At 39.7% G+C, this 121,896-nt stretch overlaps 1 protein-coding gene across 1 annotated transcript; it reads left to right on the forward strand.

The window, feature by feature from the left end:
* The first annotated feature begins 41,932 nt into the window (after positions 1–41,932).
* Positions 41,933–120,766, forward strand: SPTLC3 (serine palmitoyltransferase long chain base subunit 3). Its single transcript, XM_050972360.1, has 12 exons — positions 41,933–42,385; positions 70,434–70,625; positions 72,077–72,231; positions 73,141–73,289; positions 83,992–84,116; positions 86,667–86,760; positions 94,966–95,071; positions 102,401–102,620; positions 104,757–104,875; positions 116,752–116,895; positions 117,864–117,993; positions 120,304–120,766. Exons 1-12 carry the CDS (start codon positions 42,269–42,271, stop codon positions 120,409–120,411), a joined length of 1,659 nt encoding a protein of 552 aa, XP_050828317.1. The 5' UTR covers positions 41,933–42,268; the 3' UTR covers positions 120,412–120,766.
* Positions 120,767–121,896: the final 1,130 nt, after the last annotated feature.

A 121,896-nucleotide genomic window follows, 5' to 3' on the forward strand; every position in this document is an offset into this window, starting at 1 on the left:
TGATGTTGGCACACATAAATAGTAAACTGTGCAGATGGGCTTGGTTTTTCTTGAATAGACTGAAAGCAACAAGTCTAGTAAGTGGCACCTTGAATTTTGATTTGAAACTGAATTCCCAGGAGTGAGAGAGTTATTTGACTGCTCCAAACCCACTGAAATGCCAGCTTCCTCAAGAAGATTAATTTGATGGAGGAAAAAAAATCAAGAATCTGCTATTTTAGCTTGAAGATTGAACTGAGGCAGGCTTTGTCATCTGTAGCTGGCTAGGTTTCTTTCACGTTTGAATTTCACTCCTTGAAAATGCTGAATTAGCCCATCTGTTCACATTTAATTTTCCCTTTCTGCTGGGACTTGACTTGGTCTTCTTATGTGTCACTCAGGCACATTTCCAAAGTGCCTACATGTAAAGTATTCATTGCTTTCTCCTGAAACAGTAAAAATTATGCCTGCCCCTCTTAGCTAACAACAGCCTCCTAGGATACTCTGTAGTACAGGGAACATCTGTCCCTGGAATGTGTGCATGCTTCATCTGTGCAATGCCTTCAGTGGTGTTAACTGAATTATTTCCCTACAGAATTAACTTTCAACTTTTTTTCTGGGCAGTGTTGCTATCCCAAATTTTTAATTACACTGAAAATATTCTCACAGTGTATTTCCTTTAAATGAAGAGCAATAAGGATAATCAACTGGAGCTTCCATGCAGCTTAAACTAGGAGAAATTTTAAGCATCTACACTTGCCAATGACACTGCTGAGGTGTCTGGGCCAAGTGTTGTCACAGCCCTGCCTTGTCTTGGGCTGCTTCCAGCCTGCTTTCGGAACTCTATTTGACCCAATCCCTTTGGTTTTAGGAGTATTTAGCCATTTGCTTCTCTAGGAATCCATAGGTTATCTGTGGATAACTCTGTACCCTCTGTCACCTGCATGCCTTGCATCCAGCCTCCCCAGTCAGCAGCTTCAGTAAGCCAGAACTGACACACACCTGCCCAGAAGTTCTCCCACACTTGAGGATAAGTGTGGATTGAGAACTGTGTGTATGTTTACTCTGGCACAGAGGTGTTCTGCTATCACATATGCTTCCATGGCACTATGACAAGGCATGTATGTTGTTCACTAGGTTAACTAAATAAGCCTGGGTACTCTGTTCACTTAAATAACTGTACCTTTAACTGATCCATGAAAACTTTCACCAGTGTTGCCCTGATTTTGTAAGATTTTTTAAGCTTTTTGATGTTTACATTTTTGTAATGAATTTTCTCATAGACTTTTTGTAAATAACTTATTGTTTTGCATTCTTTTATGGAGGAGGAGAAATTTGATGGACTGTTGGTTTGCCCAATGTCATTGGAGAGGTGGCACTTTCACCCTCCAATCCACTGTCACTTGTGGAAATCTATAAATGTTGGAGTCAGAAAATAAACTTCCCTTTTTTTTTTTTTTTACTTTGAGAACAGCAGTGTGTGCACATTGTGTTATTTTGTGTCCTATAGTGACACCCCAGTTCATATCTTACCACATCCTGGATATCAATATTATACCAGTTCCTGTGACTGGGAGTTGTCTACCTCTACACTACTTTGTTCCTGGTAATTAGAATGACCCCTTGTCAGAGCAAATGCTCTTTTTCTGCTGCTTTTTTTCTGTGCTCAGGCAGACACTTGAAGCCTGGGGACTGTCATCTGGGTTTCCAGAGCTGTGCTGTCAGGAGGCTCTGTGCTGTGCAGCCTCCTGTGCAGCCTGACTGCACATTGGCACTGAACCAAGGCCTTCCAGAACTGACAGCCATAGTAGAAGATGATGTATTATACCTACTAATTTCTAGATTACTGCACAGCAGTTTACCTATTTAAATTCTTCTATGGGACTGGGGACTGCCATGGATTTCAAACAGCTGTTCCCAACCATTGACACTTTCAGAAGGTAATAAAGCTAGCTGCAAATTGACCATTGAATAGCAGGAGGGGAAAAAATGTAGAAAATCAGCTGTCACTGTTGCACAGAAGGAAGCCCAGCATCCTCTGCCCTTAGTGTGAAGCAACAGAAGTTTGATTTCCTCCCTCTTTCTAGTGAGTTTCGATTTCTAAACTTCTCATGAGAGTCATAAATTGTAAATTGAATTTGAACTTCTTAACTCCTGATCTCCAAAGTTTGTGAAGCAGAGAAGAAATCTTTAGGCATAGACAAGTTCTCTTTTCTGGCACAAAGCACTATTGAAAAAGTTATAAATAGGAAGCAGAAAAATTTTGCTTTTTAAACCAAAGTACTTAGTATCTCTGCTTTAGCTGTATATTGCTTCCCAATTCCATTGCCATGGACAAAATGGGTCATTAGGTTTCTTTCTGCATTTTTTTCTTCTTTCTCCTGGGAAATTTCTTATTTCTCTCTCTGCCTTTTTACTCTTTTTACTTATATTACACTAAAAAAGATGTCTGTGCCTTTTCTTCTCTGTACAGCTCTGAGGAGAGATGGATTTTGTGTACCTTTTTATATATTTTGAATACACCCTATCCTGCTCATATAAATTGCAAAACTGTTTTGTTGTAGCTTCTGACAACCTCATTAGTTTGTTACCAGAGGCAATTCATTACAAACCTCACAAGAAAAGCAGCCCAAATATCCCTGTGTTGGTGCACCACTGAGAGCCAAAGTAAATGGGAAGAAACTAATCCCCTTTATTTTTGGGTTTGGTTCGGATTTTTTTAAAAGTAGGAATTAGTGAGATAATAGAAAAGGTTATATAAGAATTTGAAGAACAAATGCATCTTCTGTTCATCCTAGTTCTATCCATTACTTTTAGCTGAATCAATGCATCCAGTCCTTGAAGACTGCAGGATCTTGTGGCCTGTGAGAAAAATATTTCCCTACACATGCAAGTTTTGTTTGTGAATTCTTTCTGTGAGGAAAAAAAATGAAGCAAAGGCCTGAGCTATGTCTTTTAACAGTGCTGTTGTTTTAAAAGCCAGTTCTTGAGGAAGCCTTGTTGGTGGGATGAGTGGGAGTTTAGAAAACAAGCATGTGCTAATCTAGGAGTGTGAGGTGCATAACTGCCTATTTTTACCAGAAATTGTAAGCAAAACATCCAGTTAGGATTTACTGGAATATTTATTGGATAATATTTACTGGATGAGGGATAAAGTCCACACTGCTGTGCTAAGGTGTTTGTATCCCAGTTTGTGGTCTGGTACATTTTCTGACAATCTAGCCTAATACTTGCAGTATATTTGCAGGGACATAAAGGAGAAGGTTACAAAAGCAAATTGTCCCCTTCTAAAGGTTATGTGCCCAAGGCAGTCTCTCCATCACTGCAGAAAGATGCTCCAAATTCCCTCAGTAAGGTTCTGTACAGAGTAATGCAGGACAAGCATCTCCTTCCCTCTCTCCTCTCCCTTCCACCTGCCCTGGGACAATAGATGCAGCTTAAAGAGATTAACCTTCTTAGTTTAAACAGAGCATGGCAAACAGTTCCCAGAACATTAAAGTGACAGAATTGGAAAAAAACCCCATGAAATCTTCATAAATAATAATGAAAAAGGTGAACTGATAATAGAGGCTTCATGCTTATGACTCTGAAGGCTGCCTTCTGCCCTAATGGGAAAGATAATTTGCAGAAGCTAATTTTCTGGGTCTATTTCCAAAAAAGAAAACCCATAAGAGCACTGATTATCTTTGCTGGTAATCTGTCAAACCACTACTGGAGTGAAATAATTACTTTATTTCATGTAGACCATCAAATAGTTTTCTCCACATTAATTCTAGCCACCAGTGATGCTGGTTACATTTGAATCACTGACCTGGAAAAGCTCTGAAAGTTGCTGCCAATTCCCCAGAGCCATCCAGATTCCTTCCCAGTGAGAGACAATTGTATGGGAGACCAATTAAAATAGCATCTGTGAATTAAATAAATCTATAAAAAGCATCTATTTTTCTCTGCAGTGTGCATGGAAAAGAGCAGAGTATTTTTAAATAAATGCCTGATGAACAAATAAGCCTCTTTGGGGAGGAGGGGAGTAGATAAATTTCCTCTATCAGCTTGGAATAATGAAAGAGTAAATGATTAATTGTTGAAGGTTCCACTTGGTATAATCTGGGATTTTTGTGATTAAGATTTGTTTCAAATTTTTACATAGTAAAAACTAAAAATCAAAATAATCTGAATGTCTGAAGAACTAAACTGGCTTTTTAGAATGTCCCTGTTAAATACTTTTGGTATAATTTTTTGCATTTTCCACTTCAGTTTAGAGAATCCAAATTCTGTATCTTTTGAGGAACAAAAATTCCTGTTTCCTCACACAGCATTAGAGATCCTGTCATTACTTCCAGTCAAAAGAATGATGAATGGTGTCATTACTGTTTGATAGTAGTTTAGGATGGATTAACCTGCAGTACTAAATCAAAATTCTGCAGACACCTTCAGACATATAGATTCTTTCTTTTTCTTGTAATGATGCCTTTTGATTGTTCCTTAGACTATGAGAACTTTCCTAGTTTTCATGTAGACTCATAAATACATGGGTTTGATAATTTAGCATAATTTTACTGCCCTTGTGTTTTATCATCGCTAGACTTGAGTTTTATAGATTTGATCAACTGCTATCCAGAGGTAGGTTTTACATAGTTTCTACCTAAAATGGATTGGCACAGGAAAAAAGGGAGCTTTGACAGGAAAACTAAGGCTGGTCATACTACTGTTTGTTTTCACACTAAAATAGGCCTTAATTATGTAAATACTTTTACATAATTAAGTTGTACAATTTGACTTTATATCTTGTAGCTCATAGCAGTAATAATACAGGAGCAAAAAATGCTCAGAATATCAAAGAATAAGCTTTGAATGTTCTGCTGCAGAACTGCAGGCATGGAAATGGACAGTTTGTAGTCATTGGCAAGTCAGCCGGTGAACACAGGTGTTTCTGAAGCTCCTGCCTCTCTGTAGTTGTTTGTCTTGCAACAGGCATTTGCCAATAAATCCATTTTGATGGTGATCCTCACAACCTCTAATTTTCTTCCCTGCTCTCTTGCCATTTGCCAAAGATGCTTGGCCACTGCTTGCCAAGAGAGAGCAACGCCCTGCAATATGGTCATGTGTGTTATACACCTAGAGCTAAGGCCCAGGCAGGTCTGTAGCAGATTGTCCTACTGCTTTTGGGGACCTCCAGAGCCTGCTGTGTGACAGATTTTCTAGGAGCTTGTCAGTGAACAGATTTGCCACCCACAAAAGTACAGACTGCTTCATGCATGTCAGGTTACTTAGTGTCAGATTTTTTTTCCTAGACAAGATGAAGGATAAATTAATAGGTTTACCTTAAAAACATAGCTTTGCAAGTGTGGAAAACATTATTTTTAAACAACATGCATGTTTCTTTAATGTTAGATTGCAGATGCTCTAGACATTCTTGTGCTCTTAAGCAGATAATTGCACTCTACAAACTCGGAAAGTTTCAAGACATGGCACAGGCAGGCTGTCCATTTTCAAGCTATTATTTAATTAACTCTCCTTCCTCCTTATTAGACACTGGTTCTGGGAGTATTGTTCACCAGAAAATATAATTCAAACTTTTAGATAAGAACTATACTTAGACTATCATGTGGCCATTAATCTGCTAATGCTTATCCTTTTGGCAAAATATAACTTTATCTCTGCTCTTTGCTGTCACATCCCAGTCTCTTTGCTTCCATCAAGCTCTTTATGGCACTCTCTAACAAGTTCTTAACTTCAACAGACACTGGGTCTTTTTCATGCATCAGAGCCCAAAATCTTGGCACCTGTTTAGGTACTGAACTGCTCTCTTGGAAAGCTTTGCTCAAGTGGAGCACACTGAGCTGCTTGAAGTCTGGCACTGCCATGGTGCTCTCTGGAGGTGTGTGTTGGACTCCCAAGGTTGGCAGTGTAGACAGGGAACTGCTGTGTTACTCTCATGGACCTGCATGTGCAAACTTGTGACTTTCTGTGTGATAAATTGTGTCTCTCTCATTCCATGTACCTTGTATGGAATTATCCATGAAAGGCACAAAAATTTTCTGCCTTTCCAGCAGAAGATTACGGTCCTCCTGATGCAGTTGGGGTTAAGCATAGAAGCAAAATTGTAATAAAGCTCTTTGCTTTCTGGCCCTTAATCACTACAACCCTGTGTCTGTAGTGATCATGCTCTGTGTTATTGTCCTTGTGTATTTGTACACAGAGAATACCAGTATCAGCTTCTTGGTTATTCTCATTTATTTCCACAAGTTGCCGAGAACTGGAAATGTTCCAGTGCTTGCTCCCAACAGTAACATCTTTAACTGGTCTCTATTTAAAGAGATTATATCTCTGGAGTTTATTTGCTTTTTGCAGACATATTCTCAGTTCTTTCCAGCTCTTCATAGCTACCATTTGAGAAAGAGGAAAAAAAAGAAACACATTTTGATTACAGCTATTGATCTTATACTTTAATCTTTGCTGCTTAGGTACAGGTATGCTTTGCATACTCCTTGACAGACACTGAAGATTTATGGAGCTTGAAAGAATTAACCCTAAATTAAGCTCTTGGTATGTTTTTCCTCCTCATTTAGGGTTTATTTTGTTATTCAATAGATGGACTTAAACTAACTCCCTCAAACTAGTTTTTAAGAGCACATGTATAGAAATAGACCTATCATCCTATTTGCTCAGGGATGAAATCACATTAACATTTATACTTCATAAGCAAAAACATATTCTGTGCATAGGTTATGTGTTAGTGCCCTGAATGAAAGGTAATTTTTTTGTCCTGAGTTTCAGAGCAAATTAAAGCTTGTTCATGCTGACTGTTCTTGACTGATAGGAAGCCAATAGAAAGATATTTTTATAGTATTTCTGAGTTTTTCATAAAGGATTATATAGTCTATAGGGGTTTGCTACTTTTCCTGCAGTATTGCTTCTTATTCCTGACAGTTTCTCCACCACATTTTGCAGAGGGAAGAAGAAAACACCTTGTTTTGTGGAGAGCAGTGAGCAAGCTATGGGTGGCCAGGAAGAGGGGAAACACATTAATTTTGGCCCTCCATTCAGCCCTGTCTTTGTCCATTCCCCCTGCATCCTTGGAATCAATAGCAAGGCTCTTGGGTCAGAGCTATCACAAGGTATCTACCTTTGTGGAGTCTAAATAAATTAGATGCATGCTGTGTCATTGCTTGGGCAATAGGGATGTCACAGTACTACAAATGACTCCTGTTCATTGAACTGCTATCACCCTGAAAGTGAGTCTTTCCTTTCACTTTATTTCTAGTTCTTCTCATGGGACACAGTGATCACTCACTGTTCAAATAATCCATGCATAAAGTTAAAATCTAGACAGATTGATAGACACCAGTATGGATTCAGCTCTCCAGTAACACAAATTCCAATGTGCTTCCAGTAAAATTTCCTGAATAGACAGTCCTCGTGAACAATCTCCTCTCCATCAATCCTTCATGAATTCCTCAACCTTCATTCCTTCTGCCAGTGGAAAAGTCCTTTTTATGTAGAGAAGTAGTTAAGATGTGCATGTGTTGTTAGATATACATGGCACTTGATTAATTAATTCCCATAGTATCTGCCATCTCTCATTCCAGAAATAAATTTCACAATATCAGCTAAAGGACCCCAAAATAGCAAATGAAATGCTGAAGAATGGAGATAAGGAGATTCTTACACTCACAAAACTTGTGCTGTGTCAAGTGGACTGTTGTGAGAAATGTGTGTGGCAATTAAGAATTGATAGAATGTTATACTGCCCTAAGAAAAATGTTTTTAATTAGCATTATTCTCCAGTAATTTTTGAAAAGGGCATATTTGAATATTGCGAAATATTCATACAGTTAAGTGCCTAGAGCCCTGACATGTTTAGAACTGATACTACACTCACATGCAATTTAATCTCTTTCATTTCAAGTTATCATTGAGGGATGTCATGCTTGTAAAGCCAGCAAAGTATGTCTGCTGTAAAAATGTCTATATTTCATAAAAGTATGTATGTGTGTGTATGTGTGTCTATTTATATGTATATATATATGTGTGTGTGTGTGTGTATAGGTATATATATATATTTCATATTTAGATATGTGTATATATATGTATATATATTTTATATTATATTATTGTATGGAAGAAGTACATAAAATATTTACCAGGAACAATAGGAAGCTGGCAGTCACTTCCACAGACGTGATGACAATAAAAGGTTCTAATACACTTTGCCAGAGTTTGGAGTTACAACAATGGGTGCAGATATCTTAGTAGAGCTTGGAAAATTCCAGATTTAAGGCTATTGTTCCTGTCAAAATTGTTGGAAGATATAGGTTTGTATGCTAATTACATTTTTATCTTTGTCATTCTTTAATAGTTTAGAAATTCCAATCAGTGATCACTTTTCTCAGTTTTTCAGCATCTGTGTTTTTAATTAAATCCCTGCATGATTTACGGCTCATTCCTCATCAACTTCTCCTCCAAACTGTTTTCAAAACCAGTTAATTTGTTGCTCTGTCTAAATAACTGAAAGGGAAGAAAAAAAGACTTAAAGCTTTCTCAATACTGTTTGATACGAACAGGTCTAAAATAAAACAACACTACTAAATCTACAAACACTCGCAGTACTTTCTCTTTGCTTTTGCTACATCTCAAACCCATTGGTTATTCTTCCTAAGCACTGTACCATGTAGGCTTCATTTCCTTGGGTAGCCTGAACCATTAATCTAAAAAATAATAAATATTTATTGCAAGATCATGTTTGAGTGATAATGTGGGTCAGCAGAAACCCCAACACCCAGTCTGGTTTATTCCATTTCTTCTTCTCCAAACCTTTGTGACAGGTTTGAATTGCAAAGGTGTCTTTTCCAGGAAAGCAGAGGTACATATCCATGCTCTCCAAAATCACCAAAGTTTTTGTAACAAAAGCATGCAATGAGCTAGAGTTGAATATATACAAGTATATAGAGAAGTGTAGCAATGTCTTGCTTTCAAACACAAAGGCATTTCATCTCTTTGCATTTCTAATAGAAATGCTGTGTCTCGGCAAGATAAATTTTTCTGTTTGTTTGTTTAACTTCTGCCTGTTGCCAGGCATTTTTTTTCAATACCCATTATGTTTGTTTTCAGATTGTATAATATTTCTTTTTGCATTAGGCTGTTCAATTATGGCAGGCACACAACAGCAGTACAGGAAAACAATAAAGAGATTTTTACAATGTGGGTAAAATATATGAAAAGAAATACTATTTTTCTTTTTAGCAGCCTTTTATTAAGTCAGAATTTTCCTCCAGGGGACAGACAAAAGAGATCCTCACAGTCTATTGCAACGTGCATTAGCTGGTTTGGTTCATCTTTCATTTTGAACTTGATGTGGATACAAATTGAAACCTTTCCAAGCAGCCTGGAATCTTTCAAGCCTCCCAAGACCTGAGCCTCCATCTGCAGCTAATTTTGCAGATGATTCATCTCTTGTCTCCAAAGATGATATGGGTGCAAATTATAATCACACTAAGTCATCTCAACTTTTGAGATGTTCAGCTGAATACATATATGCATCTGTTTTCTTTACAACAGAATGAACCAAAACTTTAACAATCCCCTGAGCTCTTAGAATACTGGGTGCTCTGTAGTTGTGAAAAACAGCCCAGTCATTTCTGTGCTTTTCCATGACTCTTGGTGTCTATACTGAGTGCCAAGTCCATCACAATGACAATTTGTCCAAGGGTAGAGCATTTGAATTGCATGTTATAATGCAAAAGAACATTTCAACAGATGCCCAAATTACAGCCAAAACTGAATCCCAGCCTGGCTGAGTAATCCTGAGCCTACTCTGTGTGCTAGATGGTAAATCTTTGTCTAACATTGGGGAACAGCTGGCTGTTCCATTGGACCCAGAGAAAGTTCCTTTTACATGAGGAGGAAAAAGGTGTTTGCAGCTTGGTCTGCAGTACACTGCCTTTCCTAACCTTGCCTTTCTACCACCTTTCCAGTTTCCCCTTTGGGATTTAGTGTACCTGCTGCCCCTGTCTCAGCTGTGCTCTCAGACATTGGCTAGGCAGAAATATCAGAACAATGCTTATGCAGTTTTATTAAAAAATGGACCAAGTTTGGGGTCCATGTCTGCACTTTTAAGCAGGGTGAATCTCCACTGATTTACTTCATTGTCAACAGTGCCTGATCAGACCATTTAAAAATGTTATTTTCATTTTCAGTCTTTTCTTGTGTCACCTTCCTGTGCCAACTCTATTACACACCACAGAAGCTCTGAACTCTTACCTCTTCCTCTCATTGTGACTTCTTGCAGGGGCTTTTTGGAGCTGCTCTTTCCCACAAGCTGTGTGCCCTCCTCTTAGGTGTGTCATGGATTGGCTCTCAGGGGATGGACTCACATGGATCATCGCCCCAACCTTCACCAGGATGCATCTGACATCTCTCTCTGATTCTGCCAAAGAGCAGCTGCTGGTGGGTCACTTTTCATACAGCTCTGTTGAGAAACTCTGAGAGGTGTTAAGTTTCTGTTGAAGGATAGCTTTGACTCTTTGTGCTAGCTTTCAGGAGCAGAAAGTTTTCAGTTTCTTTAGGATCCTATGTAATCCTAATTTTGCAGACTGTTCTTTTTTGAAAATGCTGTAGATTCCTTCTATGTTGTCGGGGTGGTTTTTTCCCCCCTTCCTTCTTAGCTTTTCAGCTGCTAAAGATTTCCTTCACCTCAATGCTGCAAACACCCAGATCCCCTTTAGGGGTCATCAGAGAGTTTCTGGTCCCATTAATCAGGGATAGAGACTCCATATCAAGCTGCCCTGTTAATTTTGTTACCACATCGATGGCAAGATCTTGGGCCATTTAGGCAGTCAGGTTGTTGCTTTATCTTGTTTCAGCTCCCATCTTGAGTGAGTCATTTTTATGCCAGGTTGTTCATTTACAGTAAATCATCAGAAAGTGGTTGGGACAAAAGAGATCTGCATGGAAACTACAGGATCTGGGTTTGAAATTAATATTTTTTGTGCAGTCAGTCCTGGCATGGTGGACATACCTCAGCTTCAGCACCTTGTTGTCAGCTTCAAATAATCCAAAGATCATTTCAATTCTATTTGTGTGTAGTTTTGTTTTCATATATGCAGAAATATGTGTGTTCTATACGTTTTGTGTGTCAGAGTGTGACACAATGATTGTTTCTCTTTTAATAATATCATACAGGAAGTATAGAAATATAATGATTTCACATATCTCTGCAGTTCTGTATCAAGCTTACAGCCAGAAAGCACTAGCATGTAACAGTGAAATCAGAATGCAGAACAGAAACCTTTTGTATTAACTTGTAGATTATATTGGTTGCATAGCAAATGTATTGCTGAGCTCTACATCTATTTGTGTTTCTGCAGTACAATAGAACTTCTTAATTCACTCTGCCTGTGAGGAATGCCTTGTTCTACAGGAAAAATGGAGCACTGGGTAGTTAGTCTTGAATCTGCTATTGAGATCATTGACTTAAGGGAGGAGACAAAGGAAAGGAGAGGGATCAAGGTGCTTTGATAAGGAACAGAAAGGAGAAATAGAGAGGGGGCAAAAGTTACTGATCTCTTGCTCACTGCAGTTTGTCCTGTATTCTCAGTAATCTCATTTTTTTCAGGTCTTGCTGGGTGAGGGGCTCTGTTCTGAGTGCATCTGTGTGTGCAAGGGGGGTCACATGGCCAGGGAGTGGAGTTGGACCACAGAAGGGGCTCATGTGCCTGCAATGACATCAAAAGGACCAACCGTGTGTGCATCTGTGTCTGACTGCTAGTGAGTGTAAAACTGGGTAACAGTATGAGAGCCCTGTGAGATGGGTATCAAGGCAACTGTGAGCTGGGTCAGGTACCTCTGAGACCAGGGACCCTGCAAGGTGGCTCTGGGAGGGTCCCAGAAGCCCACAACTAGGGAGACTAGAAGATCCCTAAGCTGGGAGCAGGGGTCAGCTTAGTGGGATCTGTTTGCATGGGAGTGTCTCTTTGTGAAGCAAACAGAGGTTAAAGGATCCAGGGCAAGATGCTGGATAGGCTGAGTGGCTGTGGCCAGTCACTGCAGGGGTGTCTAATGTGCATGGAAGAGTGCTTGTGGCCAGCAGCTGCAGTGGGGCTGCTGGGCCTGAGGTGCTGCAGCTGGGGAGAACAGGATTGGGGGCAGGCTGGTGGATAGACTGGCTGAGGCCAGTTAGATACAGATGTGTAGATACATCTGTTAATATTTTCCATCAACAAACTTTTATCCTGTTCAGCCAGAGAGGAAAACAAGAGGAAGTTGTTGCTGTTTGTGTGAGTGCTTGGTGTTTCTGTCTGCTATGAGCTGTGTTTCTGGCCATGTGCCTACACATCTATTGGTCATACACCTGTGTTTTATGGACACCACTTTGGTATAGACACTACCTGTGTTTTATGGGCACCTATTTGGAATAGACACTCAGGCTCACTACTCATGGAACCTGGGAACATGGAGTGCAGCAGCCTTGCCTCTATCCAACTAGTGCATTTGACAGCTCCTAACATGTTTGTCACAAACTCTATGAATGCTAAAAAGCAAAAAGGTATTCAATATATATTTTTCTATTGTGACTGCTGAGAAATAACAGTGGGTCTTTGCAAAAAAAGAATTGCATAAATTGCTTCAGACCTCCTGCAGCAATAATTTGCTGCACTGTTTGGTGATCACTGAAAGGCTAAGCCAGAAAACAATATTCTGTTCTGTACAGACAAGAACAGACTGGATTTTTTCTCTGTGTCATAACATCCATTCTGTAACAGGCTGGAAAAATCTGCTGGAAAAAAATTCTGATGAGGAAGAAAAGTTAGTTGGCTGAAAAAATGTTACTGAACAAACACACACTCCATTTTGAAGCAAGTTCTTGTGCAGATGATAGACTGCCCTCAATTGGTACACTTAACTTCTGCTGACAGAAGTCCTGCTGCAACTTGCTTGTAAAACATAGTGACAGAAGGCTCAGAACAGTCTTCCATGTTAACCCTAGTGAGTATGTGATGTAACCCCACCAAGCCAGCATGATGTCATTTGTTCTACATTCTCTATGCATCTGTACCTTAGTTCACACAGAGCTCATTTGAGGGAAAAGCTTCCAAACCTCTTACAAAAATCTAGACAGCAGCTCTTGAAATATGGCTGTGAATGTACTTTACAGGGATCCATTCCATTCACTGGCTTTGTTTTTGTGATCTTCTTGTTTGGTTCCCTTTTAAATATAAAGAAAAAACCAAACTGATATTTCTAAACCACTACAAGATTACTACACACACACAAAAAAAAAACCCCAAAAAACCCAAACCAACAATGTTGCCATCAGAAGATGAACACCTCACAGAGCTCACTTCAGGACTTGATATGTTCTAGACAAGCAGCTGAAACTTTTGAGATGAGCTGCTGTTCTTGCCAGATCTGAAGCTCCTCCTCCCTGCTGTCAGTCTGATCAAGCGTAAGTAATGTTGCATCGTGTCTTCTGCAGGGGGTGAGGGGTCAGGAAATTGGCTCTTCTTGCACTGGAATACGTTTGGTTATGATCTGTTTCGAGCCTTACTCATTTTGGGAATGGGCCATGAGTAGCTGTAGGTTAGGCAATAATTTGCTGACAGACTGGCTGTCAGAATAATCTGTAATTATGGTTTTCTTGGCCTGACTCTGATGTCTCAGCAGCTACTGTCAAGACCAGCCTTAGGTAGACAAATCACTGTGGCACCATTGAAACCATTTCAAGTAACACCACTATTACACCCACAGCCTCCAAATGATGATACTGAGTGTCAGCAGGGAGGGTGGCTGAGGAGGCAATTTGCATTTTGGAGCATTTGGTTGCTGCTTCTCAGGAGAGTCCATTGCTATACAGACCCAGGCTCCTCCTGAAACCTAAGTATAACCTTCAGTATGTTCATATCAAAATGTTTGTTTAGGGACATTTCAATGGTCAGATAACAGCACCTGGGTTTCTCTTCAATGTTTCCTGGGTGTTCTCTCATCTGACATTTCTCATAAAAAATATTTTCCACTTATCCAAATCAAATCTAGATCTAAACACAATCCCCATCTGTCACAACCTCAAATCCTGGAGTATCCTCCTTACTCACCCTGTCTCAGAATGGGAAGATCCAACTATATTGTGCCAAAGAATATTTCCCTTGCTTGAGGTGTCCCTTCAGACTGTGTTGTTGTTGTTGTTGTTATTATTATTATTATTATTATTATTATTATTATTATTATTATTATTATTATTAATAATAATAATAATAATAATAATAATAATAATAATATTACTACTACTGCTGCTGCTGCTGCTGCAACATCTGCAGGCCTGTCTGTGCTGGGAATTGAGTAACAAGGTGGTCCACCTTGAGTAACAAGGCTCTCACCCTTCTAATCTACTGTCAGAGACAAGATGGAGCACATGGGCAGGAAAAACAAAATCCTGGGGTTAAGGTGGGTTGAAGTAGTAAAAAATAGTTGTTTGACTGTGCAGTACTTGGCTGTTTATTTGCTAAGCTTTAATACTTTTAATACACATCAACATACATATAATGTTATGAAGGCATAGGGAAAAAAAGGAAATTCACTCAGCTGTTATATCTATGAATTTCTGGTAATGTTTCAGAACTGCAAGGATTTTGTGGTGATTGATCAGTATTGCCTGATTTTTTTCCACCTGTGCTGTCTCTGATAGGCATTTGCTGAATGATTTTTATGTTGATGCTTGTATAATTCAGCTCAGCCATATTTTGAGGCCGCTCTTAATCTGATCTGGGGAAAAAAATAAAAGAGCAGTATTGCTTACTTCTAAAATTAATTTAAAGCTTTCTGAGTGCCCGGATCACAAATGTTCCATATCTAATTACCCAATGCCCTCTTTCAGTGTTTCACTGTATTACTTTTTTTCCTCTTTTTAATATTATGGAAATGTAAAATAACTTGACCTTGAATAGATACCTTGTGGGGATTCCTTTAATATATGCAGTGAATTAGATGAATGCCCGTTGATAGCTGAGAGAATTTCAGCTCTTCTATTTTGTAAGAGAGCTTTGCACTTCAGAAGAGCAAAGTTTCTGGTGCTCATTCATTGAATTTTTATTAATTTGTAGTATGTCAAATGAATAAGTGATCTCTCTTACTTCTGCTGATTAAAAAGTTCCATTAAGAACATAGATGATAAATATATATTATATGAAATGAACTGAGTTATAAATCCAAAATGTAGATGTAATGTAATTAATAAACCCACCTTTCCTTCCAACATTATACTCCATTTTTCTAATGTGTAGACACCTATTGTCAGCTTAATTATTGTAAGGTAAGATCAACCTTAATTAATCAAAGGAGAATAAGACTGTCTTTGTAATAGCTAATTTTTAAAAAGAAGGGGAATAGATGTATCTCTAGTTAACACAGTACAGAATACATTCAGATATAAGAAGACAAGGAGATATACTAACAAACAGAGTCAGAGTAACCAAGGATGTAGTTGGGGTTTATGCTTCCTTGACACAAAGACACTTCATCTCAGAAATAAATATCATTGTATTGGCTGCCAGGTGCACCAAGCAGAAAGCTGATTTAATGACTGGTGTGCAAGGGAGGAAGAGGAGAGGGATGCACCCTAAGATTTCAGAAAAATGGGCAGATGTCAAACTTATTGCCAGTTTTTTGAGTTGTCTAATTCCTGTGTAAAATAGCTCAAAAATAATAAGCCAAGCCCAGCCACCATGTTAACCAGTTAAAGCAGTCAAGCATCATCAGGGTGTTAGGAGAAATCCAAAGCTTGCTTTTATACAGCTCAGGTTTTGTTTGAAGTGCAGTGTTTGGGGTATGGTTTTTTCTTAGAGGGATTCAGACTATATTGATCCAGGGTCTGTTTTCTGTGAGTGAGCATTTTTAGGAAGTCATTAATTAAGCTACAAGCTGAGTTCCATTCCCCCCTGTACAGGCATATTGGCTGCTGCTTTGGATTTTGTGAGATCCATTGGGATCTGAGGCCTTGCACCCCATGCATTTGAAGTTCCTGCTTATTCCCACATGAGTTCTCCACATGAGGATCCACAAACTATGGCAAGCCTTGGAAGAGAAGGCCAGTGCTGGCAACAGCTTCATCCAAAAGCCAAAGGAAGTCCTTTACCTGCTTGATTTGAGAGCCTGGGCAAGGGAAAAGCAAATTCTGCAAAGGGCCCCAGCACTGACTCTGGTCACAGCTCATTGTTCCCATGTACAGCTGTGTCTGGGAGATGAGGTAGGACTGGCAATGTCATCTTTGTGTCCCCTCACTCAAGTGTAGTGTGCTATGTAAGGACTTGGGAAATGACATTCCACACCTAGAAACAAAGCAGTTTAAAATCCAGGATTAGTGGGAAAGATTTAATTTTCCCTTTTTCAGAGTGTGTGTATGTATGTTTGGGGGAAAGGGATGAGGAGAAGAGGTCAGTAAATTCAGACCTGAATGTGGTGGGGATTTTTGGGTTGCAGGTATTTGTATGTTGGTGGTGCAGCCCTCATTTACTCTCCCCACAAATCTGGCTGATTCTCTTTTCCTCAGAGTGGAGCTTGATTTATTTTATTTATTATTTTTCCACACAGCTTTAGTGCAATGTTTTTGTGGCAGTTATGCAAATTATATGTCACACCACCACATATTTTCCACATAATTTGATTTGACCTTTAAAACTAATAAGAGAATTATCATTTTTATGGGTAATTTGTGTTTCATGGTACGAGACAGCAGGACAGGGACTGATGGGAAGAACATGAGAATGCAGGAGTCGTGTTGCAGGATAGTACTGGAGAGCCACAAGTAGGTATCCAGTATACAACAGTGGCTGCTGGGAGCTCCTAAAGAGTAGATTAGAAGATACATTGTGGAATAAAGTTCCCAGAGGTGAATTGTCTTTCCAACAACCTTCAGTGAGCTCTGGCCTAGCCATTGTTCTTTTGGCTCATAATTGCTTCTAATACATGCATTGATATCTTGTAAAATATATATATGGATGTGAATATGTATGTACTGCAGGTAATGTAATACAGGATATTAATCTTTCCATACAAATGTTGATAGTTTATATGTCATGATACATGTGCCTGTCTAATCCCAAGAAACCTCTTGCTGTATTTTCCTTAGCTAATCAATCCTGCTGGTTAAACATACACTGTGTAATTTTTCACTTATTTTTGACACTGCTATAGTCACCTTTTCTGTGCAGCCACCTGCTAAACTACTTTGAAAGGCAAAATGCTAAAAGCAAACAGAATTATCTCTATATTGTCTGTAGAACAAGTGTGATTGCTAATAGGCCCATTAACAGCACTGTAATACTCTCCTTTCAGCCTCCTTCTCCCTCAGAAGACCTCTGGAAAGTTCAAAGTGTCAAGAAAATTGTTGCAGAGCTGTGATAAGACGTAATGTTCAAGCAGTGAAGACTTCCATAACACTGGCTAAATGCCTTATTAATCTAACATGGGTCAGTGGGATTTTCTGTGTGTTTAGGATGATGCCTGGCAGGAGCATAGGATCTTCTGTGTGGGCTGTAGTTTGGGAAGGGGGAGGCACAGTATTCTTCTCCTGACAGAAAATTAGTATTTCATGTGCACTCAGCTGTGCTGGGAAGTACCTGTATACAGAGCCCCAGGATGTGATGGGAGGGCTCCCAAATGGAATGATGTACACCAGTATTTTGACCACACTTGTCATTTCCAAGCTTCCCTCATGACTAACTTTTATATGGTATTTTCTCCTCTTATTGTTTGATTAGTCATCAACAATTTTGTTCTGTTTTGCTCCTTTTTTGCCCTTTCCCTGTTCTTCAGTTCCTCTCTAGACTTCTTTCTAACAGATGTTTGCTTGTACTGCCACATTTTGGGTGGGTGGTTCTGTGTCCCACCACAGCAGAGCCATGTGGAACTTCAAGTACTTGAACATGAGGTTCTGCTCTAAGCTCATCAGGCAGTGAAAACCAGCCTCACAGTGTTAGTGTCAGATCAGAAAGCAAACTAAAGTAAAAAATCACAAGGCGTTTTTGGCATAACTTGAATAATTTTGCAGTTACATAAGACCTGTGAGTATCCTGTAAGTACTCTTCTCACCTTGAAAAGAAGATTGCACCTGTTCCTCCTCATCTTGCAATGCATTTGATTCTTTTCCCACCTTCTGCTTCTTTCCTTATCTGAGCATGCCTTTTCCTTTTCCTTGACACAGCATTATCTTAAGGCTTTTCTTCACATAAGAAATGTAACAAAAAATATGAAAACCATCTGACTTGAAAACAGAGGTACCCAGAAACTTCATGCCAAATTCCAGTTTTTTCAAGACAAATTACAAAAATGCTAAAATCTTGGTAACTATAGCAGCACAAACACCACCACCACTACAATATGCCGCAACAGATTGTTCGTATGTCATTATTTTTCCAAAGTTCCTTGGCAAACGTCTCCATCAGTAAACAAGTCAAGTGAAAGAATTGTAAAATGGCCAGCAAAACCCCTCAGATCTTCTCTAGGTACTGAAATAAAATTCTGCTACTTATCACTGTTATTGTGTTCCTCAGCCCCTCTTCTTTCACCTGTGCTGACAGACTGCAGTTGTCTTTGTTTCTGCCTTCCCAATGAGGCTTTTGCCTGTCATGTCACCATCTTCTTTATATTGCAAGTTTATCAAAGCAATGTCATGTCTAAATGTTGGGTCACATTCTCACCTGGGGAGAAAACGTACACAGATCCATTAACTTTGTCAGAAAAATGACAAATTGCATGAACTGCTGAGCTGGCACTGCATGTTGTATGCAGCATGGCAAGCATCAATGGAACTGAAAAAAAACATTAATAGTGCCAGTTCACTAACAAAATGATGTTTCATATTTTCCCCATTATCTATTTTTCTTTGCTGCTTAATGTGCTGGTGTCATCAGAATTTATTGTTGAATGAAATGCCTGGGGAATAGGCCAGTTTATGCTGTGTCTTAATGATGGGCAAATGCTAAAGGTTTGGGAGTTCTTAATTAATTATTACTGGAATAATCTCTTGAAGCTGAAAAATATGTATTTCTACCATGCTAGTACACATTTGTAAAACTGGAATTGGAATACTGGTGAGTTTATGGAAAAAGTAATCTGATTAACCAGCATTTGAAACTGTCCTCCTGGGTTAGAAATGGAGAGGGTTTTGCCTTTTATAACTACCTGGAATTTGAATGTTCCTTAAAGCTATATAAAATTACAGTAGATTGCACTGTAACATTTGTCTCTTCATGTATTGAAATAACCTGGAAAACTGTTATATTCACTGAAACCAGCAGAAGCTTTGTCATGAGCTTTGAAAAGAATGAATTTAACTTCCAACTCTTAATGGTTTCACTTAGCACATAAAAAGGTGTTCTGGCTGTGCTTTGACTTTGGCATTGTCTGGAGTTCAAAGTGGCAGGGATGAGTGAAAAAAATTATATAAGAGAAAAAAAAATATTTCATCAAGCACCCAATGTGATTTTAAAAACCCAAGAGATAAATGTCTGAATGTATCTTTTACTGATGAAAGGAAAAGGAGGTGTAACTGGCCACAGATGCAAAATATTGTGAATGTATCAATAGCATGTATCTTTAATAATAGAAAAAATATAATTTTTAAAAATATCAAGATTGTGGAGGTTATACAGAAGAAAGGAAGGAGGAATGTTTTTTTCTGGGCACGTGAGAAAATGAGAAAAGACCAAGATACTCAGCTATGTTTAATCAAAATATATAAGCATGACTTAGGAGAGGGACTGGAGCACAACAGCCCTTGCTTCCTCTTTTTGGCCTCCTCAGTCCTGAATTCTCCTTTCATGCATCTTCTTGGGATGGGTAGCGAGTGCCTGTGGAGCTGACTGCCAGATGAGAAAAGCTTTTAGATTTGGGAGGGTTGCATCCCTTTCCCCCACAGTCCCAAAGTGGGAATTGATTTAGTATTCCATTGCTCAGGAGGTGGTCTAATGGATATACTGCAGTGTTAAAGAAATGGCCAGTCTTGCTCAGAAACAGATCTTCTTGTGAAGCCCAGCTGTAGTTTGTACAGGGCATGGGTAACTGGACATTCTCATAAACCATGATGTATATCAAGTTGTGTGCTAAAAAAAAATGCATTTTCTTTTTTTTCCCTTCTCTAAAAGAAATGTTCTTTACTCCAGAGTTGACTTTAGCTCTGTCCCCTGAATTAAAAGAGTGAGGGGGCTTGAGGGGGCTCTGTTGTTCCCACTTGGCTGGCCATATTTTTTTATCATAGAAGTAGCATAAGCAAAAGAAGTCATTAAGTCCAAGTCCTAGGCTGTCCCCTGATCCATTATTAGCAATTTAACACATTCATCACTTGGTTTTATGCCACCCATCCTTAACTTAGCAAATGTGATGGACTGCACAGTTAGGCCTTTTTATCAGAACTTTCAGAAAGCTCCATCCATCCATCCATCCATCCATCCATCCATCCATCCATCCATCCATCCATCCATCCATCCATCCATCCATCCATCCATCCATCCATCCATCCATCCATCCATCCATCCATCCATCCATCCATCCATCCATCCATCCATCCATCCATCCATCCATCCATCCATCCATCCATCCATCCATCCATCCATCCATCCATCCATCCATCCATCCCCTTCCATGTTTCTTCCTCCAAGTGCCCTTTTGCAATGCTCATTTCTCTCCGTGCAGCATCACAAAAGCTGTGCTAGGTGAGCTGAACTCTGGGTTGCCAAACAGCTGTCATGAACTGAGACTCCTGCCCTCACTAGCCTGAGTTAATTATGACAACATGAGCAACAGGACTTTAACCCTAACTTTTCTTCAAGGAGCCTACACAATTCACACATAATTCCCTTAGTGAAATAGAGTTGAACAGCCTGGCTTGCCCTCTTTCCAGCATTTATTCCTGTGTATGGTGCTGTGAGTTCTCAACAGGCTTAAAAAGGCAAGAGTTCAATACCAACCCATGTGTGACCTTCTGCTGATTTATTCTCATTACCCAACAGGTGCCTCATAGAGAGTTAAAACTAATAAATGCTGAAAGACAAAACTAACAACCTTACAGTGAAATGTTGTCAGGGACTACTTCTAATCCTCTCTGTTTTTATAGCAGTGAAAAGATGAGAGGGGGGAAAAAAAGAATAGGAAAAAGAGGGGGACAAGAGACAGAGAAAATTCTGAAAAAGGTAGTGCCCCAGAGAGCTGCATAATGATTAACAATTCTTTTTTCAAATTGTAAGTGATTCCTTTTCTGTTCTGGATGACAATAGAATCATAACTTCATCAAAACTACTTTGAATAGCCTCATTAATGACACACAGTCTTGGTTTGTCCCTGTCTCAATGTCTGATAATATTTTCATACCTCCTATTGCATGCATGTTTAGCTTTGTCCTCCTCATTTGTACAATGCATTCATACATATCAGATAATCTTCTTTTGTTCTTGGATGTTCAACAATTCAATCTGATGTTAGCAATAAAAGGGGAGTAAAAAAACAGGAGGATAAGATGAAGGTTTTTTTTCAGTTCAAGCCAGCTAAACAATGGAAAGGAAAGTGTATGATATGATCTGTAGAAAGCAGCCTAGTTCATCCAATTCTAGCTGCAGAAAGTATTTAGAAAACACAGGCCTTAAATATGATTTATTCAAGTTTAATATTGTCTTCATTGCACAGACTAGAGGCATTTTCTTCTAGAAGAGCTGATTAACAGAAGAAGCTCCCTTAAGAACAGCTGCACAGAGTATTCCTGTCAAGCCTCTACCTTGTACAAATATTTTTAATTAATAGATGCCTTCATCAAATACAAGAAAAAATTAAGCACTAACACTCACCAGAGACCCTGCTATTAGAGTGATTATTTTAGATTTAGTTTCATTTGCAGATGTCATTAATTTATTTTTAATAGATCGCTAATTTAGTTTTGTCTATTTCTTGTTCAGTTTCTGTAGATATTAGCAGGCTGTGCTTCCTTCAAAGCTTTCCCCTCCCTCTTCCTCCAGGCTCTGTACTCTCCACAGTGCATCTGTGTTTAAATTAGCTGGACTGCTGCAGGCTGAGATAGCGATTAATCTGCACATCTGCCACAAGAGAGAAGTTAACAGTCTAGCTGAGGGACTCAAAGCAAAAAACAGCATTACCACTGCAAGTCATCTGTTCTGTTTGGCAAAGCAGTAGCTGTGTCACACAGGAGCAGGCTGCCCTTGAAGTATCTTCTGTTGGAGTGAGTGGCAGTGGTATTGTTGTGCAGTACATAAACCTCCTTTTGTCAGCTTGCATTAACCACAGAATTGACTTGTAAGACATTTGTACTTGGGGAGAGAGGGATGAGCAATGTCCTGCCTGTAACAAAGGAAACATCAGTGCCACAGCACTGGTCTATTGGAAAACTACAGCAGCCTGTTCAAAGTCCTCTGTTGCTGCAGCTCAGCTGCTTCTGCTTCATAGGTGTTCAAATTCAGGGTGTCTGTGCAAATGGACAGGATGAGGTGAGTCCCAGAGCAATGTGTCCAACAGCTGCCTGCTCCCAGGAGCTCAAACAACCCTTTGCTTGGTTGGCTCAGCAGTCTTAGGCTTGTGCACACAAGAGCACTTCATTGCTATGAACAGGCTGAGAAAGTTGGGGCTGTACAGTCTCGAGAAGAGAAAGTTGTGTGGAGACCTCAGAGCAGCCTTTGAGTGTCTGAAGGAGGTCTACAAATCAGCCAGAGAGTGACTCCACAGAGCTGTAGTGAGGGGATAAGGACTAATGGGTTCAAACTGAAAGGGGAGATAGAGGTTAGATATACAGAAGAAGTTCTTTACTGTAAGGGTGTTGAGACACTGGAACAGATTTTCAGTGTTCAAGGCCAGGTTGGATGGAGCTCTGAGCCACCTGGCCTAGTGGAAAGTGTCCCTGCTCATGGCAAGGGATTGGAACTAGATGACCTTTAAGGTGCCTTCCAACCTGAACTATTCTCTGATTCTATGTTTCTGCAAATATGGTGTCAGGATAGTCAGAGAGGGAGATAAATCTTCTTTACCCCTTTTAGACTAATATGAGAAGTGAAGAAATGAAAAGTTTCTTTACCTTGGTTTTGATCTGACAACTCTTGATACTGAGGGATGGCATGCCTTTTGGTTGTTTTTTTTTTTTTTTCACTCACACAGGAAACTTAAGAAAGACCTATGAGATTAATATAGACCTTCTTTGTCCTAATTCTTTGTTGTTTTATTACACATGAGTGGTATTTCCTAAAGGGCAGTGCCATAGCTCTGCTCCATTGTAGTCAATATGTACTTTATCACTGACTTTAGAACAAGCAGAGTACACAGTCAGCTACAGCAAGACAAGAAACTGCTGACTTTATGCTGATTGAGCGAATGAGCTTCTCCAGCAGTGTGTCTCAGTTTCTAGCTGGGGATATCTCTAGATTTAATTTTAATCAGATCTCTTCTAAAAGGGATTAAAGAGTGCTGGTTGTAGTGGGGACCATGGAACTTCTACCCTCTGCAAACATTTTCGTTTTACTTCTGTGGGGATACTTTTCTCTGCTGCTAATGTCACAAGTTTTTTTTGGCTGCTAAGGATTTTAAGTTTCATCTAGATGGCAATGTAACCTTGGAGTATGTTAAGGAGACCTGGCTGTAGTTGTTCCTCTGTGGGTGATAACTCGCCTTTTGAGGAGACACTGCCAATCTCTCTATCTAGCCCCACATGGACATGAGAGTCTGTGAAGAAGATGTGCAGCTTCAGCAGAACCCAGCTATCTATTGTCTGGACAATTCCTACCATCCTGCCTGGCTATGGAAAACTCTTCTCTTTAAATAAAAAATGTCCTATAAGAAAGAACATATTGTGTGCAAGATAATGAGGCCATAGATTTTAAGAGTTGTTGAGAGTCTGAAAAGAACTTGGTTCTTAGCAAGGGTAGTGTTGGTGTTTGCTTGGTGAGTCCCCACTGTGTAAACAATAAAATTTGCCTTGGGCTGCAAGCTGTGTCAAGTACTAGGCCAGGAACAATTTACCTGTGGTTGTTCACCTCACAGATATACTGCTCTTTAATACATTCTGCTGGCATATAAATGTGGGCTACATATTTTTCCAGAAAAAAAACCCTGGTCATTGTTTTCTTTTTAATGCTGCACAAAAATGCTTGCCCTTTGATTACTGCAGATTACTAACCTGCTGTGCAGTACATGCTTTCAAAAAATACACCACAGTAAACACAACACTGTATTCATTTGCAGAAGAAATGTGAGTTTCTTATTCACCCTCCCCTGTTCAAGTGTTGTTGCAGGATGAAGTGTCAGGGTGGATGGAACCAAAAAGACCTCAGGAATATTGTGACTGTAATCAGTGTCACATCCCTGGTGTTCTGCCTGTTCTTGCTCTCCAGCATGGGAATGTACTCATCATCATCCTCACAGTCTTTGACAACTTTGGGAGGTTGGCCTCTGGTGAGACTCCACACAAAGACATTCAACAAAATCATCATCTGTCTCTCCCTGATTCTGAGCTCATGCTCATGTTTTACTTCTACCATGTCAAAAAAGAACCCTTCCCAAGACTGAGGGAAAAGACAAGATGAGGATTTGATACCATGTGAACTCTCCAAAGTAAGTAACTGTAGATTTTTATTTTTATTTTATTTTAACCTTGCTCTCTTTCCTCTGGAAGCCCAGTTTTGTAAGCCTAGCAACTGCATACTGAGAAATAGTGTGTTAAGGGAAGTAGGGAACAGCAGAAAATGAATTTGATACTTTTAACTTTTCCTTTCTATTTTGACTTTAGCAGTGGTGTTTTGCCAAGCATATTTGTTTAGAATGATTACCTAGGCAACTTTGAGCTATAAATTCCTTTCAACATCTGTTCAGAAGAGTTAATAATTGATTTGATGTGTTAGTTGTGTGAAAGTGTTTCTGAGCCATAAACATTTTTATCAGGATTCTTGATTTTATTCTAGAATAGTTAATTTGAAACTATTTTTCTATGTAGGTTGGGAATTTAACTCTGAAAATGGTGAATTATTATAAATCTTTAAGGCCATTATAGACAATAGTGTTCAAAGTTATTCTTGATGAACTACTGAACTATTTTTTTTTCTTCTGTTCCTGAACTAATCAGGTTTTCTATGAATGTGTTAGTTGCTCAAAAATTCTAATATTTCCACTTAAGCAAAAAAGGAATTGTTATAAAGGCTTTTTATAAATCCTCTGCTACTGGTTCTTTACAAATCTGGTAATTTTTTCAGGCATTTGATTTGTCTGCTTACTCAAGTCTTCTGTTTCTACACTATGATTAGATAATTTAGTCTTCAAATGAGAAAATCACCAAAAATATCTAACCCATAATGACTTGCAATATTACTTTTCAGCATGAACAATTATTCACTAACTATTTGCAAAGTATTTAGGATTCATAAACATCTTCAGGGCAGAAAACATTTGTCATGCAGATACGCATATGCAGTCATTAATAATAAGCCACAAGTAATAACTGAAAGAGCTGACAGTGCTTATGACAAAATTATTCACTATTTTTTGTGGTATTCAGCCAAGTCTGCCTAGGCTTTATAAATAAGTGCTGACTTGGAGATTCTGAAGGCCAGGCAGAACTACTGGGTCATTTTTTTTATTTCCTAGGTAATATTGATCAGGTATTCTTCCCTAGTTGTGCTGGATGATGATAATATCCATGTGCATTTATTGTTTTCATTCTGCTGAATATAGATAGACTGAAAAGTTTTAAATAAAATTAAAAAAAAATAATCTGGCATAGTAGTTGATAAGGCCTAATAAGAAAAAAGGAATGCTTAGTACAACAGTCACCTATTTAAATAGTGCAGCACTCAAGTCATAGTCAAAATTTTTTCCATGTACAAGGTAGAATGGTTTAGAGACTTTCTTATTCCTTCTTTTTGCAAAATCATGTAGATCCTGACGGGAAATAGATTGCAGAGAGCAGTGACAGTCATTTCTCTGTAGCAAATGTGGTTGTTAATGGAAAGAAATGCAAGACAGCCATCTGTTGGCTCGTGCAGAAACCTGTTTGGTTGCCAGTCCCAGGGCAGGCTGCCTGCAGCCCAGGCAGGAACGAGTACAGAGCTCCCTGCAAGGGCAGGGGGTGTTTGTGCACAGCTTGAATTTGGGCTGAGCACCAGTGCACTGAGAGGGAAATGCATGCCTGTGAAAATGGGTCCTGGGAGTGCTGCAGACACCTGGGACACAGGCAGGGCTCTGCCATCAGCACCTTACTGGTTGGACAGAGCATTTCTGCATCTTTTCCCTGATATATGGTCTCTTTGAGCCAGGTCTTATAAGCTCTCAGAGATTTAAATCACACCCAAGATAGCTCAGCTACCTTTGAAGGCATGAAATCAGCAGGATGGCTTCTGTGGTAGTGTTGGAAACAGAAAAGTTTTAAGAAAAGGCAAAATAACCAAACTTTTTACAGAGAAAAACGGAGCCAGGTGCAAGAGGTTCTTGCTCCTGGTAAAACACCTCACAAAAGCCATTGTTTTTTTTCATTCTCTTCTTTTTCTAGTAAATTGCTTAAGCAAGACTTTTTAGCTCCTGTTTAATTAGCTATCCTTAAGTTTAAAGTGAAGTCCCCCAAGTCCTGTGAAGTGTCTTTTTACCTAATGGAAAAAAAAAAAAACCTTCTAAGCTTTTTTCCTTTTTAAAAAGACAAAAGATAGTTTTGTCACTCTGTCAACAAAAAGCACATTCCTCTATTTCCCAAGCAGCAATTCTGTGCTGCAGGACTATGTAGCCAGGTGCTATCAAGGGTGATGGATTCAGCACTGATGCACTTCCTGGGGAGAGCAAATGCACAGCTGATTTCTAAATGTGGGGCAGTGTAGAACAGGAGACTTGCTCATCCCTGGGCTTGTGGGACACCTTCAGATCTACACTGTAAAGAGCACACAAGTGAAGGTCATAATTTATCTTTAAATACTTGGGGTTACAGTTAAGTTTGAATTAGGCATCTTGGATTTTTATGGTTTGTAGGCTATTGGCTTTTATTAAAAACCTTTGTCATCATACAGATCATTAAATGAAACAGTCAATAATTGGGTTTTTGACTGTCCCAGGTCTCCTGACACAGATTTACACAGAAAAACAAGACTAGTCACATACCATTGCCATTTGTGCTGAGGGGCTGACCAGCACATCATCTTTCCCATCTGAGATACTCTCCCAGTCTTTAATTTTGAACTGGGACTATTTTGAACTATTCCAGGATCTGTGACCATTTAGGTAGGTTCAATTCCCAATAAAAAAGAGGTAACTTTACTTTGCTGTCTGTCTCCAGATTTTTTATTAGATACAGACAAAATAGTGGATATTCTGGCTCTCCCTCTTACCACAGTGTAATGATTGAGCAGGTTATATCTCTTTCAAGTGACAATAACATGAGGGAGTGCTCTTGATATGGTACTGTGGTGCTGTGTGTTTGGGCAGGGATTTTGTGAGCCTCTCACATATTACTGCTGTCAGTAGCCAATAAAGCTACATGCTGGTACTCAGGATTAAGCTCCAAAATACAGCAGTTTCAATGGAAATTTTATCAGTGTTCTTATCTGGCACAAACTACAATTTTCTAGAGGTCTCTGACTCTTTTTTTTTTTTTTTTTTAATGGTTCCTGCTGTGGCCAGTTACAGTTAAAGCTAGGAAAAATTGAGCCACTGTTGAAAACCACACCCTATAGATTTCTGAGCACAGATAGATTGAATTTTCAATAAAAATTAGAGTGAAATAAATGGCCCCTTGTTAATTGTAATGTAATTTTAAATGGGTGTAAATTAATTTTGGGGGTTTTTCTCTAAGTTCTTCACATATCCTTTTGTAGATCAGTGAAATCACAAGAAGGGAGTACAGCCTTTCTTGTGCTCACCCACTGATGTGGCAATATACCCTTAATGCACAGAAATGTTCTCAATATGTACAGGAGGTAAATCTTGTGGTCTGAGTCCAAACTCAATGGACAATTCAGCTGGAAAGGCATTCCAGTCTATGTGTATGCAACTATTAGAATAGGAATATTCCTCACATTGCTAATAGAGTCCTCTTACCTGAGCACAAGGCCCCTGAAAGAATGGAAGGAAAAGGTTTACATCATTTCAGGGGAGATGCCTGACAGATTGTGTGCTGGATTGGGGAAGCTGGCATTTCTGCTAGGTAAGGTTTTACTCTTGCTTCATCAGCAAATCATGACAAAAAAGGTCTAGACTGATTCTGATTTTGTCTATTTAATATGAATTTCATGACTTTGCCTCCATTTTAATCTATAAAATCTGGATTTTTCCTTTTAATTTAAGTGACCTGGTTTTGAAATTGCTGACTGCAGGTCTCTGGGGGTATTCACTTCCAGAAGCTTCTGGGGAAGAAGGACTGATCCTTAATGCCAGAGGAAGGTACAACATTTATCCTGCATGAATAACTTCATTCTCAGAGCAATCTGCAGTGGGATGTGGGAATTGATATATTGTGTTTGTGTTGATGGCAAGGGGAAGGTAAGACAGCTTTGACAGACATGGTGATGGGGGCTTTATGTTTAATGAAAGCTAAAGAAAAACACTTAGAAATTTTGGAACCAATCCAAACCAATTTCTTTAATAGAATGGAATGGTTTCCCAGGAATTCTGAATATGTTTAATTCTGTCAATAACCTTATCCAGGCTTTGCCTTTGACCCCAAAACCAAGATAAGAAGAAGGTTTTACCTTTGTTGCTCAAGACAGATGAGCTTGTTAGAGCAAGCTAACAGGTGTGGATTCTGTCACTACAAATACAGAAGGGGAAGGTGACACTTGAGGTGTTTGCCTCTGGCTAGGTGTGTGAGGCCAGTGCTGTATTCCTATCCAGGCATAGCCTTCCTGCTTATCTTATAATAAATTAAACTGACTGCTTGTCACTAGGGCTGAAGCAGCTTTTTTTTTTCCTTCCTTCCTTTTGTTTTACCTCAGGGTAAATAATACACCTTTGTTTTCCTGTGGGAAAGCACAGTGAAAGCAAGACACTTCTGTTTTATATGATCTGTGCTCTGCATCTGCCTAAAGCTGACATATCTCCCAGTGAAACTGAAGTATTCTGACATTGCTGCTTTTTTTGTTTGTTTTGTTTTAAAAAAACCAAAACAACCCTACAACCTAGTGTGTGCTAATTACCCCAGCTAAACACAGCATCTTGAGCAATGAATGCATTGGTTTAGGTGCAGAATTCCTAATATGTGCTGGTATGGAGGTTCCAATGCTGACAGTAGAATTTCTGCCTTGGAAGTAGTCAATCTTCTGCCATAGGCAAGCAGTGTTCCTTCATTTCCTGGCTGTTACTCACTTGCATATTTCAATTTGATTCACTCACCTGGCATTCTGCTGTTCTCCTTCCCAGAGGTACCTGCTCAGATTTAGTCACTTTTAAAGTGCTTGTCCAGCTGTGAGCTTCCTGTTTCATTGTCACCTGCTCTCCACTGAAGCAGATATGATTAACTTAGGACCAGCATTTGCTATCTCTGCACAATTTATCCTTCCACCTCAGAGTGGCAGCCTGAGATTTGCTGGTTTCCTACACTTAAATAAACAAACTCCATTTCTCATGATTCTTATTTAATTGTTTCTCTTCTCTGAATTAATAGGTGAAATTTTAACCCTGTTCCTGTGCCACTCAGCTTCTTCATTTCACCATACAAAGGAAAATAATCTGTTTATCAATGTAAAAAAAAAATAAATTCTTAATTCCCACTGCACTCAGAATTTCCTGACTATACTCTTAAAGTTATACTGGATTATTTTAGATACTTTCTAGCACATGGTCTCACTCTTGAAAGTTGCTGCCCATAAGGCTCTGCTAAAGGAGGGGCACAGAGTAAAGCTCTAGAAATTCTCAGTTTGCATCAAGGACAAACACAAGGGAAAAATCTTGTCAGAATGAAGTCATCTTCTCCCTTGCCCCCTACCCTTTTTGGTGGTCCAGGCTGGTCCATTCCAATAATGACAAGGTAGTTTCTACCATGCTGACAGTGATTTAAGTACAAGTGTTTCTCCTGGCTTAGCAGCCCTAGCAACTGGATCTTCTCTAGTGTATTGTGAACTCTGCAGCTGTGGAAATACTGGCAGGAATTTTTTCTCATGCTGACATGTTTTTGTTTTCTGCCTTATGAAATCATTTATAAAAAGGGAAAAGGGTGGATAATTGTTTTAAGAAAACATTCTTGGGAAATTTCCAAACAGATGAGACAGAAAAATCAACTTCCCACTGGAAATAACTTATTTTTATTTGCAAACACTTCATAATACATATTCACCATGCTTTCAAAAGAGAATGGTGATGCAAAGCAAAAAATCCCAGGACTCCCTTATAAATAATTTGGTTTCCACCTCAAAAATTCTTCCTTCTTGTCGTGTCAACATTACTTTAATTAGAGCACTGGAGCTATTAAAGGAAGCACAAATAATTGCAGGACCATGTTTCATACACATTCCCAGCCATCAGAGGTCACTACAAGTTCATTCATCCCAGCAGCTTTCAGGTCCTTTATTCCTCCAGTTTTGCATAGCAGGTTTTTGCTAATCCCACAAATGACCCTTCACATCTTGAACACCTTACTGGGTAGGAAGGTTCTAGGGAACAGAAGCTAATGAACACAAAATATATGCTTAGGCAAATGTCTTGGCTCCATGCAGTGTCCCAGGAAAAGCACCACTTCATGTTTTTGGATGTCTAACTCAGCAATTGACAAAGGACTGGAATGGGTGGAATAGCTACACCCAGTGCTCTTCCAGGTTTTGGTTCATTCTTGTGCCTCACTGAGCTCTGTTTGACATTAATCCTGCTGGTTATGAAGCTTAAGGTGCTAAGAGTGGCCCCAGGACAGCTACAGCAGAGAGCCTACACTTTGCAATGTATTATTTCAGTGGCTCATTGGAGTCCAGTACTAATGGATCACAGTGAAGTGCACTTTGAAAAAAAAGATCTGAATAGTCTTCAGCTAAAGAATATAAAAGTTCAAAGGCCACATTTTATGGATTTATAAGTAATTTAAAAATTTATTTATTTAAAAAAAAAAAAAAAAAACCATGCTATGAACTGTTAAAAATTGGAAAGTGCTGAGGTAAAAAAAAAGATTGAGGAAGTTCTGAATTTATTTTCCCAAAACTGGTGCTTATTTCTGTACCCTTCTGCATCCGTTTCACTGAAAGATTTCCCCTAAAGGAACATGAATAAAATTTTATTTGGCTATAGGGGCAGAGAGTGAAAGTAAGCAGTGAATTTGGTGGTTTAAGTCCCTGGTGCAGAAAGGAGCTGAGAATCTCTGTTACGAATCTGGCAGAGAATGAATTTGAACTTCTGCCTCTCACTGTGAAAATGGTCTATCAGTTATGAGATCTTTGCCCTCTAGAGACAAATTGAAAAGTTAAGAAAAAGAAAAAAAAAGGCAACTAGAGTGGGTTTAAGTGTTTAGGAAAAACTTGCTAAACAATTTTGGATTTGACCCAAAAGAAATATTGAAACATAGGAAAATATTTATGAAATATGATTATTCATTCCCTGGGCAGCAGAACTAATAATGTGAACTGCTTCTTATCTGCAACTAAGGTCTGAAAACGAAATTCAAGTGTAGAAGGTCAGTTGAAAATTAAAAATGCAGTTTATTAACTTGATTTTATTGGAACACTGAGACTTGGTCTCAGAGGATAATAAAAATTACAAAATACTGCACAGCCAGAATTACCAAGGCTTCAGGTTTAACATGGATTTCACTATATTGGTTGTTTATTTTGAAGCCTAGTTCCCACAGCTATTTATCATCTCAGCTTTCATTAAGATATCAGGATTTTATCTTTGTGCCTGTAGAGGACCATATGAAAGTAGAAAAAGACTGAAGTCAGTTTAAAAGTAAAAAAATGCTACTAAAATGACTAAAAGTCATTTTAAAAGAAAAAAAAAAAAGGCACTACTCTCACAAAGTTCCATTGCTTCAGGACCTGGACCTACACGAAAAAAACATTAGATCCTGCTAGACTATTGATAAAACTGTGCCAGCTGGAATGCTGAGTATGGGGAAGAGAATTTTCTCCCAGTATCTAGCTCAAATGGGAGTCCAGTAAATACATGTTGAGAGAACCAGCTGTGAACTGACTAGAAAGCCTTCCCAGCCCTGGTGAATGGTTTGGGACATGCCAATATCTAATAAAATACAGACCAAACATTTTCATGTCTGCTGTGAGGTCAGAAGAGACACTTAGCATGGCAGTATCCTGACTTTTGTTGCCACATTAGCTGCTGTTAACCCAAAAGTCTTTGCTTTTTGCTGGTGTTCATTCAGCAATAATTACCTGTCTCATACCTTTAGGAGATTGCAAAATAACTGGTATTTTACTGACAGTGATGCTGAACAACAGAGGGATGACACGAAGTCTTAGGAGGGCCATGGCAACCCTGGAAAGAAAACTCCTTAGAATCCAAACTGCAACCATGTTTAATAATCCTGATCTGAGGAGTGTTAGAAGAAGGGTCAGGAATTTTGGTGTAATTTATAAACAATTATTTTCAGCCTTAACATTACATTGTGAGCAGCTGTATTGATTTGATTGGAAGTCTCAAAAGTATGTGTGGAACTGCAGGAAGGCAAGGATGTCTGCAGGAAAAGCCTTGGTGTTCAGGGAGTGACTATTTTGTTAAAAAGATTTAAGTTAAAGGTGGTCTGTGTTATCAAAAGGTTATGATTGTGAGCAGGGGCTTGAATTCTTGTGAAGTCCACTGACAGTTCTGATTAAGCTTATGTGGGAAGGAGCAAATGTGTGGATTAACTTCTTCCTGTTCTATAGTATATGAAATCTGGGATTTATCTTTAATTACTTCCTGAAGTTAATTAAAGTATTTCCCTAAGCATCATGTGTAAGGTGGGTTTGGTCTGAGACTTCTTTGTGCTTGGTGTCAGGGTTGATATCTAAGTTTCTTATCAAGTTCAGTAAGATAGTGAATTAAATAGCAAGAATATAAGCAAATATCAACTAGGCCTAGATAGACCCAGGTATAAATCTTCATCTGGACAGAGTGCCTGAAGTCAGCAAAGCCCTGTAGAGGCTTTTGTGTCTTCTTAAAGAGAAGGCCATGACTCACTGCAAGAGTGATTAGAGGATTTTTTTGTTTCCTCTCTAGATTTTGTTTTTGTACAGAACTGATGATTGTGTTTGTGTGTGTATGTGTGTGTGTGTATGTATATGTTTGTTCATTTGTCTTAAACATCACAATCTGGTCCTGAGTAATTTTGAACATGTTGCAAAGGTGTTACATTTCCCACTGTTGAGCAATTCTGGTTACATCAGAGAATTTTTCTGAGAGATCCTTTAGTCAAACTCAGATCACTGATAAAGCCCCAGGCTTTGGTCTAGGAGAGTGCTATACTGAGTAAAACTGTCCTAACCTTGAATTTAATTATTCTAATCTTGAATCTAATGATTGTCGGTGTCTCCTGGACTCAAATCCAGTGATAAAGATGTAATTGTCACACTGTTTCAAAAGGCTAAAAACAGTATCATAATTCTGAAATTCTTCCATGACAATGAGTAGCACATCCTGTAGGCACATGTTGATGTCAGTTGGCTGCCAGGGCTGTAGAAACTGGTCCCCATGACAAGAGCTCCTGCCAGATCTGTTCCACCCCTGCCTTACACAAAGAGAGCAGTCAGAGGGCCATGGCTCAGCTGTCTGCAATACCAGGACCAGAAATTTTACAAGCCAAACTGGCTGCTAGGACTGGCAAAGGTTGCAGTTTGAAGCATGGCAGATGCTGTGGGAAGGAAGGGAGAGGAGTAAGGGCTTTTTCCTGGCATTTCTTTCACAGAAATACAATAGTAAACCTTGATCTGGAGAATTTCTCTTGGCAGTTCTCAAACCCTGCTCTACTCCTTTCCTCTATACACCTGTTTTCAATGACAACAGTCTATTAAACCTTCCCCCACCCTGCTGGGGGTGATGCTGATCTGTCCTGCACAGACTGGCAGCAGTATCACAGCCAGGCCCCCTGGTAAAGGGGATGAGCTGGAGCTCTGGACCAGCAACCAGGTGAAGGCCTTGCAGCAGCACTGCTTTTGCCATGGTGAGTGCATGGCACTGTGGAGAGGCAGGGGTGGGGGATCCAGCCAGCTCCCCCATGGTTGTAGCATGGTCCAAGGAGCTGAGGTGCTACCAGGAATACATCCATAATCAGGGAACCAGTTCAGGCAGTGGAAACCCTAGCAGAGCCTTTACTGCTGAGTATTTAATTTTTGCTTGTCTAAGTCATGAGTCACCTCTGTTCCATTTTTAGCAGATAAAAAGAAGAGAAGGAAACCTTATGCAAAGAAACTGTAATGATGCAGTAACTCCATGACATCAGCTGCTGTTTGCATAGCAGGTGAGGAGAGGAGCTACTCCAGGTAAGAGACAGTTTCAGATGTCTGTTAGCCACAGTGAGGGCAGGAGCTGAAGGACATGCACTGCTCTCAGAGCAAGCTGTAGCTGATCACTTGATGGCTTGAAATTTTAGCAGCATTGAAAAAGCAGCCCAGGACCTCTATCCTGTGTGGAAAAGATTGCTTTGAAATCCACTGCAAGCATTAGGCTGCTAAATGTGGCTGTGATAGTGGCAACAGTTTCCTCCCCAGCCAAGGGATGATAGGTTTGATAGTGGAATAACACCTATCTAAAAGTACTCTAAGGCCCAACTTACCCAACTCTCCTCCAATGATATGAAATATGCTTTGCTTGATTAGGGATTTGTTTCAAAAGAGAACTGTAGAGACTGGAAAATAGTAAGATTTTACTCCAATTCTTTACTGAGGTCTGACAAGCTTACGGTGCATAATGTTAAATTTAGAGATTACATGGAATATAAAAACAAACAGATACCACAGGAAAGAAACTTTAGTTTTCTAGTTTCTTGGCAGGAGAGTTAAAAGACTCCAATAAATTTGAGGGGGTTTAATGAAAATCTTTTGTGACTGAAGCTGTGTTGAATAGGACCTACTGCTCTGGCAAACCTTCAATTGATTTTATTTCATGGTATATGTACCAGCTTTGAACTGAACTCTTGGAGTTGCAGCTCCTGAAACACGGAGTGTTTCTGAAATACCAGACTGTGCTCCTAAAGCTTCTGTAACAAATGCAGGGTGTTTCAGACTTCTGCACTGAACCTTTAATACAAATAACTTCAAGTAAGAAGAACATTTAATCCAATGTTGTCAAAATGAGAAATATAAATATAAGTCTTAAAACAGCTTCAAAGAACACCTTGCTCAGAACTCATGGATTTAAAAAACTCTCGAGATAATTTTGGACAGTTGCCCTTCCTGCATTTGGCAACAATTTCTAGAATGAATTTCTCGATTCTCATTCCCCCTTTCAGTCTCCCATCTAACACTTGGTGCCTCTTCACCATTGTGAGCTCCATTGACTTCAGTGAGGCATGAAATTGAGGCATGAATTGTAGCAAAGTCTGCTTAAAACAGAATTGCAACTGTTTGTGCCAAGCCATAGGGAGACCAAACTTTCAATAGTCAAAAGAAATTCTCCACAAGTGAAAATAGAAAAAACTTGATCTGAAAAAGCGTTTGAAAGTTTGAATGTTTAAACATTACCTACTTACTGTTCACTTTACCTACTTAAACATTAAAAAATGTTTAAGTAGGTAAAGGGAACAGTATTTTGGTTTCTTCCATCTTTTTGACAGTGTAGGGTAAAAATATCTAATGTCAACCATAGTAAAGTATCAGGAGACAACTGAAAAATATAAAGCTTTTATAAGGCAACACAGCTATCACCCCTTTGTCATAACTGGCAAACACAGGTTTTGGAGTTTTGTTTGGGTTTTTTTCTCTCTCAACCTGTAATTCCCTAAGAAATAGGATGAGCAAAACTGAAATGGTGAATAACAGAACTGTAGGCAGTGGCAAGAGGAAATAAGTCTCCAGAGAGCCCATGTATGGAGTCACATTTAACACAAAAATCTAATTCTGTGGCATGTCTTGAAATGATTTGTTCACTGGCAATGGGGAAGGCAAATAATCTACTGTATCATGTCACTAAGTTTAGTAATGCTAATAAAAAGGTTTTGAAGCATAACTACTACTTGCATGGGTAGGGCTATTGACCTCACTGGGTCTAATTCAATGAAGTGCTTCATTGAATGAGTAAGAATTGCAAAACAGAGCCACTTGTTAGATTTAAAAATGGGGTATTTTGCAATGCTACCTTTTTTTTTTATCCCCAACTGAGCAGCATTACGAGTTCTCATCTGGGCCTGCATAAATCTCATGCTTCTGGAAGCATTGAAAAATTACATTACAGGAACAATAAGCAATAACTTTTAACTTTTGTGTGAAATCACTTCATAATTTCCTGTTCAGAGACTGACATTTCATCATTAAACATAGGTTAAAGCTATGTCTGTTTTGTTCAGTTATATTAGTAATAATAATAATAATATTTAATAATAATAATAATAATAATGAAATTTGTCTACCTGGTTAAGTATCAGTTGTCTTAATGTTCCAGATGTTTGTGGTGGAGAATGACTTGTCTGAATCAACATGGTGATGACACAGAGGAGGAACAAATGGCACAGAGCTGCCCCTGCTCCATTCATCATGTCCAGTGGAAACAATGAAAATACCATGCTGGTTCTCAGCAAATGACAGAGCTCAGCAAATTAATCAGCCTGACTGGCAGAGGTCTTGGAAAAGTAAACTGAAATCTGCCTTGCACTGCTCTAGAGGTTACATGGCTATGGATCACATCGCTGCTGAAAGAAGTCAGTAGAGAAATGTCCCACAAAAGATTTTGCCTCTACCTAGTGTTTGTAAAGTGGTTTTTTAGCCTTTGGCTTGGCTGAGTAGTTCTATTGGCATCACTGGGTCTAGCTATCTAAGCTTCTTTATTTAAGGAGTCAGAACTGCAGGTTCAACTTTATGAGAAATTTCCACATAAGAGTGTAGTAATGGCATCAGCCTTGTAATTGCAAAAGATATAGCAAAAGGCACACTGGGCTCTCTTGTGCTTGCTGCTGGATTTTTTGCAGCAGGCTCTTAGTTGCTGTATGGTTATTCTTTTTGTCTTGGTGTGATTTTTTTTAATTTATGTTGGTTTTGTGATTATAACACTCTGGTAAGATTAATTTTATTTTTGTATCAGAAGATAAGGACAAAACTGTATCAATTGTGCAATTTATGAATCCTTAATCCTTGAAAGGAGATAAAGGTCACAAGTTCTACAACTGTCCTGAGGTTAAGTACAGATTCCTAACCAGATTTTTGTATCATATACCAATCAGACATTTGTATCAGACAGAAAATCACAACAATTTCCTGATGCTAGGAGTGCTCAAAGCTTGTTGACACCCAGATGCAGTCAGAAAACTGGTTCTGGTAATATTGCCTAAGAAACCAGGCTGACAGCATCTTTAAATGCTAAAGGTTTTCAAGCATTGTCTTGTCATCTTACTGTGCCCCATGAAGAACAAGGAGGTGCAGAGGTGTCAAGAAGCAGCTGTGCCAGCCCCAGGGCTCTGCAGGGGCTGTGTGGACCTGCCAGACACAGAGGAGCCCTGCCTGCTGTACCATGCCCTGCCCTGTTGCAACACTGGTTGTGTGTGTCCACCTGTGCCATGGCTCTGAGCTGCTCTAGATTATTCTCTGACCAATATCAAACCCTTCTGTGTCTCCTTCAAGTTGTGCAAGGGCACTTGAAGGGCTCTTTCAGTATTGGTATGCAGTTTTATTTCCAGGTGTAGTGGCACATCCCTACTCAGTCCCACATATCTATTGCTAGATAGGGTGTAAAGAAGCAAACACAGATAGGGGGTTCTTCCATGTAAGGATTTAGGGAGTTTAGACTATAGCTGGTGCTGGTGAAATGTGAATGACTCAAAAGATACCCTGGGGTGACTGACCAGCTGATGGCTGGCACTTGTTCTTGCTTTGTTGTTGTGGTGTCCTCCTATTTGTTCATGAAGTCTTCTACACATCCAAGGCAGGAATTGCCTCCAACATCCATGTGTCTACATACATCAAATATAAGTCATCAATGGTTTAGAGAATTTATGAGATGGATTTCTGTTTTAAGGGAAATGATTGTGAGAACAAAAAAGGTTTTTTTTACTGTGTACTCTATTACTGTCATGCTCTGCTGCCAATTTAAACACTCCTAGAATCTTGGATTTTAACAGAGGAATAGATTTGGATTCCCAGTTTCTTCAGCTCTTGTTTGACATCGGTGTTTGTTCACTCAAGACAAGCATAAAGCTACTTGGTGTCTTTGTTCAGACCCTTTTTGTTCCATGTGGTATGTAAATGGGAATCTGCCATGAACTGAAATTATCAAGGTCTTGCCATTGTATTGCAAGACCATTTCACAACACTGCTGTAAATAACTGTACCCCAGGATGAGCAGGAATCCTACGAAATCCTTCCAGCTTATGACATGACAGTTTTCTGGGATGAGCTCTCATGCTTTCTTTCAACATTTTTTTTTTTATTAGTAGGTAATGCAGTACTGCTATTATAAATGGGGACACTATGAATCCAGTATTGTTATTTTGAATAGGGACATTGTGACCACTACAATGACACTGCATGTCTGACTGGGCCAAAATCTAATAGAATGTTTTGTCTCCCTTTCTTGACTGCACCAGCAGAGTTCAGCCTTTCAACCTGTCCTATGTAACAATGGAATTTTTACCAGAAAAGTGATTTTCTTCAAACACTGAGAGACTACTTAGACAGAGTCCTACCCCCCTCTATTCTCTCTGCTCAGTTGCTAAACCTTGGCTAATTAAACTGCATATATTTTACTTCACTTTTGCACCATACTCCTCAGCAACTTGTCTCAGATCATTTAAAAAGGACTTTTCTCCTGATTTCAATGTGAGTTTGCAAAAATGCAATGGTGTTAACAGGATGATGACAAAGCACGGAATAAAACCTAGAACCTGGGGATTCATAACCTAGAACCTGGGAATCCATTGATGGTTTTCCTACAGATTTATAGTAATTGTTGTCATGTCTTGGAAACTTTATTGCATTTTTGTAGAACATGGTGTGTGGTCTGCTGGTAATCTTAGAAATTCACCATCTTCTTGTCAAAGTATGAAGAATGACCACTACCCAAGCCACTATAGAGAAGTGCATGTACAATCTTAGTAGGATTGGTGTCCCCTGCAGTTAAATACATGCAGTTCTTGTACAGTCAGCACAGCAGATTATTTCCTCCCACTTCCCAGAAGGATAAAAATAACGTATTGCTAGTGGCGGTTTTGGTGTTGCAAAGCAGACAATTACTGAGTCCTTCCTCCCGTGTCCAGCACACATCCTCTTACATTTGAGTAATAGATTTAGGTGCAGGTAACAGGTAACATGACAGATATGTACATAGAAGCCTGAGTAACAGATGAGATGGCTTTGAGTAAGAGAGAGTTCTGAAGGGCACAATGATTTTTGGGTTTTTTGTTTTTTTTTTTCTTGGTTTGATTCAGGTTTTTTGTTTGGTTGGGTTTTTGGCTTTTTTTCTGCTTATGTTTTGTTTTGGGTTGGGTTTTTCTGGAGTTTTTTATTTGTTTAGTTTTTGGGGGAGCTTGGGCAGGTTTCATGGGAGTTCTGTTGTTGGGGTTTTTGTTTGGTTGTTTTTTTGCGTTTTTTTTCTTCAGGAGAAGTACCACATTCTGTTTACAGATAATTTTTGTGTATTTGGTCAGACTCATCCCTTCTATGAATCTTCTGTTCTGAATAGGATCAGGGTAAGAATTTTAGTCAGCTTCTAGTGGTATTTGTTTTGTGAACCCTGGCTTTTAGGTCATGGTTATCATGTATCCAAACGGGGAGCTCTTCTCTGAGTTTATTTTTTTAATTGCTCATTTTTTTAATTGCTCAAACTAGTATTTAAATGTGGTATTTTTTAAAGTTCTATTTGTTTGTTATCTTAAATAATATAGACATTGAAAACTAAAATTACCATAACACATTCAATTTGCTATTTTATTCATGTAAGGACACTGGTATTTCATGGGTCTTGAAACAGATAACAAGGCTAAACTTAGAGCCTGGGACTAGCAACAGAATTTGCATTATCTGAACTGCTGATTTAACTGGAGATTCCACTTCCCTCAGGAACTTAACTGGGGAGGGAAAAAAGACAAATATAATATGTTAATTTTATTGCTTTGTGCCTTGAAAGGTGCAGAGCCAGTTGGGAAAAGCACCTGGCAGAAGTGCTGGCTGGGACACAGGGAGCTGCTGAGGGGAGCAGCCCTGCTCTGGTGAGTGTCCTTGTCTTTATCACACCTGGGGGAAGGTGATCAGTGACTGACTGAGCAGATGGCATCTTTTACAGGAGTTTGATTTGCTGTGACAATCAAGGACACAATTCCCAAATGAAGAAAGCTCCTTGGTGGGAGAGGCTTGCCAGAGAGAATGCCTTGCATTACCTTGTTCCATTTACCAGCAGCCCATAGGGGATAGGTGTGCAGGAGATGTTACCAAACATTCTTCCTGCAGGCTTATCCTCATCTCAGTCTCCTTTTTTCTTTGCAAACATCAACTCTTAGCCACTTAAGACCAACCATATTTTGTCACTCTATTTGACATTATTATATTCACAATTAATTTGTCAGTGAGCTATACTTACAGATGCCTTAATGAAACCCAAACAAAACTGATTCATACAGAAATGAGGTATTCTTGCTTAGGAAAAGCACCAAAAAGATAGAACTTTAAAAAATCTGATTTCTGATAGTGAATCTTGTAAAACTGTGAGGCAAAACATTTTGGTGTTTTACTGCTTCTGTGTCATTTTAATCAGTTAAGGGGTTATTTTCTTCCCCCAAAATACTACAGTCTTACTAATTTAAGTTTAGATCACTCTTAAGCAGGACCCAAAAGTTATCTAGCACACTGACAATATCTCACTTTGCAAATTACTTCTAAGAAGAAAATATATTTTAGCAATTTAATATGTGTCTAAGATAAGTTTTCAAAACCAATACAGTGTATTTCCCTGTGTATTTTCACAGTGCTTTGTTTAACATTTCATCTCCTGCATTCTACATACTCAAGTTCTAGGCTGCTCTTTCTGTATATAACTTACATTTCATTGTCAGGATGCCACAGCAATTTTTTCTAATTAAAGAACTTCAAGTATTTTTATTCTCCCAGTGTTTCCTCCTAACTGTGTTTCTAAATTGATATTATAATAGAGCTTTCCTTTCATCTGTCTCCACACTAATTTGTATTATTTTGGGAGGAAGAGATTTTATTAAATGCTACCAGAGATATTTCTACTTTTTTTTTTGTCACTAAAATCAGAAGTGTGAGAATTTGAGTCAGCAAAGACCATATATGCATTTTCACAATTAAAACCCCTTTTTTTAATAAAAGAAAAGATGTATGTTAGTCATCCTTAGTAGTTTCATGTGTGATTAAAGCCTGACTTGTTTTAAAACTAAATTAATCAGCTATATAAAAATCCATTTCCCATTCATTGTAATAGCATGTCATTTATCCTACTACTGGCCAAACTGAGTTTAAAGGGACAGCTCACTCTAGTGAATACCTGTGCACGTGTCTGTAGTATCTAGCTCTAGATAAATTTTCGTTTTATTACTAAAATACTTCATACTATCACTAAAATACTTTCCATTTCTTTGCAGGTATAATCCTGTGTCTGTCATGCTACTCATATAAGAAGAAATTAAAAGAAATGTTTTGATGTGTTTCTCTGCTTTACTCAAGGCAATACTACTTGTTTTCAGCTAATAAACTCTTAACAAGATGAACCATGTCATTTTACAGAGTACACTGTTAAAATTTTCAAAACTTTTTGCCAGTTTGTATGGAATGACCTCACTCTGCCCCGAGTGTAAGTCGGAGAAAAGACACAAAGTTTCTCCCGTGGAGGTATTTAGGAGGTAATGTGTCTTTAAGTGTCTCCGCCTCTGAATCCACCCACTTCTTGATAGCTGCAGCAGCCTTGTTGACTCACAGGAGCCGTGTTCATGCAAGAGCCAGCAAGGAGCAGTAATTTTCAGAGATTTTAACAGCACACCTCCTGCCATGTATTTCACATTCTAGCTTGCTGGGGCTGAAGCTGTATGAAAGAAAGTTTTATGTTTTGAAGAGATTGCAAAAGATAGTTCCTCCTCTCATCCTGGAAAATCCTGACAGACCAGTTGGATACCTTTCAGGCCTTAACCAAGAACTTTATCTTCTCATCCCACTGTCTTTTTTACAGTAGAAAGACCCGAGACACCCTTAAGAACTGAGAATCTGACTAATTTAAACAGATGGCTAATCCCAGTGCTGTGTGCAATGGACATCTACATCATCATCATCATCAGAAACAGAATAACCTCTTAAAAAGTGGAATATCTAAGAAAAATGGAATCATTAAAGGCACGAAGGTAAGGTTTAATTGTTTACCCTAATTGCCTCAATATTGAAAACAAATAGGTACTTGCAACATTACTTATTAAGCTGTTTTTCTGGTCATCTTAGTGTCCATTGAACAGCTTGTATGGATAAGGCTTGTGTGTTAATTTGTAATCGTGGGACCTAATGCTGCTTTTGTCTCTCCTAAACTGCAGAGAGAGTTGGGAATGCTCATGCAAATGCTGTTGATCCCATGGACTGACTTAGTGTCTAGTTCATTTCAAACACAACAAACACAAAGTAGTAACTTCCTTCTAAAGCTTAACCGGTGGTGGACTTGACTTTGCAGTGTATTAATCACTAGTGGAAAGCTGTTTTGTCAGCTTCAAGTGTGTGTGGAGTAATTTTTGAAATGTGATTTGTTACTCTACAAGTATAACAACAAAAATACGTGGGCAAGCAAAGCTGCCTTTTCATGATGTTTACATTTATGCAGGGATGGCGTAGCTGATCCCCACACTTTACTGATGCCTGCTATCCAGCCTTGGACTGCTTAAAATCCAAGCCAGTTTACTTTTTATTTTCTTAGGCTGTTCTCTTTGAAGCAGCACTTCTCACATACATGAATGTTTTGTAGATCTGTTGGCATGTAACATCCTGAAGAATTAACAAATCTAAAAGCATACTTTTACCAAAAGAGCCCAAATCTTAAAGGTTGTCTCTCTGTGATACCTGTTCTGACTGGGAGCTTGCTGTCTGTCTTGGAATGTCCTAATTCTGGATCTTGATGTGATCATTAGGAGAAAGTCTTGTAGTGATTATAAGAGGGCTGGCTTTGGAGCATGGTGTGGTAGTGACAGGGGGGATGGAGAAGGGTGCTTGTGGAGCCTATGTGCTCACCTAACCATCCCTGTTAGGTTAGGAAGCTTTGGACAAGAACTGTGGTGAGGGCTCTGCTGTTTTACAAATAAACTGCTATCTTTTATCTTTCCCTAAATGGGGCTCTCACACGCCTTAGCACTCTAATGAGGGCACGCCCAGTGTCATGCCTAATGGTTGTCTGGCTTTAGGTGTCTCCCCTGGTATGAGTATTTCCCAATCACTGGCTTGTGTTGGATGAGGAAAGCAAAAAATCTTGCACAATGATTGAAAAAGACCTTTCTTGGATTCGCTTCCAGAAACCTAATTCAGTATCCTCTTAGATATCACATACACCTCCTCATCATTTTGTACATTAGCTATTGCCACCATGGGGTTCTAAGTCTTTGCTTTACACTTGTGACAGATTTCAAGGACTAAGCTTTGCCATTCAGTTACTGTTAACCTGCTGCAAATAAGTGACTTTGAAATCCCAGGAGGGCATTAATTAGTATTTCCACCTTAATAAAAAAGAGAAGTAAACAGCTAGAGAAGTAATGACTAATATTACTGAGCATGAGCAAAAAAAAAAAAAAAAAAGAAATAAATATTGGCCTGAAAGGGGTGGCAAAGAAATGAAGGAAATATTATTAGATGCACCTTCAAGATTAGTGAAGTCTTACAAGCACCACATGGTTGGAGGAGAAAGTGTTTTACCCTGCTGTGTGATATCTGACAGTAGAACTGAGCCACTTGTAAATGCCATCCCTGGCTGAGGGAAGTGGTGAGGAAGTGAAGGCTTAGAAAGTTCAGGAGGCTTATCAAAGGCAGATTTGGTAAGTCTGGGTCGAGCACCGTGCTCACAATTGCATACCATTTCCCCTTTCTTCTTGCTCCAAACACAGAAAGAAGGAAACAATAACAGACGAGAGTCCTGAATGAACCAGGAATCTCACTCCTGGCAGGAATCTCCCCATTCCTGTCTGGTCTGTTTCCCCGCCCCAGCTGCCTCACCCTGTTCAGTGCTTATGCTTGATGCTATTTTACAGGAACAGATTCTGTTCCTTCCTCCCTGTGCTGTTCAGGAGCCTCAGTGCTGGAGGTGTGCACACACTCCTCCCTGTGCTCGCACTGGCCACTCCTCGCTGGGCTGTGCTTCCCACTTTGCAAGCTGGGATCTGAGAAGCAGGGAATATGGCAGCTTGGTGCACAAGGAAGCCTCCACAAGGCTTCCAGGTTTCTCTTAATTCCAGTCATTCTTTCTTCTTCCTCTTTTGCTCTTCAGCCACCTTGCCCCTATTTCCCCTAACACTCTGGCACACACATTTATGTACTTTACTGCCCGTGCAGTAAATTAATTGACCATTTAATACCTTATACAGCAGAAATATAGTGCTGGTGTATTCAGGGGATGTGACTGGTGATGCTGTTTCCAGACTTGTGATAGTTCCAAAACTTTTGGGCTTAGTTACAGCTGTGCTACTTGGCAAGGAGGGAAGGAGGGAGAGATGCTGTGGTTTGAGAGAGGCAACTAGTGCAGAGACTGCAGTGAGTGAATGGCACAGTGATGGCTTCTAGGCCTGTACAATTGTCTGACTGGAACATCAGGCTTTGCAGCAATCAGATCTATAAACCCTTTTTTTCCAAGGGAGCCCCCAGGAAGCACTGGCTTCAGGAAATGCTGGCTTTGGAAATATTTGTTTTGAAAACACCTGCTAAAGAACAATGTGTTTTGCATCTTAATGATGTAAGAACATTTTGTGTGTCTGTGCGTGCTTAACAGAAATAGAGAAGCAATTCTGATACCACAAAACCCCCTGGGTTTCTAAAGGATTTTGTTTAATGGGTTGGGAAAGGTAATTAGGGATGATCAAATGTGGGGGAGAAGGGAGGCTCTCTTTGCTTCTAGCAATCTGTGGCACTCCAAGGTCAGAAAGGAGGTAGCTGAGTGATAAAGAAGCAGTGAAGCATCCTACCAGAAGAGAAGCTGGTTTTTTTGGGGAAGTGCTGGAGTGCTTTGGGGTGGGACTGCTTGTTCAGGTAGCTTCTGTGATTGTTTTAAGTCAGGTTCACTCAATTCTAGCTGATAGCACAGACTCTCCATGTACTAATGGACATCAGGCTTAACCATGTCCCCACAGGCATGCTGCATCCTGGTATTCTTTGGAAGCTGGGCCGTAGTATGACCTAAACTTTGGGAGGTGGTTGTGGACCATGTCTTCCACTTTGTTCATGCTTTTAACAGAGGCAGATGCTTCATGTTCTTCCAGGATCCATAGTATGGACATTCTTTGCCCAAAGCACTATTCAGTAGCTAACCTATTTATTTATGTACCTGTATTGGCCAGGAGAAAGTATTTTCCTAGTGATGGTTTCTTTGCTGTTATATTGCTGTTGATTGGGTACCTATAATAGGGGACATTGTATTTTTAAAACAATAAATATGTTTGTCTAGTGGAAACTTTTTTTTCCTCTTATAAAAAACACATGCAACAATTCCAATTTTTTGATAAATTATTTCCTTGGATGCTTTAGCCTCCAAGACATTATAAAGCAATTTGTAAACTCACTATTTTTATGTTCTGCACTGAGAATGGCAGGGCTTGGAAGAAACGTGTACTCAGCAAGACAATAGGCTTTTCCAAGGATTTTAAGCTCCTTGTGAAAGCAAAAAAGAATCTGGGATGAGATCCAACACAGTAACATCTGCCCCACTTATCTAATGGCCCAAAAATGTGATAGTCTCCAATATTTGGAGGGTCCAAAATTCAAAAGCTGTTTATCTTTAACTTCTGTCCTGTTACATCTGAATCTCTTCCTAGCTGTTCTACTCAGCCATTTGGTTCAATATTCCAGCATCCAGTCTCAGTCCCTTCCATGCTCTTGGCACCCTTGTTTCTTTCCTCTCTTTTCTGCTTTCCAATTTATTACCTAATGATGATCTTCAAGAAAACACTGATTGTTTAGAAAGAGAGTCATGAAAGGAATATGCCATGCAACTGTTCTCATGGCAGTAACTTTCTTATATGTTGTAAAGGCCTCCTGTAATTTCTTTGCTCTCTCTTCACCAGTGCGGACAGCACTTCAAGTGTTTTTGCAAACCTGGTGTAAGCGGGGCATTTTAGATGCATACTCAATATAAATGTTAAAGAGTCTGGTAGGAACAGAAAATAACTAATTCCCACAATCAGAGTCAAGCAATAAGGGTTATTATCAATAAAGGAAGAGCAAGGAGAGAGGGTTAAGGCTGATCAGGCCTTTCCAGCTGTTTGCGGCTTCAGTTGTGCAGCCATAATGATCTACCAACATAATATGATTTTTTCTGAAATATCTTCATATTTCGATATTGGTTTGGGTAAAAACAAATTGAAAGGGAACTTCATTGAGTCCAGCCTGTTTCACTTGGAGCACCTCAGCATTCTGGGCATTTTTCATTGTGCATGTGTTCGTGTAAAGTGCAACTGCAATTTTCCCTCAGGAAAAAGTGGAGATTTGGTTTTCAGTCAGATTCTCTGCCAATTACTGTAGCTGTTGCTTCAGCTGCACCAGAGATTCGATCTCCTCATCCTCAGCTCCTGCCTCCTTTTCTCCTTGGTTTCAAGCCTGAGAAATGTGTTGCTTTGCACCTGCCCTCTCAGATGATAATCACAGGTCTCGGATCCACGCCCTTGTTTCTGTCATCTGCCCTGCTATGTGATGAGCTCAATGCATTGGAAGCAGGAAACACTGGGGACATCTTTCTGCAGCCGAGGTGTCACCACTGTGTGGGCACATGTAACAGTCTCTGGCTCTCGTAGCAATGCTTTGAGCATGTTGCATGAGGCTTTACATGCAAGGCTGAGATTTTTCACATAGCTCAATATATAAGGTTGGTCTAAAGTCATTACCCTCTTAACACCTGGAAATCTCTAAATGCAGGTAATTAAATTTTGGGAGGTAAAGCCTTTACAAAAATAACAGATAGTAATTTACTTTGGCTTGAAAGACTCAGCATGTCAGGTCTTTAAGGTCAGCCTCCTCTTAGCACAGTAACAGCTCATCCTTCTACTCATGAAAGCAAGTAAATTGTTGGGAAACTGGATTAGCTACACACACATAACTCATGGCTGAGCTCCAGTGCAAAAATAAGCAGTATACAAGAGATAGAAACAAGAATGGCCTTTGAAAGAGGAATTTTGAAACATTCTGGGGGAATGTAGCAGTGGCATTAGGTAAGCCAAAGATCTCCTGGAGTCAACATTTGCAAGGAATGTCAAGGGAAGCAAGAACAGATCTTGCTGCTGCATTAGTAGTAGATGAATGAACAAGGAAAATGTGTCCCATCAACAAATGGGGTGGGTGACTTAGTGACCACAGATGCAGGTAAGGTGTACTCTGTGCTTTCTTCGACTCACTTTTCACAATCAAAGTTGTCCAAGCCTCTGTGTTGTCAAACTACCAGCAGTGACAGAAGGTTGATTCAAGGATCTCTTGAGAAATGGCAACCCATACAAGGGCGTGGGATCAGGAGGGAAGCACTCATGTGTGGTAGGTGATATCACAGTGATCTCACACACTATCAGCTTTGGAAGCTCCCAGATGTCAAAGATCCCTCATAACTTCAGAGAAATGTCCCACCTGTCTTCAAAAGGCAGGTCATTTCTAGCAGAGGTTGCTGTTGGGAGCATAGAGAGGAGATGATTTGGAACAGCAAGCATAGATGTACCAGAGATAAATAATGTTTGACTGACTTTGTCTTCTATGCTGAGGTGACTAGATTTTTCTATGAGAGGTAAGTGATGGAGGTCACCTACCCTGACATTGGCCACACCACCCTCATGTGCTACTTGGGGCATTACGGTCTCGATGGGCAGACTGCTGGGGGGGTAATAACTGGCTGGATCATCAGGCTCACAGAGTGGTGGGTAATGGTTCATACTTGGCCTGCAGGCTGGAGGGAGTTTCACATCTGTGGAGGGGGAATCAAGGTATGGGTAATAGCAGTGGGACATATGGAGCCTTTCAGGGCTCAGCTAGGCAAAACCCTGAGTGCCCTGCTGGGAATTTGGTCTTGACCTGCCTTTTAAAGATGAAGATGAAACAGAGACCATCCAGTCCCATGAGTCTGTGACCTTTCAGTGCAAGGAGGCAGCATTTCTGTGGTGAGTCAGCAGTAGTGATCCAAAAATGGATGGAATTGATGCAGAACCTCAGTCAGGCTTCTATGAATATTTGTCTGGCCAGCAGCTTATTCGTGCTCAATAGAGATAACTGGTAATAGAAAGCCATGGTGTGGCTAGTGCTGTTGTCTGCCAGTTTACATCCTTTCAGCATGAGAATTAATTACCTTTGCAAGCTTTAAGTGGCAGTCTGGCTTTCAGAAACGAGAAAGGTGAAAAGCATCTTCTACCTGCAATGTCAGTGGGGGATGTGGCTGGATGTGTTCCATTGTAGAAGCAAGTTCATTAATAATAATGAGCTGAATGATAAGATAATGATTGCTTAGGGTCTGTTTGGGTCTCTGTGTGAGCTGGCATAAACAGGACCCAGGGATGACCACAGAACACTGAATGAAATGAAAATAGTAAATTTATTTCTATTACCTTGTCAAACCAGGGATCCCCAAAGCAGCACCTAGGCAGACCCACATGAGCAGGGGCACCAGAAAACTCAGTTCTTGCTCAGTCCTTGCTAGAGGATCTCTGAACCTGCTGTTTTCACCTGTATTTCAGTGCCTGTCACAGGTGTGGATTACCTCCCTGCTTTGGTCTTTCCCACAGCAGGGAAGGAATCTCAAGCATGTTTGATTGAGTGCCTTTAAGTCTATCTCAGGCCTCTTATTGAAACACAGACATTGAACTTAGCCAACACACAAAGCTGAGCAACAACTGGTATATGTGTTTTTCTACACCTCAGCTGCAGATCACTTCAGCATGTTTATTATTCTCCTCAGCAATCTTCTGTTATGTTCCCACAGTTTCTATAAAATCTGACTTTTCACCAGAAAAACGTTTAGCATCGTGCTGCCTCTCTCACAGCTTGCTCTTTGCATGTGTGCAGTGGTGTTTCAAGTCCTGGTTTATAGGGTACAAGACAACCATAAAAATCCTAATTCATCATGATATGCAGGTCAGTTTCTTCTGCCAATAGACATATGAACTCTCTCGTGGATTTTTGGTTTTTTACTTTCCTTTTTAAGACAAGTAATTTTTGTTGTGGCTAGGACTGTGGCATTAACCAGCAAAGCAGGAAATTAAATTTCCCTACAATGACCAGTGGCTCAGCCAGAGAATTTCTGCCATTCCTGGCAGCTAATTTTTCCACAGAAAATACTTTGAGAAAGCAACCCAGACAGGAATTTTGTGAGGCTATTGTCTGAGAGTTGTCATTGTGGGATGGATATGGAATTATGGCATGGAATATGAAAGAAAAACACCAGTTAAGGAGAAGAGCAGGCAGCAGGACCAGCAGTGTTTTGTGCCAGACTGAAGAGGAATTGAAGTGTATTGCACTTAAGGATACATGAATTCAGACAGATGACCAGAGCATTCTGTGAGATACCTTTAGTATAAAACTGTGAGGTGAAGAGCTGAATTTCCAGGGTAGATGCCATCTATATACACCCCTGTCTTCAGAACAAAGTAATATTTAACCTATTCTGGCCAAGTGTCTTCATCCCACCTGAAGTATTTTGAATTTCTAGAACATCCAGGGTAGATGTAATACAGTAATGCCTTATCTGTTCTACTGATCATCTCAGGGTTCTTTGGGAAGGCATTCAGCTGTATCCTTGCCTTCATTCCTTTGATCAAGCACAGGCATGTGCTCTGTCATTTCCCCCTCTTCCAAAAAATTTGGTCTTCTCCATCAGCCTGCCAAGACATGAGGGTTTATTCACCTAAAAAAGAAATATGGGAAGACAAATTTGAGATGCAGAGCTGAGACTTGTAGCCATTTCAGCTGACGTGATGCTGCACTCTGCTTCCTCCAGGAATTTCCATTTGAGTTTCTTCTTCCCTGTTGCTGCTGCTGATTCATACAGCCTGAAGAGCTGCCACACATCTCTCCATGTGACTCACATGTAGCTAGCTGAGACTTCAGCCTGCCTAATCTCACAGCCCAAAGCTGTCAGCTTACACCTGGGATCACAGCAGCCAATTTGTATGTTCTTGAGCTTCCCAGGCCTGTTCTGCAGGAGAAAGCCTCAATCTAGCTTAGAATTTCCATCTCCTGCCCATTTGCTGTGTATCCACAAAACTTGGATTGTCTTCTGAAAGGAACACTTCTTCCTCTGTCATCACCAGGTTGCATTTCCTGCAGGTAAAGGTAAGCTGCAGCCAGGTTCTTGTGCACACTGTTGTGGGGGAGATTTGTCAAGATCAGCCACGCTGCTGCCTGGGGAGGGCAGGACACAGATGTTTCCACCCAGTCCCAGCAGCCATGTGCCAGTGACTAGTGATTTACATGAGACCTTGGAGGTCAGGAAATACAACCTGAGAAATAAATTTAGGACCACCTATGGCTGTCACATTGTACCTCATTGTCAGTCAGTCTCAGCCCTGTGATCTGATCAAACGCATTTCCTGCTGACCAACCTCAAAACTTTGAGTGCTGCACAGATCCCAACACCAAGCTACAAAACAATTCAAAGTGGATAAGATTTTTGAAGGCATTTCATGGTCCAAGAAAGCATTTTGAAAAATCATGTTTCCTCTGCTTTTTGAGATCATATTCATGCCAGTTTCTGAGTTTGAGCTTTTGAACTTCCAACAATCTCTTGGCATCAGTCATGCTCAGAGGGAATGTTTTACTTTGTCTCTGGCACAAAATGTGTGTCTGCAAGTTTCTTGAAGTCATCTCTTTTTTATAAAAGGGTCTTTGTAAATTGCTCCCCTGTGCAATATTTTCTTCACATCACTGTTATATAAACAGCTTGTCTGTTTGCATATGTGGGTGGTAAAAGTGCTTGGGAGGTTCTAGCAGATAGAAAGGTGTGTTAATCTTGAAGAGGGGAATCTTCTTGGCTTTTGATTGTTCTATTTTGAACAGAAATGAAACAAAACTCTTCATCAAACTGCTTTGATGCAATCTCCACCCCTTTTCCTCTCTTCTAATCACAATCATCCACCCCTGTGGGCCTTATCCTTGGTTTCTTTCCACTTGCTTTAGGTTACAAAAAACTTCTGGGGATATAAGCCTTTAAGTACTGCATTGGTGCATCTGTGGGTAAATAAGTAGTAAGGAGTGTTACAAAGCAGATTCTCATTTCTCTCTGTGTAAAACCCAGTTTTATCCCACATAAGAAATTACTTTGTCAAATGATCTGGGAAGGAATCCCATGTGGCCAAAACTTGTCTATTGTTACTTTTTGGATCTCAGTACATATTTTAACAGTGTCTTTTCAGGTTGAAGTCAGAACCTTTGTTTCTCAAATCTCTTTCTTACCCATAACCAAACAGGAAGTACAGATTCCAAAACAAAAAATATGTGTTTGCCAAAATCTATAACTTTTAAAGGAAAAAGTTAGTATTTTTGTTTTTCATTCTGAGACAAGTAGGATCTTGATATATGCCGAGTCTAATTGCTTTTTGTTAAAATCTGTTTTCAAGGCTTAAAAAATGTATCAATTCCATAATTTGTCTATTTTCAGATGTGTGTTAATGGTGTGCTTAGTGGGAAATGTGGGATATGCTGTGAGCACTAGCAACTTAACAAAATAATTATGAGGTTGTGTCCAGAGACAGGAGACTTGTGCTTTGGGAATGGAGGTGCAGCTTTAATAAAATCTGGTTTCACCTTGGGTTGAACCTATTGTCCAAGAAGAGGTGTAATTTATTACCTCCCTGAAGAGGAATTAATTGACCTCCTTGCATCTCTTACTCACCAGTGAAAGGTAAAGAAATAAAATTGTGCACACTATGACCGTCTTGAGCCAAAGATATTCATCATCAAGAAGGGTTTCAGAGGTGCTGTCCTTTGTCCACATGTCTATTATAAGGATGGGGAGATGAACAGACTGACTCCTTGGTCCTCTAGCAGAGGATTTGTTGTTACAGCAGCAGTTTTCAGCATAAAGTAATGTCTGCAAGATCATTCCACCTCCCTCTGTGACAGGTAATCAGTGTGAGCTCAGGCTGGAGGATGAACAGGCATCTTAGAGGGCTTTGAGTACTTCTAGGTTGAAATTAGCATGAACATGACGAGAACATTTTATTTTTCAAGGCTGCACACAGAACTACTTGAATAGTGTGGAAAGACTTTAAGCTTTTAACCAGCTATCCAAGAAAGCTTGTGCCTTTAAAATATACCCTAAAAAGACTGACAGAGGATAATTTGAAGGTTCTTCAGTTTGGTTTTGGTTTTTTTGCTGGAGAGGCTAATCAAAACATCTCTGCACTTTGCCACTTCTCAATAAGTAACCACCATGGTTGAGTGACAATAATTTGATCTCAGACTCTGTTTCCTGCTTATTCCTATATTTCTTTTTTCTAGCCCTGGACATCTTCCTGATTTATGGCTACATCTCAAGGCTACATTTAATCTCTACTGCACAGTGTGTGGCATTCCTGGCTGTGCTGCATCCCCACTTAGATGCATGGCCAAAAAAAAAACCAAAACACAACAACATTTTCCACAGGAAAATGTGGAAGGAAAATGAGGGTTTGCAATGCAGTGTTTCAGCAGAGGTAGCAGAGATAGGCATCAATCATCTGTAACAAATGATATTTGCCAACTACACCTTGTTGGAATAGGAAACAGCTTTATCTATGAGATTAATCTATGAGATTTATCTATGAGATTTATCTATGGTCATAAAAAGATTTACCAAATCTGATAATAAATCTTCTGACACAATTTCTTAAACCTTGTGATAGAGGCAAATAAACCAGTGTTACTTTCTATGCTATTGGATAAAGGAATATTTTTCTTAACTTGAAGCAGATGCTGGAGTCTTACTTCTTTATTAACTTCATTTAGCCATGGTTAAAACAAGCTGACACCCTGTGCTTTATCTATCCACATTTACTGACAGATCATTGCAAAACTGAATAGGAGTTTGTGATTTTGGAGGGTTTTTTCAGCCCATATTGTTCAACATGTAAATTTTAGCAGAGCTTATAAACGGTGCTTTAACAACAGGGTTTTAGTTGAGGAGGTAAAAACATTAGCAGTGCATTGAAAAGAGAATTCAATTGGGTGGGGGAGATGGGATGAAATAAAAAAGTGTATACACATGCAAGGCTTTGAAAAGGAAGGATGTCTTGAACACTGACAGAAACAGGTCTTAATGTATAGATACTGGTCGCTTTTGCCTTAGAAAAATTAATTTTCAATCTACCTGATATCTAATTTACCTAATACTGGTTAGTTTCATATTAAGGGTGATCATCAGCTGGATACAAAGCTGCTTATGCCATAAGCATGTTACACTTTGGTTTAGGTCCCACTTTCACACCTGAGAAAGACATACTTGGAAATGAGACACTCATGTCTGTAGCAATTTGTAATTATTTTACAAATTGTTTCGTATTTATTTATGTGAAAAACACCAGTCACTTGGTTTTAAACTTTTAAAAGTTTTATAGTAATAAAATGGTTATAAAATAGTAATATAATTAGAGTAATAAAAATTTGGACAATTAGGATTAGGACGATATGAGACAATAAAAACAAAGAGTTAGGGACAGTCTGGGTACCTCTGGGCAATTTCTTTCACAATTTATTATATATTATTTATTTAATATTTAATTATTCAGGTGTCAATATCAGGGACAAGGAATCACAGTTGAACCGTTGCAACTTGTGAAAAATGTGTATTTTATGATTGGCTTTTTTCAAATATTAAAATGAATATTATATGTGTTATGTTAGAAAGTTATGCTGTATTAATTTTCTTAAGTAGTGTGTTAAATATAGTTTTAGGTTATAGCATAAGGTTAAAATAGAAACTATGCTATGTAAGATACTTTTGTTAAAAGAGAAGAATGAGGTACTCCCACCGAGATAGCAGCCACAGGACACCTGAATCTTTCAGAGAAAAAGAATGAATTGCTCCATTATCAGCGGAAACGAACTTCTTCCTGCCTCGCTCAGTCCTGAAGATGCTGTCAGGATTCAGAGGAAGAAGTTGACACTGCCCAGACACAATCTCGTGTTTGAATGGAATTTATGCATCATGGATGAGGTGTATGAACCTGCAACAGGCTGTTGCTTTTAAGGGTTAATCCTCTGTTAACGTGGGTCCTTTTTCGGGCTTATTTTGCCCAGAAAGAGGTACCTGGACTGTCCGTAGCTCTTTTTTATAAATTTATATAGTGATGCTATCTGTCTATCAACTCCTTAGCAGCTTGTGAACTCGTGAGCCTTTTTCATACCATCCACTCTTTGCTTTAAGTGGACTTTTGGACACATCCACATCCACTTTCAACACATCCACTCTTTGCTTTTTATTATCTCGTATTGTCCTAATCCTAACTGCCCAAATTTTTATTACTCTAATTATATTACTATTTTCATAACCATTTTATTACTATTAAACTTGTAAAACTTTAAAAACAAGTGCTTGGCGTTTTTCACAAGCTCCTCCTCATTTCCAAGCCGGGCTCAGCGCAATCTGCGTTAGCGAAGGCACCAAGAGCTCTCTGCGGGTGGAAATGAGGGACTCAGATAAAGCAGCGGCCGGACCGGCGGGTCCGGCTGGCTGGGTTTGTGCCGAGCTGCTGTCAGCAGCGCTCCCAGGGCGGTGGGGCTCGGTGCAGGGAGGTGGAGCCGCCCCAGGGAGCGAAATGCGCTGTGAGAACTGGGGCAGGGGCGTGCCCGCTGCGCTGGGGGTGCCGGAGTAGCTGCGGGCTACGGGGGAAAGCCAAGAGGAGGTGAAAGGTGGATGGCTTGAGTCTGTGACAGGTGATCTCAGCCAGGGTGACGGCGAGGAAGCACAGGGAGGAGTGGTTCAAGGAGGGGAAGATGGAGATCTGCAAGCAACTCTGGTCTTGAAGGGAATTGTGGAAAACGCGTGTTTTGTGATTGGCTTTTCGCAAATATTAAAATGAATATTATATGTGTTGAGTTAGAAAGTTATGCTGTGTTCGTTTTCTTGAGTAGTGTGTTAAATATAGTTTTAGGTTATAGCATAAGGTTAAAACAGAAACTATGCTATGTAAGATACTTTTTTAAAAGAGAGGAATGAGGTACTCATACAGAGACAGCAGCCACAGGACACCTGAATCTTTCAGAGAAAAAGAATTTATTGCTCCATTATCAGGAGAAACGAACTTCTTCCTGCCTCGCTCAACCCTGAAGACACCATCAAGACTGCCCAGACAGAATCCTGTGTTTGAATGGAATTTATGCATCATGAATGAGGTGTATGAATATGCAACAGGCTGTTGCTTTTAAGGGTTAATCCTCTGTTAACGTGGGTCCTTTTTCGGGCTTATTTTGCCCAGAAAGAGGCACCTGGACTGTCCATACCTCTTGTTTCTATTGTCTCATATTGTCCTAATCCCAATTGTCCAAATTTTTATTACTCTAATTATAACCATTTTATTCCTATAAAGCTTTTAAAATTTTCAAAACAAGTGATTGGTGTTTTTCACAGGAATTGATTTTCTTTTTGTTTTTCATTTTTCATAAATAGCAAAGAAATAAGACTGTGAGGTGGGTAACGGCAGAAACAGAAATCATTTCACAGCCAGCATGTGTATTTAGTGTGTAGTACTCAGAAATTAAATACTTTAGTGTGGACTGAAGGTTTAGTTAAAACAGATCAGCTGCTACTGACAGCTCTCTTCTATACTCCCATTAGGAAAATTCTAGCTCTTTTGTAACTGCTTGCAATACTTTTCTTCACTTTGTCTGAGTCTCTAAGAGTGCTTTAATGCATTCTGTCGTACATTCTTCAAAGGTATACTTAACTTTTTAAAAATTTTCTTTCTAGCTCCAAAATTGTAGTGTTTCTGGGGAAATGTGGTGTCCTCTGCACGATGCCTCGTAAGATAGCAAAAGCAGATTTGAGGGCTGTGTGGGACTGAGATGGATCTTAGGAAATGAGGATAGAATTGTAAGGGTTTGTGTAGGAATGCAAGACTTCCACGTTATTCTACTGAGATTTGTAACACAGGAAAAAGCTGTTAGCACTGAACTCAAGTTCACTACAGAGACAAAGGAACATCTATGGAATTTCAAATTAATTCCACTCGGTTTTGCAAACCAACTGGTCAGATTTTTGGAATGGCTCCCACAGAAAATAATTTCAAAATTCTGTGGTCTGTGATCCTCTCTCTTGACGGTGCAGGAATGCTTGTGTCAAATATTTTCCTTTCCTGGCGTGGATTTATTCCCCCCAGAGGTTCTGTTTTAATGTAAATAATCTAGATGGTGTGATGCATCTGAGAGAAGACTCTTTAAAGATTTTGCATTCCATTCCAGTCAAGACCTATGTGATAATCTGAACCTTAAGCATAATTACTTTTTCTTCCTGTATATGTTCACTGCAATGTCTGTTGCATTTTCAGTTCTCTTGGTGTAGGAGCCAACCTTACTCCTTGGCTGATAGAATCCCAATTTGGATACTTGGTCAGGTCTTTTTAAATGAAATTCTGATCTGTTTTGTTCATTAACAAATAACAGAGGATACTGGATTTTACCCTATGCTTTGGCTTACTGGGATTCTGTCAGAATAAAGCAGAAATGGCAAACCTTTAAATAAAGTATTTTAAGGTACTTTAAGAATCTATGTTTTAGAATATTTGATATGATACTTGATATCATCTCTTGGCATGCTTCTGTCTGGCTCTTCCAAATTTGGCATGACTTTTTGCTGGTACCTTTCAAAGTTTCTTGGGGAAGCCATTGCATTTCACTGGACATTTCTGGATCATTTTCACACAACAGCTCGATGGACATGGCTGTTCCGAGCTCTGGGCTTAGTCTGAACTGCCTTCATACAAAAGAGGAAACCTTTCATTCACTTCTCTGTTGACCCAAAGCTAGAGCTCCTAGAGCACTTCAGGGATTAGGCTCTGGTACTGTTTTTCTGGGAGCAAGATTCATTGTTTTTCAGAGTTTCTCTAGGGCCTTGTTCTGATGCCCCCAGCTGTGCTTCCCAGGTACCAAGTTGCACTTTTTTGGGAGCTCATGCTGCCTTAGCTGCATTCCCCACTGAGAGACTCTGGATTTGCCTCATCACCTCCTGGGGGGCAGCTCTGCCTGAGTTTTGTTCAAGGGCTTCCACTGTCTTCCTCCTAAGCAGAATGCAGACAAAAAATTATGGTGTAGGAAGTGCAAATAGTATTTTACTTTACTTACTATCTTCCAGCAGCATTGAAAAATTAGCTTTGATCCATGAAAAGAAAAAAAAAGAGACAATACTGTCTGGTATGAATTTGGTCCTCAGAGGGGGATATTCTTGAATTATCATGGTTGTTCTGCATGTCCTGGTTGCCATTCCTGATTCTGTATCAGCTGATGTTTTGTGCACAGGCTGACGTTATTCCATTTGTCCATAAGGGAGCTGTCAGGATGGGCACATAACATTTCTTAATTGTTATTAATTTCATATTGAGTATGAGAGGAGTGCCCAGCTTTCCCCATGGACTGGGAAAGAACACAAACTCAGGAGTTATCAGAGTATAGTAACACTGTTCCAGAATTCACTGTAAAGCATTATGTCTGAAATCTCTAAATGCTTCCCTACACGAGTGTCTCCTTGGACAGATTTTGTTAGGAGTTTCTGTCATGTCAGGTAGCTTGTTGAGGTTTTTTTCCCTATTGTAGCTGAACTTTATTAATTCTTAATTAATTGATTTCTACCTTGGAACATGTTACTGGGATAATTTTGCATATGTGGACATTTTTCACGAGTCAATTATATTTTCCTCTGCTGGATGGTAGGCTGTAAGTATGTAGTTCATCTCTCAGGGGAGTTCCTGGACAAATTAAAGTGGTTGGAACAAATTTGAGACCTCTCTCCACTGCAGTTGAGAGAGAAAACTGGGACTTTTTGTCATTGCTCAATATTTGCCTCTTTGCAGAAACATTTCTAGCAGTCATTAAAGAAGGGTACAACATTTCTCTTGTGCTCAGGTTTGTATTTTGGGGTTTTTTGTTTTGTTTTACAAATGTGAAAGGGTAGAGCTAAAACATGAAGTCTTCTGAAAAAAGTTTCTTTATCTTCTGTGTGAACTTTTACTGGTATTTGCTTTTCATGTATAAGTTTCAGCAGTAACTTGTTTCTTTCAGAAGTCAGAGATTACTTTACAAGTCTTTTAAAATCTTTTCATATTATTAATCTTTAAAACCACATTCCATTTACATTAGCCTTCCTTTTGGATTGTGTTGACAAGAAATCAAATTGATGCCTAGGCATCTTCTGTTGTTCTTGAAACATATCTGGTAGCTCAGGAGAGAATGTTCTTGATCAGAGATTCTAGATCCTCTAGACAACCCTGCCAGTCTTTGCTTTGCCAACTATTGTTGCTGTATCTCTGTGATTCCCAAATTTGATAGATAAATTTCATTTTAAGCAGAAAGTCTCGTACACCCATTTCCTTCTTCAGCATCTAAGAATCAGAGGTTCTTTCTATCTGCTTACATTTCACCTCTGAAAATAGGTACCAGCTGTTTTTGTAGTTCTCAGTCATTTCTGTTCCATATTCCATGTCATAGTGAGCTTTAGGAACGTGAGGTAAGTAGGAAAATAGGACATGAGGCTTAAAGGAATTTTGAGAAGTTATCTAGTCCATTTCTGCAAATCACTTTTATCCAGGGCTGGTTTTCTGCTGGAATATCTTGAAGGCTCTTCTGGGGCCTCTTACCTCATAAGATGTGTCACTGTGTTTTGGGGTTTTGTTAAGTCTGACAGCACTGCTTTCTTCTTTCCTCTGATAGACAATATCAGCTTTGACTTTACATAAAATGTCCCTATTAGAGGTTTATATCCATCTTAAACACCTCCATTGCTCTAGATTCACATTTAACTGATTTCTAATATCTGATTTAGATCACTTTGGGTGATGCTTAACAGAGCACAGATTATTGTCTTTCTTTTGCAGTTATCTTTGACATGTTTGAAGACTCTTAGGCTGCCAGTCATTAGGGTTTTCACTTCTCTTTAAACCAGACAATTCAGATTTGTTCACTCTTTCCTCATAACTTACTTGACCAGACTTTATGCTTCTTTTCCCTGTTCTTTCCATCTGGTTCACCTCTTCTTTCTCAAAAAGCAGTGTCTGAAGTTGGATGGACATTCCAGCTGAGACCTGCATTAATACTGCTTAGAACCTCTAGAATGTTTTGTCCTTTTGCCCTTAACATGAGTTTTTTAAGAGATGGCTGTTTTTTCTCTAACTCCTTTTACTTTCAATGTTGCTTCCTATAGCAATCCCTGCTACTTCTGGGTACAGTTATGCTCTCCTGAAATCTGTGATTCTGCTGTTCCATTTCCTGCTTTTCCTGCGTCCCTTGATTTCCACCATTTTATGATCAGTATAAATGAAAGCTTTGAGTTAATACACCACTAATGTCTCCTGAAATTACTTCCAAAGTGCAGCAATTTTGTTTTGTCTTCCAATTTGCCCCATGGCAGTATGGGAAGGAATAATAATGCAGGTAAGGGAAAGACTTGTGAAATGCCTGTAAGCATTTTATTTCCAGAAGCAGTGATTTCATGTTCTTACATATCCAGCATCTTCCACCACCCTGGAACATCCCAGCTTGCCTACCACATCCTTTCTTTCCAGAGGGGCAAGAGGCAGAATGTGCTGAACCTTGTTCAGACCTAAGGAGATGCTGGTTCATAGATTATTGCAATTGTGCTTGTGTAATTCACTCCAAGAATGGCTGAAGAGCCAAGTTATTGCTGTGTGTCCTTCTGTTCAGGGATTTGGATGCCTTTGTGCTATCAACATCACATTTTCCTGAAGCTTTTAGAAGAGTTGATATAATAAAGGTCTAATCAGATTTGATTGAAATTGCTCTGTGAGCTCAAAAGCTTTAATAGATGGGTACTTGCAGACAGGTGACATGAGGGAGTGGACCATTGTTTTCTTAAAAAATTAAAAGGTTAAGATTCTTCAAATGCAAAGACTTATTTTCAACTTTTTTGCTATGCATTTGAAAAGGTATCTTCCTTTGTTGAAACAACAAAACTTCAGTTACCCCTTTACCTCAGTAACCTGGCACCTGATTTTTGTCTCTTGAACTTCCCATGTGCTTCTTTTTCCTAACCCTTTTTTCAGCCAAGAACAACTGGCTCCAGGTGTTTACTTCTCATTTATCCACTGGTGAAAATCAGTACCTGGTGGGGTGAGGACTTCCCTTTTTGTCTGTATCTAGCCTGCTGTAAAATCTGAGGAGAGCATTTATTTAAGGGTGTTTCTGCAAACCTGGGTAGGTACAGAAAGTTCAAATGACTGAAAGCCATCAGGTCTCATGTTCAGTATTATGACTTAGATAATTACTGGAACAACTTATAAAGAACATTTCATTGTATAATGCACTTTAAAAAAAACCCATCAATTTATTTCTAGATTTTTTTATTGATCTTCAAGCAATTGAAATAAAATGGAAAATTTTTGAGCTCTGATTGAATTAGTCTATTTAATAACAGTTAATTAATACAACAATTAAATAGCAATTAAGAAGTCATATAGGCCAAGATCATCTTTTCCAGTAGTACAAGGCAGAAATTGAAATTGGTGGGAAGAGGAGAGAGTCTCTTGCAGTACTGCTGTACCTGGAGACATCCAGTTGTGAGTTTCTCATAGCTGTAGTTGTGGGCACTGCTTAACCATAATAATTTCAAACTGCCTTTTCCTGATAGTTTTCAAACAAAAAATTAGCTCGAGCAGGATGTTACTGCTTCTGTAGATTTTTAGGTGAAAAAGGTAATTGGCTGTCACTGGTTAAACTATGTAACTTTTCTACGTTAGGGAACAAGCTGGTGAATCTGAGTTACTCTAGACTGGGGTTCTCTGAGGACACTTTGATGATAGGTGGGTTGACAGCCTTCATCATGTTGTTAAATTAAATGGTGCGGAGATTTGATCACATGTACCACTTGTGATGCTGGCTTTGGTGTAGGACAACTGACTTTAATTAGCCATGGTCACTGCTACCAAGTTGCCTAATGATTGGCTAAATGAGCTTTTGTCTTCTTGCTTAAAACATCTTTTATTGTATTTGAAGGTGTCAAGCTATTAATTTTCTTGACATGTTCATAAGGATGGGTATTGTCTTCACCTTCCTCGAAATCTTCTGTCCTACAAACCCATATGCTATGCCTTAACTGAATTTATCCTGATTCTTTTTTCACCCTAGGGCTTTCTTTTGGTGCTGAATTCTTATCCTAACTCAGAGGTGGTCCTTGTCTACACAGATGGTCATCTTCCTACTGAGTTTTTAATCCCCTGTCTATCAAGCTAGCTGCACAAATTTGATTGCCTCTTTCTCAGCTGTTCATGAGAAATTCTGCTTTCCCTGTTGGGGATTTCTGCTATAGAATTTCTTATCTCTGTCTCCTCTCCACCTGTGCTATGTCAAGATATTTGTATTTAAATAACATTTCAAAGTAGTTAACTACCTTGGAGGAGGTAGCATAAATCCAGCTAAACTGATTGCATTAACAAGATTGGCAATGACTTTCTCTTTCATCACATTTTTGAAATATGATAAGGTACACTTTGCAATCATAGGAATGTCTTGGAAGGCACACAGTTTCAGTTTACCTTGTGCATAACTCTCAGAATCAGGAAAATAATGTGCAAATTATCCTAATGATATGCACCTTTCAGGTAAGAAGTGTGAATACATTTGTCCTCCTTTAACAAGGTTATTGTGGTTTCCAGAAGTCTTTATCCAAACAGATGCCATAATCTTAGGAATGAAGAACGGCCTGAGACTGCTTCTGAATATTTATTTATCATGATCCACCATCCATGGCCACTTCCATTCTGATAGGGAGTGAGTGTTAAACTCATTATTAAATCTGTGCAAAATCCTGGCCCTGTTTGAAGCTGTAGTGCCATATAATGGGGAAAGGTCAGGGATCCAATGAGGATTCATTATGCTAGTTACAGCAGAAGATGAAACATTTTCTCCTCATGGGAGTTTTTAATGAAGAGGAATCTGATAGCTAACTAAAACATCTTCTGGTGCAAAGTCACTTTGTAGGAAATATGTAGAAGTTGGTGGATTGCATCCTGTGGATATTAACTCAGAATCCACACTGGGCAAAATCACAAGCAATCTGGTTAGTACATCTTGAGAATCTTTACACTATTACATTCTTCATCCCAATAAACAGTTTCATATCAAAAATGTATGTGATATCCATAGGATTAATTTCTAAATGCTTCTGGAAGTAGCTTCCCATATTAGCAGATCATCACCAGTCGTGTGCAGAAACTGGCAGCCTTTGAAGTGATACCACTTCATCATCATCATCATGCTTGTTTGTGTATTTTTAAAGCCAAAGCCATAGGATAGGATGATCAGGAAGTATTCTGATGCAGCTAAGCAGTGTGAATCCTGTAACCTACCCTAAGCTTTGGAAATCTTAGCAAACACTGCAACTTGACACCACAAACTATATGGGGATTGCTGTAATCCAGGTGTTTCATCCACTTCTCCCTGATTCCACAAGCCTGGCTTTCTGCTCTGTAATTGCTGTAAGGTTAGGAAATACCTTTTAGTGTCTGTAGGTATCTCTCTAGGTAGTGAACTTCATTGTTTTGTCTCTAATAATTTAAAATTATTAAGCTCCATCTTTGCCCTCGTGCCTTCCTATTTACACTGAGTCACTCTGAAGTTTCTGGGAGTAATAGGAGAATAACAGCTGCATAAGACAATCATGTTACTTTTTCTTTCTAGTGTTTCTTACTAGTGCTTGAAATGTACAAATGTAAAGGCATTGGGAAAAGAGTTTGCTGTGCAGATTTTTTTTATCCCCCATGTACTGTTTGATGTAAGTGCCTTAGTTAGTTGCTATTGGGTAGTAGCTGTTCTGGTTTACATTGAATTTATGAACCTTGAAGTTCAGAACAGTGTTTTCTATGATTTTTCTCCCCTTCATCAGATTGCATTTTCATGGTTTGCACCTGGGCTTTGTCCTGAGTCTGTGTGCATCAGTCTAAGCTTCTGTGCTATAAAGAGTTACAGGTGGCTTTTCTTTTGACAAGCACTGAGGCCATTCTGCAATGTGCAGTTCTGCCTGCTGGACTAAATTCATGCAAGATGAAAACACCTGCTGATGGTCTCTGTAGGTTTTGCAAAAATTGCACACAGAAGGCAGTTTCATGATAGGTGAAATTAAACATTCACTGATGCTGGAGTGCACATTGCTTGTAACATGTGCAGTGGTAGAATTTCTGATATATCAGATAAGACACTAAATTAATATAAATATCTTAATAAAATCTTACAAAACTTAGATAAAATATGCACTTTCTGAGTTCATATTTCTTCTTGTTTGGAACCCTTGCCACTGTTGAATGTTCTTCTTGAGTGTTATTTATGACAAAGTCTTCTGTATCCCTCCAGCCTCCTATATTGCAATCAAAAATTTCATTTTAGCATCAGAGTAAAGTGTTAACCTGAAAATTATACAGTAGGGGTATTTTTTTTCCTCATTACATAACAGCATTTCACAGTATATTCTAATGTGTTTGTCATTCACATCTGTTTTTTCATAGTATTAATGTCATAGTCAGCATTGCAAGACTCGTGTATTTGATGCTGAAATAATTGCTGCAAGATTAATATGTTGTAGTTTAATTTGTGTTCAGCTGAAAAGATGAGGCAAGTCTGGAAGGTGAACATCCTGTCTTTTCATACCTTTTTGGTGTTTGCCTCTAGTGTGCTGTCTTGAAGAGAGGCTGCAGGTTTTTAGTCAGCAATTAGACGACAGTTTATTAACAAATGAAAATATATTTCCTGATGCTTGTGAAAAGTGTGGTGAAGACCCAGCCTCCAAACAAACCTCAAACAGCTGAACAAGCAGCATTTGATATTGTTTACAGGAAGTGAACTTCTTAGAGTTTCTGAATTGTTAAATGCTAAATCTCTGCAAGTTCAAGAGTACGTGATTTCCTAAGTTATTTTAAGGGTGTCCTATATTTCCTAAACCTTCTGGAGTGTCTTGGAGATTTTACTCCTAGTCTTTATTGACTGTATCACTACCAGGTGTCTATTTTTTCTGTAAACTTCAGTAGAAATCGATCATCAGTCTAAACAAGGATTCTGCAGGTATACTGATAACAACCAAAGCTTTTTTGGCTTGGTTGCTACTTGTAGTTTGTGTTGTAGCCTCTTTCTTGTGGCTTTGTCACATTGCAAGAGGCAGTGACCTTCATTTTAGCATTTATAAGTTAGTTTCTAAGTTATAAGTTAGAAACTTATAAGTTTCACAACTATTTTTAGTTTAAGTCTTGTCTTTATAGTTCAGTAATCTATGAATTCCCTGTGTAGCTGTTTATGGTTTAGAAACTTGAGCCTGTGAGATCTGAAATGTGTTCTTGTAGAAAAGAAATCACTCATTTGAAGTGAAGGATATCACTGCCAGTAAGTGGGCAGATTTATGAAGTAATCTAAATTTATGTCAGTAGTTTATTCATTACAGAAAACTTCTGCTTTCATCATTTCAATTTCCCTTTTTTTTCTCCTGGGAACTGCACACAATCACCCAGATTCCTCCAGTGTCTAATGGATTCCTAAGTGGTTTTGGGAAAATGTAGTAATCGTGACTGTCAACATGGTGAGTTTGCACAGAACCTGACAGTTTTATTCCTTGGGACCCAGCTGTCTGGTGACAATGATCTATAGGAGACAGAATTGCATACCAGACCTTTAAAGTTGTGACTATCCAGTGGCAAGTGCTAAGTGGGATTCAGCTGGATTGTGCCCTTCCCTTGGCTGAAATGGAATCCTGTAGTGCTCCAGAAGATTACAGGCCAATGGAGATCCTGTCACTCATTTATGTCATCATTTGTGTAGATATTTATATTCTTCCCCATGTGGCTGTCTCACACATCCTAGGACATCTAAAATCATCTGCATTTAGGGTCCTGTCCCAGATGCTCTTCAAATGCTGGGGAGGAAACATCTATTTAGAACCAAACTGCCTGCAAGCAATCAGATGTTGCATTCCAATAATGTCTATTCTCCCCTGGGTTTTTTGCTGTAGTCCTAAATTGCTAAAGATTTCACTGTCATCTTGTAGGTCTGTCAGATACTGAGCAAACACAGCTGTCACTTGGTTCACATTTTCAATACCTCTCTCTTCATATGCATATCTGTATGGGAAGCATTGTGGAGATCAGTCAGCTTGCATTGGTTTTTAATAGATTGCATAAGAAAACCTGATAAAATCTGATCCAGAAACATACATAAAGTTGCATCCACGTCTGGATCAGATTTTATTCCTGGCAGGGAACTTTTCTTTAAAGGTAAAGACTTCATTGTTCTCCCAGTAGTTTTATTTCAAGGATATACCTATCTGCACCTACTGCTGCTGTATTGGAAGTGGACATAATAGCAGGAGAATAATTAATTAGAGCTTGTTGTCTCTGTAAAAGAGATTTGTATGAAAACATGGGTTTTGGGGGCTCAGTTTCCTTGATACAGCTCCACTCACCCAGCACACATGGTTACCTCTTTGCTGGGGAGTTACTCACAGCCAGCACACAGGTTTGGTACTGTGGCACTCTGTGATGTTCAATTCTTCATTCTCCCCTTGGTGCAAATTTGGCTCATGCCAATCAGCACAATTCCAAGGGCTGCAGGACCTAAATGCAATGAAAAATTATCTCCTAGTTTTAACAGTAGTGTGAACAAATATTTAAGTATTATTCATGCTATTGAATAGCTATCATTTTTTTATTTGCTAATATAAGAAGAAAATAAATTTTGTAACTATTGCTTGTAAAGGTGTTGCCAGAAGTGTGTTTAATAGACTTCAAGATGAGTTTACATTGTTATTAGAGCAAACTACTTCAACTAAAATTGAAAATTTAAGTGTGTCCCTTATATTCATTATTTTATACTGATGTCCTTTCTAATAGCACTGTGAGATTTGTTGTCAGAGTTGATTTCTCCATGTGAAAAACTGAAGGCATTTTGGAAGGGGTTCTTCATTAGGGGAGAGTTTTGAAATACTGCAGCTAATGGGAAAGTGGGAATCTAAGAGGTATTGTACTTAAAGCTGACTTTGCTGCATTGCCATCACTCCTGTGGACTTCCTTGGCATCAAAATCTTGCTGCAAGGAATTCTCTTGCTGCAGTATCTCTCTGAAAACCAGCTAAGCAGAGGATCAACACACAAAAGTTGCATATCCTGATTGCACTTTTGGTTTCCAAGAAGCTGATGAAATCCTAGACTTGTAAAACTCCTTGGTACAAAATCCATTCTCTTTGAATTTCACCCATTGCCTTTCTGAGTGTCTTTATGCTGCAATTACAGTAGATTCCCTGCATTTGTGCCTGGAAGGTAAATGTGCTCTATGGCAGGCCACTGAGGAGCTATTTTGATTTGAGATGCCAGGAGAATTTTTTTAAAAGCCAGTAGATTGTGGATTAACATATCACAAGAGTATTTACTCCAGATTTTTAAAGGAAGCCAAAGATGAAGTTGCTGAGTAACTCTGGGCTGCTGTTTATGTTGCTCTTTTTGCCAGAGAAATTAGGAGTTACAAGTAAACAATTTTAGGTCCGAACAAGAAACACTGCAGAAGTTTCCTGTTGGTAGTGTGTATCATATTGAAAAAAGATCAGAAAAAATTGCAGGTCTATAAATAAAAACCAAATAATTAATGGGAAGGGAAAGTGGTCCCAAGAATGCACAAACAGCAGTGTTCTATAAATTTGTTCTTTTTGCAACTGAGGAAGGATATATGTAATCATAAGAGGTGAAACTGTAAACTGTGGCAAGGAGGCAAATAGAATGTTAACAGTCTTTAAAAAGCAACAGAAAAGAAGACAAAGCATCATTTGCAGATGTATAAATCCCTACTGTGCCCTCAAGCGGGGTATGCAATTTTAATTTGCATTCTTTGCATCTCGAAAAGGATTTATTGATTTTTGCAGAGTGAAGAGAAAGTTGAAAATAAAAATATAGAATATTTTAATTTATTTTTTGGAGTTTAAATCCATGTAAGGACACAGAGACTGAACTGGAATTATGTAGATTAAGATTCTTCTAGGTTGGGAAGAAACAAATGGAGAGGCAGAATTTATTTAAGCATAGAGAATTATGAGTTGTGTAGTTGACTGATAGAAAAGCACAGCAGTCAAAGTAAACTGTCATGATACTATAAGGTAATTTCATTATAAAAAAAGAAACTCATTTTTACAGATAAAATGAATTATCAAAAGTCACAATTTATTTCCCCAACATTTTTAGGTTCAAAAATGATGAACACATTCATAGTTATACCCTGATGACTGTTACAAGGTGATAAGACAGTCAGAGTCACAAAATCTCAAAGCCACCAATTACTAAAGTTGGAATGATATATCTGTTTTTTAGAATCTTTGCCCAACCAATTGCTACAGTTTAAGGTATAGAGTAGAAACTGTGCTGTCTCCTGCAGGTATTATTACAGGTAATAAGACATAATTCAGCAGAGCATCTGCTGTGTAATGGTGTAACTAATGATCTCTGAATCGTTTCAGGCATTTGTAGGAAATCTGCTGTATTTGATTTCAGTTGGATTACATCAGTTGAATTACATCTCCCTTCACTGGGTAGCTGCTGTCTAAAGCACAGTCTACAAATCCACCTCCTTCTTCTGAGATAAAACTGTACGATAACATAGAAAAAGTCATCAGTGCAAAATGACAGCTATTGCTTCACTGACCAATTCAGCCAATTTAGACTGGCTGAAATTGAACATCCACATGATGTTCAGTCAGTCACTCATATACCCCATGCTTGGATCAGAAATGCTGCACAACAACATCCCCACTACCACTCTCCCACTCTCCAGAAGCAGCAAATCCACTTGTTTTGATTATTGTTTCTCGAGACTCTCTCTTTGCTTATTGTGGAACTCTAGGGCTGGTTTAAATACTCTTTATTTTTCTCACTTTATTTGTAGACAAGGAGTCACTGTGTTTTTTGAATTTGTTCTCCCAGCCTTGTACCAACTGTTCAAAGACTTTTGGGTTTTGTCCTTCATAGCCTGGAGAATGTGGGACACATCTGGCTGCACATTCTTCATACTTCACCTCTATCTATGCTCACTCCTCCCAGCTGTTTGTGTTAAGGGCAGTGACAGTGGTTACCTGGTTAAATGCACATGTCATACTGACAGCATCAAATGGCACCTGCTGAAATCAGAGTTCCACAACAGCAGAGTTTTGTTGTGGAAGAAGGATGTTACAGTGCAGAAGGCTGATAGGACCTTTCCTGTTCCTTCACCAATAAGGTTTACAGCAATAAGGTGTTTCTTTATAAACTCAGTGAACAGAAACGTCATAACTCTCTCCTCTGGGCTCAGGTGCATTATCACATCATCATAGCTTGATGCCAGTTGATTCAAGAAGATCAAACTACAATGCCACTTGAATTTCCACAGATGACCATAAACATGCTCTTAGCCCATGGCAAATGTAAAGTAATAGGACTGAGCTTAATCCTTTCTGAAATATTTGCTCTATCTCATCACTAGGTGCACACAGCTGTTGTGACTCATGTGAAATTGGACTTCACCATGTATTTAACTCATCCTCATAAAATGTTTTTCATGGTAAATAGGTTGCCCTAAAAGAGCAATTAGCTTGAGGTAGGAGTGCATGTGTGTTTCTTCAAAGGTGTTCCATCACATTGTGAGAGCCAGCCCTGCATTCCTTCTCCCTTGCAGGGCAGTAAGTGTTTGCAAAGTCTAAATAGGTTTCTGTTCAGCCCAACCAGCATTTTTTTTTTCTTTTTTGGGTTTCCTTAACAGCCTTTCTATTTTCTCTTGTGCCCAACAATGCTTTTCCTTATTTTTTTTTCTTTTTTTAATTTCTTTTTCTCCCCCAAAACCAGTGGGAAATCCAGTGATTGGACCAGCAAGTTACAACAGAAATCTAAAACCTGTGAGGATAAAGACATTTTAATGCAATATGAAGATCAATAATAATCTGTCCTTACAAGTATAGTGAATTGGCAATTGTTCTTAATATGAATATTCTATTTCAGCTTGCTACATTACATAACTAGGCAATTTACATTTTTAGTTCATCCTTCCCACAGGCAGAAATGCATTAATGGTATTTCTTCATATGCTGGCAGTTTTGCTTTATAATATGTCAAAACATATGTCTTGGGTATTTGTTTGGTTGGTTTGGGCTTTTTATAACAGGGCACTGTTTTTTTCTGGATTGTGTTTTGTTAATTTTGAATTAGCAGTTTGGCTGTTACTCGACAGTATCTGTAAAGGCTATCATGTTTTACAGAAATAAGGGAGTTACCACTCTTCCAAAGAATAGTCTGATGAGCATATTGAATGTGGCAACTGAAAAACCTACCTTCTTTAATTTGAAAATTGAAATCTCAAGATATTTTAATGACAAAATATTTTGTGCACACACTGTTGTAAATTTCTAGAATTTGCTCACAATGGGATCACTGATTCCAACACTTTTCCTCTTCACTATTTTGTCTTAAGTAGCCTTAGAATTAGGGGAGAAGTTACTGGAAATAGGATTAAAAGCATTTGTGAAATCAGAACAGAAATAGAAGGCAGGGATCATAAGAGCTTTGGATTCTTTCTCAGGTCTGCAGAGCATTGTGGTAAAGGTGCCCTGTTTTAGGCAGGATTTGTTTTATATAGGTTAGTTGCTGCAATGGGTTGCTTACACAAGACTTCCAGAAGCAGTCAGGGATAGTGTAGGTGAGCTTTTAATGCTGCCCTTCCCTTTTTATAGCTCTCTCTTGCAAGACAGAGTATTGTGATTTCCATTTAATCACTCTGAAATAATTGTCCAATTGCACAATAATACACAGCCAATCTTTCATAAGTTTCATATGTTTCAAAACAGACAAGGGAGTGGTGTTGAAGACATCTGCAGCTGAGGACATCAGAGGAGGGAAGATGGAAGATACTTGTAGTGGTCAGTAGCAACTGCAGTGTTAAAGGTCCTCTTCTTCAGGATATATAGTGTGAGGTCTAAATGTCTCCTAATTAGAGAAAAAGATTTGCCCTGAGGTCCAAGCTTTGATGAGATTAAATGTATTAATCAGAAATTTCTGTTCTGTTTTTTCAGAAGAATGGAGTATCAAACGGAACCCTCTACAAAAAACCATTTATTGAGCACTTTGAGCAGGCACCAATGTATGTTGCAGTTTTCACTTTCGTGGGGTTTGCAGTGGGAACAATATTTGGCTACCTGCGAGATTTTATGAGAGCCTGGGGACTAGAAAAACGTAACATTGCTGCGGAGAGAGAACAACAAAAAGTATGTATGAAAATGTCACTCTGTGTCCACAGCTGAGTTTTCCTCTGGTTGCAAGTGATTTACAGCAACTTGTGGGAGTAACAAGGCTGCCAACTTTCATTTTATAGAACGTTGCACAGGGGTGAGAGGAGTGACACACCCTGCCAGTGGAGTTGTGTGCATGTGCATGATTATGTACCTACATTTATGGAAAATCATCATTTTTACTCAGGGACATGTTCACCTCATTCTAAGAGTGCCATAACACTCTCAGCAAAACAGAATCTCAGTATATTAGGTCAATCCACAGAAAAAGAAAATTCATAAATGCCTTATTGTTGAATATATCATCTTTCCAAATATCTTCAACCCAAAATTTCCTTTGTCCCATCTGGCTACCTTATGCTGTCTTTCACAGTGAGGAAGTTCTAATTTTATTATAATTGAATTCTTGTAACTCCCAAAATTTTTCATCCCATATAGTTCCAAGTGAAATTTGCACCTTAGCAAGATCAACTGCCTTCTGTCTTTGTTTACAGTTTTTGGTTCCTCCTTCTTCTCTGTGCAGTTTGAGTCATCATTTATGTTAATACCTGGCATAATGAAGGAAAAACATGAAGAGTTTTACTGTTTCTCTTGCAAATACAACTCCTGAAATTGTTTCCTGTTTTAGGTTTTCAAAGATGCATGCATAACTTAATGAATATCACTTTCAATTCACTTCATGATCTGGCCATTTGTTAATTCCAGTTGTGCCAGTTAAATTATTTGTCCTTCACTATGGATTACATGTTTATTTAATTTTCCCTCATATGTTAACTGCACACCATGTTACTTTATCAGTTTATTGTATGCAGTGCCCAGCATGGATACATTGCTGTTTCATATAAAGCTTTGTTTAAATTTAATTTACAAGTAAAATCTATGGATATTCATTAGTTCTCAACCAAAAAAATTGTCTTAAGTGGATGTTTTTGGACATATCTTGGACTAGCTTTTCTCTAATGTATCCAGCATTTCATGAAATGTAGTGAGTTGTTTATCCTACTTTTCTGCAATCTGCTCCACACATAGAAAAATGCTCAATTTGAAGCAATTGGTTGCTTCAAGTAAAATAATCTTGATTTTTTTTTTCTATTTCCAACTTTCAGGATATGCAGGGAGAGTTAGACCAACTTGTTTACCATTTCAAAAAAAACCCCAAACCTGACCAACCAAAAAATGCCAAAAATCCCCCAATCTTTAAACAGAAATAAAATACTCTACCCTCTAAGAAATACAACATTGTGTTTTAAAGGAATTATAGTAAATATACAATATTGCTGTTTGGAGTTGTAAGTGACACAGCACCATGTGGCTGCTGTGGCTCTCTGTTTATGGATGAATCAGTTTTTCCTTGTTAAGAGGAACGACTTGGGTACAGAAGGAGATATTTTCACAGCAACATAACCCTGTGCATGTTTTCAAACCAGGATTTTGTGCCACTTTATCAAGATTTTGAGAACTTTTACACGAGGAACCTCTATTTGAGAATACGGGATAACTGGAACCGTCCCATTTGCAGCGTCCCTGGGCCACAGTTTGACCTCATGGAACGTGTTACAGATGATTACAACTGGACATTTAGGTGAGTCATCTTACACTCTGCTGCTCTCAGCCTCATGAGCATACTCCTGACACCTCTGCAAAGCACAGAAAGTTGTGTCCAGATCCTTCTCTGATATCCACCAGCATGTTTCTTTCTGCAGTCAGCACCATGCTGACAATCTGACCCTTTTCTTCTGAGTATTTGTTTGGAAATGCAGTATAGATTTCCTACTCAGTTGCAAATGGGTTTGGCTGTGTTAGCAGAAGACTGCTCACACACCATTTATAACAGACCTTGACTCTGAATATTACAACAAAATTTGTTTTATCCCTTGGTTAGGTTTTATATCATAATTTTTTGCACTGCATGAATGTGGCTTCTTGCCTTTACCATGAGTCTTTGGCAGTGGGTTTTAAGCAGATTGCAGCTTGAAGGTTTTGGTGTGTTGCAGCTGAATTACACAGCTATGGGAATTCACAGCACATGTGTAGGTTGGCTATATTTGAGCTTATTGAGAATGTATCATATATGTGTTTCCCATATTTTCATCAAGTTTAAGTTCTGTGGGTGTATGAGAGCGCTGGTGACTTAATGGAAGCACTTGACAATTTGCTTGAAAAATTAATGTCTGGAAGTTGTTCCTTAAATAAAGTCATAGGTTTGTTTGTTTATTTAAATCCATAAAAGCAGCCAGTGATCCCACACCAGTATATTGCCATCTACAGTGTGAATTCTAGAAGGCACTGACCATGAAGAAGTGCTTAGTTAGGAAAAGAGGAAGGCTAGAAAAAAAATTGAGCTGTTAGAGTATGAGGATTGTAAATTTGCAAGTAGGAATTGGACACTCACTGCAGCAAAATTTGGTGGGAAAATTTTGGGATTTTTTTTCTTTTCATTTGGGATTGAAAGGAAAGTTGCACTGTTGTTCAAAATTTGCTTTAATTACAGGTTTACAGGAAGGACTATCAAGAATGTAATCAATATGGGTTCTTATAACTACCTCGGCTTTGCAGAAACAGATGTTAATGCTTTGAAAACTGTGACCATAGAGTTAGAAAAATATGGGACAGGAGTCTGCAGTACCAGGCAAGAGATGGGTGAGTAAACAGAGACATGGCCACTAAAGGTCCTGTAACTATCCTCTTCTTCTCACAGATATCTTAAAAGAATTGGATACAGAGAATTTTAATCACATCAGCAATTGCCTGTTTCACAATTAAAAGAAATGCTGCATTTTACTTGTTCTCACATGAGGGTTTTTTCAAAAGGAAAACTAATACAGATTTTTGGAAAAGCTAAACCAAGTATGTTGTCTACTGGCCTGGGATTTTTAATGATGGAAACACACACACATTGAGATTTCAGCAATTTTTCTGGGGCAAATTCAACTGCATCACAGATTTATATCAGTTACCACACACAGAGGTTTCAGATTAATAAAATAATCTTTTGCATTAATTTTTATTTCCATTTTCTAGGAATGTATTGGAATGTTTTATGAGATGCTACTGTCACAAACCAGAAATTTCTAGTTTGCCATTAGCAAATAAATTCAGGAAGGCTCCATCTGACATTTTTGGTTTTATCTGATTGCTTTGTTAGTCTGTAGGCTGCATGCAGTGTTACCTTCAGCACAAAGCCTTGAATTCCTTATGGTAAAATCATCTTACATTTAAAAAAAAAAAAAAAAAAAAAAAAACCAATTTCAAACCAGAGAAATGCAAGGGGAGGTTTCTCTTCAGGCTTTATCTTTCTTGTGAGTTTGGGAAAAAAAAAAAAAAAAAAAGAAAAAAAGAAAAAGAAGGCTTCCCAGAATGGAGAAGTCTATAAAAGATTTATTTTTTCTAATCCAGAAACCTAAAAAAAATGACATTTTTATCTTCAATGTAAACCATATTGTTCTATAAATCTTACAGAAAAAATACTGTATTTATTTTGGTTTTTAATTAAAAAAAGTTCTCTATTTCAGAAGAAAAGGTAATGCAAACTTTGTGATCTACTTCTTATCTTGTCCTTGTGGTTTGACTTGCCAATAACAATTATGTCAGTGACACCATTCAGAGAGGGTTTACAGATTGACCCTACTTTCCTTTTGTAGGTGACCCATCTGCTGACTGCAATATATTATTATTTAACCTGAATTGCATGCTTGAAAGTGGTTACCATTGCTAGTCCTTTGAGGTCTTGAAGGAAGCTTTCTCTCTTTTTCTCCCAGATTCCATTTTGTCTAAGAACATTTCAAGCTGTTTTCAGGACATCTAAGATTATGGCTGGTGTTCTTTATTCTGTAGCTTTTGCTGAAGTTTTTTACTGGAAGATTTATTCTTAAAAACAAACAAACAAAAACCAAAACAAAACAAAAAAAACCACCAAAAAAACACCAACTCAACTTATTAAAAGATGATTCTGTGTTCAAATACTAAAAATCTTACTAAGTAACTTCATCCCATCTATCTGAGAGCCCATGTATAGAGATTTCTAGGATATTCTCTTCATCTCAACTCCTGTGCTGTACTCAAAATGGTCTTGACTGATTGAGCAAGGGTTTAGATTCATTCTAATTGCCTTCACAACAGTGCATGAACTGCATCAAGACTATTCCCAATGCAAGAATGGGCTGCAGATAAGGAGCATCCTAAAAGCCTCATGAGTCTCAGTCTTTTGGAAGTGGATTTGGAGAGCAGCTTGGACAAAGGAAAGCAGGGTGTTTAGGCCTGGCTTAGCTGTGGAACTGAGCAGTCACAGCAGTTTATCCTGGGCAGGGAACAGAGGGGCTGTGTTTGTGTGCTCCATGGAGAGAGGTGGCTCCACAGGGCAGGGCTGAGCAGTGGCTCCAGGCTGGTGCTGGCTCTTTGAAATCTGTCTGCCACCAAGATCTGTATTAAAAACCTAAGGAAAACAATCTCTTATCCATAGTGGATACCCTCTTTCCTTGTTCCTTTATGTTCTTGTGCTCCATTCTCATCACAGTAGAACAGAAAAAATCTGAGTTAGATATATCTGAGAGAGAGATAGGGAAGGGTCTGAATGAAACATCTTACCTTTATAAATTATCATTTCTCATCTTCATCTTAGATAAAAGGAACAGGATGAGTTTGTTTCTGGGCAGATCACATTTCAAAACTTCTGTTGTTATTGTGTGTGGAGCTGAAGTGTTTTGAAGTGGAAGTGCAGTCAGCTGCAAGAGCCAAGGCTGTAAATTGCCTGTAGGGTTCTAATCCAAGAGAGCACTTGAATGTATTTATATTTTCAAGCTAATTCACTTTGGAAGTACTGTTCTGCTTGTGTGCATTTAAGTGTCTGGCACGTCTGAATTTTACAAAGATCTCTCTCTAAGCAGTGGTGGCTCTCTTTCTGAGAAATCATTCCACTACTTTCAGAGGATTTCAGATAGAGGGTAAAACAAAGAGGACACAAATGGAAGTAATGTGAGTGATGTTTGAAAGAATACATGTTGGTAAAACTGTCCTTTATGGTCTTCTGCCTACACTCCTCCTCTTAAAACTGTGGAGGCTGTGGAGAGGGCATACAATGCTATCACATGAGAATGCTGTTGCAGGTAGTTTCCTCTTAGAACAGGGTTAGAACTGATGAAAACACTGGCTGACCCTCCTAGACTTATCCCCCATAAAAAGATTTAAGGCTTTTCAATCCATTTTTAAATCCATGCTCTTCTCAATTATAATAATAATAAGTTACTTTCTTATTATAATGGTGTCATTTCAGACACATTTCTGAGGGTTTTATGGGACTTTCAATGTGAAATAAAAATACTTCCTTTTTTTTTAAGACCAAGCTAGCTATTAGCCCTCAGGAGCAAGATTTTGAAGTTATAAGTGGTACATCCATGGAAGAATTAGCTTACTGTTCCACAATCAGAAAGCAAAACACAGAAATTACTAGAAAGTACAGAAAGCCAACCATAGAGCCTCAGTACACTGCTGCATCAAGCTGCTGTTCTCTTGAGTACTCTGTGCAGGTCTGGTCAAAAATATTTAGGAAAACTGGAAAATGTAAGAGAGGAGCCACAGGGATCATCAAAGGCCTCAGACAGCTTCTGGGTGAGGAACTACTGAGCTTGCTGTCTCCAGCTGTCACAAATGCCTGTCAACTGTCTCAAAAAAAGAGCCTAAGGGGAGAAATTATAGAAATTTTCAACATTATGTGTGATGTGGAAGAGTGGTCAGGGTTCACTGTCCTTTCCCACTACCAGATGTACAGGGCATTGTATGAAGCTGGTAGAAGGTTTTCACCTAAATGCTGGAGGCTGCCAGACCCAAGGAGCTCATTGCTGCTGTGAAAAACATGTTCATTCTCCTGTGAAAATTAAAGAAGTTTAATAAAGAACAACAGGAGACAAAGACCATAGAGCAAAGGTTATTGCAGCCAGGTGCATCTTGGCACTCAGCCAAGAGCACACTGTCACCTTTGGGGACACCCCTTCAATATCTCTTCCCTTACATCATCCTGTTGCATATTCATAGATCCTTATGCATATCCATAAACTAGTTTACATATTGTGGGAACTGTTTTACCTGGCCCCTCCTTGGGTCTGCCTTTCTAGAGCCTGTGTGTCTCTTGGGTGTGATTCTGGCTCCTTCTTTTCACTTCCCCTTTGGGCCTTGGTCCACACTGTCTTCAGACAGCAGATGCTGATGGTTGGCATATCAATAGCAGGGTCCTCATCCTGTGTTCACTGGATGCTATCCCATCCAAGCAGGCTTCACCACAAGCATTTTTACATTTTTAACAGAATTTCACTACTATGTCTAAGCACAACAGAAATAAAAACTATATCATTATGACAAAGTTACTGTAACATCACACATATAGAATCCATTTTAATATTTGCAAAAAGCCAATATTATAATATCTATCTATAATATAGATACATTGCAGATGCCAGACCTTCACACTCCCTTGTGTTCTAAGGGCCAGTGGCCATATCTGCAGAGGAGCACTCACTGATAGTTACTAGAAATACCCAAACTGTACCTGATTCACAATGTCCTTATGAGCTCTGAGAGATGCCAAGAGAGGATACAGAGAGATCTGCACCTACTATTCCTGAGAAAATTGACCATGGGTGTTATTTAAATTAAAACAGCTTTTGTCAGCATCAGTCTCTCCTGTAGGTTCAGGAAAAGGTTGTTTTTTTTTTTTTTATTTCTTTGCCTTGTTCATTTTATGTCAAGAAACCAACTGAGACATAAAAAGAAGTAGGAAGTTTTGTTTTTTAGGAATAAATGCTGGGTCTGAGAAAATTACTCTTGAATGTTGAAGGATTTAAGTAGCCATCCAGTACCTCAAGGTGGCTACAAGAGAGTTTGAGAGGGATTTTTTACAAGGGTGTGGAGTGACAGGATAAGAGGGAATGGCTTCAAACTGAGAGAGGGCGGGGTCAGATTAGATTTCAGGAAGAGATTCTTCCCTGTGGGGGTGGTGAGGCTCTGGACAGGTTGTCCAGTGGATGCCCATTACTAGAAGTGTTCAAGGACAGGCTGGGTGGGGCTTGGAACAACCTGGTCTAGTGAAAGGCGTCCGTGTCTCTGTCCAAGGCATTGGAATGAGAGGATCTTTAAGGTTCCTTCCAGCACAAACTATTCTGTGATTCATTCTATGATTCCATAAGTAACTGGACACCAACTGTTCAACCAACTGGACTGTTGGGAATGTTAGGGCATTCCATATAAACTGCCCCACAAAAATATCTCTACTGTTATATGAATTTTAATTTTTCTCTCTAAAAAGTGTTATTTTTTAGCTTAATAAAACTGCCAGCACATAGGAACCTAAATAAATACGAAATAGCAAGTGTTCCCTCCATATAGTAAAAAAATGAAAGAATGACAACTTGAACATAAAGTCCTTTTTTTTAATGGCTGGAGTGGGAGTTGGCTACTATTAAAGGCAGATTCAAAAGCCTTTTCTCTGAGCCCATCCTGTTGTTCAGTGTTTATAGTCAGCCTTTTCTAAGCAGTGTGACTGAGAACTATTGAGAAACATGAACATTAGTTTCCTGCTTGCTGCTTGCAGATGATAACAAAATCACTAAAGTTACACTTTTTTTTTTTTAAGATAAGGCAGATTATCGTGGTCTGAGCTCTCCTAGGGCCAGGCTGGTGACAGGACTGTCACATGGACAGCCAGTGCTAACAATTCTCTGTTTATCTAACTCCCCAGTGTTCCTCATGGAGATGACAAATGTGAGTAACCACAGCAAACGTGTGATTAGTGCTGCTTAAGCAGCCAGGCAGGATTCCTGCCTTTTGAAATACTTCTCCTGTGATTATGCCTTGGACCAAAAAACAAGATGGAGCCTGCACAGAACACTTGCAGGGTGATTCACTCTGGAGGGCATGTTAGGAGATTACCCTTTAGCACCTGACTTGCACTCAGTTTCAGGGCTTTTTCTTTGTTTGAAGATTTTTTTATGCCTGATTGTGATCTCATTTCTAAACAGCAGATCTGAAAATCTGTGCCAATGTTTAATATACAGAAGTAGCTCAAACTCATTCACCTTCTTCCACTGGGTTTTAAGGCCTAATGTGAATTTCTAGCAGCATTTCAAGAAGATAAAAATACTTATTTGGCCATTATTTCTTTTATACAACTTCAAAGCTTTAATTAGGGCCAAGGCTCATTTTAAACATAATACCATACAAACATGAATAAATGTTTCATTTTTCAGTTTGGAAAAAGAGATAAAGAACTGAATGTCCCATAATTTACAGTTTCCATTTCCACACAAATTCTCATTTTTGTGGCTTTATTTCTCCTTAAGAAATAAAGCCACAAAAATGAGAATTTGTGTGCATGTATATATATGTGTAAATATACACATATTTCATAATCAGCTATTTTCTGATAGGGTATGTTATAAATTAGGAAACAGTTCATGCAAAGAATTCTGTTTTGTCATGTCCACTAACGTCCTTTTCCTTTTTGTGCCTACCCTCTCATAGATAACTAATCCAGCTTACAATGAATTTCTCATCATTGGGTCAGGTTTGTTCCTTGTATTTCACCATTGCACAAGTATGCTTTGTAATGCAAGACTAATAGTCTGGAGAGCCCATCTTCTGGCAGGTGGAATTGAAGGCATCTGTAGGAATTAAGGGTTGTGTGACTTGTTTAATACCTAAAGTATCTCTGATATATGATGTTATCTGCATGCAAATATTTAGATACATAAGATACTGCCATACAGGCTTTGGATTCAGTGTAAATCCATGAAGATGCTGGATTTACACTGAAAATTTTAACTTTGTGTTTTTCTAAGGGAAAAAAATAAAAAAGGAAACAAAACCAGAAGGTCTAAATTCAGCTGGAATTTCTGTTAAAACTAATCTACTTTTTTTTCTGATAATCACTAAATTACACAGGTACATTATTAGATTTATGTCACCCAAGGCATCTTTGTGGTATGAAAGCCCAGTCAGTTGGCAGCAATGTTAAGAAAATTTGAGCACTTCTTTTCTATCAAATGATTCATCAAACCCCCTTTTATTGGGACTCCTTTCTGCACAGACAGTGTTAAATGAGGCAACTGCATTGTGCTTCACTCCCTCTCTTTCCAACAAGTCTCATTCTACAAGTGGAGGCTTTCCTCTGCTAGTGGGTCTGTAGGACAGTGATACCATCTGCACCATCTCCTCTGGCAACATGGTGTAAAGAAATAATATAATTTCCACAGCTTCTGTTTCTTCATCTTGCTATTAATAACCCATCTAATCTTGCTTTATTGTAAAAGTGTGTGTGTCTTTCAATAATACACATTTTTTCATCTCTGACAAGCACCTTACCATGCAGTGTGTTCATCTTACCCAAGTGAGTTTGTGACCTTAAGTTTCAGATGTGACAAGGAAGTTGAGATGTTTTGTTCTGCTCCCCACCCTCCCAGGGATGCTGCTGACAAACCCTCATTTTCATAGTGTAATGGTTCTCAGTCACCTTGGTGAGTCATGTCAGGGATGTACAGGTTCCCAGCTGTTCTTTTTTGTTTCAAGGCCTTGTTGCTTGTATCAGTTTACTCTTCCAGCTTTTGTTTAACCTGAGGGGAGTAGGTGTTTCCCTGTCTTCTTTGGGTCTTAGAATTCCAAACAAAAAATTCTATTGCAGGATACTGTTGCCAATGTTCTGGCAGTTCAACCAGTCTGTCATTAGTGTGAAAGAACCTGAAAGACTGTATTGGGCAGACTAACCAGTGGCATAAACCACCTTGTCCAAGCTGAAAATGTCAAACTAAGACATGACTCTATGGATCATGGGAAGTCCATTTTCTATCTTTATCTCTCTAGTAGTCTGGCAGTGACTTTCAGCCCAACAGCATGGGAGAGTGTATGAAAATCCTGTCAAAACACAGTGTACTTCATGTTCCCTGTCACCAGAGTGCAGTAGCAAGTTAATGGAGGGAACTGGGTCATCAGATTTTGAAAAGGAGGGGATTTGCTGTGAGAAGTGTGGGAATCTGTGGAGGTGGTTCCCATTGTGAAAGTCCACTTTTGATATGATCTGTGATCTTAATACCTATATTGTCTTGGATCACAGTAACTCCTGCTGTATTGTATTACTTACAGCTGTTCAGCAGGGAAGGATAACTTTCAAAAGGATTTTGTGTCCTAAAGACCCAGGTACCTTTCTCTTTTTTTGTCTTAAATCTCTCCTGGTGATTTGGTGTACATTGTTTAGTTGTATCCTCATTTGTTGGGTCAAGCCAAGCTGCAGTCAGTCAGTGGGGAAATTCTAATGTCTGTTTATAGGGCAAGTGTATTTACAGTAGATTAAAAAGATATATCTAGTATTTCACTTTTCATTCATCAGATCATGATACTGGTCTTGAATCTAGCACAATACAAAACATTTTAAGGGCCTGGCTAACCTTACTTGACATCTCTAAGGTTGTATTTAATGAAGGGCTGTGTAATTACTGCCTTTGTTATGCAGCTTGAGATGCTGAGATATTTCAGCTTGTGCCAGTTCCTTTGGATCAAATTTACATCTGTCTGGTAGTGCTGTTTGTGCTTGTCATGGTGGTGGCTGTGACCAGCTGGGAGTGCTAGTGGACACCCTCATCCCAGCAGCACATGACTGACCCCTTGTTTCTTCCACTGGAGAGAGGTGATAGAATTGATGCCATTTGCACAGTGTGTAGAAATATCTCCTGATATGATTAAATTATTGCATAATTATGTGCTTTTTCAACTCTGTTCAATGTATACAGCTGTCATGAACCTCCCACTGACAGTACTGGTGTGTGTTGTATTGCTTCTGCAACACCTTACTTACCACCAACAATATTGCCACAGTAATCAACATGATTCAAAACCAGGGCTGATTTTACAAATCTTTGTCATTCAGGACTTTGTTTTGCTAACTAATTTAAATTTGTATTCCAGGATTTGTAGGCAGCAGTGATGTACAGTATCCTCTGCATTCACACTTGGGATTAGTAAATAATAAGTAGGAATCAGTCACTATCAAAATGAGTCATTCTTCACCATGACAAAATCAATAAAAATAGGTGCAAAATTTGCTACTCTTTTGTGGGTCATCTAATAGGAGCTTTAACAGAACAATCTGTATTGAGTCAGGCCTTTCCTGTTTATAAAAACAGAAAACATGTGATGCAACCCCAAAAAGCAATTTAACTCCACCCCAGTGTCAGACTTATCCCTGGAAGAGTCAGAGACAGTTGTGTCATGCCTTAAAATGCCTGCCTTGCAAAGCACACACTGCTTTTTTCTCATGCTTTCACAAGCTTCTAATTCAAGCTGTGACCACAGTGTGCTTGGCTTTCAGCTTCCATTTCAGACTTCATCTTCTTTTGGTGTGCTGATAACCCTGGAGTGACAAAATAACATCTGCAGGGAGCACTAAGGCAGCTGATCCTGCTGGAACTCTTAGTTGGGTGCTGTAGGTTGAAGACTAGATGGGCCCAATTTGCAAAAAATACAGAACCTCAGAAATACATGCTGAGTCCTGCTGGGCTTACACCTTAAGACAGATTCTTACCCATGTTTCCAGTGAGCAGCTCAGCTCTGAAACTCTGTTTTGTGTTTCATGGAACCTGGGTACTAAACAGTGGCTGTGTGCAGAGCCAGCTCATATCCTCCTGTGTCTTGGGATGTACACATTCAAAAAACAGCCATCCTCAAAGAGCTTCACACAGCTCACATGTAGTGGAGTTTCTGCAGAGCCACATTTTCTGTGTCACAATTCCTAATTCTCAGAGCACAGAGACAACCCCAGGTACATGCAGTGTGATACAAGGAGTGCAGAGACACTCTTGAAGCTCTGCAGGAGTAGGCTCAGGTCTAGCACAACCCAGGAAGGCTCTGGCAAAATCTCAGCAGTACTGCTGTTCTTTACTGTCCCTGTAATCCAGGCTTTTCAAGAAGCCACATGATCTTTGCTCCTTATCTCCCTGATAGTTGGAAAGTTACCTGTCTGCCTGATAGATATTTGTCACATTCTATTTCCAAATGAATGTCATTCTTACTTTAGATATTTAGTGAGAAAAAATAATGAAAACACTCCTTCACTGTAACCAGCTGACTCATTGCTATTGCTGATACTGTTCTCTTGACATTTATATTTGATTTTTTTTAATGAGCTCTGCTCCATGATGAAGGTAAGATCATCTTCCTGACTCATCATTCTTGTTGAGGCACTCTAGCCAAGCCTTTGCATTTCTTCCAGTCATCTGCCTCTGGTCCTTCACAGTGAACACATTATTTCATCCATTGTAGTTCACTTTATATTACTGTGCCATCAGCTTGTGTGGTGCAAGTGAGGTAACATATTCACTTGCCTAATTTTTTTCTTCTGTTCTCTGACTATAGCCCTATTCATAGGGGAAATGCTCTCTCAGAATCCACAGGCCACTCTCTTTTCTTCCCCACAGATTATCCTGTAAGAGTTCCTTCTGCCTTGGTCCCTGCAATGCACAGCCAGGCAACCAAAGACTAGAGAGCTGGCAAGTTGAGATGATTCCTTACTGTTCAAAGCTATCTGTTGTCTCAGTCTCTTGACACCACTCTTTTGTTTGTTTGCCTTCTGTATTTTGTCATCCTTCACTGTGAGTTGGGCAGGAAGGATACTGCTTTTGTTGGATAGTTGGAGAGCCTTACTTGTTTGGAGACTTCAAGCAGTAATATTAGATTATTAATATGCAATAAAGAACAGTCTCTAGTGTTGCATTATCATTTATGTTTGCTGTTGAGAGGAAAGGAAGAGCAGAGTTGTCATCAGTCATAGGGAATGGAATAGCTTTTACCTTCCAAAGCAGAAAAATATGGAGAATGCTTTTATTCTTCTATCCATATAAAATCCTAATTAAGAATTTTGTACATGTATATCGACAGAAAATAGAAAAGGAAGAATTCTGTTGTCACCCATTTTTGTTTTCACATCTGGAGAGAACTCAAGAATGCTAAATGTTGGTCCCACATTTCCTACAAAAAGAAGGTATTTTTGTCCTCACTGCAGGAGAGAGAAAAAGACAACAAATTAGTCTTCAGAATAAACTATGTCAAAAGTTATTGTGGAAAAGGAAGCTTTTTTCCATAGCAACTGCTTTGCTGCCCTAATAGCAGTTGTATTTGTTAGCATTAGTCACAGCTGGTTTGCACCTCTTGCATTAGCCCACATGCACAGGATACAAATGGAAAACCCTCATCAGAACTTAATGTCACAAAGCTTAATGACACACTTGTAGCCTGTTCTTTTGTATCTTTTGTGTCATAATAACTTTCACAGTTCAATGAGACTTAATATTCCCTGTGCTTCTTTCTGCAGGCACCTTAGACAAACATGTAGAGCTAGAGAATCTCGTGGCCAAGTTCCTTGGTGTGGAAGATGCTATGGTCTTTGGCATGGGCTTTGCAACTAACTCAATGAATATTCCAGCCCTTGTTGGAAAGGTGAGTACTCCCTCCAGGAACATGCAGAACAATCATTTATTAATTGTTTTAACTGCTGTTGCAGTACTCTGGGCTTTCAGTGAGTGGAAGGGCTCGATCGAGGAACAGAGCTTGGTATCAGGAATGTGTGAGTCATAAAGCTGATGACCTTGTGACTTTAAATGAGCTCCTTTATCACCTGTGCTAGCACTGAGTGTTGCTATCACACATACCTAACATCTGCTTTAAGGATTAATGATAGAGCTCTCTGGCTCCTCTTAATGAAGTTGCTTCTCCTTAAAAAGTAACCAAATGTTGAATCCCATGTCCAGGTGTTGTGGGATGAAGTATTTAGGCTACTTGCTGAGATTTTGCCCAGCTTCCTGTGATGAAAGATAATGATTGGGATAGTTTTTACAACACTTTGAGAAAAGGAAAAGCACAGTGCTTAGAGAGCTCCAGCCAGCCCTGCAAAGAAAGCTGGCAGCAAATGCAAGTCTAAAGCTGTGATCATGTTACAAAAGTTGGGTTCTTGGTGCTGAAGGAACCCCCGCTCCAGTCTGGAGTAGATCACTCAAAAATATCCATCATTCTGTCACTGGTAGCTGTGGACAACACAAACAATTGCACTGTGCTGATAGCTGGAAAATGGGTAACTCCTCCTTGGCTTGTCCAGGTGTGGAGCAGCTGGAAGTGTACCATGTAAGCACAAAGCATGACCTCCCTCTTGGTGGAGGTAGAATGAATTCAGTTTGTGGTGTATGACCAAGACTTCTTGTGGTGTACGACCAAGACTTCACCAGCAGAGAGGTGAAGTCACTTCACTTTCTGTTAAAGATGATTGCAGCTTTTGCAAGATCTCTAAAATAGAAGTGCTGGGCAGGGAGAGTTGCTCCAGTCATCCAGAACAGGAACTTCAGTCTGCAGCAATGCTGGAGAACTTGTCCAGCAGTTTCAAGGGGAACAGATACAGAGAATTAATGAAGGTAAATTTATGAAATTGGAGATGTGCAGTGTGAGATATGCATTTGTATTAGCTGTGTAATAATTTTCCCTCCCTTACCTGGCTTCATGTAGAGATTCAAGCCTCTGTCAGAGGTGGGATATGTATGTATTTTTAATAAATAAATATGTGTGTGTATATATGTATTTGAAAATTCTGTATGTATTATTATATATATTACAAATATTATTAATCTACCCTATGTTTGAGAGATTTACTCCTATGTTTTCCTCTATAATTGAGTCTAGCAGCTACATTTTCTTGTCAAGCTGTGTCTACGCTTACTGTTAGTTCTTCAAACCAGTCTCTATGGAGATTGTGTGAGTATCTCAACCTAGGCCTAACCTATGATTCCAGAATAAGTTTTTGCTTAATTATGTGTAATGAAACACAGAAAAACATGTTCAATAGCAAGCAGAGCTAAACAAGGGTTCAAGCTTGAATTTCAACTGTGAGTCCTGCCCCTTGTTAATACAATAGACAAATTTACTTCTCCCACATTTCTATTTTCGATTCTAAAAACAAAAGGAGTTTTCAGATGAGTTAATTAATAAAAAGTATACTACAGGTCATCTCTATCTGCATTTACCAGAGAAAGACTCTGGTTCCTAAACTTCACTCACATCTTAATGAAGGTGGGACTGACAAGGTATCAGTCTCTCCTCATCTCATTTCTGCAGTCCAAAGGGCTGATGTCAGACCAGCCTCACTATCACTCCTCCTTACACTCCTGCCACAGAGCCTTTACATGTGGGGTGGTGGCTGCCTTTTCCTTACAACTCAAAATGGGCTGTCAACAGGTGATAGAGGAAGCAACATTGCCTGATTTTACTATAAAGCACTCAGTCTTTAATAGGGTTATTTGCTGCTTTCCAGTTACAGGAAATATTGGATCCCTGTGCATCACCTGGGAATGCCTGAGAATCTGATCACACTATTTCAGCCTGCCTTTGCAGTGCACCCCTGTAGGAATGTGTCTCCTGTTGACAGAGTGACAAAACTATTTTTTGTCTCTTAAAAAAGGAAAAATCTCAGGAGTTTCTCTCCTCAATTAGGTAAAAAGACACCTCATAAGACCCTGGGGGCTTCATCTCAAACTTAGGGATAGCCAATTGGACAGGAGTCAAAAAGTCCCACCTAAGCAATTTACTAGAAAAAGAGGAGGACAAAGCAACCAATGGCTTTTGTGAGGTGTTTTACCAAGAGCAAGAACTTCTTGCACCTGGTTCAGTTTTTCTCTGTAAAGAGTTTTGCTATTTTGCCTTTTATTAAAACTTTTCTGTTTCCAACACTACTACAGAAGCCATCCTCCTGATTTGATGCCATCTGAGGTGGCTGAGCTATCTTGGGTGTGATATAGATATCCAAGAGCTTCTAAGACCTAACTCAAAGAAACCCTCTATCACACTCTGGCAGGAAAGTGGCAGAAAATTCATTTAATGTTTAATCCTTACAGTTTAATTTGTGCAATGCTCTATCACAGACAGGTGTGTATGCTGGCACACACATGCACACAAGTCTGCAGCCTCCCAGTTCATGCAGATGCTCATTGCACTCCTTCTCCACAGGGCTGCCTCATTTTAAGTGATGAGTTGAACCACACTTCTCTCGTTCTCGGTGCGAGGCTTTCAGGTGCCACCATTAGAATCTTCAAGCATAACAGTGAGTATTGAAGTTGGAAAACTTTAGAGACAGAGTTATTCGCACCTCAAAGGCAAGAATGAGTTCTTTTAATGCTTACTTTGCTGTCAGTTGCCTGATGATGCTTTTGTTCAGGCAGGATGATCAACTGTTTAATATTATGAGTGGTTTCTGATGGGAAAAATTACTAGTTAATTAATTGCTATTGTGTCTTTTTGACTTGCTGAATGACTGTGTGCTGCCACAAAAGTTTTATTGTTATTGTCACTGTAGCCCAAACAGTAGAAACATACTTGCAAAAACATGCCTGTTTCCAGCAGGTTCAGTGAAACCAGAATTACCTTGACATGGCATTCCTCTGAATTCCCAGGGATCTAATAGCAAAGATGCAGATGGTTATATCAACAGCATCATCCCAAATATTCTTTGAAATAGAATTTTAGTATAGAAACCACACATTAACTTTGCAATTGTATAGTTATCTTCTAAAATGTTCATGCTCTCTAACTTTTATTTAGTTAGTGCTGCTGTGGTTACTGTCAGAGACATTGGGACTGCCTTTGCTGACAAGAGCTTGTTCTTTTCCCTTATTCCCCATTACAGTTCCCTTTTCCATCCTCACTACTGCCAGCAGGCAGTGATTGCAAGAAAGAAGCTAGTGTAGTGGTGAGAAATCAGAAGAGTGGTCTGATTACCTTGCTTAATGGCTAATACCATCCCTTGTCTTTACTAAGTGTTGCTTAAGGGAAGCAAAAATGAATTATGCATATGCTGGAAAAGGCCTAAGGATGAGTTGGAATGAAAAGCACACTATAATTATACTATAAGATGATGTTATAATTAATATCAATTCGTAATTTGGGCAAGAAGCAATTTCTGAAGATCATTCAAGGATTAAAGACCATCTGAACAGGAATATTTCTACAGAATTAATTATTCATAGAATAACTGTAGCATACCCCAACTTGGTCCACTTCCACAAACCTGGATATGCTAAGCATGGTTGCCACAGCAGTCTTTTCTCAACTTTTCCTTGGTTCTTCAAAGCCTTATCCCATTCAATCAGGGTGCATCACATCCTGAAGGTTGACCTCTTACTACCCAAATCCAAACACTCTCAGCCTCTCCACCCACCTATGCTGTGTGCAGTCCAGCTGGCTTGTGTCACTTCCCACATCATTTCAGAAAACATTTCAGTCTGAGGAGTATGTTACTCTCAGCTGTAAAGATATCATCTGGAGCTGTCATGCTCGCTTTAAGGAATTCAGTCTCTAAGCATTCCTCAATATGTCATTCCCCTCCCCAGTAACCAGCTTCTGTTGCACTGACAGTAAATTAAAGCTGATGCTCTTCTGAATAATGGGCGAGCCTAAAAGTAATAGTGAGCTACCCAAACAGCACTAATCTAGCACTGGAAAATGCAACAGTTCCATTAAGGATCTTGGCAAACCTCAGTGGAAGCCCATCCAAATTGCTTTGGAGAAATTCATTGGTTTCAAGATTAAAGATCTTATTTGCCAAAAACAGCCTTATATGCCATTGCTGGGACATCACCTTAGCTTACTTCCAAAATGAAACTATGGGAACTTTTGCAAGTACTGTTTGGAATTGAGTGACAACTTTTGTTGTCACAATTTTGTAGTCTTGAGCCGAAGCTGCATTTAGAGAGAGCTTCATGTGCCCATGCTTTCTCTCAGCCCACTCTGAGTCTCTTAGCTGTGGTAAGAAAGTTGTGTCTTTTAATATTTCCTTAATCATACCATCAGTTACACATCACTAACAATTAAAATCACAGATGCAAAGATGTATGTAAGTGCCTTTTTCCTGGGGGGAAATAGGATGTGTTTTGGGGGAGATAACAGTGGAAAGCATAACCCAGCAGGGCTGCTGCCTTTGTAGGATGCAAGCTTTCACCCAAAATGGAGCAGCCAGCCTTGTGCCCTCTGAGTCTGTCAGGGAGTATGTAACACAAGTCAGTACAGCAAAAAAATTAAGGATCAAAACTGTATTAATTAAGTAACCAAAAATTCCAGCTTGGGTTGGGAGGGTTCTTTTCAGTTAGACAGATTTTGTTTTGTCAGACCAGAGCTGTGTTGCTTATGCTCCCAGAGTCATTCTTGCCCATGTGTGGGTATGTGACATATACAGGCATGCCCAAATTGTCAGACTGTGCTTGTGCTGTTGTTGTCATGCTCAGGAAGAGGAGAATTGAGCCATGCTCCATGTCACACTGCTTGGTGTGAGTGCAAGGTTCCTTCTGCTGGATTGGCCCTGTGCAGGAATAGAAAACTTTGCACTTCAAGCTACTGCTTTAAGATCTTTAATAAGCATTGATTTCACCATCAGGTTCTAACAAGAGCTAATTCTGCAAAACTATTTCTTTATTTCAAAGCATGAAATCTGTAATAGAGGATTGATTTGTCATCTTTCAAAAGCAAATATTATTATTTTATTATTAATAGACAAGAAAGAATCTCCTACCTCTTACCTTAATTATGTATAATGTAGTTCTTATTCTTACAAAAGTTAATGAGGTTCTATTTCAATAAGTGGGTAGCTCTCTTAGGTATTTCACTTTCCATAAAATTCTGTATAGCTTTGCTAGAACAGACAAAATCCTTAGACATCTGTGCTTTTCCTAGTTGAAATATTGCATGGGTGTATGAGAAGGTTTTCAAGCCCTAAAGTGAATAATAGAAAAAAAAAAAAAGTGCTGTGGACCTATAAGTCTGTTTTTATTTGGACATAGGAATGTTTCCTGCATCCTGACAGTGAACAATCCCTTCCTTGTAAACAGACAGGAATTTACAGGCCTGGGCTGAGAGAAATGCACAGGCACACACACCTGCAGATCATCTGTGGGAGAGAAATGTAAGAGAATATTCCATCTTAGCTCCATAACTAAAATCCACTGAACAGGGCCTTCCCTTCCTGTGGGCTCTCATTAGCTCTGTCTCCAGTCTTCACCCTGCTGAGGGCATATGGGTTGGCACATGGGTTTTGGCCTTTAAGGGAGTTTTTCTGTCTCAGGCATTTGTGAGGTTTTGTGGGTGCAGGCAGCAAAGTTCAGCTCCTTGCAGCCCCTGCTCTGAATCACAGGTCTAGGGGATTTTAATTATTTTTTCAATTTTGTTATAGAGTCTAAGGAGCCCTAAATGTATGCAGGGGTGTTTTAGTGGACTAAAATCATTCTGATCTGCCCAAAAAGCACTTGCCTTTTGTCTCCCCTGCTGTGGGGTAGACACCACTCAGGATGCCATTTCCCTGGCAGTGAATTTTTGGGGAGGATAGGACAGAGCTGCAGTGCTGCACTGGAGTTCAGGCACAGTCCAACAGCCAGTGTGCAGTAGGAGAAGGTGGGATGCTAAAACATCTCTCCACCTCTGGGGCAGTAGTGGCCTGGCCTTGGTCAGTTTATTTGCTAGAAGGTGTCTGATGTTACCCTCACCAGCCTTGGTCTCCAGGGAGTCTCTCCCACCTTCCCCAGGTGACAGGCTTGGGGATCCCTCAGTCAAATGGGGCTAAACTCAAATGTTTTTACTTTCTGCCTCAGGGAGAGATTGACTGTAGGTTTTTGGCCCTTTTTTTTTCTTTTTAATTTCTAAGGCAATCTTTTACTAACACCATACATTTAAAAGCCCTTTTTCAGGACCTCTGACCTTTATCTAGTTAAGTATTAGCCAAAATCCTTGGCTCTTCCAATAAAACCTGAAAAGCAAAACCAAATATTTACCCATTAATCAGCCTGTGATTTTATCTAAGTGGTTCTCTCACAGCAGTTCTGGGTCTTACTCTGGTATCAGGTGTTCCTTCAGTGAACAGATGAGGGTGTTATGGACTGATTGTGTCCAAGTGAGTTCTGTTCTTACCAGCCTGTAAGAGAAGGCACCATGCAAGGCTTAGGATTTGTTTATTCTTTCTAATTCTACTACATTTTTCCCATGTAGCATCAAGCAACTCAACTGCAGTCCTGTTTTCAGGTTTAGATTTGCAATTGCCTGAAAAGTCGGTGGGAATATTTTGACAAGGCACAGAACTCAGGCCATGGGGGAAAAAATATTTGCAGTTCTCTTCATTGCAAGGGATTGCAAAGGATTGCATTCACTGAGCAGTCAGAACAAGTGATCCTATGAGGAAGGCAGGAAATTGCAAATCATAACCAAGGTTGTGCTTTGGTTAGGTGAAAATCCAGCCTGTAATCTGGTGCTTGAATCTGCATCTGAAATGGCTCCTCCTTATGCACTTTTTCAATGTTGGGAAAGTAGTAAGGGATTTTTTAGTTTCTCACAGATCATGTAGTTGACAACAAGTGTGTGATTCAGGTATGAGCTGTCCAGGTTTCCATACAAAACTCAGTTTCCATCTTGGACAACAATTGTGAATTTATGTTAATCCAAACTCTGGCATTTCTCAGTCTACTCAGTCAAGTTACTGTTTTGCAGTTGTGTGCCATGAGGACACCTTGAGAATGCACAGCTACCTGGAGGAGGTGTAGTTAATAGTGAAGGAACTTCTAGGTGGCCAGAGGCCTTCACCTTTCAGAGCAAATACATTCTCTAGCTAAAAAGAAAGAAGTAAAAGGGAAAAAAAAAGTGGAAAACTAAGTGCAACTAATTAAGCAAGCAAATAAAATAGGGGGGAAATGAAAGAGATTAATAAGCAGGTAAAAATTACAAAGAGATCTCTTTGGTTGCAAAACTCCAAGAGTTTGTGGTGGCTTAGTTCAAGACAGTTCCTTAATTTTTAATTTTTTTTTCAAAGTGTGTGGGTAGCCCTTGAATTTCAGAAGGGAGGGCAGCATTACAGCTATTACAGGGCAGGCACGAAGGTTTTGTGCTCCTTGAAGCCTCTGGCCACTATCAGAGACAAGATTGTTGCCCAGATAAGTGGACTGCAGCCTAATGCAGTTGGGTGTAATTCCCTGTGACACACACAGACGCTGCCAGGGCAAGGAGACTGGTCTGTCCTGCTCCCTGCACGCTGTGTCTGCATTCACCCTCTCTGCCTTGAGAAAGCCACATCTGACTGGCCAAGTGTGCACAAGGAGCTTTCTTGAGCCATTGCCCTTTACTTTCAGAGAGATTGGTATTTATTGAGGGGCAGGGAGGGGAGTCTCAGGCTGTTGCTGTGGCTGCAGTGATCACCACTCCCACGTTCCAAACAAAGATATCTGTGTGTAGCCACGGGGTCTGTGCCACCTTGCATGAGAGTGCAAAAGGGGAGAAAGAGAAAATCAGAGTTACAAGCACAAAGCAAAAAGAAGAATGTGACAAGAGTAGCAGCAGCCTGTTTACTTTAATTAAACAGGATTCAGCTGACATCACTCAGGAGGTTTCCAGCCCACACAGGGGAATGGTGATGACATCCCCAGCATTGCAGTGTAAGGATGAGGGCCTTCAGAAGCCTGCTGTCCCACCTGCACTGCAGGCAGCATGACACTCTGCCTGCTCAGGTTCAGACTTGCTCCAGCCCACTGGCAGTTTGTGTTCCTGGTATTAGTCTTGGATTAACTATGAGAGATCCCAAACAAGGATTATGCAAGGTCCACCAACCCACTGATAGATGCACTGTCCCCTCTTAGGAAACTTTATCCTCCATATCTGGGGAATATTCTGTAAGGAGAAAGTGGAAAGTGAAACAGGGATACATTTGGTTGTGCTTTGACTGATTTTTCAAGTCAAATTCCTAACACCACCTCCAGGGCTGGTGAGCAGTTGTTGGCCATTGCTGCTGAAAACCCTGTGCTGGGGATGGTCAAGCAAGGAAGGACTGTTATTTTCTCTATAACTGGTTATTCAAGATAGACTCGTGCAGCTCATCATCTTAATATCCTAATGTCTCTCAGTCTAACTATATTTAATGAGTAAATAATTTGATATTTGAAAGTCATCTGGGGCTGTGCTGTCGTTTTTCCTGGCATTCAGTATATCCCACTTTCTGAAAAGCTAAAGCACAAGCACATAAAGCACTGTTTTCACCTTAAAGAACAGGAGCAGCCTTTTGTGGGGAACACTAAAAATGTTTTTCTTTCTGCCTATTTCCCCTTTCCAAATGAGGCAGTTAATAGAACAGTAAAATTCATTTGCACATGAAAAAATTATGTGTTGGCTATTACAGGCTTCAGAAAGGGTCACTCATGCATGTGTTTCAAAATGAGATGTCAGAAAGAAACTGAGATAGCCCTGATCCTGCAAACAGACATGTTCTTAGCCTGTACACCAGCAGGATTATATTATGTGTAAAATCAGGAAACCTCATCCCTTGGAGAGGTTCTCCCCAGTCTGAGGTCTCATGTTCCATGGTAGTTTGGACAGAGGACCTATTCACAGCCATGTCTTTTTGAAAACAGAATTATATACATTTCACTTCATTTCCTCTCTCTCTTTTTTTTTTTTTCATGTGCATGTGCTGAAGCAACTAAATCTTCAAGCCTTGCTTTCAGCTCAGAGGCAGAATGACTTTTCTAAAGTCAAGAGCAGATCTGGACTGACACATAGAACACTGAATTGAAACACCCTGTGTGATTCAGAAAAGGGGTTCAAAGGTCCCAAAAGGATTTAGAGACACTGACATCAGTAGAGAATAATTTGGTGGAGAAAAAGGGGTCTCCAAATTTTACTCTGAGCTCTCTGTTATTCTGAGGGAGCCCTTTAGGAGGAGTTCTAAATATTATCTACTTGAAACAAAAGAGAACGTGAGCAGCTGCAAAGTCTCAGCTTGGTTTTAACTTTCCCATATAAAGCACCAAAGAACTTTCATTTCCTTGATTGCCATCTAGTGGAAAGTGTGCTGTCTGCATTGCATTCTTCCTAGCAGCATTCTCCATCTCAGAGCTCACTGAGGTGTGCAGGCCATTGCATCACTGAAACAAGGGGCAACTGATATTGTCCATGCCTATTTTGTGCTTTGTAGAGTACAGCAGGGATTTGCTAGGTCAGGTGCAGAGTGGCAGCTTGGTTAGTGAGAACTTTACCTTCCACCAACATCACTGAAGGTTCCTGGGAAGAGGTGGGGCATCAGGATGTGGAAGGGTTCAGGTCATTACCTGTCCCATCTCTCAGGGCACAGGTTACTCACAATGGGCAATTCATGTGCAGATGGCTCCATTCCCCTGGGGCAGAAACCAAACTATGGGTCAATATTAATATTTCTAAGGTGTATTTTTTTTCCTCAATTCATTTTACACATCAACTTTGTGCTATTGTAGAAGGTTGTACCAACTGTGTTAAGATGTGCTGCTGAAGCAAATGGGGTTGTATTGTGGAAAAATGCCATTGATTTTCTCAGCCCACAGTTTGAGCTGATCTGTAGTGTTATTTGAGTATTATGAGACTCCACAGGATGTTCTTGGAAAACATTTTGAAATGCCAATCCAGATTCCTGAAAAGCACCTGAATAATTCATTTTGAAGAGTGACCATTCATTGGAGACACCAGAATGCTAGTGCATTGAGAGTCACATTTGGCCTGACCCTGATTTCTGAGGTCCTTTTTCTTGCTTCTTCCATCTTTTTCAAAATTTCAGTGGTATTCCTTCAAGATATTTTTTGATGACCTACACTCAGCCCTTAAGGAAGCAGCTAAGGATCATAACCTTGTTCCAAGCCTCCTTATATTGAAGTCCTGCCAGTGCCAAGCATTTAGGCACCAGATTCATGTATCCATGCCATGTGCTTCTATCCACTTGCCTCTTCCTCTCTCATCAGGAACCTTCCACTTGATTTCCTTCTTGAGGAGGAGAAGACCTCTCTTGCTGCCATCCTTACATGCTTCATGCAGCCCTGTCAAAACCTTTGCTGAAGAAATGCTTGTTGTTTGTAAGCTTGTGGTTGGAAAGCAACCAAAACTCACAACTGAAGCCTTGATAAATTATGAGTTATCAGCAGCCCCTACACAAAACTGCTGGCAGCCTCAGCACTGAAGCAAAGTAATTCCCTTTTGCCTTTCAATACAAATGTATGCTGAGTATTTCTAGAAGTTTCCCAGATCAGGTGCATAACTGGAAGCCTTTTACAACTCTTCTTGTCACTAAATTGCATTCACACCAATGAAAGGAATTGTTGGGTCTTGCCTACTAATAAAAGAAGTTTATCTTTAGGACACTTTTTTTTTTTTAAATGTTGTCTTTTTCTGAATAGGAAAAATAGCAGCCAAGAGAAAATTGAAAGTTCTTGACAAAAAACTGTTAATGTTTTTCCTTCCTCCTTTTTCTTATTTTTAAATAAAGATATGCAGAGCCTCGAGAAGCTGCTGAGAGATGCAATAATATATGGACAGCCTCGCACCCACAGAAAATGGAGAAAAATTATCATCCTGGTGGAGGGCATTTACAGGTATGCTTGTGTTGTAGAAAGATGAGGATTCTATCATTTCTGAGGACAGAATGATGCATTGAGTGGGGCAAACTCTGACTCTAGGTATCTGAGGGAAATCTTAATGAGAGTGGAAGTTGCACTAACTTTCTGTGATCTCATGAATATGTTGATTTCCATGATGACAGCCTGAACCTTGTATCCTGTAGCTCCAACTAGATCCTGAACATTGTTCTGAATGTTGATTTAGAAAATCACAGTTGGGTGGGTGATGTACTGAGGGCAAGACAGGTAAGGTGATGCATGTTGTGACAGATGTGATAACGTTTGTGAAACTGTAGTTGGTGAGTTCTGCTGAGTAAAAGTTGTTTGTTACACATGGGCAGATCAAAAGAAAACTACACAGAATTGATTAAGCTCTGCATGCCCAGTTCTTGCCCAGTTGTTTAAATCCTAAGCTAAACTTAAGTGACATCAGCACCTTTTTAGTAACTAGTGCTGGATCTACTAGACTCACACTTGACCAGGAAAATTGAAAGACTGGCTTTCAAAGAATTATATAGTGGTATTTAACAGAGCCCTAGTGTCTGGAGGAATTCAAATGAGAGAAGTGCCTTGGAGAATGCATCTGACAATAGCAGCTGTCAATAATACAATGTAATTATAGAGCACCTAAGTCAAATAGCTGCACAGTGTGGGGCAAGGGCAAACAGTCACTGGAGTTGAGCAGTGAAGCAGTGGCACCAGCCAGGCTCTTCATCCTGGGCTTCATCCTGGCCACTGCTCCAGCCTGGAGAAGGTTGCTGGGAAGGCAACCAGGGAGCTCATGGAGGAGGAGCCACTCCTGGGCAGGAATTGGAGAAGGGAAGGCTGAAGAAGCAGGGATGTGAACAGAAAGAGGGTTTGCAGGGATGTAGGCAAGGCTACTGCAGTGATGACAGGAGATGGGGGAGCAGGACAAGGATGGTTTGGGGAGTAGCAATACCTGCCCCAGAGAGAAGGAAACCAGAGCCACTCATTCACAGGACATGACAGGGTTTATAAAAGGGACATTAAAACTTTCTATGTGGGGATTGTATCCTGTGTTGCTGAAATACAGCCAGAGTAGATGGGCAGTCACTTATGCCATTTTACTGCAAAATGCTGGCACAGCTTAGCCAATTAGCTTTTTCTTGGTAAGAAATCTTCTAGGATCCCATGTCATCACAACTTCATAGTTATCAGTGCTTTCTTTTTGCCTAACATTTTCCATCTGCAAAGAGACCAAATCAGTCCTTATCTAAACACCTGTCACTCAGAGGTGAAACAGGATCAGCAGATCAGCTGATCCAAAGCAGGCTGAACGTGTCCTTTCAACCAGAATAAACAGAGCAAAATTACAAATAAACATTGCTTGGCACTACTAAAAGAAAGCTTGGATTTAAGAGCTTTGATCACTCAGAAATTAAGTGGACCACCAACATTTTACTGACAAATGTTCCCTGGGTCACATGGCTGGCAGAAAAGACTCCAGCTGCTGAGCTTTGTTCACTTTTAAATCCTTTGTCCTGAATATTGACCACTGGGGAATGAGAAGGTAGACTGGTAACACAGAGGCATGGATCAGTCCAAGAAGTGGAACAAACCCACTCTCACCTATTTAAGTATTCTAACTTATAACTGTATTTCCAGATTTGTGTTTGGTGTAGAGTTTTCTTTTCCTGTAGCTTTACAGTTCATTCTCAAATGAGGTTTAATTTGCCAGAATTCAAAAACCTTCTGTTGGAATGCAAAGTAAAAGCACCTTAAACCTCAGAATACCTACTTAAAGGAACCATAAAGTTCCTTCAGCTCCATAAAGGCCAAATAATGTTAAGACCACTCATGCCCTGAGTGTCTATGGTGAAAGGCATAAGGTCGTGAGAAAACAAAGCTCAGGTCTCTAATAGTCTCTTGTTGGAAACTGTCCCTAGCAGTAGCTTGGTTGGTTGGTTGGTTGGTTGGTTGGTTGGTTGGTTGGTTGGTTAGTTAGTTAGTTAGTTAGTTAGTTAGTTAGTTAGTTAGTTAGTTAGTTAGTTAGTTAGTTAGTTAGTTAGTTAGTTGTTTCCACAGTCTAAGCAGATCAGAAATTGGAGAGTGTGGTTTGGTTGTAAAGGGAATCTGCTGTGGCTTGAGGGTGAGTGCCACCATGTGCCACCGAGCTGTGTCCCTGCCACCGCTGCCAGCCCGGGCCCCAGGGCACTGCCAGGAGCAGGCTCACAGCCCTGGCTCTCTGAGCCAGCTGGTAGCTAAGAACATTTCATATGCAAAAATTAAAAAACAAGCTGGAGAAGGACAGAGTAGAAATGCTCTTACTCTTTTCATGTGTATGTTCTTTCCTTTCTTGGCCCAGGTTTTTGAAAGTCTAAAATTTTCCAGCCCCATATTGGCTAATGATAGTTTTCTTGAAGGTTTGCCAAATGTCAAATTAGCATTCATCAAGAGGGTTTAAGAGGAGTTAGAGTGCAGTTAATGTATTCTTCTTACAATAGTTAATACCACTTTTTATTTTTTTTTCCTTAAGTTATGCTTCAGGGACGGCAAATATAGAATTTAAATAACTTGGTCAGAGCCATTCTCCAAGTTAAAATATCTTGATTTGCAAGTTTGGCCTGGCAAATTTTTACAGAAATGCTTTTTCCAGAGATGTAAAAGAAAACACTAAGCTTTCCTTCTTTAAAAAAATACTGTTATATGGGACACCATAGTCTTAGCATGAAGTTTATGGTATGGAAAGAAATTTGCCTTCTGTTTCCATTAGGAGTATCTTAAAGTGTTTACACTTAACCAGCTGGCAAAATTTGAAAAGGGTCATTGTTAGCCAACATGAGCATTTCTGGAAATCAGACTTGTGTTTGGAACCATAAACCACAGATTTTGCTTGGTTACAACTGAAGGCAGAATTGGCCCCTTGACTTGGGAAGCACTCAAGCTACATGTCAAATAAATAGCATTAGGTATATTTTTGTTTGCTTTTTAATGTCCCTGTTATCTTAAAAAGAAAAAAAAAATATCTAAAGTAAATATAACTCTTAGTGAAAGCTGGTTTTTAACTTGGACCAGCCTAGGAGCAAATATATTCAGTTTGTGTTCCAAACTGAGGGAGACCATCTAGTCATCAATCTTGACTCCAAAAAGCATGAACAAGTTTTGGCAGTAACCAGGGCACAAGTTAAACTGACTTGCTAAATAATATTTTTATTATTTGAATTCCAGCTAATGTTTTCCTTGGCTTCTACCATTTCCAGTTCAGGATTAATCAGTTACTGTGTTCTTACATGGTTTGTGGTAGGTTTCTGCTCTCTTCCAGGCATATTTGCTTAGGAGTCAGATAGGCCAAGGCTCAGGGCAGAAGTTATGGAGCATCAGAAATTGATAGAAACAGATTGGTTTTCATTTGTTTTTTCCTTACTTTTAATGTAACTTGTGTATTTTCCCTTCCAGCTAAGAAAATAGCTCTGATCACTTAGATATTGTCCAGTGCCTTTTCATGTGCATTACAAGTTCCTTGGGATTCAATGCCAATAGTGTAAGAAATTTAGCAGGGTTTCTTTTTATTTCCTGGGATTAGGTAACTGGACTTCCAGAAAAAAATGAGGTAACATTTAATGTCTTTGGCCAAGGACCAGCATTAAAGGTTAAAATTTCTATAATTTCAGTGTTGACATGGAGTTGTATTTGAGGGCAGAGTTGAAAGATTTCCTTAAAATTATTACTCTAAACTACAAAACAGAGATTGTTGTATGAATGTACAAAGTTTGTGTAAGAAAACAGTACCAAAAGTAACTGTTAAAGTGGGATATATATGTCTTTTGAGTAGCAGGCCAAGAAAGGAGGGATTTTTTCCCAATTACAAACTAGCCTGAAAAGGGAACAGATAAACTCTTCAAATGTTGAAAAGACAGTGGTACTCAAGGGCACTTTTAGAGATAAAGTAGATAAGAGGTGGAATATTTGTAAATTAGTTTTCCTGACAGGAAAAAAAAAAAAAAAAAAAAGGATGTGGTACCCTTTTCCCAAAAAGTTTCAAGATAAACTGTGCAAAAAAAACCCTATCAATATTGTGTCAAGGGTGAGTCTGTATTCCAGGTGAAGTGACCATTACAAGCACACACCTCCTGTCTCTCAAAGCACCTGGATCCACAATTCAACAGCTGCATCAGGAAGAACATCAGTGCTTCAGTGGGGATTGAATCAAGTTCCAAACTGGCGTGTTCTAAAAATTTAGGATTATCTCCTCACATCTGGAAGTACATTCAAAATGAGTGTGTTATAACCTAAGTTTTTGTGCCTGTCCACCACACAAGGGAGATGAGGCTCAGCTGCAATCTAGAAGCTTTCCATCCCTGCCACCAAGCTAGGAATTTGTGCTACAAGACAGGATGTCATACCATGTAATGAGAACACCTGGCCTGGGTAGAGCCAGCTTTAGTTCATCTGCATCTGGGGGTTTTTTATATGCCCTGTGTGCTTGAGCAGATCTGGAAACAGATCAATACATTTGTACACAAAGCTAAGAGGCCCAGCCAGAGTGAGACAGAACCAGTACAATTCACTTCTGGCTCTTTGGTTTAAGCTCACTTGACATAAACATTTACTGGAGGATTCAATAGACTTTCCATTTGGGCTACTCAAGGGGTTATGGGAAGTGAGCTTTATCCTGAAGCAATTCTAGGGTGGTGTGCATATCACTAACCATCACTCAGAATCAAAAGAGAGACCAAGACCAGAGCTGGCAGCAAAACAGTTCTCACCTCTGTCATCAGGATGGCTGAGACCTGTTGCAATGGCAGCACAGAACACGTACATGACTCCAGCAGCACTTTATCTGTTCCATGGATGCTTCAAGGCCACATTAGGACCTCTGTCAACTATTGCATTTATGTCAGCCAGCATCTTTCAAGAGCAGCAGATCAAAACTGAAACTGAATACAAGTGCCTTGTTTTGCTAAGCAGCTTAGAGTTCCAAGAGAAATCTCCTACTCATATGAGAAAGAAAAGTTTTCATTAAATCTTCTAAATTACTAAATCTTGCATCAGCCATGTACCAGCTTCATGTATTCTGGGATTCAGCACAACTTTCCTTCCATTACACAAATACCCAGCATTTTTAATTTACCCTTTTTTACTCTTTTTGAAATTAAATGCTGTCTCTCCTGCCTGAATCTCCATTAGCCACCAAGCCTAATGATGACCATATAAATGTGGAAAAACAATTATTGTCCTTCTGTGCCTGGCTGTTGTGCCAAGGTGGAAGGTGGGATTGCAGTTTGCAGAGGTGCTCCTTGGCTCTCTCTTCCTGCAGACCCACCAGACACAGCTGAAAGCTGCCAAGCCCAGCACGTCCAATGGTGCACATCCAAGCACATCCAGTGCCTCAGTGTCATTTTAGCTGACTAATGCTTTGACTCTGGGCTATGTGAGGACTGTGGGCCCTGCCCTTGTATTCACTAGGAAAATAGCTGTGGTGGTTTAAATTGCTTCTCCCCCAGCTGCCAAGTGCCATTTGGGAAAAGTGAGAAAGCCCAGTCCTCAGGAACTTGCAGTACAAGCCCACCCTTCTTTGCTGCAAGGGACTGTGGTGCCAACACACAGTCCTACAGCTGCCTCTTTGATGGCTGGGCAAGACAGAAGGACATGATTTGCCAGCAGTCAGCAACAGCCAAAAATATGCCTCCAGGCACACACAGCCAGGCTCTCTGAACCTCCCAGTGTGAACAGCACAGGCAACCCTTGTCCATGGCTACTCCCCCATGCTGTTGCACTAATGGAGACTTGTCTTTGGGCAGGTCTCCTGCAAAATTGGAGACCAGTTTCCAAGTTTACTCAGGAGACCAAAGGAAGAAGAAGGACTAAAATTGTGAGAAATTTCCCGAGTGCTAAAAACACATCGTGCTCCTTTTGTGGCGCCAAACTTCCAGCTGCACAGAACAAGTAAAGTGGCAACAAAGCAGCCTGTGAAAGCCATTGGTTCAGGATCCAAAAATTTCCAAGACACTATTGATTGCACTTCTCTTTTGTACTTGCTATTTGGGTCCAAAGTCCATGTTTCTGGTCATCTGAAACTTGTTGCAAGTGAATACACCTTAGCTGTGGGCCTTAGCCACAGAGCCCTGATTTTCCTGGCCCACAACACACTGAATTTGTGTTTTTAGCCTTTAAAGACTTGCTTACTGGAGCTAGTGGAAGAGAACACGATTAACTCATTATGAAATTAATACTGAGTGCATCTGAGCATATCAAAGCATAGCTGTGGTCATCTCACAAAGGTTTTCAAGACACAGGTCTTTACAGCAATGCTCTGCATATGTCATCTTTATGGGATCAAAGAGCATTTCTTATTTATCTCCCTGAGCTTTCATTTTTCTGGACACCTCCTCTATGCCTTCTCATTTACTGACATGACCACCAAGAGTGCAAAAGATCATCTCTTCCCATTTCTATAAATCTCAGTACACCATTAATCACAGAATCGTGGAATGGTCTGGGTTGGAAGGGACCTGAAAGCTCATCTTGTTCCAAACCCTAATGTCAGGGACTGGGACATCTCCCACTAAACCAGGTTGCTCAGAGCTGCATCCAACCCGACCTAGAACACTGCCAGGTATGGGGCATCCACAGCTTCTCTGGGCAACCTGTGCCAGTTTCAAATATTTTGGTTTTCTGCATGGCTGTAAGAAAGTAAAGAGAAAAGGAAAGGAGACTTTTTTTTACTTTTGATTACTAGGTAGCAGGCTACATTTCCTAAAAAGTTCATATCGAAGCAAAAATTGGCAAGACTGGATTTCAGCTGCCTGTTTTAATCCCTGATTCTGTGAAGACTGGAAATGCTTAGAGTTTATGGCACAAGCTGTGGGTTTCACATGGCCCATCTCCAGTGTATGTTGGACCCAACTCCTCTGCATCAGATGAATTTCTCTAGAGCTGTTATGCCCAAATATTGCCACAGTAGCTGACAATGAAGTAAGCAAGAACCAGACTGACTTATAGCTGTTCTTTATAATATTTGTTTTGTAGAGATGAACTGTAGTGTGCTGCTTAGGGTAAGTATCTCCACCTTGCTTTACACCTTTCCTTCTCTCCTCTGACATGTTGACAATTTACAAACATCCAAAGACTTTCTGACTGGTTTTCAATGTTTGTATTCTAAAACTGTTTAACTCTTTTGTACCCACCTGCAAGTGGGAATGGGTTGTGAGTTTTTGGGGTTTTTTTTTCCTTGTAAGTAAAAATTGAGATTCCAGAAGAACTTTGGTGGACTAAGGCAATCAAAGGCTATATTTTCTGTCAGTGGAGGGTTTGTTGTTCACCCCTGATTCTCTCCATGAGCAGCATGGAAGGGTCCATCGTGCGCCTGCCAGAGATAGTCTCCCTGAAGAACAAATACAAAGCATACCTCTACTTGGATGAGGCTCACAGCATTGGTGCAGTGGGAGCAACGGGCCGAGGAGTTGTGGAATATTTCGGGATGAGCCCAAATGATGTCGATGTATTAATGGGAACGTTCACAAAGAGCTTTGGCGCAGCTGGAGGATACATAGCTGGCAAAAAGGTAAGAGGAAATCATAAACAATTTCACATCAAGGGTGTGGGAGCTGCTTTTGTATGATGTATGATATTTTTCAGTATCTTTTTGAACAGACTGCTTAACACAAGCGCTGTTCTAAAGTCAGCATCATTTTTGTTCAGATCCCAAATGCACATCAAACAGTCAGACTTTCTTATTTTTGTCTCATGTTCATATTATGTAATTTGCTTGAGTTGGATTATTCTGTGCCACTCTGATGATTGTTGTTTGTCTTGGAAATGTTTGGACATGTTGTGGTTGGCTAATATACTTCCCTACATTAATTTGCATGCGGATTGCTCATTACTTTGTTTCACATTTGTAAACAGTATGTGAAGCAATATTGAGAGATTAAAACCACAGTTTCATCCACTGATAATAAAATTCCTAAAGAGTTGTGGATTGACATAGTTGCATTTTTTAGGAAAATGGAGAAATAGGTTACTGGGGGCCTTTTTGCAATAGTAAATTCTGTGTCCTCAGTTGCTCCGCATACATTAACAAAGTAATCTCTTGCCAACAACAGATGTCAACAAAAAGTAGAGCTGAGTTTGCTTTAACTGGGGCTGTAGAAGAGAAAGCATAATCAGCACCATTGTGAAATGTCATTGGTTTTGTTGCTTGACAGAGAGATCAAATGGCTGCTGATTATTTTCTCTTTTCATACCCAGCTGAATGTATTTTTTAAGCAGTCTGCTGAATGAGTGGGAAGCCTGTTTATTCAGCCCATATGGTTGTTGTCAGGATAACATTAATAAGGGTAGCCCTACAGTAGAATAAAAGGGCTATAAGAAAGTATAAACTGTGTATTTCTTACTGTCTTTCTTGGGTTTGCCCCTGGAGATCTTAAAACCAAGTCATAATATATCAAAAATCAATTTTCTTTGCTTCCTTGGCTTCCTGAATTTGTATCTGTACATTTATTTCTTACCAAAAACGATGTGGGTAATGTAGCTAGAAAGTATAGAAAAATTAGACCTGTGAAAAGTAGTCCCATGTAATTTATTCTCTAATCCTTGGGAGGTTTTTTTGGGGTGAAAACGGGTCACTCTTTTCACACCTATGTGTATCACTAAGTGTTGCCTCAGGCTTAGCAGCCTTGGAAAGCTGGTCACCCATTCACCCACTTATGTTCCTTTCTGTAGCCAAAAACTCAGAGTGGTGCTGTTTATTCTGCATCAGCTGGAGCCCAGAAGCCTTCTTAGCTTTTAACCAAACCCTTAGGAATACAATTGCAATATGGCCATGCACAACCTGTGTAAGGTTAGGCAACACTGGAGCTACTGTGTAAACTCATACACAGTATGAGTCTACAGTATTTTGGTAGTGATTTGTGTTACTCTCACTGGATTTTCTTTTCTGATTATATTTTTTTATCAAAGTCAATTTTCAAGCAGGCCTCATCCCTTTCTCACTAACGTGCACTCAACTTTTAGTGTGGTAACTGTTTCTCTGATATTTTGCACTAGGAGATGTAAGTTGTTATAACAATGATCACCTTAGTGAGATCTGAATTCCTACTGCCTGCCTGAAGTCAGGAGAGTTACTGGTGTTTTAGACATGCCTACAGCATATCAATGCTGTAGGCAATATGGTTTTTCTAAGAGAACAAGTTGTGTTCTTAGGAAATGTTAAAGCAATTATACCAGCTCTGACATGACCTGCCACACTGATTTTGAAAATTTATGTGCTTACAGACAAAGATAGATCTCAGTGAGGTTGCATTTCCTAGGCTAGGTCATGTAGCAGAGGACCTTTACTGATGTCATATAGCCTTTGTTTCATTACCAGAGGGGAACTGAGCAGCATTATTTTAAGTGTGGCTGTTCATTGGTCTTGAAATTATTTTGGCTCCTTTATAATAAGTCTGAGCACAGAAGTAAACATTATTATATTCCAGACTTTTGTTTCAGCTGTAATTGTCCCACTTACATGGTAAAGCCTTTGGACCTGCCTGATGTTTCTTCAGGCCATGTATTAACAGTGCAGTCAAGAATGCAATCCAGTAGCTGGTGAAACGTCCTGTTCTTTTTGCACGTTCCCACTCCTGCAGTAGTTATGGGGGAGATCTGCTGTTTGGCCAGCTCAAAGCTCATTCATGCTTTGTTTTGCTTGTGTAAGGACCTTGTGGACTTTTTACGAACTCATTCTCATAGTGCTGTGTACGCCACATCCATGTGTCCCCCTGTAGCAGAGCAAATCATCAGGGCAATGAGATGTCTCATGGGAAGGGATGGGAAAAAAAAGGGGGGAAGACGGAAGGAAGAATAAGAAGCGGAAGTGAAGGAAGGCAAGGAAGGAAGGAAGGCAAGGAAGGGAGGGAAGGAAGGAAGGAAAGGAAGGAAGGAAGGCGAAGGAAGTACCGGCATTACGGACTTCCTTTTACAGACCTGCCGCCACGGCCGCCCACATCCGCCAAACGGCACTGCCGCCACTTAAGGAAGTTCCGCCACCGCCGCGACTTCAGCGATTCCGCCACAGCGCCACATCCGCCACTTCCACCGCCAATGCCGGACGCCCACTTCTGCCGAAGGAAGGGCAGTCGGCGCAATTGGAAGGAGAGAAGGAAGGAAGTGAAAGGAAGGATAGAGAGGAAGGTAAGGGGACGGGAAGGAAGGAAGTACACGAAGGAAGGCGAAGGAAGTGAAGAAGAAGGGAAGTAAGGAAGGAAGGGGAATGAAGGGAGGAAGGGACAGGAAGGACGGACAGGAAGGAAGGCAATGAAGGGCAGCAGGTAAGCAAAGGAAGGAAGAAGGAACGGGACGGGCGACAGGACAGGGAAGGAAGGCCGTCAGACCAGCTAACTCGCCCAGGCTAGCGACTTAATTCCATGCACTTACTCGAACTTCCGTTCCGCAATTCCTTCCGCCACTTATCCGACACATTCCTGACTTCCGCCAATTCGCATTCCTTCAGCCACTCCTTCCATAGAAAAGCATTACTTGCCACTTCCTGACGCCACTTCTTCCGCCAATGAATTCATGACTTATGCATTAATGCAAGGAAGCGAAGGAAAAGTGAAGGCAGCAACAGGAAGGAAGGAAGGAAGGAAGGAGGGAAGGAGCGGAAGGAGAAGAGAAGAAGAGAAGGAAGGCAAGCAAGGAAGAAGGAAGCAATGAAGGAAGGAAGGAAGGCAGGATGAAGCACTAAGGCCTTAAGTACTGCCTACCGTCACGGCCTCAATGTTCCTAGCCTACCTCCTTCCTTCCCTTCATACACCTTCCATACCTTCTCACTCCTTTCCTCCCTTCCTCCCTTCCTCCCTCCAGCTGCTACCAGAGTGTCTCTCTGGGTACATGCACGAGCAAAACATCATCCAGCAGCAAAGAAATATTGCAATAGCAGTGAAAAAAAAAATCATTATTGTAAAATTAATACCCAAATCCTCATACTTCTAAGTACTGAGGTTTTTTCCATACTCATCCACATGCAGCAGGGATGGAAATATTTTGGAGTTCTGGCTGTGTAGTTGCCAGGCCATCCTCTTTGTAGCAACAAATTGAAATACATAGATTTCCCTTGGAGTATATTTTCTGACTTTGTAGTGGGTTCCACAAGGATATGACTTCATTTATGGGCTAGGTGCTGTCAGTTTAGCTTCTTTGTAAGTGTAAACCTTCAAAATGGCAAGCAACTCAGGTATGGTGCTGCATTTCAGAACAGGTACTGTATGTTAAATATTAGTATGAGAAGATGATTATAATAATTCCTACTTCACTCAGGCATCAATTATGGTTTCCTGAGCCTGCTTTTGTTCTACATTTTGCCCCAAAAGAATTGACTGCTTGGTGTCCTGGTGAAAAATTAGGTGTATTTCTATTCATCTCTTGAAGTTGCAGATGCACCTACTGTCCAGTCCTCTGTGTGACGTGCTTTACCCTCTGTGTGATGTTTTATCCTCTGTCTAATGTGTTTTCTATACAACAAGCAACAAAAAAAGTGTGACATACCTGTCTGTTACTGTTTCAAAGCAGTGCTGATATGTGATCAGTATTCTAGGACTTCAATCCCAACACGGAGAAAAAGTGATTGAATTTGTGTAGTTTTCTTCCAGGAGTGCCTGAGAGTCATGGTATTCTTTAACATGCAGCTGAAGGTCCAGATTCTGCTCTGAATTGCAATCTCTTTTATACTGGTCCAGCAGTGCTATTTTCTCTTACAGAATTAATTCTGTATTTAGTCCTCCCTGATAGATATGACTGGGATAAGGTGGGAATGGAAGAGATAAAGGGTAGCTGAGAGCAGGTAAGATACTGCTGTGCACTGTTGCAGTGCCCTAGAGGGCTGTTTCGAGCCGTGATAGATACAAGGCTATTAATGAGGCCAGAATTTACAAGACCCAGAGTACAGAAGGAGGGATGGAGAATCCAATCCCAGTGCCAGATTCTGCTGAGTGCAAGGACAAAAGGCAGCAAAACTCCAGCGCGATGAAAAAGCGATGCTTGTGTCATTGTGGCAGAGAAGCTGGAACATTTAAACTGCTTCCAACTTGAAATTTGGAAGGACCCTGTTGCATGTGCTGATGCCTTCACATGCTGGGGATAAGAGACGGTCTCTGACATCTCTCTCGTAGCCTGGGGCTGCGGCAGCGGGCGCGGCTCCTGCGCTGGCGCTGCCGTGAGAGGGCGGTCTGACACTGAGCCTGCCCGGCTCTGGCTGACTCAGGCGCTCGCAGATGCTCCGTGTAGAACACGAAACACGCAGAGCATTTCCCGCCCTTCAAAGCCTGTTAAAAATGCTCCTCGGCTAGCGTGATCCTGCGTGCAGTTCAGTGCAGGATAAGAGGAGAACTGGGTTCAAGATGGAGTATTTTAAGATGTGCGTGTCTCTCTTAGGTCTAAGAGTTTGAAGCATTTTCTTTTCAACAAGCAGTGTTGTTTAATGAGACAGTGTTTGGATTTCTGCATGAAATAAGAGTTTATTGAGTCTTCTGCAAGATGAAATAAATTAGTGTTCTGTCAATTTTTTAATTGTCTTGTTATATGAAATGCAAATGAGTAGAAAAACAAATGAATAAATCATATATCACAACTTAGACCATTGCACAAAGGCTAACAAGCTGGCTGTGATGTGTAAAAACGTTTCTTGTCCTTCTGAGCCAGACTCATTATTTTAGTCTTTTGGGTTTTCTTTCATGTGGGCTTCCCCTCATTAGGCTGTCTTGTGGACTACAAAAAAACCCCACAAGCCAAAATATGGGGGAAAAAATGCTGTGCTGGACCACACTACATACAATGCATTGCTTTGGCATTGGAGAGAGGAAGGTGGTGGCTTAGAAAGGAGCAAGGAACAGAAGGAGAAAGCACTGTCTCTCCTTGGATATTTCTCATTCCAAGGACAATGACCTTGGCAGAGTTCTTTTATTCCACTGTCATGGAAGGTGGTGAATCCTGCTTGCGAGTCCTTCTTGTGAGAGTGAGCTGTGGAGCAGAGAAGTTTCAAGTAAACTGAAGTTGCTGCAGGGCAGTGTTGACCATGTGTTCTCTGGAAGCCTCTCTGATCCATAGAAGGAGTTTATTTTGCAATTTATTTCAAATAGCATTCTCTTCCCACCCGACAATTTGGGGAATCTTTGTAAGGAGATGTCCACCAAGGGCTTATCTTCCAGAGGTTATTTCTCTAGGGGGTGATCCTTGCAAAAATCACTGGGAATGTGTTAGAAAATAATGAAATTAGAGTTTGCTAAAAAGTTTCATGTGAATTAGAGGGTGCTTGTTGCAAAGAGGATGAAATAAGGGGACAAAAAATGTGTTAACCCAGCATGTTCTTACATCTGAACTTTGTGACTCCTTGGCAGATTAGGAGACAACTGAGAGAAGGAAGACTGACTTGGTCATTTAAGTTGCCACTCAGAAAAATCCAATTTTTTTTAGTCTCTTTTATTTTCCCAGATATAAGACTATTACAATCCCTTGAATTTCTTGCTGGTTATTCTCCACTAATTTGTTAAGCAGCTGATTTAGGAAAGAGTAGCACAGATGCAATTATGTAGTAGATAATTCCAGAGGCCAGAAGTGCAGGTACTGCTTGTGTATCCAATTGATTCCATATTTTCCTCTTTTATTTTCAGTTAGTAAGAGTATGGTTGTTTGGAAAATGAATCAAGATAGGCATTTCCAGGACAGGATCAGTACAGGGGATGCATGACTGCAGGGTATGAATAGATGTGTATGGGCCCAGGGAGTATTGCTTCATCACAAGGAAGGAACAAGTTAGCACCTTCAGAGTAATTCTGTGAAACCTGAACTCTTCAGCTGGAAATTACCCACAGCTGGTGTCTGTTCCACACTGAAAGGTGGAAACATGTCAATATTTGTGATAGTTGTGGGACATCAGTGTCATGATAATATCACTAGGAGAATATTACAGAGCCCACAGCCAGCTTTTACAGTTTCATTTATTTTGCCATGTTTTCTGTGGTGGCTTGAGAAAATGAAGGGTGAGAAATGCTAATTTAGGAGAAGGTAGTAGCTCCCTCAAAACTGATACACAGCATTGTTCCTGCCCGGGAAGGAGGAACAGGTTGAGCTCAATATTACTAGTATTCCTTGAGCAACTATAACCAAAGAATCAGAAATTGACTACAAAATATGCAAATGTGAAATCAAATTTTTAGTGGAGTAAAAGTCCTGTTTTTCTCAGTGCTATGTTTGACAGAACTCTGAAAATCGATGTCTTGTAGAACAAAACACATTTGTTCTTAGTACCATAACAGCATAGACACTTTCATAGTTCCTATAATAGAGTTGTTCAAAAGTGTATGAATTCTGGCAGCTGTATTTCCTCTTGTAATGTCATAAGGCAGCAAGTTCTGCAGTTCAGCTCATGTAGTCTATTAAAAGAAAAAAAAACCAAAATCATGTTATCCCTCTTAAGTCTTTGTGGCCTTTTTATCTCAAATGTGTCTCTGCTCATTTATTAGGAAATATGGGAAGCAGAAGTTCCCATGGCATTTACTCTTTATAATTCATAATATAGACATTCTTTATGTGTTTTCCTCGTGGCTTTCTCATTACACCACTGGAGATACCTCAGGAAACTCAGCAGCTGCCTTAGTGGTTTTATCCCATGATGACACTGGAGTTGACTCAGAGTGTTTGGACCCTGCACAAATTTGCAAGTACACTTACTAGCATGCAACACAGCCCCTCCAGCTGTGACCTCAGACCTTTTCTTCCTCCCCACTTTCTGCATGGGAATACTGAAAGCATATTTTTACACTTAAATTTGATAGGTATAAAATAGAACCACCAGGCAGACAGAGTTGGGAAAACTGCTGGGAAATCCAAAGCAATTTTTTGATGGCTAATAATAGATTATACTGGTGTAAAAAGCAAATTACAGCATTTGTAAAGGAAACATTTTTTCTGTTTAATGCATGGCAAACAATAATTCACCAACAGAAGTGGGCATTTTTTATGTTTTTATGGGATGCTGAAACATTTAAAAGCTTGTCCTCTGGAATCTACTAGTAAAAGATGTTTTGTTAAAAGATAATTCCTGAAGTTGTTTAGGATGGGTTTCTTTAAAATGTTCATTTACTTTGCCATTTGTGCTGATTGGTTTATCTTTTTGGAACTACTTGTTTTCATCTGTGTTTTTAGCAAACTCTTGAGTTCTTGCATTTGAGCTCATTCCGACTGTGAGAAATGGCAGAATGCTGCTTTCTGTTTTAGTTTTGCATTAAAAAAAAATTGGTTTTAAAAGGTTCCTTTTAAAGATATTTCCATCAGCCTCAGATTTTTTGTATAACTGGAGGACCAGCTCTTTAAAATCAGTTTCCATCTTCCTCTGCTATCTGTCCTCAACGGTTTTTAGAAAACATTAGTTTTGCTCTGTCGGGATCCTCTGTAAATTTGGAAACCTTAGTTCCATATCACTCTAACCTGACATAAACCAACACTGGTGCAAGAAAGTGCAGTCTTGTCCTCAGTTTCTCCTCCCCCTGCCTATGCCCTTTCTCATGCCCCTGCTCCCTGTGCCAGTGTGGGAGTTCATGCAGCCATGCAATGGACTGAATCAGAGCACTGAGAAATAACCAGCCCTCCCACAAACTGGTTAGCCCACACCCAAACTGGTTCCCAGAGCCAATCTGCCATATGGCTCCATGAGTCCCAGTGTCAGGACTTGAGCAGCTGGAGCCAAGAGGAACAATCCATTTTGCAGCAAAATCTGTGCCAGGCTGGACTGATCATGAAACTATTGCTGTAAGCTTTAAATCTGCAAGTGACTTAGCAATGGACCCCTTGGACCTGCTCAAAACAGCTTGCAGAATCAGTCATGCTAAATAATTCTGTCTCTTTCAGATTCTCATTTTGCTGCTTCTTTTAGAGGGGATTGCTTCTCTTAGGTCCTTAGCAAGCAGAATGCTTGAACCCTGGCTTAATTTAAAGTTAATATTCCCAGTAAGGATGTGGTTACATTTCAAGGCCTTAAGCACATTTATTCCCTGCTTGCACAGCATTAGCTCCATGACTAGGGCTCCCAGTCATGACAACACTGAAGATATTAGTGATGATAATAGGCTGCCACAATTATTGTTTGTCTAAGGTGAACATCACAGTGGATGATGAAACAGAGCTAAATTCTGACATCTTTGCTCCAAAATGAGGGAGACATGCTGTTCTAGTGCAGACACTGCCATGGGATCCACCTGCCACGGGACATCAGATGTATCCATGGAGGGTCAGTGGATCTGAACAAGCAGAGGCTTTGGACTAAGAGTGTTTGCAGTGATTTGCAACATCTCTGAGGATTAATCAAATTCTACCTTCTTTGCAGCCACTTTTTTCATGTTCAAGTATACTTTATATAGAAAGTTAAACCAGTGCTATTATCCTCTAGTAGACCCTGCCCATGGAGAGATGTTCCCTGTATCCTGACAGAAGCATCAGTGGCAGGACAGACCCCTCTGTGATTGATCACCTGTGCAGGGAGGAAATAGGGCGCAGCCAAGGCTGTCCCTGCACTCTATATTTGAATATAGATAAGGTGCAGGATAGGCAGATCTGACTCATTTGAGAAATAAAATACAAATGACCGAATCTTTACAGTTTTTCTCCTTTCTGCTTCAATTGAAATTGCTATTTTTCTTCCCTTAATCTTCTCTGAAAAATGTTTTACAGCAGTTCACAGTTAAAATAAGTCCTTAAGGGATTGTTTAGCAGCTGGATTAAGTTGAAATTACTAGATTTCTAGTTAGCATTAGATTGTAGAAGTAAATGTCTTAACTTCTCCCCAGTTCATAGCAAAGTTATTTTTTATGAAGATTGTTTTATCTGAGAGCATATTTCCTTTAGGCCCCCTGGTTTTATAGCATTCTATTTGTGATTCATGCATTTAATGCATTCTATTTGTGATTTAATGCACATGGAGGTACATGTGTGTTACTCTTATAATGGAACCAGAAAAAAAAAGGAAAACCTGTCCATTTGCAATAGTTTAGTGGGCAGGAGCTATTGTTTGCCAAGTTTCTTTCAGCCTGTAGAAGATTGCTTTTTCCTAGCTGGTTGAGTAGAGGAAGGCAGGGACTTGAGTGCTCCATCCATGGAACACTGACACTAGGATGTACAAGCTCAATTGTGTAACTAATTATCTAGAAAGACCCTGTGAAACAACAGCTGGAGGAGATTAAAGCAGGTGGATTTGTGTCTTGAAAAGTCCACCTCCTGCCAAAAACCAGTATGGTGTGGGGTTAGCTTTGCTGGCATGGGTTCAGGAAAAATATCTCTCCTCCTACACCTGAGATCTTGATATGAAAGGCTCCAGGTTTCTTATTCCTCTTTTCAATAGACTGAGTCACAAGTTCCAAGGGTAGGAACAGACAGGAAGAGTTCAAAGGTGGAATGTTTGTGCAGGAATTGGACACAGGCAGCTTCTCTGCTCATGAGTATTTTGCAGGAGGCAAAAGCAGACATCTCTGGAAGAGGAAAACAAAGTTTTGTTTTAGAGAGCTGATAGTTTTACTGCCTCTTCTGCTGCCAGGATAAGGTCCTCAGCTGGCATGACCAGCAGAGTTCTATTGAAGTTCATGAAGCTGTGCCAGGTAAAGCCAGCCCAAGATCAGGCCCTCAGATATGTAGTCAGAATGCCTTCCTTCAGAAATGATGTCAGGTGCCCTGAAAATGTGTGACAAAACTTCTGCCAAGACTGTTACTCCAAGTGGCTTTCTTAAAGAGTTTGTTGCTTCAAAGAAATTATGAGCAACTGCATTTTATTATTTATCTCTCTCTCTTGCCTTCTTTTTGTATTTTTCTTTCAACTAAACCATATTCATTTTGAGCTATAAAGCTTTCTAAAAGCCTGCATAAATTAATCAGCTAAAGCCAGCAGTATGCAATGATCCATGTCATATAAAAATATAATCAGCATTTTTCCCAGAACTGCCGACACCTTAGAACTTTGCAGTAAACCAAATATTTTTAAAGTGGTGCAACCAAATGAAAACTCTAAATTTGCCAGTAGAAGGCGGATTGCTGATGCAGTAAATCTGCTTTTCTTGTACCATCCAGGCAGTTAATCCTTTATTTCAGAAAAATCCCCATAAACCACCTGTGTTCCCAGCTGTATGAAGATAACTTGTGAAATTTGGGAGTCGTTCACTTTTCTCTCGTTCTGTCCTTTCTTAATTTAGCCAATAAGAAGATATAGAGCACTTAATAAAGTTCTTCTCAGCCTTAGCTGAATACTCTGGAGCATTAGTGTACTTAGTTTTAAATAAAGGAGTGTTGGTATTCCCTGTCCAGGCTGGTTTTTTTCCAAACATATGCTGTGTTGTGGTTCACATATTTCATGGAATATAACTCTCTGGATGTGCTGCACGCTGTGCTATAAGCTCTTTGCATAGACTGTAAATCCTTAAGGATTTTGCAAAGTAAGAATTCTGTAACACATATTTACTGTCTAGGAACCTGATCCTCTAATTAGTCCTTTAGAGGTAAATTCTTACACTTAATAGATGCAGGCATATTCTTTTAGCTCAAGGGTCTTCTCAGCAGATTTTCACTCAATAAATATTGAAGGATACAAGATCCCAGCCTCAGGAATCAAAGAAAATGCTTCCTAAATGTGGTACTTTTAGTTAAACATCCCGCAGTGAATTTGGATTAAGACCTGATTCTAAACTGAATTCAACACTCTTAATCTGCAGTGTTGGGGGAAAATCAGGCCAGTGAGACAAAAATAAACATTTTGCTCAGATCTGCCTCCTTATCAGATGTTGGAAGGTCCCATAAAAGAATGAAAAAGAGTGTTGAAATACAGCTACAAATTTTAATGGTTTTATTGCTCTTATTGGGACAGCATATAAGAAGTCTGCATATATGATGTGTGTCTGTGGTCTTTGACCACAAAACTTAACATGAGAAAGGAAAGTGTTGACATTTGGTAAAGGAATAGGTTCCTCCCAGCCACCCACCCACAAATACAGAGTGTGTAGCAATCATCTCCTAATGTGCTTTTTTTCCCTCCAGATATATGTGAGTGCTCTGATCTTTTATTTGGCTCTTTAATGCATCCCTGCAAATAAAATTAGTATTCTGGGATATTGCTAAAACATCCAAGTGGCTCTTTTGCATCAGCACTGGCTGGCTTGAAATGAGCTCCACAGGGAGCCTTGAAGGGGGGATCTCGCATCACAAACTTTCTTTGTTGTGAGGATGTAGAATCAGGAAAGGAAAATTAGAAAAGGAGGAGGGGTTTCACTTTTGGGGGGTTGCCTGAACCTCCTCTTTCAGCTCTGAAGTTTCCTTAGCTGGAGTCTAAATTTCCAGCTCCAAAAATAAGTGGAGACAAAACCGTTCAACTCTGGGTCCTGCGCATATGGTTTGATAAACAGCGAAGAGCACAGCCTGGAATCCTGCGTGGCTCACACTGTGTTTCCAGCTCTGTGGTAAACACATGAATAGAAAGGAGAAGGCAGCAAGGCTTAAACTGCACTCGCCAAAAACATCTGCATTTATGAAAAGCTTTCCCTAATTGAAAATCTAGTAGTTTCAAATGCTTTCCAACTGAGAGTTTGGAAACTCGCTCAGGGGCTGCTAAGATAGCAAGAAACAGCAGTGGCTTTGAGCGCCGAGTTCAGGTTACTCCCCCACCCTCCTCCTCCTAACTTGGACATTGAGGAGGTGCTAATAACATCTTTACAATTTCTAACAAGGGAAAAATTCTCTCTTTAGACTTCAACCACGTTATTCTGTAGTTCTCTAACTCCCTGTCCTTACCATCATCTCCCCTTCCCTTCTCCTTCTCCTCAATACTTCCTCCTGTTTCTTTGAGATCTACTACACCAAGAATATTTTTGGAAATACCACAGACTATTGTTTTTATTAGTGACTGGAAAGCTTTGTAGTAGGATGCTTTTGTGTTCCATTTGTTTTCCTTGCTCTGGCACAGCTGTTTTTGCTTTAGCAGCATTAGAGAGATAGTTAAACTATTTGTGGCCTTTTCTAACCCAGCAGATCTCTTCCACTGAGTGCTTTAAACTGAATGACTGAGACTGTAAGTAACAGGTTGTCTGCGTGGGCAGTTTTGTGCATAAAGTTACAAATGCACTGTTTTTATGAGATCTCTTAATTTGTTCAAGCAAAACACTGAACACTGTGAAGCAAGTCCCAGTTTCCCTATAAATTTCCCAGCCAGAACACTGGCAGAACCTTGACTCTGGAGGATACAGAACAAATGAAGTAGTAGATCTTGTTCAAACCTACACATGTTCAGAAATATTAATGTAGAAGAGGTTCATGTAAGTGTGCTGATCCCCACTGCAGAAAAGAGGGAAAAGGAAGAAAAGCCAGAGCAGAGGTTGGGGGCAGAACGTGGTCTGAGGACAAATCTGCCAAAGGTAGCATGTAGCTGTACAAATGTACAAATGCCTTACTGGCCACTGTGATTACACAGAGCAAGATGGGGAATTAGGAAGCTGGCACCCACTCAGAGAATAGCGACAGCAGAAAGGGGTAAATGAAGAATGAAGCCAACACAATGTAAAGTAAAATGAAAACATAAATGGAGAGTGAAAATGTAATATCTGTGCAAAGGCAAAGGGAAAAGCAAAGGGAAAAGAGGAAATGAGTTGCACTGGAGGTTTCAGTGTTCATGTCTGGTGACATAATGTAAGTGATATTGAAAGTATGGGCTGATGAACAGCAGGAAAATTAAAGTCAAGAGTGTAACTGTGTCCTGCTAGATCCCAGTCTTACCACATATTCTCACCACCTCTGCTGGGCAGACACAAGCTCCTGAAGTGATTAGGTTTGGAGACTCCATCTGCTTAAGGGTGGCTTGGCAGGTTTTTTTCTGGCAAGGTCAGGCAGCTGCAGACCTGGCTCAATTTGTCTGTGTGAACTTGAGCTGGCACTGGGCAGGCATGTGGGTATGGAGGAGGTGGCACCTTGCCTGTCAGCACCTCACAGCAGTGCAAAAGCTGCACATAGATCTGCTCACTGATTAGAGATAATACAGGTGGAATGGTGAAAGGACATATTATATCTCCTACTCCAGTAATGTAGAGCGTGTTTCTTGCCTCTTTATGCGATGGGTTGGGAAGCAATTGCACCTGTCCTGTCAGAAACCACCTCCTTTGTGGCACTGCAAAAGAAATGGCTGAAATGTCTTTTCAAGCACATTTTTCTCTGCTGTTTTTTGTCTTTTTCCTTTATTAAAAATAATTGTTTTCAACTCTCCTGTCAGTTTTGCTGGGGTCCCATCTGTGGAGCCATGGCTAAATGAGGCCAGGGACAATGCAGAGATAATAGTCAGTTATTTTGAGGAAGAACATACTCAATTTCTATGTCCTGTCTGCAATACTTCTCTGTAGGTGTGTGTCATCTAGCAGGCTTTATTGGCACAACAAAGTCCAGGGAATTGTCCACATGTCTATCTCCAGACAGGGACTGTTTCTGTCCATGGGAAGGCACCTCACAAGTACAGGAGTATCAGCCATCCACCCTACAATGCTACAATAATCAATGTAGCTGCATTTAGTTCATTCCATAGTTTTCTTCTCAATCAAATAGCAACATTTACATTTCAGCAAAGCTGTTACCCCCAGCCCTGATTCTTGCCTGTGACTAGACTCCAGTTCTGATTTTTGCACTGACTTTTCTCCTGACTGCCTCGTTTCAGGGCTCCAAAGAGTGCGTCAGCTGGAGAAAAACACAAGGTACTTCAGACGAAAACTGCATGAAATGGGCTTCATCATTTATGGCAATGATGATTCTCCTGTTGTTCCCTTGCTCCTTTATATGCCTGGTAAGATAGGGTAAGTACTGAAAAAACCTTGCTGGCAAAACAAGCACTGTTGAAGTTTGTTGGTTATTTGGTACACACTGCAGAAGATGATGTTCTCTGTGGTAGGTGCTTCCCAGGAGAAATACACACTGTAGTTTGAATTCATCATTCAGTTCTGTCTTCTTTTTTGCCCCCAGGTTTAATTTTGAGTTGTTCCAGATGTCAGAATTTTAAAATTTCTCTCTTTTCCTTTTCTAACATGATCTGTAACAATACTTCTGATAACATTTTAAATTTGATTTTTTTTTGTTTGAATTTTTAATTATTAAAGGAGACACATTGCCTTTGATGTATGAACTGGTTTAGAAGGGTGCTTTTTTTTCCCCATTCCCTTTGAATGGTCCTTGCATGTTTCACCATTCAGTTCATCTCAAGCAGCACTTGTGCACTGACTTGGACACAGAGACCAGAAGTCAGTAGTAACATAATGGAAGTGTTGAGCTGTAGGGAGTGTTTGCAGGTAGCTTAGTGTGGCTGTGGGCTTTAGGTCTCATCCATGCCACACAAGCCTTCCTAACTAGCAGATCAATTGTGAGAGGAAATAAACCATCACACAGATTGGTTTATTCCTATTAGTGTTCAGGAACCAAGAATTTATACCTTCCACAAGCCCAACCTCTTCCATCCTTAGGGACTGTGAATGCCCACATGGTTTGATTTGTACTCAGACTTTCATTGCCATAAGTGAATCCTGTCTACCTGCAGAGCCCTCTGTGCCATCACATTTCTAGTATTTGACACCCACTTGGCTTCATGAGCTGCTAAGCAGCAACGAATCTCAGTCTTGCTGGTAAATTTCTGGCTTTTATGGAAATCAGTGGGCAGAGACAATCAACTGAAAACAGAATTTTACCTATTTGTGAATGTTTTCTGTCTGTGTTCAGTTTATTTGGGATCATTTATTTTTGCTTTTCCTCCTTCTACTTTTTGTCTCCTTAGGGCTTTTGCAAGACGCATGTTAGAGAAAAACATCGGGGTGGTGGTGGTTGGGTTTCCAGCTACTCCGATCACAGAATCCAGGGCTCGCTTTTGCGTGTCAGCTGCACATACACGGGAGATGCTGGACACGGTGAGTGCAGCACATGTCCTGCCCAAATCAGCTTCAGGTGCAAAGGAGGCTGGGAGAAGATGCCTCTGCTACTTTGAATCTCAGTAATTCATTTTGATGTTTCCTTTTGTGGCCTTGGCACTTGATTTTTAAAGGCATTTGAGCCTTATACATTTTATTTTCTGAAATAAATTATGAGACAGTTAACTTCTTATGTTCTTCTATTTCTAATAGTGACCAAATCTGTCATCACTAATAAAAACCTACATGAAAAATACAGCAAGACAAAAGTTAAATGCTGTGTCAAAACTATCAGAGTAGGAAACCTGAAACTATATGGAAATAATTGAAAATCAAGTTTTCCATACCCATAGTTCCATTCCATATTTCCATGTGTTTCTTGAACTGCAGAAGTATACGGGACAGCCTTGGGGGTACAGGTGGAAATTGCAAAGAGTTTTGGAACTGTTTGAACCTAATCAAGCTTATTGGTGCTGTCTGGAATGTCTCAGTTTTGTATCTTTCTATGATAACAGAAATACCATTAAGAGTGTGTTGAGACTTCCATCATAAAGCTCTGTTCCAATGTGGAAATATGTTTAAAATAAACTCTTTGAAATTTTTCATTTCCTTTTTTTGCCGAAGGTGTTTTTGGCCTGGCTTGAGATATTTTCATTCTCAGAATGAGCCAACTTAGAGGCATGAAACAAAGAGGCTTAACAATAAATTTCAGGCTTTGTTTTTCCTCTCTTTGCACGAGTGTTGATGGTCAAAGTGAAAAATCCTTGAACATGGAAAGGCATTTGAGTTAAATGTGCCACTGGTCCATGCAGACAAACAGTGGGGCCTGCAGAGAGCTCCTGAATCTCCTTTTTCATCCTGAGATACACATGGATGTGGGGGCTGGAGCCCTGCCCTGCTGAGCAGCTCCCATAGCAGTGGAGGTAGCTTTAAAACAACACCAAAAACCTGCTTTGCATGTGTGCAGTGTAAAATTCCTGCTGCTTTTAAAGGTTCAGTAGTTATTAACAAGGTACAATACCAAGGTAGCATTTTATGAAACAGAGCATAGCTATGCTCTTGTGTTGGTCCTACCAAATTTTGCTGTTTGGTTGTGAGGATTTTGGCTTATGTAACTGGTAACAGGCAATGCAGTTGATCTGAAGAATTATCTCTTGAGGTTGCTGCTTTGATTTGCTTCCTTTCTCCCCACACCCAAATGTCAAGCCCACCTCATTTGGCCATCATGGTGCATTCACTTCCTGCTACCTGCACCTTGCTGCTCCCAGGGAAGGTCTGACACTCCCCAGTCATCACTGAACATGCTGTGCTTTTGCCACAGTGCTTGTGGCACTCTTACAGCATGGGGGAATGGAAATGCCCTGAGTTTAATTGCTTGCAGAAAGAAAGCTTTTAGGACAAAACACTTTGTGGCTGTGCCTAAACCCAGGGTAACAACAGGTAACAAGCACAATGAAAACATTTCCCTTTTGTATCTCAGCCTGGAACTAAAGAGAAAAGATCCATGCAAGGGCAAGCTCCCAAGAATAACTTCCTTAATGACCTGGAATCTATCTTTCTGCATAAACCATTACTAAATTACTTCTTTTTGTTCTAAATTACTTTTTGTTTATGAGCTTGTTTTAGTGGCTTAACAGAAACAGGCTTAAAATCAAAGTTGCTGTTTCCTTCTTTGATGCCAAAAAGTTGGCTGCTCTTGAATGGGGGTCAGATGCTGCAAAACACTGAGCTGCTTCCCTATGGTACAGAGTTCCTCAGCTACTTTTTGAATCCACTGAGAGCTGGGGATGCAGCTCAGCAAATTGCATCACAGTATTAATGAGCAAATATTTGTCCCTTTGATATATAAAATAATGGCATTCACTGAAATACTCTTAAACTATTCAGACTATTTATGCTGACTCTGCTCAGCACTGTGAGCTGAGTATTACCTTGGCAACTCCAGTCTTTGGGAGCTACAGAGGAATACTGAAATATAGCCTCACACATTTCTGTTGCACATGCAAAGATAACTTTTTATCTTGGTTGTTACCTCTCTGTGCTTTTGGAAAAAGTATTTTTTTTTCATCTGTGCTCAATTAATGTACTTATTAATAAACCATGACCTACTGAAGGAGTAAATTCCTTAATCATAGTTGCTGTTGTACATCTACAACTGCACTGATGTTCACTGTTGTAGACTGGATGCAAAATTTACCAATTTGTCCTTTAATTGATTTTTTTTTAAATCTTCTTGTTCTGCAGTAAAGTAAAATTAGTAGAAGTTCATTTCTTTTCCAATAGAATTGACAAAGTCTCATGGCCTTACAGGTTTTGAACGCTCTGGATGAATTGGGTGATTTTCTACATCTGAAATATTCCCGGTATTCCAAGTCATCTCATCCTGAACTGTATGAAGAATCTAGGCTTGAAGATTAAGTTTTCCACCCATGAAAAGAACACTATGATGCTATGAAAGGGCGGAAAACCTGAAAACTAAACGAATGCATTTCTTCCCTTCTAAGGACAATTTTTATTTCTCAGTTAATTGAAAGGAGGGGAAGCTCAGGTGTTGCATCACGTTGTATCAAACTTCTGTATTCAAGAGACTGAAATATTGATACAGATTTGCCTCCCCAGGAGATCTGTCCTTCTTAAGGTATTTTTGATGCAGAATGAATGCATCCATTGATCCAGATGCTAACATACAGCTTTTGATATGGCCCTTTTTTATGAAGAGGCTTCAGATAGTCTTAATTGTGACTGAAATAATAAAGTTTAAAAAGTTAATAGATTCCAGTGTAATATAGCTGAGCTTCATCAGTGAAACTGATCTGTTAAAGAGCATAAATCGAGACGCGGGTATGGACTGCTACAAAGGAATGAGCAGAAAGTGACTTCTTTAACTAAGTTGCACTATCATGCATTTCTCCAGGGACAAAAAGTGTTAGAAAAAGGCTAATGCTGAGAACAAGTAAAGTAGCCTGATGAGATTGTGTATTTCTGACAGCAGGTTATGGGAAAGGGAAAATTCCTCCTCTCCACAGACCTTTTCTCAGTCACCTAAATGCACTCTAAACTTTGAATCGTACAAAAATTTGGGTTTAAACATAAACAGAAATGCTTTTCTGCCAAACTCGTTTGACCTACAAGCTATCACATCACTACCTAAGTTCTTTGGCAGGCTTGCTCCCTTTTTGTGGGGCAGTAGTAAATAATTTTAATAAGCATTTAACTTTCCCATAAAAACCTTGATCAAAACAGTCAGATACTTGCAGTTCACAAACTGCAGATGACATTTATGGGCTCATTCCTAAGTTTCTTGAACTACTTATGGGCCTCATAAATTGACTAACAAGTACATAATGCTGAAGCTGTTAGTTATGCAGAATGTGAAGTTCAGGATACCATAAGCAGTTCTGCCACCTGCTAAACAGAAAACTCCACCATTTCTATACATGCTACAGTCATCCATGAAATAACATTTCTTGAAATATTTTTGTCTGTTTTATGCATGTCAGGGGTTGTTCTCTCCAGGGTTTTGGTTTTTTTTGTTTGTTTTTTTTTTTTGAGTCATTTGTTTTTCAAATAATTATTGTATCTTCTGAAGAGGAAGATGCCCTTGTCCACTGCCTGAGTGACAAATGCTCAAGGCTACCTGAAGGAATTGTTCCAGCCAGCAGCTTCCCTGCAATGCCAGCAGCCACAAGCATCAGGCTTGTGTGGGCTGAGCTGCAGGAAGGAGATTGGAGGCTTTTTCCTTTTTGTTTTTTTTTTGTTTTTCCCCAGCATTGAAAAGCAGTTCTGCAGCTTTAAGAATGAGCTCCAAACAATTCCACGCTATCAAATGTCATTGTAAACACATCAGATGAGAGATGTTTAGCTTTCTGTTGCACAGATGTACCACACTTTCATGTTCTCTTG

The sequence above is a fragment of the Serinus canaria genome, chromosome 3, assembly GCF_022539315.1.
Source record: "Serinus canaria isolate serCan28SL12 chromosome 3, serCan2020, whole genome shotgun sequence".
In the NCBI taxonomy this organism is placed as follows: domain Eukaryota; kingdom Metazoa; phylum Chordata; class Aves; order Passeriformes; family Fringillidae; genus Serinus; species Serinus canaria.

What these genes read in the sequence shown, in the direction of transcription:
- SPTLC3 (XM_050972360.1), top strand. Translation starts at nt 42,269, where the DNA reads ATGGCTAATCCCAGTGCTGTGTGCAATGGACATCTACATCATCATCAT. An exon ending in GAATCATTAAAGGCACGAAG is followed by an intron (nt 42,386 to 70,433) that starts GTAAGGTTTAAT and finishes CTGTTTTTTCAG; the next exon opens with AAGAATGGAGTATCAAACGG. An exon ending in CAGTACCAGGCAAGAGATGG is followed by an intron (nt 73,290 to 83,991) that starts GTGAGTAAACAG and finishes TTCTTTCTGCAG; the next exon opens with GCACCTTAGACAAACATGTA.